The sequence below is a fragment of the Narcine bancroftii genome, chromosome 2, assembly GCF_036971445.1.
Source record: "Narcine bancroftii isolate sNarBan1 chromosome 2, sNarBan1.hap1, whole genome shotgun sequence".
Classification (NCBI taxonomy): domain Eukaryota; kingdom Metazoa; phylum Chordata; class Chondrichthyes; order Torpediniformes; family Narcinidae; genus Narcine; species Narcine bancroftii.
The window spans coordinates 269,224,728-269,368,906 of record NC_091470.1 but is presented as its reverse complement, the minus strand read 5'-3'; positions in this window follow the sequence as shown (position 1 = coordinate 269,368,906).

Here is a 144,179-nt window from a genome sequence, read left to right as displayed (position 1 = left end):
GAATCAGAGGCGGGGAATCAGAGCTGGGGAATCAGAGGCGGGGAATCAGAGTTGGGGCATCAGAGGTGGGGAATTAGATATAGGGAAACAGAGGCGGGGAATCAGAGGCGGGGAAACAGAGGCGGGGAATCAGATATGGGGAATCAGAGGTGGGGAATCAGAGGCAGAGAATCAGATGTGCGGAATCAGAGATGGGGAATCAGAGGCAGGGAATCAGAATCAGAAGCGGGGAATCAGAGGCCGGGAATCAGAGGCCGGGAATCAGATGCTGGGAATAAGAGGCCGGGAATCAGAGGAGGGGAATCAGAGTCCGGGAATCAGAGATGGGGATTCAGAGGCGGGGAATCAGATATGGAGAATCAGAGATGGGGAATCAGAGGCGGGGAATCAGAGGCAGGGAATCGGACGCCGGGAATCAGAGGCGGGGAATCAGAGCTGGGGAATCAGAGGCGGGGAATCAGAGGCGGGGAATCAGAGCTGGGGAATCAGAGGTGGGGAATCAGATTTGGGGAATCAGAGGTGGGGACTTAGATATTGGGAAACAGAGGCGGGGAATCAGAGGCGGGGAAACAGAGGCGGGGAATCAGATATGGGGAATCAGAGGTGGGGAATCAGAGGCAGGGAATCAGATGTGCGGAATCAGAGATGGGGAATCAGAGGCAGGGAAACAGAATCAGAAGCAGGGAATCAGAGGCCGGGAATCAGAGGCCGGAATCAGATGCTGGGAATCAGAGGCCTGGAATCAGAGGCGGGGAATCAGAGGCAGGGAATCAGATGCGGGGAATCAGAGGCGGGGAATCAGAGCTGGGGAATCAGAGGCGGGGTATTAGAGTTGGGGAATCAGAGGCGGGGAATCAGATATGGGGAAACAGAGGTAGGGAATCAGAGGCGGGGAAACAGAGGCAGGGAATCAGATATGGGGAATCAGAGGCGGGGAATCAGAGGTGGGGAATCATAGGCAGGGAATCGGATGTGCGGAATCAGAGATGGGGAATCAGAGGCCGGGAATCAGAGGTGGTGAATCAGAGATGGGGAATCAGAGGCGGGGAATCAGAGGCAGGGTATCAGACGCGGGGAATCAGAGGTGGGCAATCAGAGGCGGGGAATCAGATATGGGGAATCAGAGGCGCGGAATCAGAGGCGGGGAAACAGAGGCGGGGAATCAGATATGGGGAATCAGAGGTGGGGCATCAGAGGTTGTGAATCACAGATGGGGAATCAGAGGCGGGGAATCAGAGGCAGGGAATCAGAGTTGGGGAATCAGAGGCAGTGAATTGGATGTGCGGAATCAGAGATGGGGAATCAGAGGGGGGGAATCAGAGCTGGGGAATCAGAGGCGGGGTATTAGAGTTGGGGAATCAGAGGCGGGGAATCAGAGGTGGGGAATCATAGGCAGGTAATCGGATGTGCGGAATCAGAGATGGGGAATCAGAGGCCGGGAATCAGAGGTGGTGAATCAGATATGGGGAATCAGAGGTGGGGAATCAGAGGCAGGGAATCAGATGTGCGGAATCAGAGATGGGGAATCAGAGGCAGGGAAACAGAATCAGAAGCAGGGAATCAGAGGCAGGGAATCAGATGCGGGGAATCAGAGGTGGGGAATCAGAGCTGGCGAATCAGAGGCGGGGAATCAGAGGTGGGCAATCAGAGGATGGGAATCAGATATGGGGAATCAGAGGCGGGGAATTAGAGCTGGGGAATCACAGGCGGGGAATCAGAGTTGGGGAATCAGAGGCGGGGAATCAGATATGGGGAAACAGAGTCGGGGAATCAGAGGCGGTGAAACAGAGGCGGGGAATCAGATATGGGGAATCAGAGGTGGGGATTCAGAGGTTGGGAATCAGAGGCCTGGAATCAGAGGCGGGGAATCAGAGGCAGGGAATCAGATGCGGGGAATCAGAGGAGGGGAATCAGAGCTGGGGAATCAGAGGCGGGGTATTAGAGTTGGGGAATCAGAGGCGGGGAATCAGACGCGGGGAATCAGAGGGGGGGAATCATAGCTGGCGAATCAGAGGCGGGGAATCAGAGGTGGGCAATCAGAGGCCGGGAACCAGATGTGGTGAATCAGAGATGGGGAATCAGAGGCGGGGTATCAGTGGCAGGGAATCAGATATGGGGAATCAGAGGCGTGGAATCAGAGGCAGGGAATCAGACACGGGGAATCAGAAACGGGGAATCAGAGGTGGGGAATCAGAGATGGGGAATCAGAGGCGGTGAATCAGAGATGGGGAATCAGAGGCGGGGAATCAGAGGCAGGAAATCAGACACGGGGATTCAGAGGCTGGGAATTAGACGGGGGGAATCAAAGGCGGGGAATCAGAGCTGGGGAATCAGAGGCAGGGAATCAGAGGCGGGGAATCAGATATGGGGAATCTGAGGTGGGGAATCAGAGGTTGGGAATCAGAGGCAGGGAATCAGAGGCTGGGAATCAGATGCAGGGAATCAAACACGGGGAATCAGAGGCGTGGAATCAGAGCTGGGGAATCAGAGGCGGGGATTCAGAGTTGTGGAATCAGAGGCGGGGAATCAGAGGCGGGGAAACAGAGGCGGGGAATCAGATATGGGGAATCAGAGGTGGGGAATCAGAGGTTGGGAATCAGAAGCAGGGAATCAGAGGCGGGGAATCAGAGGCGGGGAATCAGAGGCAGGAAATCCGATGTGCGGAATCGGAGATGGGGAATCAGAGGCAGGGAATCAGAGGCGGGGAATCAGAGGCGGGGAATCAGAGGCCGGGAATCAGATATGGGGAAACAGAGGCGGGGAATCAGAGGCGGGGAAACAGAGGCGGGGAATCAGATATGGGGAATCAGAGGTGGGGAATCAGAGGTTGGGAATCAGAGGCAGGGAATCAGAGGCTGGGAATCAGATGCAGGGAATCAGATGCGGGGAATCAGAGGCGGGGAATCAGAGTTGGGGAATCAGAGGTGGGGAATCAGAGTTGGGGAATCAGAGTCGGGGACTTAGATATGGGGAAACAGAGGCAGGGAATCAGAGGCGGGGAAACAGACGCGGGGAATCAGAGGCGGGTATCAGAGCTGGGGAATCAGAGGCGGGGAATCAGAGTTGGGGAATCAGAGGCGGGGAATCAGAGGCGGGGAATCAGAGGCGGGGAATCAGAGGCGGGGAAACAGAGGCAGGGAATCAGATATGGGGAATCAGAGGCGGGGAATCATAGTTGGGGAATCAGAGGTGGGGAATCAGAGTTGGGGAATCAGAGTCGGGGACTTAGATATGGGGAAACAGAGGCAGGGAATCAGAGGCGGGGAAACAGACGTGGGGAATCAGAGGCGGGTATCAGAGCTGGGGAATCAGAGGCGGGGAATCAGAGTTGGGGAATCAGAGGCGGGGAATCAGATATGGGGAAACAGAGGCGGGGAATCAGAGGCGGGGAAACAGAGGCGGGGAATCAGATATGGGGAATCAGAGGTGGGGAATCAGAGGCGGGGAAACAGACGCGGGGAATCAGAGGCGGGTATCAGAGCTGGGGAATCAGAGGCGGGGAATCAGAGTTGGGGAATCAGAGGCGGGGAATCAGATATGGGGAAACAGAGGCGGGGAATCAGAGGCGGGGAAACAGAGGCGGGGAATCAGATATGGGGAATCAGAGGTGGGGAATCAGAGGTTGGGAATCAGAGGCAGGGAATCAGAGGCTGGGAATCAGATGCAGGGAATCAGATGCGGGGAATCAGAGGCGGGGAATCAGAGTTGGGGAATCAGAGGTGGGGAATCAGAGTTGGGGAATCAGAGTCGGGGACTTAGATATGGGGAAACAGAGGCAGGGAATCAGAGGCGGGGAAACAGACGCGGGGAATCAGAGGCGGGTATCAGAGCTGGGGAATCAGAGGCGTGGAATCAGAGCTGGGGAATCAGAGGCGGGGATTCAGAGTTGTGGAATCAGAGGCGGGGAATCAGATGCAGGGAAACAGAGGCGGGGAATCAGATATGGGGAATCAGAGGTGGGGAATCAGAGGTTGGGAATCAGAAGCAGGGAATCAGAGGCGGGGAATCAGAGGCGGGGAATCAGAGGCAGGAAATCCGATGTGCGGAATCGGAGATGGGGAATCAGAGGCAGGGAATCAGAGGCGGGGAATCAGAGGCGGGGAATCAGAGGCCGGGAATCAGATATGGGGAAACAGAGGCGGGGAATCAGAGGCGGGGAAACAGAGGCGGGGAATCAGATATGGGGAATCAGAGGTGGGGAATCAGAGGTTGGGAATCAGAGGCAGGGAATCAGAGGCTGGGAATCAGCTGCAGGGAATCAGATGCGGGGAATCAGAGGCGGGGAATCAGAGTTGGGGAATCAGAGGTGGGGAATCAGAGTTGGGGAATCAGAGTCGGGGACTTAGATATGGGGAAACAGAGGCAGAGAATCAGAGGCGGGGAAACAGACGCGGGGAATCAGAGGCGGGTATCAGAGCTGGGGAATCAGAGGCGGGGAATCAGAGTTGGGGAATCAGAGGCGGGGAATCAGAGGCGGGGAATCAGAGGCGGGGAATCAGAGGCGGGGAAACAGAGGCAGGGAATCAGATATGGGGAATCAGAGGTGGGGTATCAGGGGCAGGGAATCAGTGGCAGGGAATCAGAGGCGGGGAATCAGAGGCGGGGAATCAGAGGCAGGGAATCAGACACGGGGAATCAGATATGGGGAAACAGAGGCGGGGAATCAGAGGCGGGCAAACAGAGGCGGGGAATTAGATAAGGGGAATCAGAGGTGGGGAATCAGAGGTGGTGAATCAGAGATGGGGAATCACAGGTGGGGAATCAGAGGCAGGGAATAGAACGCGGGGAATCAGAGGCGGGGAATCAGAGCTTGGGAATCAGAGGCGGGGAATCATAGTTGGGAATCAGAGGCGGGGAATCAGATATGGGGAAACAGAGGCGGGGAATCAAAGGCGGGGAAATAGAGGCGGGGAATCAGATATGGGGAATCGGATGCGGGGAATCAGAGGCGGGGAATCAGAGCTGGGGAATCAGAGGCGGGGTATCAGATTTGGGGCATCAGAGGTGGGGAATTAGATATGGGGAAACAGAGGCGGGGAATCAGAGGCGTGGAAACAGAGGTGGGGAATCAGATATGGGGAATCAGAGGTGGGGAATTAGAGGCAGGGAATCAGATGTGCGGAATCAGAGATGGGGAATCAGAGGCAGGGAATCAGAATCAGAAGCGGGGAATCAGAGGCCGGGAATCAGAGGCCGGGATTCAGATGCCGGGAATAAGAGGCCGGGAATCAGAGGTGGGGAATCAGAGTCCGGGAATCAGAGATGGGGATTCAGAGGCGGGGAATGATATATGGGGAATCAGAGGCGGGGAATCAGAGGCGGGGTAACAGAGGTGGGGAATCAGATATGGGGAATCAGAGGTGTCGAATCAAAGGCGGTGAATCAGAGATGGAGAATCAGAGGCGGGGAATCAGAGGCAGGGAATCAAACACGGGGAATCAAAGGCGGGGAATCAGAGCTGGGGAATCAGAGGTGGGGAATCAGAGTTGGGGAATCAGAGGCGGGGAATCAGATATGGGGAAACAGGGGCGGAGAATCAGAGGCAGGGAAACAGAGGCGGGGAATCAGATATGGGGAATCAGGGGTGGGGAATCAGAGGTTGGGAATCAGAGGCAGGGAATCAGAGGCGTGGAAACAGAGGCGGGGATTCAGATATGGGGAATCAGAGGTGGGGAATCAGGGGCGTGAAATCAGAGGCAGGGAATTAGATGTGGTGAATCAGAGATGGGGAATCAGAGGCAGGGAATCAGAATCAGAGGCGGGGTATCAGAGGCCGGGAATCAGAGGAAGGTAATCAGAGGCAGGGGATCAAACACGGGGAATCATAGGCTGGGAATCAGAGCTGGGGAATCACAGGCGGGGAATCAGAGATGGGGAATCAGAGGCGGGGAATCAGAGGCAGGGAATCAGATGCGGGGAATCAGAGGCGGGGAATCAGAGCTGGCGAATCAGAGGCGGGGAATCAGAGGTGGGCAATCAGAGGATGGGAATCAGATCTGGGGAATCAGAGGCGGGGAATTAGAGCTGGGGAATCACAGGCGGGGAATCAGAGTTGGGGAATCAGAGGCGGGGAATCAGATATGGGGAAACAGAGTCGGGGAATCAGAGGCGGTGAAACAGAGGCGGGGAATCAGATATGGGGAATCAGAGGTGGGGATTCAGAGGTTGGGAATCAGAGGCCTGGAATCAGAGGCGGGGAATCAGAGGCAGGGAATCAGATGCGGGGAATCAGAGGAAGGGAATCAGAGCTGGGGAATCAGAGGCGGGGTATTAGAGTTGGGGAATCAGAGGCGGGGAATCAGACGCGGGGAATCAGAGGGGGGGAATCATAGCTGGCGAATCAGAGGCGGGGAATCAGAGGTGGGCAATCAGAGGCCGGGAATCAGATGTGGTGAATCAGAGATGGGGAATCAGAGGCGGGGAATCAGTGGCAGGGAATCAGATATGGGGAATCAGAGGCGTGGAATCAGAGGCAGGGAATCAGACACGGGGAATCAGACACGGGGAATCAGAGGTGGGGAATCAGAGATGGGGAATCAGAGGCGGTGAATCAGAAATGGGGAATCAGAGGCGGGGAATCAGAGGCAGGAAATCAGACACGGGGATTCAGAGGCTGGGAATTAGACGGGGGGAATCAAAGGCGGGGAATCAGAGCTGGGGAATCAGAGGCAGGGAATCAGAGGCGGGGAATCAGATATGGGGAATCAGAGGCTGGGATTCAGAGGCGGGGAATCAGAGGCAGGGAATCAGACGCGGGGAATCAGAGTTGGGGAATCAGAGATGGGGAATCAGAGGCGGGGAATCAGAGGCAGGGAATCAGAGGCTGGGAATCAGATGCAGGGAATCAGATGCGGGGAATCTGAGGCGGGGAATCAGAGCTGGGGAATCAGAGGTGGGGAATCAGAGTTGGGGAATCAGAGGCAGGGAATCGGATGTGCGGAATCAGAGATGGGGAATCAGATGTGGGGAATCAGAGGAATCAGAGATGGGGAATCAGAGGCGGGGAATCAGAGGCAGGAAATCAGACACGGGGATTCAGAGGCTGGGAATCAGACGGGGGGAATCAAAGGCGGGGAATCAGAGCTGGGTAATCAGAGGCAGGGAATCAGAGTTGGGGATTCAGAGACGGGGAATCAGATATGGGGAAACAGAGGCGGGGTATCAGAGGCTGGCAAACAGAGGCGGGGAATTAGATATGGGGAATCAGAGGTGGGGAATCAGAGGTGGTGAATCAGTGATGGGGAATCACAGGCGGGGAATCAGAGGCAGGGAATAGAACGCAGGGAATCAGACGCAGGGAATCAGAGCTGGGGAATCAGAGGCGGGGAATCATAGTTGGGAATCAGAGGCGGGGAATCAGATATGGGGAAACAGAGGCAGGGAATCAGAGGCGGGGAAACAGAGGCGGGGAATCAGATATGGGGAATCGGATGCGGGGAATCAGAGGCGGGGAATCAGAGCTGGGGAATCAGAGGCGGGGAATCAGAGTTGGGGCATCAGAGGTGGGGAATTAGATATAGGGAAACAGCGGTGGGGAATCAGAGGCGGGGAAACAGAGGCGGGGAATCAGATATGGGGAATCAGAGGTGGGGAATCAGAGGCAGGGAATCAGATGTGCGGAATCAGAGATGGGGAATCAGAGGCAGGGAATCAGAATCATAAGCGGGGAATCAGAGGCCGGGAATCAGAGGCCGGGAATCAGATGCTGGGAATAAGAGGCCTGGAATCAGAGGTGGGGAATCAGAGTCCGGGAATCAGAGATCGGGATTCAGAGGCGGGGAATGAGATATGGAGAATCAGAGGCGGGGAATCAGAGGCCGGGAAACAGAGGTGGGGAATCAGATATGGGGAATCAGAGGTGGCGAATCAAAGGCGGTGAATCAGGGATGGGGAATCAGAGGCGGGGAATCAGAGGCAGGGAATCAGATGCGGGGAATCAGAGGCGGGGAATCAGAGGCAGGGAATCAGATGCGGGGAATCAGAGGCGGGGAATCAGAGCTGGCGAATCAGAGGCGGGGAATCAGAGGTGGGCAATCAGAGGCGGGGAATCAGATATGGGGAATCAGAGGCGGGGAATCAGAGGCGGGGAAACAGAGGCGGGGAATCAAATATAGGGAATCAGAGGTGGGGAATCAGAGGTTGTGAATCAGAGATGGGGAATCAAGGCGGGGAATCAGAGGCAGGGAATCAGACACGGGGAATCAGAGGCGGGGATTCAGAGCTGGGGAATCAGAGGCGGGGAATCAGAGTTGGGGAATCAGAGGCAGGGAATCAGATATGGGGAATCAGAGGCGGGGAATCAGAGGCGGGGAAACAGAGGCGGGGAATCAGATATGGGGAATCAGAGGTGGGGAATCAGGGGCAGGGAATCAGTGGCAGGGAATCAGAGGCGGGGAATCAGAAGCGGGGAATCAGAGGCAGGGAATCGGACACGGGGAATCAGAGGCGGGGAATCAGAGGCGGGGAATCAGAGGCAGGGAATCGGACGCCGGGAATCAGAGTCGGGGAATCAGAGCTGGGGAATCAGAGGCGGGGAATCAGAGTTGGGGAATCAGAGGCGGGGAATCAGATATGGGGAAATAGAGGCGGGGAATCAGTTATGGGGAAGCAGAGGTGTGGAATCAGAGGTTGGGAATCAGAGGAAGGGAATCAGAGTCGGGGAAACAGATGCGGGGAATCAGATATGTGGAATCAGAGGTGGCGAATCAAAGGCGGTGAAACAGAGATGGGGAATCAGGGCAGGGAATCAGAGGCAGGGAATCAAACACGGGGAATCAGAGCTGGGGAATCAGAGGCGGGGAATCAGAGTTGGGAATCAGAGGCGGGGAATCAGAGGCGGGGAAACAGAGGCGGGGAATCAGATATGGGGAATCAGAGGTGGGGAATCAGAGGATGGGAATCAGAGGCAGGGAATCAGAGGCGGGGAATCAGAGGCGGGGAATCAGAGGAAGGGTATCAGATGTGCGGAATCGGAGATGGGGAATCAGAGGCAGGGAATCAGAGGCGGGGAATCAGAGGCGGGGAATCAGAGGCCGGGAATCAGATATGGGGAAACTGAGGCGGGGAATCCGAGGCGGGGAAACAGAGGCGGGGAATCAGATATGGGGAATCAGAGGTGGGGAATCAGAGGTTGGGAATCAGAGGCAGGGAATCAGAGGCTTGGAATCAGATGCAGGGAATCAGATGCGGGGAATCAGAGGCGGGGAATCAGAGCTGGGGAATCAGAGGTTGGGAATCAGATTTGGGGAATCAGAGGTGGGGACTTAGATATTGGGAAACAGAGGCGGGGAATCAGAGGCGGGGAAACAGAGGCGGGGAATCAGATATGGGGAATCAGAGGTGGGGAATCAGAGGCAGGGAATCAGATGTGCGGAATCAGAGATGGGGAATCAGAGGCAGGGAAACAGAATCAGAAGCAGGGAATCAGAGGCCGGGAATCAGAGGCCGGAATCAGATGCTGGGAATCAGAGGCCTGGAATCAGAGGCGGGGAATCAGAGGCAGGGAATCAGATGCGGGGAATCAGAGGCGGGGAATCAGAGCTGGGGAATCAGAGGCGGGGTATTAGAGTTGGGGAATCAGAGGCGGGGAATCAGATATTGGGAAACAGAGGTAGGGAATCAGAGGCGGGGAAACAGAGGCAGGGAATCAGATATGGGGAATCAGAGGCGGGGAATCAGAGGTGGGGAATCATAGGCAGGGAATCGGATGTGCGGAATCAGAGATGGGGAATCAGAGGCCGGGAATCAGAGGTGGTGAATCAGAGATGGGGAATCAGAGGCGGGGAATCAGAGGCAGGGTATCAGACGCGGGGAATCAGAGGTGGGCAATCAGAGGCGGGGAATCAGATATGGGGAATCAGAGGCGGGGAATCAGAGGCGGGGAAACAGAGGCGGGGAATCAGATATGGGGAATCAGAGGTGGGGCATCAGAGGTTTTGAATCACAGATGGGGAATCAGAGGCGGGGAATCAGAGGCAGGGAATCAGAGTTGGGGAATCAGAGGCAGTGAATTGGATGTGCGGAATCAGAGATGGGGAATCAGAGGGGGGGAATCAGAGCTGGGGAATCAGAGGCGGGGTATTAGAGTTGGGGAATCAGAGGCGGGGAATCAGAGGTGGGGAATCATAGGCAGGTAATCGGATGTGCGGAATCAGAGATGGGGAATCAGAGACCGGGAATCAGAGGTGGTGAATCAGATATGGGGAATCAGAGGTGGGGAATCAGAGGCAGGGAATCAGATGTGCTGAATCAGAGATGGGGAATCAGAGGCAGGGAAACAGAATCAGAAGCAGGGAATCAGAGGCCGGGAATCAGAGGCCGGAATCAGATGCTGGGAATCAGAGGCCTGGAATCAGAGGCGGGGAATCAGAGGCAGGGAATCAGATGCGGGGAATCAGAGGCGGGGAATCAGAGCTGGGGAATCAGAGGCGGGGTATTAGAGTTGGGGAATCAGAGGCGGGGAATCAGATATGGGGAATCATAGGCAGGGAATCGGATGTGCGGAATCAGAGATGGGGAATCAGAGGCCGGGAATCAGAGGTGGTGAATCAGAGATGGGGAATCAGAGGCGGGGAATCAGAGGCAGGGTATCAGACGCGGGGAATCAGAGGTGGGCAATCAGAGGCGGGGAATCAGATATGGGGAATCAGAGGCGGGGAATCAGAGGCGGGGAAACAGAGGCGGGGAATCAGATATGGGGAATCAGAGGTGGGGCATCAGAGGTTGTGAATCACAGATGGGGAATCAGAGGCGGGGAATCAGAGGCAGGGAATCAGATGCGGGGAATCAGAGGCGGGGATTCAGAGCTGGGGAATCAGAAGCGGGGAATCTGAGTTGGGGAATCAGAGGCGGGGAATCAGATATGGGGAATCAGAGGCAGGGAATCAGAGGCGGGGAATCAGAGGCAGGGAATCAGACGCGGGGAATCTGAGGCAGGGAATCAGAGCTGGGGAATCAGAGGTGGGGAATCAGAGTTGGGGAATCAGAGGCAGTGAATTGGATGTGCGGAATCAGAGATGGGGAATCAGAGGCGGGGAATCAGAGCTGGGGAATCAGAGGCGGGGTATTGGAGTTGGGGAATCAGAGGCGGGGAATCAGAGGTGGGGAATCATAGGCAGGGAATCGGATGTGCGGAATCAGAGATGGGGAATCAGAGGCCGGGAATCAGAGGTGGTGAATCAGAGATGGGGAATCAGAGGCGGGGAATCAGAGGCAGGGTATCAGACGCGGGGAATCAGAGGTGGGCAATCAGAGGCGGGGAATCAGATATGGGGAATCAGAGGCGGGGAATCAGAGGCGGGGAAACAGAGGCGGGGAATCAGATATGGGGAATCAGAGGTGGGGCATCAGAGGTTGTGAATCACAGATGGGGAATCAGAGGCGGGGAATCAGAGGCAGGGAATCAGATGCGGGGAATCAGAGGCGGGGATTCAGAGCTGGGGAATCAGAAGCGGGGAATCAGAGTTGGGGAATCAGAGGCGGGGAATCAGATATGGGGAATCAGAGGCAGGGAATCAGAGGCGGGAAATCAGAGGCAGGGAATCAGACGCTGGGAATCTGAGGCAGGGAATCAGAGCTGGGGAATCAGAGGTGGGGAATCAGAGTTGGGGAATCAGAGGCAGTGAATTGGATGTGCGGAATCAGAGATGGGGAATCAGAGGTGGGGAATCAGAGGCGGTGAATCAGAGATGGGGAATCAGAGGCGGGGAATCAGAGGCTGGAAATCAGACACGGGGATTCAGAGGCTGGGAATCAGACGGGGGGAATCAAAGGCGGGGAATCAGAGCTGGGTAATCTGAGGCAGGGAATCAGAGTTGGGGATTCAGAGGCGGGGAATCAGATATGGGGAAACAGAGGCGGGGAATCAGAGGCGGGCAAACAGAGGCGGGGAATTAGATATGGGGAATCAGAGGTAGGGAATCAGAGGTGGTGAATCAGTGATGGGGAATCACAGGCGGGGAATCAGAGGCAGGGAATAGAACGCGGGGAATCAGAGGCATGGAATCAGAGCTGGGGAATCAGAGGCGGGGAATCATAGTTGGGAATCAGAGGCGGGAATCAGATATGGGGAAACAGAGGCGGGGAATCAGAGGCGGGGAAACAGAGGCGGGGAATCAGATATGGGGAATCGGATGCAGTGAATCAGAGGCGGGGAATCAGAGCTGGGGAATCAGAGGCGGGGAATCAGAGTTGGGGCATCAGAGGTGGGGAATTAGATACAGGGAAACAGAGGCGGGGAATCAGAGGCGGGGAAACAGAGGCGGGGAATCAGATATGGGGAATCAGAGGTGGGGAATCAGAGGCAGAGAATCAGATGTGCGGAATCAGAGATGGGGAATCAGAGGCAGGGAATCAGAATCAGAAGCGGGGAATCAGAGGCCGGGAATCAGAGGCCGGGAATCAGATGCTGGGAATAAGAGGCCGGGAATCAGAGGAGGGGAATCAGAGTCCGGGAATCAGAGATGGGGATTCAGAGGCGGGGAATCAGATATGGAGAATCAGAGATGGGGAATCAGAGGCGGGGAATCAGAGGCAGGGAATCGGACGCCGGGAATCAGAGGCGGGGAATCAGAGCTGGGGAATCAGAGGCGGGGAATCAGAGGCGGGGAATCAGAGCTGGGGAATCAGAGGTGGGGAATCAGATTTGGGGAATCAGAGGTGGGGACTTAGATATTGGGAAACAGAGGCGGGGAATCAGAGGCGGGGAAACAGAGGCGGGGAATCAGATATGGGGAATCAGAGGTGGGGAATCAGAGGCAGGGAATCAGATGTGCGGAATCAGAGATGGGGAATCAGAGGCAGGGAAACAGAATCAGAAGCAGGGAATCAGAGGCCGGGAATCAGAGGCCGGAATCAGATGCTGGGAATCAGAGGCCTGGAATCAGAGGCGGGGAATCAGAGGCAGGGAATCAGATGCGGGGAATCAGAGGCGGGGAATCAGAGCTGGGGAATCAGAGGCGGGGTATTAGAGTTGGGGAATCAGAGGCGGGGAATCAGATATGGGGAAACAGAGGTAGGGAATCAGAGGCGGGGAAACAGAGGCAGGGAATCAGATATGGGGAATCAGAGGCGGGGAATCAGAGGTGGGGAATCATAGGCAGGGAATCGGATGTGCGGAATCAGAGATGGGGAATCAGAGGCCGGGAATCAGAGGTGGTGAATCAGAGATGGGGAATCAGAGGCGGGGAATCAGAGGCAGGGTATCAGACGCGGGGAATCAGAGGTGGGCAATCAGAGGCGGGGAATCAGATATGGGGAATCAGAGGCGGGGAATCAGAGGCGGGGAAACAGAGGCGGGGAATCAGATATGGGGAATCAGAGGTGGGGCATCAGAGGTTGTGAATCACAGATGGGGAATCAGAGGCGGGGAATCAGAGGCAGGGAATCAGAGTTGGGGAATCAGAGGCAGTGAATTGGATGTGCGGAATCAGAGATGGGGAATCAGAGGGGGGGAATCAGAGCTGGGGAATCAGAGGCGGGGTATTAGAGTTGGGGAATCAGAGGCGGGGAATCAGAGGTGGGGAATCATAGGCAGGTAATCGGATGTGCGGAATCAGAGATGGGGAATCAGAGGCCGGGAATCAGAGGTGGTGAATCAGATATGGGGAATCAGAGGTGGGGAATCAGAGGCAGGGAATCAGATGTGCGGAATCAGAGATGGGGAATCAGAGGCAGGGAAACAGAATCAGAAGCAGGGAATCAGAGGCCGGGAATCAGAGGCCGGAATCAGATGCTGGGAATCAGAGGCCTGGAATCAGAGGCGGGGAATCAGAGGCAGGGAATCAGATGCGGGGAATCAGAGGCGGGGAATCAGAGCTGGGGAATCAGAGGCGGGGTATTAGAGTTGGGGAATCAGAGGCGGGGAATCAGATATGGGGAATCATAGGCAGGGAATCGGATGTGCGGAATCAGAGATGGGGAATCAGAGGCCGGGAATCAGAGGTGGTGAATCAGAGATGGGGAATCAGAGGCGGGGAATCAGAGGCAGGGTATCAGACGCGGGGAATCAGAGGTGGGCAATCAGAGGCGGGGAATCAGATATGGGGAATCAGAGGCGGGGAATCAGAGGCGGGGAAACAGAGGCGGGGAATCAGATATGGGGAATCAGAGGTGGGGCATCAGAGGTTGTGAATCACAGATGGGGAATCAGAGGCGGGGAATCAGAGGCAGGGAATCAGATGCGGGGAATCAGAGGCGGGGATTCAGAGCTGGCGAATCAGAAGCGGGGAATCTGAGTTGGGGAATCAGAGGCGGGGAATCAGATATGGGGAATCAGAGGCAGGGAATCAGAGGCGGGGAATCAGAGGCAGGGAATCAGACGCGGGGAATCTGAGGCAGGGAATCAGAGCTGGGGAATCAGAGGTGGGGAATCAGAGTTGGGGAATCAGAGGCAGTGAATTGGATGTGCGGAATCAGAGATGGGGAATCAGAGGCGGGGAATCAGAGCTGGGGAATCAGAGGCGGGGTATTAGAGTTGGGGAATCAGAGGCGGGGAATCAGAGGTGGGGAATCATAGGCAGGGAATCGGATGTGCGGAATCAGAGATGGGGAATCAGAGGCCGGGAATCAGAGGTGGTGAATCAGAGATGGGGAATCAGAGGCGGGGAATCAGAGGCAGGGTATCAGACGCGGGGAATCAGAGGTGGGCAATCAGAGGCGGGGAATCAGATATGGGGAATCAGAGGCGGGGAATCAGAGGCGGGGAAACAGAGGCGGGGAATCAGATATGGGGAATCAGAGGTGGGGCATCAGAGGTTGTGAATTACAGATGGGGAATCAGAGGCGGGGAATCAGAGGCAGGGAATCAGATGCGGGGAATCAGAGGCGGGGATTCAGAGCTGGGGAATCAGAAGCGGGGAATCAGAGTTGGGGAATCAGAGGCGGGGAATCAGATATGGGGAATCAGAGGCAGGGAATCAGAGGCGGGGAATCAGAGGCAGGGAATCAGACGCTGGGAATCTGAGGCAGGGAATTAGAGCTGGGGAATCTGAGGTGGGGAATCAGAGTTGGGGAATCAGAGGCAGTGAATTGGATGTGCGGAATCAGAGATGGGGAATCAGAGGTGGGGAATCAGAGGCGGTGAATCAGAGATGGGGATTCAGAGGCGGGGAATCAGATATGGGGAAGCAGAGGCGGGGAATCAGAGGCGGGCAAACAGAGGCGGGGAATTAGATATGGGGAATCAGAGGTAGGGAATCAGAGGTGGTGAATCAGTGATGGGGAATCACAGGCGGGGAATCAGAGGCAGGGAATAGAACGCGGGGAATCAGAGGCATGGAATCAGAGCTGGGGAATCAGAGGCGGGGAATCATAGTTGGGAATCAGAGGCGGGAATCAGATATGGGGAAACAGAGGCGGGGAATCAGAGGCGGGGAAACAGAGGCGGGGAATCAGATATGGGGAATCGGATGCAGGGAATCAGAGGCGGGGAATCAGAGCTGGGGAATCAGAGGCGGGGAATCAGAGTTGGGGCATCAGAGGTGGGGAATTAGATATAGGGAAACAGAGGCGGGGAATCAGAGGCGGGGAAACAGAGGCGGGGAATCAGATATGGGGAATCGGAGGTGGGGAATCAGAGGCAGAGAATCAGATGTGCGGAATCAGAGATGGGGAATCAGAGGCAGGGAATCAGAATCAGAAGCGGGGAATCAGAGGCCGGGAATCAGAGGCCGGGAATCAGATGCTGGGAATAAGAGGCCGGGAATCAGAGGAGGGGAATCAGAGTCCGGGAATCAGAGATGGGGATTCAGAGGCGGGGAATCAGATATGGAGAATCAGAGATGGGGAATCAGAGGCGGGGAATCAGAGGCAGGGAATCGGACGCCGGGAATCAGAGGCGGGGAATCAGAGCTGGGGAATCAGAGGCGGGGAATCAGAGGCAGGGAATCAGATGCGGGGAATCAGAGGCGGGGAATCAGAGCTGGCGAATCAGAGGCGGGGAATCAGAGGTGGGCAATCAGAGCCGGGGAATCAGATATGGGGAATCAGAGGCGGGGAATCAGAGGCGGGGAAACAGAGGTGGGGAATCAGATATGGGGAAACAGAGGTGGCGAATCAAAGGCGGTGAATCAGAGATGGGGAATCAGAGGCGGGGAATCAGAGGCAGGGAATCAAAAACGGGGAATCGGAGGCGGGGAATCAGAGCTGGGGAATCAGAGGCGGGGAAGCACAGTAGGAGAATCAGAGGTGGGGAATCAGATATGGGGAAACAGGGGCGGGGAATCAGAGGCGGCGAAACAGAGGCGGGGAATCAGATATGGGGAATCAGAGGTGTGGAATCAGAGGTTGGGAATCAGAGGCGGGGAAACAGAGGAGGGGAATCAGATATGGGGAATCAGAGGTGGCGAATTAAAGGCGGTGAATCAGAGATGGGGAATCAGGGCAGGGAATCAGAGGCAGGGAATCAAACACGGGGAATCAGAGGCGTGGAATCAGAGCTGGGGAATCAGAGGCGGGGATTCAGAGTTGGGGAATCAGAGGCGGGGAATAAGAGGCGGGGAAACAGAGGCGGGGAATCAGATATGGGGAATCAGAGGTGGGGAATCAGAGGTTGGGAATCAGAGGCAGGGAATCAGAGGCGGGGAATCAGAGGCGGGGAATCAGAGGCAGGAAATCCGATGTGTGGAATCGGAGATGGGGAATCAGAGGCAGGGAATCAGAGGCGGGGAATCAGAGGCGGGGAATCAGAGGCCGGGAATCAGATATGGGGAAACAGAGGCGGGGAATCAGAGGCGGGGAAACAGAGGCGGGGAATCAGAGGCTGGGAATCAGATGCAGGGAATCAGATGCGGGGAATCAGAGGCGAGGAATCAGAGCTGGGGAATCAGAGGTGGGGAATCAGAGTTGGGGAATCAGAGTCGGGAACTTAGATATGGGGAAACAGAGGCAGGGAATCAGAGGCGGGGAAACAGACGCGGGGAATCAGAGGCGGGTATCAGATATGGGGAATCAGAGGTGGGGTATCAGGGGCAGGGAATCAGTGGCAGGGAATCAGAGGCGGGGAATCAGAGGCGGGGAATCAGAGGCAGGGAATCAGACACGGGGAATCAGATATGGGGAATCAGAGTTGGGGAATCAGAGGCGGGGAATCAGAGGCGGGGAATCAGAGGCGGGGAATCAGAGGCGGGGAAACAGAGGCAGGGAATCAGATATGGGGAATCAGAGGTGGGGTATCAGGGGCAGGGAATCAGTGGCAGGGAATCAGAGGCGGGGAATCAGAGGCGGGGAATCAGAGGCAGGGAATCAGACACGGGGAATCAGATATGGGGAAACAGAGGCGGGGAATCAGAGGCGGGCAAACAGAGGCGGGGAATTAGATAAGGGGAATCAGAGGTGGGGAATCAGAGGTGGTGAATCAGAGATGGGGAATCACAGGCGGGGAATCAGAGGCAGGGAATAGAACGCGGGGAATCAGAGGCGGGGAATCATAGTTGGGAATCAGAGGCGGGGAATCAGATATGGGGAAACAGAGGCGGGGAATCAAAGGCGGGGAAACAGAGGCGGGGAATCAGATATGGGGAATCGGATGCAGGGAATCAGAGGTGGGGAATCAGAGCTGGGGAATCAGAGGCGGGGTATCAGAGTTGGGGCATCAGAGGTGGGGAATTAGATATGGGGAAACCGAGGCAGGGAATCAGAGGCGGGGAAACAGAGGTGGGGAATCAGATATGGGGAATCAGAGGTGGGGAATCAGAGGCAGGGAATCAGATGTGCGGAATCAGAGATGGGGAATCAGAGGCAGGGAATCAGAATCAGAAGCGGGGAATCAGAGGCCGGGAATCAGAGGCCGGGATTCAGATGCCGGGAATAAGAGGCCGGGAATCAGAGGTGGGGAATCAGAGTCCGGGAATCAGAGATGGGGATTCAGAGGCGGGGAATGATATATGGGGAATCAGAGGCGGGGAATCAGAGGCGGGGTAACAGAGGTGGGGAATCAGATATGGGGAATCAGAGGTGTCGAATCAAAGGCGGTGAATCAGAGATGGAGAATCAGAGGCGGGGAATCAGAGGCAGGGAATCAAACACGGGAATCAAAGGCGGGGAATCAGAGCTGGGGAATCAGAGGTGGGGAATCAGAGTTGGGGAATCAGAGGCGGGGAATCAGATATGGGGAAACAGGGGCGGAGAATCAGAGGCAGGGAAACAGAGGCGAGGATTCAGATATGGGGAATCAGAGGTGGGGAATCAGGGGCGTGGAATCAGAGGCAAGGAATTAGATGTGGTGAATCAGAGATGGGGAATCAGAGGCAGGGAATCAGAATCAGAAGCGGGGTATCAGAGGCCGGGAATCAGAGGAAGGTAATCAGAGGCAGGGGATCAAACACGGGGAATCAGAGGCTGGGAATCAGAGCTGGGGAATCACAGGCGGGGAATCAGAGATGGGGAATCAGAGGCGGGGAATCAGAGGCAGGGAATCAGATGCGGGGAATCAGAGGCGGGGAATCAGAGCTGGCGAATAAGAGGCGGGGAATCAGAGGTGGGCAATCAGAGGATGGGAATCAGATATGGGGAATCAGAGGCGGGGAATTAGAGCTGGGGAATCACAGGCGGGGAATCAGAGTTGGGGAATCAGAGGCGGGGAATCAGATATGGGGAAACAGAGTCGGGGAATCAGAGGCGGTGAAACAGAGGCGGGGAATCAGATATGGGGAATCAGAGGTGGGGATTCAGAGGTTGGGAATCAGAGGCCTGGAATCAGAAGCGGGGAATCAGAGGCAGGGAATCAGATGCGGGGAATCAGAGGAGGGGAATCAGAGCTGGGGAATCAGAGGCGGGGTATTAGAGTTGGGGAATCAGAGGCGGGGAATCAGACGCGGGGAATCAGAGGGGGGGAATCATAGCTGGCGAATCAGAGGCGGGGAATCAGAGGTGGGCAATCAGAGGCCGGGAATCAGAGGTGGTGAATCAGAGATGGGTAATCAGAGGCGGGGAATCAGTGGCAGGGAATCAGATATGGGGAATCAGAGGCATGGAATCAGAGGCAGGGAATCAGACACGGGGAATCAGACACGGGGAATCAGAGGTGGGGAATCAGAGATGGGGAATCAGAGGCGGTGAATCAGAGATGGGGAATCAGAGGTGGGGAATCAGAGGCAGCAAATCAGACACGGGGATTCAGAGGCTGGGAATTAGACGGGGGGAATCAAAGGCGGGGAATCAGAGCTGGGGAATCAGAGGCAGGGAATCAGAGGCGGGAATCAGATATGGGGAATCAGAGGCTGGGATTCAGAGGCGGGGAATCAGAGGCAGGGAATCAGACGCGGGGAATCAGAGGTGGGGAATCAGAGATGGGGAATCAGAGGCGGGGAATCAGAGGCAGGGAATCAGACGCGGGGAATCTGAGGCGGGGAATCAGAGCTGGGGAATCAGAGGTGGGGAATCAGAGTTGGGGAATCAGAGGCAGGGAATCGGATGTGCGGAATCAGAGATGGGGAATCAGATGTGGGGAATCAGAGGAATCAGAGATGGGGAATCAGAGGCGGGGAATCAGAGGCAGGAAATCAGACACGGGGATTCAGAGGCTGGGAATCAGACGGGGGGAATCAAAGGCGGGGAATCAGAGCTGGGGAATCAGAGGCAGGGAATCAGAGTTGGGGATTCAGAGACGGGGAATCAGATATGGGGAAACAGAGGCGGGGTATCAGAGGCGGGCAAACAGAGGCGGGGAATTAGATATGGGGAATCAGAGGTGGGGAATCAGAGGTGGTGAATCAGTGATGGGGAATCACAGGCGGGGAATCAGAGGCAGGGAATAGAACGCAGGGAATCAGACGCAGGGAATCAGAGCTGGGGAATCAGAGGCGGGGAATCATAGTTGGGAATCAGAGGCGGGGAATCAGATATGGGGAAACAGAGGCGGGGAATCAGAGGCGGGGAAACAGAGGCGGGGAATCAGATATGGGGAATCGGATGCAGGGAATCAGAGGCGGGGAATCAGAGCTGGGGAATCAGAGGCGGGGAATCAGAGTTGGGGCATCAGAGGTGGGGAATTAGATATAGGGAAACAGAGGTGGGGAATCAGAGGCGGGGAAACAGAGGCGGGGAATCAGATATGGGGAATCAGAGGTGGGGAATCAGAGGCAGGGAATCAGATGTGCGGAATCAGAGATGGGGAATCAGAGGCAGGGAATCAGAATCAGAAGCGGGGATTCAGAGGCCGGGAATCAGAGGCCGGGAATCAGATGCTGGGAATAAGAGGCCGGGAATCAGAGGTGGGGAATCAGAGTCCGGGAATCAGAGATGGGGATTCAGAGGCGGGGAATGAGATTTGGAGAATCAGAGGCGGGGAATCAGAGGCCGGGAAACAGAGGTGGGGAATCAGATATGGGGAATCAGAGGTGGCGAATCAAAGGCGGTGAATCAGAGATGGGGAATCAGAGGCGGGGAATCAGAGGCAGGGAATCAGATGCGGGGAATCAGAGGCGGGGAATCAGAGCTGGCGAATCAGAGGCGGGGAATCAGAGGTGGGCAATCAGAGGCGGGGAATCAGATATGGGGAATCAGAGGCGGGGAATCAGAAGCGGGGAAACAGAGGCGGGGTATCAAATATAGGGAATCAGAGGTGGGGAATCAGAGGTTGTGAATCAGAGATGGGGAATCAAGGCAGGGAATCAGAGGCGGGGAATCAGAGGCGGGGAATCAGAGGCAGGGAATCAGATGCGGGGAATCAGAGGCGGGGATTCAGAGCTGGGGATTCAGAAGCGGGGAATCAGAGTTGGGGAATCAGAGGCGGGGAATCAGATATGGGGAATCAGAGGCAGGGAATCAGAGGCGGGGAATCAGAGGCAGGGAATCAGACGTGGGGAATCTGAGGCAGGGAATCAGAGCTGGGGAATCAGAGGTGGGGAATCAGTGTTGGGGAATCAGAGGCAGTGAATTGGATGTGCGGAATCAGAGATGGGGAATCAGAGGTGGGGAATCAGAGGCGGTGAATCAGAGATGGGGAATCAGAGGCGGGGAATCAGAGGCAGGAAATCAGACACGGGGATTCAGAGGCTGGGAATCAGACGGGGGGAATCAAAGGCGGGGAATCAGAGCTGGGTAATCTGAGGCAGGGAATCAGAGTTGGGGATTCAGAGGCGGGGAATCAGATATGGGGAAACAGAGGCGGGGAATCAGAGGCGGACAAACAGAGGCGGGGAATTAGATATGGGGAATCAGAGGTAGGGAATCAGAGGTGGTGAATCAGTGATGGGGAATCACAGGCGGTGAATCAGAGGCAGGGAATAGAACGCGGGGAATCAGAGGCAGGGAATCAGAGCTGGGGAATCAGAGGCGGGGAATCATAGTTGGGAATCAGAGGCGGGAATCAGATATGGGGAAACAGAGGCGGGGAATCAGAGGCGGGGAAACAGAGGCGGGGAATCAGATATGGGGAATCGGATGCAGGGAATCAGAGGCGGGGAATCAGAGCTGGGGAATCAGAGGCGGGGAATCAGAGTTGGGGCATCAGAGGTGGGGAATTAGATATAGGGAAACAGAGGCGGGGAATCAGAAGCGGGGAAACAGAGGCGGGGAATCAGATATGGGGAATCAGAGGTGGGGAATCAGAGGCAGGGAATCAGATGTGCGGAATCAGAGATGGGGAATCAGAGGCAGGGAATCAGAATCAGAAGCGGGGAATCAGAGGCCGGGAATCAGAGGCCGGAAATCAGATGCTGGGAATAAGAGGCCGGGAATCAGAGGAGGGGAATCAGAGTCCGGGAATCAGAGATGGGGATTCAGAGGCGGGGAATCAGAAATGGAGAATCAGAGATGGGGAATCAGAGGCGGGGAATCAGAGGCAGGGAATCGGACGCCGGGAATCAGAGGCGGGGAATCAGAGCTGGGGAATCAGAGGCGGGGAATCAGAGGCAGGGAATCAGATGCGGGGAATCAGAGCTGGCGAATCAGAGGTGGGGAATCAGAGCTGGGGAATCAGATATGGGGAATCAGAGGTGTGGAATCAGAGGTTGGGAATCAGAGGCGGGGAAACAGAGGAGGGGAATCAGATATGGGGAATCAGAGGTGGCGAATTAAAGGCGGTGAATCAGAGATGGGGAATCAGGGCAGGGAATCAGAGGCAGGGAATCAAACACGGGGAATCAGAGGCGTGGAATCAGAGCTGGGGAATCAGAGGCGGGGATTCAGAGTTGGGGAATCAGAGGCGGGGAATAAGAGGCGGGGAAACAGAGGCGGGGAATCAGATATGGGGAATCAGAGGTGGGGAATCAGAGGTTGGGAATCAGAGGCAGGGAATCAGAGGCGGGGAATCAGAGGCGGGGAATCAGAGGCAGGAAATCCGATGTGTGGAATCGGAGATGGGGAATCAGAGGCAGGGAATCAGAGGCGGGGAATCAGAGGCGGGGAATCAGAGGCCGGGAATCAGATATGGGGAAACAGAGGCGGGGAATCAGAGGCGGGGAAACAGAGGCGGGGAATCAGAGGCGGGGTAACAGAGGTGGGGAATCAGATATGGGGAATCAGAGGTGTCGAATCAAACACGGTGAATCAGAGATGGAGAATCAGAGGCGGCGAATCAGAGGCAGGGAATCAAACACGGGGAATCAAAGGCGGGGAATCAGAGCTGGGGAATCAGAGGTGGGGAATCAGAGTTGGGGAATCAGAGGCGGGGAATCAGATATGGGGAAACAGGGGCGGAGAATCAGAGGCAGGGAAACAGAGGCGGGGAATCAGATATGGGGAATCAGGGGTGGGGAATCAGACGTTGGGAATCAGAGGCAGGGAATCAGAGGCGTGGAAACAGAGGCGGGGATTCAGATATGGGGAATCAGAGGTGGGGAATCAGGGGCGTGGAATCAGATGCAGGGAATTAGATGTGGTGAATCAGAGATGGGGAATCAGAGGCAGGGAATCAGAATCAGAAGCGGGGTATCAGAGGCCGGGAATCAGAGGAAGGTAATCAGAGGCAGGGGATCAAACACGGGGAATCAGAGGCTGGGAATCAGAGCTGGGGAATCACAGGCGGGGAATCAGAGATGGGGAATCAGAGGCGGGGAATCAGAGGCAGGGAATCAGATGCGGGGAATCAGGGGCGGGGAATCAGAGCTGGCGAATCAGAGGCGGGGAATCAGAGGTGGGCAATCAGAGGATGGGAATCAGATATGGGGAATCAGAGGCGGGGAATTAGAGCTGGGGAATCACGGGCAGGGAATCAGAGTTGGGGAATCAGAGGCGGGGAATCAGATATGGGGAAACAGAGTCGGGGAATCAGAGGCGGTGAAACAGAGGCGGGGAATCAGATATGGGGAATCAGAGGTGGGGATTCAGAGGTTGGGAATCAGAGGCCTGGAATCAGAGGCGGGGAATCAGAGGCAGGGAATCAGATGCGGGGAATCAGAGGAGGGGAATCAGAGCTGGGGAATCAGAGGCGGGGTATTAGAGTTGGGGAATCAGAGGCGGGGAATCAGACGCGGGGAATCAGAGGGGGGGAATCATAGCTGGCGAATAAGAGGCGGGGAATCAGAGGTGGGCAATCAGAGGCCGGGAATCAGAGGTGGTGAATCAGAGATGGGGAATCAGAGGCGGGGAATCAGTGGCAGGGAATCAGATATGGGGAATCAGAGGCGTGGAATCAGAGGCAGGGAATCAGACACGGGGAATCAGACACGGGGAATCAGAGGTGGGGAATCAGAGATGGGGAATCAGAGGCGGTGAATCAGAGATGGGGAATCAGAGGCGGGGAATCAGAGGCAGGAAATCAGACACGGGGATTCAGAGGCTGGGAATTAGACGGGGGGAATCAAAGGCGGGGAATCAGAGCTGGGGAATCAGAGGCAGGGAATCAGAGGCGGGGAATCAGATATGGGGAATCAGAGGCTGGGATTCAGAGGCGGGGAATCAGAGGCAGGGAATCAGACGCGGGGAATCAGAGGTGGGGAATCAGAGATGGGGAATCAGAGGCGGGGAATCAGTGGCAGGGAATCAGACGCGGGGAATCTGAGGCGGCGAATCGGAGCTGGGGAATCAGAGGTGGGGAATCAGAGTTGGGGAATCAGAGGCAGGGAATCGGATGTGCGGAATCAGAGATGGGGAATCAGATGTGGGGAATCAGAGGAATCAGAGATGGGGAATCAGAGGCGGGGAATCAGAGGCAGGAAATCAGACACGGGGATTCAGAGGCTGGGAATCAGACGGGGGAATCAAAGGCGTGGAATCAGAGCTGGGGAATCAGAGGCAGGGAATCAGAGTTGGGGATTCAGAGACGGGGAATCAGATATGGGGAAACAGAGGCGGGGTGTCAGAGGCGGGCAAACAGAGGCGGGGAATTAGATATGGGGAATCAGAGGTGGGGAATCAGAGGTGGTGAATCAGTGATGGGGAATCACAGGCGGGGAATCAGAGGCAGGGAATAGAACGCAGGGAATCAGACGCAGGGAATCAGTGCTGGGGAATCAGAGGCGGGGAATCATAGTTGGGAATCAGAGGCGGGGAATCAGATATGGGGAAACAGAGGCGGGGAATCAGAGGCGGGGAAACAGAGGCGGGGAATCAGATATGGGGAATCGGATGCGGGGAATCAGAGGCGGGGAATCAGAGCTGGGGAATCAGAGGCGGGGAATCAGAGTTGGGGCATCAGAGGTGGGGAATTAGATATAGGGAAACAGAGGTGGGGAATCAGAGGCGGGGAAACAGAGGCGGGGAATCAGATATGGGGAATCAGAGGTGGGGAATCAGAGGCAGGGAATCAGATGTGCGGAATCAGATATGGGGAATCAGAGGCAGGGAATCAGAATCAGAAGCGGGGAATCAGAGGCCGGGAATCAGAGGCCGGGAATCAGATGCTGGGAATAAGAGGCCGGGAATCAGAGGTGGGGAATCAGAGTCCGGGAATCAGAGATGGGGATTCAGAGGCGGGGAATGAGATATGGAGAATCAGAGGCGGGGAATCAGAGGCCGGGAAACAGAGGTGGGGAATCAGATATGGGGAATCAGAGGTGGCGAATCAAAGGCGGTGAATCAGAGATGGGGAATCAGAGGCGGGTAATCAGAGGCAGGGAATCAGATGCGGGGAATCTGAGGCGGGGAATCAGAGCTGGCGAATCAGAGGCGGGGAATCAGAGGTGGGCAATCAGAGGCGGGGAATCAGATATGGTGAATCAGAGGCGGGGAATCAGAGGCGGGGAAACAGAGGCGGGGAATCAAATATAGGGAATCAGAGGTGGGGAATCAGAGGTTGTGAATCAGAGATGGGGAATCAAGGCGGGGAATCAGGGGCAGGGAATCAGTGGCAGGGAATCAGAGGTGGGGAATCAGAGGCGGGGAATCAGAGGCAGGGAATCAGACACGGGGAATCAGATATGGGGAAACAGAGGCGGGGAATCAGAGGCGGGCAAACAGAGGCGGGGAATTAGATAAGGGGAATCAGAGGTGGGGAATCAGAGGTGGTGAATCAGAGATGGGGAATCACAGGCGGGGAATCAGAGGCAGGGAATAGAACGCGGGGAATCAGAGGCGGGGAATCAGAGCTGGGGAATCAGAGGCGGGGAATCATAGTTGGGAATCAGAGGCGGGGAATCAGATATGGGGAAACAGAGGCGGGGAATCAAAGGCGGGGAAACAGAGGCGGGGAATCAGATATGGGGAATCGGATGCGGGGAATCAGAGGCGGGGAATCAGAGCTGGGGAATCAGAGGCGGGGTATCAGAGTTGGGGCATCAGAGGTGGGGAATTAGATATGGGGAAACAGAGGCAGGGAATCAGAGGCGGGGAAACAGAGGTGGGGAATCAGATATGGGGAATCAGAGGTGGGGAATCAGTGGCAGGGAATCAGATGTGCGGAATCAGAGATGGGGAATCAGAGGCAGGGAATCAGAATCAGAAGCGGGGAATCAGAGGCCGGGAATCAGAGGCCGGGATTCAGATGCCGGGAATAAGAGGCCGGGAATCAGAGGTGGGGAATCAGAGTCCGGGAATCAGAGATGGGGATTCAGAGGCGGGGAATGATATATGGGGAATCAGAGGCGGGGAATCAGAGGCGGGGTAACAGAGGTGGGGAATCAGATATGGGGAATCAGAGGTGTCGAATCAAAGGCGGTGAATCAGAGATGGAGAATCAGAGGCGGGGAATCAGAGGCAGGGAATCAAACACGGGGAATAAAAGGCGGGGAATCAGAGCTGGGGAATCAGAGGTGGGGAATCAGAGTTGGGGAATCAGAGGCGGGGAATCAGATATGGGGAAACAGGGGCGGAGAATCAGAGGCAGGGAAACAGAGGCGGGGAATCAGATATGGGGAATCAGGGGTGGGGAATCAGAGGTTGGGAATCAGAGGCAGGGAATCAGAGGCGTGGAAACAGAGGCGGGGATTCAGATATGGGGAATCAGAGGTGGGGAATCAGAGCTGGGGAATCAGAGGCGGGGTATTAGAGTTGGGGAATCAGAGGCGGGGAATCAGACGCGGGGAATCAGAGGGGGGGAATCATAGCTGGCGAATCAGAGGCGGGGAATCAGAGGTGGGCAATCAGAGGTTGGGAATCAGAAGCAGGGAATCAGAGGCGGGGAATCAGAGGCGGGGAATCAGAGGCAGGAAATCCGATGTGCGGAATCGGAGATGGGGAATCAGAGGCAGGGAATCAGAGGCGGGGAATCAGAGGCGGGGAATCAGAGGCCGGGAATCAGATATGGGGAAACAGAGGCGGGGAATCAGAGGCGGGGAAACAGAGGCGGGGAATCAGATATGGGGAATCAGAGGTGGGGAATCAGAGGTTGGGAATCAGAGGCAGGGAATCAGAGGCTGGGAATCAGCTGCAGGGAATCAGATGCGGGGAATCAGAGGCGGGGAATCAGAGTTGGGGAATCAGAGGTGGGGAATCAGAGTTGGGGAATCAGAGTCGGGGACTTAGATATGGGGAAACAGAGGCAGAGAATCAGAGGCGGGGAAACAGACGCGGGGAATCAGAGGCGGGTATCAGAGCTGGGGAATCAGAGGCGGGGAATCAGAGTTGGGGAATCAGAGGCGGGGAATCAGAGGCGGGGAATCAGAGGCGGGGAATCAGAGGCGGGGAAACAGAGGCAGGGAATCAGATATGGGGAATCAGAGGTGGGGTATCAGGGGCAGGGAATCAGTGGCAGGGAATCAGAGGCGGGGAATCAGAGGCGGGGAATCAGAGGCAGGGAATCAGACACGGGGAATCAGATATGGGGAAACAGAGGCGGGGAATCAGAGGCGGGCAAACAGAGGCGGGGAATTAGATAAGGGGAATCAGAGGTGGGGAATCAGAGGTGGTGAATCAGAGATGGGGAATCACAGGTGGGGAATCAGAGGCAGGGAATAGAACGCGGGGAATCAGAGGCGGGGAATCAGAGCTTGGGAATCAGAGGCGGGGAATCATAGTTGGGAATCAGAGGCGGGGAATCAGATATGGGGAAACAGAGGCGGGGAATCAAAGGCGGGGAAATAGAGGCGGGGAATCAGATATGGGGAATCGGATGCGGGGAATCAGAGGCGGGGAATCAGAGCTGGGGAATCAGAGGCGGGGTATCAGATTTGGGGCATCAGAGGTGGGGAATTAGATATGGGGAAACAGAGGCGGGGAATCAGAGGCGTGGAAACAGAGGTGGGGAATCAGATATGGGGAATCAGAGGTGGGGAATTAGAGGCAGGGAATCAGATGTGCGGAATCAGAGATGGGGAATCAGAGGCAGGGAATCAGAATCAGAAGCGGGGAATCAGAGGCCGGGAATCAGAGGCCGGGATTCAGATGCCGGGAATAAGAGGCCGGGAATCAGAGGTGGGGAATCAGAGTCCGGGAATCAGAGATGGGGATTCAGAGGCGGGGAATGATATATGGGGAATCAGAGGCGGGGAATCAGAGGCGGGGTAACAGAGGTGGGGAATCAGATATGGGGAATCAGAGGTGTCGAATCAAAGGCGGTGAATCAGAGATGGAGAATCAGAGGCGGGGAATCAGAGGCAGGGAATCAAACACGGGGAATCAAAGGCGGGGAATCAGAGCTGGGGAATCAGAGGTGGGGAATCAGAGTTGGGGAATCAGAGGCGGGGAATCAGATATGGGGAAACAGGGGCGGAGAATCAGAGGCAGGGAAACAGAGGCGGGGAATCAGATATGGGGAATCAGGGGTGGGGAATCAGAGGTTGGGAATCAGAGGCAGGGAATCAGAGGCGTGGAAACAGAGGCGGGGATTCAGATATGGGGAATCAGAGGTGGGGAATCAGGGGCGTGAAATCAGAGGCAGGGAATTAGATGTGGTGAATCAGAGATGGGGAATCAGAGGCAGGGAATCAGAATCAGAGGCGGGGTATCAGAGGCCGGGAATCAGAGGAAGGTAATCAGAGGCAGGGGATCAAACACGGGGAATCATAGGCTGGGAATCAGAGCTGGGGAATCACAGGCGGGGAATCAGAGATGGGGAATCAGAGGCGGGGAATCAGAGGCAGGGAATCAGATGCGGGGAATCAGAGGCGGGGAATCAGAGCTGGCGAATCAGAGGCGGGGAATCAGAGGTGGGCAATCAGAGGATGGGAATCAGATCTGGGGAATCAGAGGCGGGGAATTAGAGCTGGGGAATCACAGGCGGGGAATCAGAGTTGGGGAATCAGAGGCGGGGAATCAGATATGGGGAAACAGAGTCGGGGAATCAGAGGCGGTGAAACAGAGGCGGGGAATCAGATATGGGGAATCAGAGGTGGGGATTCAGAGGTTGGGAATCAGAGGCCTGGAATCAGAGGCGGGGAATCAGAGGCAGGGAATCAGATGCGGGGAATCAGAGGAAGGGAATCAGAGCTGGGGAATAAGAGGCGGGGTATTAGAGTTGGGGAATCAGAGGCGGGGAATCAGACGCGGGGAATCAGAGGGGGGGAATCATAGCTGGCGAATCAGAGGCGGGGAATCAGAGGTGGGCAATCAGAGGCCGGGAATCAGATGTGGTGAATCAGAGATGGGGAATCAGAGGCGGGGAATCAGTGGCAGGGAATCAGATATGGGGAATCAGAGGCGTGGAATCAGAGGCAGGGAATCAGACACGGGGAATCAGACACGGGGAATCAGAGGTGGGGAATCAGAGATGGGGAATCAGAGGCGGTGAATCAGAAATGGGGAATCAGAGGCGGGGAATCAGAGGCAGGAAATCAGACACGGGGATTCAGAGGCTGGGAATTAGACGGGGGGAATCAAAGGCGGGGAATCAGAGCTGGGGAATCAGAGGCAGGGAATCAGAGGCGGGGAATCAGATATGGGGAATCAGAGGCTGGGATTCAGAGGCGGGGAATCAGAGGCAGGGAATCAGACGCGGGGAATCAGAGTTGGGGAATCAGAGATGGGGAATCAGAGGCGGGGAATCAGAGGCAGGGAATCAGAGGCTGGGAATCAGATGCAGGGAATCAGATGCGGGGAATCTGAGGCGGGGAATCAGAGCTGGGGAATCAGAGGTGGGGAATCAGAGTTGGGGAATCAGAGGCAGGGAATCGGATGTGCGGAATCAGAGATGGGGAATCAGATGTGGGGAATCAGAGGAATCAGAGATGGGGAATCAGAGGCGGGGAATCAGAGGCAGGAAATCAGACACGGGGATTCAGAGGCTGGGAATCAGACGGGGGGAATCAAAGGCGGGGAATCAGAGCTGGGGAATCAGAGGCAGGGAATCAGAGTTGGGGATTCAGAGACGGGGAATCAGATATGGGGAAACAGAGGCGGGGTATCAGAGGCTGGCAAACAGAGGCGGGGAATTAGATATGGGGAATCAGAGGTGGGGAATCAGAGGTGGTGAATCAGTGATGGGGAATCACAGGCGGGGAATCAGAGGCAGGGAATAGAACGCAGGGAATCAGACGCAGGGAATCAGAGCTGGGGAATCAGAGGCGGGGAATCATAGTTGGGAATCAGAGGCGGGGAATCAGATATGGGGAAACAGAGGCAGGGAATCAGAGGCGGGGAAACAGAGGCGGGGAATCAGATATGGGGAATCGGATGCGGGGAATCAGAGGCGGGGAATCAGAGCTGGGGAATCAGAGGCGGGGAATCAGAGTTGGGGCATCAGAGGTGGGGAATTAGATATAGGGAAACAGCGGTGGGGAATCAGAGGCGGGGAAACAGAGGCGGGGAATCAGATATGGGGAATCAGAGCTGGGGAATCAGAGGCGGGGAATCAGAGTTGGGGCATCAGAGGTGGGGAATTAGATATAGGGAAACAGCGGTGGGGAATCAGAGGCGGGGAATCAGAGGCAGGGAATCAGAGGCGGGAAAACAGAGGCGGGGAATCAGATATGGGGAATCAGAGGTGGGGAATCAGTGGCAGGGAATCAGTGGCAGGGAATCAGACGCGGGGAATCAGAGGCGGGGAATCAGAGGCAGGGAATCAGACACGGGGAATCAGAGGCGGGGAATCAGAGATGGGGAATCAGAGGCGGGGAATCAGATGCAGGGAATCGGATGCCGGGAATCAGAGGCTGGAAATCAGAGCTGGGGAATCAGAGGCGGGGAATCAGAGTTGGGTAATCAGAGGCGGCGAAGCAGATATGGGGAAATAGAGGCGGGGAATCAGATATGGGGAATCAGAGGCAGGGAATCAGATATGGGGAATCAGAGGCTGGGAATCAGAGGGGGGGAAACAGAGGCGGGGAATAAGATATGGGGAATCAGAGGTGGGGAATCAGGGGCGGGGAATCAGTGGCAGGGAATCAGAGGCGGGGAATCAGAGGCGGGGAATCAGAGGCAGGGAATCAGACACGGGGAATCAGAGGTGGGGAATCAGAGATAGGGAATCAGAGGCGTGGAATCAGAGGCAGGGAATCAGACGCGGGGATTCAGAGGCGGGGAATCAGAGCTGGGGAATCAGAGGCGGGGAATCAGAGCTGGGGAATCAGAGGCGGGGAATCAGAGGCGGGGAATCAGAGGTGGGGAATCAGAGTCGGGGAATCAGAGGCAGGGAATCGGATGTGCGGAATCAGAAATGGGGAATCAGAGGTGGGGATTCAGAGGCGGTGAATCAGAGATGGGGAATCAGAGGCGGGGAATCAGAGGCAGGAAATCAGACACGGGGATTCAGAGGCTGGGAATCAGACGGGGGGAATCAGAGGCGGGGAATCAGAGCTGGGGAATCAGAGGCGGGGAATCAGAGTTGGGGAATCAGAGGCGGGGAATCAGATATGGGGAAATAGAGGCGGGGAATCAGATATGGGGAATGAGAGGTGTGGAATCAGAGGTTGGGAATCAGAGGCAGGGAATCAGAGGCGGGGAAACAGAGGCGGGGAATCAGATATGGGGAATCAGAGGTGGCGAATCAAAGGCGGTGAAACAGAGATGGGGAATCAGGGCAGGGAATCAGAGGCAGGGAATCAGAGCTGGGGAAACAGAGGCGGGGAATCAGATATGGGGAATCAGAGGTGGGGAATCAGAGCTGGGGAAACAGAGGCGGGGAATCAGATATGGGGAATCAGAGGTGGGGAATCAGGGGCGGGGAATCAGTGGCAGTGAATCAGAGGCCGGGAATAAAAGGCGGGGAATCAGAGCTGGGGAATCAGAGGCCGGGAATCAGAGGCAGGGAAACAGAGGCGGGGAATCAGATATGGGGAATCAGAGGTGGGGAATTAGAGGTTGCGAATCAGAGGCAGGGAATCAGAGGCGGGGAATCAGAGGTGGGGAATCAGAGGCAGGGAATCGGATGTGCGGAATCAGAGATGGGGAATCAGAGGTGGGGATTCAGAGGTGGTGAATCAGAGAAGGGGAATCAGAGGCAGGGAATCAGACGCAGGGAATCAGAGGCGGGGAATCATAGCTGGCGAATTAGAGGAGGGGAATCAAAGTTGGGGAATCAGAGGCGGGGAATCAGATATGTGGAAACAGAGGTGGGGAATCAGAGGCGGGGAAACAGAGGCGGGGAATCATAGGCGGGGAATCATAGCTGGCGAATTAGAGGAGGGGAATCAAAGTTGGGGAATCAGAGGCGGGGAATCAGATATGTGGAAACAGAGATGGGGAATCAGAGGCGGGGAATCAGAGGCAGGGAATCGGATGCCGGAAATCAGAGGCTAGAAATCAGATATGGGGAATCAGAGGTGGGGAATTAGAGGTTGCGAATCAGAGGCGGGGAATCAGAGGCGGGGAATCAGAGGCAGGGAATCGGATGTGCGGAATCAGAGATGGGGAATCAGAGGTGGGGATTCAGAGGTGGTGAATCAGAGAAGGGGAATCAGAGGCGGGGAATCAGAGGCTGGGAATCAGAGGCAGGGAATGGAACGCGGGGAATCAGAGGCAGGGAATCAGAGCTGGGGAATCAGAGGCGGGGAATCAGATATGGGGAAACAGAGGCGGGGAATCAGACATGGGGAATCGGATGCAGGGAATCAGAGGTGGGGAATCAGAGCTGGGGAATCAGAGGCGGGGAATCAGAGTTGGGGCATCAGAGGTGGGGAATTAGATATGGGGAAACAGAGGCGGGGAATCAGAGGCGGGGAAACAGAGGCGGGGAATCAGATATGGGGAATCAGAGGTGGCGAATCAAAGGTGGTGAAACAGAGATGGGGAATCAGGGCAGGGAATCAGAGGCAGGGAATCAGAGCTGGGGAAACAGAGGCGGGGAATCAGATATGGGGAATCAGAGGTGGGGAATCAGAGCTGGGGAAACAGAGGCGGGGAATCAGATATGGGGAATCAGAGGTGGGGAATCAGGGGTGGGGAATCAGTGGCAGGGAATCAGAGGCGGGGAATCAGAGGCAGGGAATCAGACAAGGGGAATCAGAGGCGGGGAATCAGAGATGGGGAATCAGAGGCGGGGAATCAGAGGCAGGGAATCGGATGCCGGGAATCAGAGGCGGGAAATCAGAGCTGGGGAATCAGAGGCGGGGAATCAGAGTTGGGGAATCAGAGGCGGCGAAGCAGATATGGGGAAATAGAGGCGGGGAATCAGATATGGGGAATCAGAGGCAGGGAATCAGATGTGCGGAATCAGAGATGGGGAATCAGAGGCAGGGAATTAGAATCAGAAGCGGGGAATCAGAGGCCGGGAATCAGAGGCCGGGAGTCAAATGCTGGGAATAAGAGGCCGGGAATCAGAGGTGGGGAATCAGAGTCCGGGAATCAGAGATGGGGATTCATAGGCGGGGAATGAGATATGGAGAATCAGAGGCGGGGAATCAGAGGCGGGGAAACAGAGGTGGGGAATCAGAAATGGGGAATCAGAGGTGGCGAATCAAAGGCGGTGAATGAGAGATGTGGAATCAGAGGCGGGGAATCAGAGGCAGGGAATCAGATGCGGGGAATCAGAGGCGGGGAATCAGAGCTGGCGAATCAGAGGCGGGGAATCAGAGGTGGGCAATCAGAGCCGGGGAATCAGATATGGGGAATCAGAGGCGGGGAATCAGAGGCGGGGAAACAGAGGCGGGGAATCAGATATGGGGAATCAGAAGTGGGGAATCAGGGGCAGGGAATCAGTGGCAGGGAATCAGAGGCGGGGAATCAGAGGCGGGGAATTAGAGGCAGGGAATCAGAGGCAGGGAATCGGATGCCGGGAATCAGAGGCGGGGAATCAGAGCTGGGGAATCAGAGGCGGGGAATCAGAGTTGGGGAATCAGAGGCGGGGAATCAGATATGGGGAAATAGAGGCGGGGAATCAGATATGGGGAATGAGAGGTGTGGAATCAGAGGTTGGGAATCAGAGGCAGGGAATCAGAGGCGGGGAAACAGAGGCGGGGAATCAGATATGGGGAATCAGAGGTGGCGAATCAAAGGCGGTGAAACAGAGATGGGGAATCAGGGCAGGGAATCAGAGGCAGGGAATCAGAGCTGGGGAAACAGAGGCGGGGAATCAGATATGGGGAAATAGAGGCGGGGAATCAGATATGGGGAATGAGAGGTGTGGAATCAGAGGTTGGGAATCAGAGGCAGGGAATCAGAGGCGGGGAAACAGAGGCGGGGAATCAGATATGGGGAATCAGAGGTGGCGAATCAAAGGCGGTGAAACAGAGATGGGGAATCAGGGCAGGGAATCAGAGGCAGGGAATCAGAGCTGGGGAAACAGAGGCGGGGAATCAGATATGGGGAATCAGAGGTGGGGAATCAGAGCTGGGGAAACAGAGGCGGGGAATCAGATATGGGGAATCAGAGGTGGGGAATCAGGGGTGGGGAATCAGTGGCAGGGAATCAGAGGCGGGGAATCAGAGGCAGGGAATCAGACAAGGGGAATCAGAGGCGGGGAATCAGAGATGGGAAATCAGAGGCGGGGAATCAGAGGCAGGGAATCGGATGCCTGGAATCAGAGGCGGGAAATCTGAGCTGGGGAATCAGAGGCGGGGAATCAGAGTTGGGGAATCAGAGGCGGCGAAGCAGATATGGGGAAATAGAGGCGGGGAATCAGATATGGGGAATCAGAGGCAGGGAATCAGATATGGGGATTCAGAGGCTGGGAATCAGAGGGGGGGGAAACAGAGGCGGGGAATAAGATATGGGGAATCAGAGGTGGGGAATCAGGGGCGGGGAATCAGTGGCAGGGAATCAGAGGCGGGGAATCAGAGGCGGGGAATCAGAGGCAGGGAATCAGACACGGGGAATCAGAGGTGGGGAATCAGAGATGGGGAATCAGAGGCGGGGAATCAGAGGCAGGGAATCAGACGCGGGGAATCAGAGGCGGGAAATCAGAGCTGGGGAATCAGAGGCGGGGAATCAGAGTTGGGGAATCAGAGGCGGCAAAGCAGATATGGGGAAAATGAGGTGGGGAATCAGATATGGGGAATCAGAGGCGGGGAATCATAGGCAGGAAATCAGACACGGGGATTCAGAGGCTGGGAATCAGACGGGGGGAATCAAAGGCGGGGAATCAGAGCTGGTGAATCAGAGGCAGGGAATCAGAGTTGGGGATTCAGAGGCGGGGAATCAGATATGGGGAAACAGAGGCGGGGAATCAGAGGCGGGCAAACAGAGGCGGGGAATTAGATATGGGGAATCAGAGGTGGGGAATCAGAGGTGGTGAATCAGAGATGGGGAATCACAGGCGGGGAATCAGAGGCAGGGAATAGAACGCGGGGAATCAGAGGCAGGGAATCAGAGCTGGGGAATCAGAGGCGGGGAATCAGATATGGGGAAACAGAGGCGGGGAATCAGAGGCGGGGAAACAGAGTCAGGGAATCAGACATGGGGAATCGGATGCGGGGAATCAGAGGTGGGGAATCAGAGCTGGGGAATCAGAGGCGGGAAATCAGAGCTGGGGCATCAGAGGTGGGGAATTAGATATGGGGAAACAGAGGCGGGGAATCAGAGGCGGGGAAACAGAGGCGGGGAAGCAGATATGGGGAATCAGAGGTGGGGAATCAGAGGCAGGGTATCAGATGTGCGGAATCAGAGATGGGGAATCAGAGGCAGGGAATCAGAATCAGAAGCGGGGAATTAGAGGCCGGGAATCAGAGGCCGGGAATCAGATGCTTGGAATAAGAGGCCGGGAATCAGAGGTGGGGAATCAGAGTCCGGGAATCAGAGATGGGGATTCAGAGGCGGGGAATGAGATATGGAGAATCAGAGGCGGGGAATCAGAGGCGGGGAAACAGAGGTGGGGAATCAGATATGGGGAATCAGAGGTGGCGAATCAAAGGCGGTGAATCAGAGATGGGGAAACAGAGGCGGGGAATCAGAGGCGTGGAAACAGAGGTGGGGAATCACATATGGGGAATCAGAGGCGGGGAAACAGAGGCAGGGAATCAGATATGGGGAATCAGAGGCGGGGAATCAGAGGTGGGGAATCATAGGCCGGGAATCGGATGTGCGGAATCAGAGTTGGGGAATCAGAGGCCGGGAATCAGAGGTGGTGAAGCAGAGATGGGGAATCAGAGGCGGTGAATCAGAGGCAGGGAATCAGACGCGGGGAATCAGAGGTGGGCAATCAGAGGCGGGGAATCAGATATGGGGAATCAGAGGCGGGGAATCAGAGGCGGGGAAACAGAGGCGGGGAATCAGATATGGGGAATCAGAGGTGGGGCATCAGAGGTTGTGAATCACAGATGGGGAATCAGAGGCGGGGAATCAGAGGCAGGGAATCAGACGCGGGGAATCAGAGGCGGGGATTCAGAGCTGTGGAATCAGAGGCGGGGAATCAGAGTTGGGGAATCAGAGGCGGGGAGTCAGATATGGGGAATCAGAGGCAGGGAATCAGAGGCAGGAAAACAGAGGCGGGGAATCAGATATGGGGAATCAGATGTGGGGAATCAGGGGCAGGGAATCAGTGGCAGGGAATCAGACGCGGGGAATCAGAGTCGGGGAATCAGAGGCAGGGAATCAGACACGGGGAATCAGAGGCGGGGAATCAGAGATGGGGAATCAGAGGCGGGGAATCAGAGGCAGGGAATCGGATGCCGGGAATCAGAGGCGGGAAATCAGAGCTGGGGAATCAGAGGCGGGGAATCAGAGTTGGGGAATCAGAGGCGGCGAAGCAGATATGGGGAAATAGAGGCGGGGAATCAGATATGGGGAATCAGAGGCAGGGAATCAGATATGGGGAATCAGAGGCTGGGAATCAGAGGGGGGGAAACAGAGGCGGGGAATAAGATATGGGGAATCAGAGGTGGGGAATCAGGGGCGGGGAATCAGTGGCAGGGAATCAGAGGCGGGGAATCAGAGGCGGGGAATCAGAGGCAGGGAATCAGACACGGGGAATCAGAGGTGGGGAATCAGAGATGGGGAATCAGAGGCGGGGAATCAGAGGCAGGGAATCAGACGCGGGGAATCAGAGCTGGGGAATCAGAGGCGGGGAATCAGAGGCAGGGAATCAGACGCGGGGAATCAGAGGCGGGGAATCAGAGCTGGGGAATCAGAGGTGGGGAATCAGAGTCGGGGAATCAGAGGCAGGGAATCGGATGTGCGGAATCAGAAATGGGGAATCAGAGGTGGGGAATCAGAGGCGGTGAATCAGAGATGGGGAATCAGAGGCGGGGAATCTGAGGCAGGAAATCCGACACGGGGATTCAGAGGCTGGGAATCAGACGGGGGAATCAAAGGCGGGGAATCAGAGCTGGTGAATCAGAGGCAGGGAATCAGAGTTGGGGATTCAGAGGCGGGGAATCAGATATGGGGAAACAGAGGCGGGGAATCAGAGGCGGGCAAACAGAGGCGGGGAATTAGATATGGGGAATCAGAGGTGGGGAATCAGAGGTGGTGAATCAGAGATGGGGAATCACAGGCGGGGAATCAGAGGCAGGGAATAGAACGCGGGGAATCAGAGGCAGGGAATCAGAGCTGGGGAATCAGAGGCGGGGAATCAGATATGGGGAAACAGAGGCGGGGAATCAGAGGCGGGGAAACAGAGGTGGGGAATCAGACATGGGGAATCGGATGCGGGGAATCAGAGGCGGGGAATCAGAGCTGGGGAATCAGACGCGGGGAATCAGAGTTGGGGCATCAGAGGTGGGGAATTAGATATGGGGAAACAGAGGCGGGGAATCAGAGGCGGGGAAACAGAGGCGGGGAATCAGATATGGGGAATCAGAGGTGGGGAATCAGAGGCAGGGAATCAGATGTGCGGAATCAGAGATGGGGAATCAGAGGCAGGGTATCAGAATCAGAAGCGGGGAATCAGAGGCCGGGAATCAGAGGCCGGGAATCAGATGCTGGGAATAAGAGGCCGGGAATCAGAGGTGGGGAATCAGAGTCCGGGAATCAGAGATGGGGATTCAGAGGCGGGGAATGAGATATGGAGAATCAGAGGCGGGGAATCAGAGGCGGGGAAACAGAGGTGGGGATTCAGATATGGGGAATCAGAGGTGGCGAATCAAAGGCGGTGAATCAGAGATGGGGAATCAGAGGCAGGGAATCAGAGGCAGGGAATCAGATGCGGGGATTCAGAGGCGGGGAATCAGAGCTGGCGAATCAGAGGCGGGGAATCAGAGGTGGGAAATGAGAGCCGCGGAATCAGATATGGGGAATCAGAGGCGGGGAATCAGAGGCGGGGAAACAGAGGCGGGGATTCAGATATGGGGAATCAGAGGTGGTGAATCAGAGGTTGTGAATCAGAGATGGGGAATCAAGGCGGGGAATCAGAGGCAGGGAAACAGAGGCGGGGAATCAGATATGGGGAATCAGAGGTGGGGAATCAGAGGCAGGGTATCAGAATCAGAAGCGGGGAATCAGAGGCCGGGAATCAGAGGCCGGGAATCAGATGCTGGGAATAAGAGGCCGGGAATCAGAGGTGGGGTATCAGAGTCCGGGAATCAGAGATGGGGATTCAGAGGCGGGGAATGAGATATGGGGAATCAGAGGCGGGGAATCAGAGGCGGGGAAACAGAGGCGGGGATTCAGAGCTGGGGAATCAGAGGCGGGGAATCAGATTTGGGGAATCAGTGGCAGTGAATCAGATATGGGGAATCAGAGGCGGGGAATCAGAGGCGGGGAAACAGAGGCGGGGAATCAGATATGGGGAATCAGAGGTGGGGAATCAGGGGCAGGGAATCAGTGGCAGGGAATCAGAGGCGGGGAATCAGAGGCGGGGAATCAGAGGCAGGGAATCAGACACGGGGAATCAGAGGCGGGGAATCAGAGATGGGGAATCAGAGGCGGGGAATCAGAGGCAGGGAATCGGACGCCGGGAATCAGAGGCGGGGAATCAGAGCTGGGGAATCAGAGGCGGGGAATCAGAGTTGGGGAATCAGAGGCGGGGAATCAGATATGGGGAAATAGAGGCGGGGAATCAGATATGGGGAATCAGAGGTGTGGAATCAGAGGTTGGGAATCAGAGGCAGGGAATCAGAGGCGGGGAAACAGAGGCGGGGAATCAGATATGGGGAATCAGAGGTGGCGAATCAAAGGCGGTGAAACAGATATGGGGAATCAGGGCAGGGAATCAGAGGCAGGGAATCAGAGCTGGGGAAACAGAGGCGGGGAATCAGATATGGGGAATCAGAGGTGGGGAATCAGGGGCGGGGAATCAGTGGCAGGGAATCAGAGCTGGGGAATCACAGGTGGGGAATCAGAGCTGGGGAAACAGAGGCGGGGAATCAGATATGGGGAATCAGAGGTGGGGAATCAGGGGCGGGGAATCAGTGGCAGGGAATAAGAGGCCGGGAATAAAAGGCGGGGAATCAGAGCTGGGGAATCAGAGGCGGGGATTCAGAGTTGGGGAATCAGAGGAGGGGAATCAGATATGGGGAAACAGAGGCCGGGATTCAGAGGCAGGGAAACAGAGGCGGGGAATCAGATATGGGGAATCAGAGGTGGGGAATTAGAGGTTGCGAATCAGAGGCGGGGAATCGGAGGTGGGGAATCAGAGGCAGGGAATCGGATGTGCGGAATCAGAGATGGGGAATCAGAGGTGGGGATTCAGAGGTGGTGAATCAGAGAAGGGGAATCAGAGGCGGGGAATCAGAGGCCGGGAAACAGAGGCGGGGAATCAGAGGCGGGGAATCAGAGGTGGGGAATCAGGGGCAGGGAATCAGTGGCAGGGAATCAGACGCGGGGAATCAGAGGCGGGGAATCAGAGGCAGGGAATCAGACACGGGGAATCAGAGGCTGGGAATCAGAGATGGGGAATCAAAGGCGGGGAATCAGAGGCAGGGAATCGGATGCCGGAAATCAGAGGCGTGAAATCAGAGCTGGGGAATCAGAGGCGGGGAATCAGAGTTGGGGAATCAGAGGCGGCGAAGCAGATATGGGGAAATAGAGGCGGGGAATCAGATATGGGGAATCAGAGGCGGGGAATCAGATATGGGGAATCAGAGGCTGGGAATCAGAGGGGGGAAACAGAGGCGGGGAATAAGATATGGGGAATCAGAGGTGGGGAATCAGGGGCGGGTAATCAGTGGCAGGGAATCAGAGGCGGGGAATCAGAGGCGGGGATTCAGAGGCAGGGAATCAGACACGGGGAATAAGAGGTGGGGAATCAGAGATGGGGAATCAGAGGCGGGGAATCAGAGGCGGGGAATCAGAGGCAGGGAATCAGACGCGGGGAATCAGAGGCGGGGAATCAGAGCTGGGGAATCAGAGGTGGGGAATCAGAGTCGGGGAATCAGAGGCAGGGAATCGGATGTGCGGAATCAGAGATGGGGAATCAGAGGTGGGGAATCAGAGGCGGTGAATCAGAGATGCGGAATCAGAGGCGGGGAATCAGAGGCAGGAAATCAGACACGGGGATTCAGAGGCTGGGAATCAGACGGGGGGAATCACAGGCGGGGAATCAGAGCTGGTGAATCAGAGGCAGGGATTCAGAGTTGGGGATTCAGAGGCGGGGAATCAGATATGGGGAAACAGAGGCGGGGAATCAGAGGCGGGCAAACAGAGGCGGGGAATTAGATATGGGGAATCAGAGGTGGGGAATCAGAGGTGGTGAATCAGAGATGGGGAATCACAGGCGGGGAATCAGAGGCAGGGAATAGAACGCGGGGAATCAGAGGCAGGGAATCAGAGCTGGGGAATCAGAGACGGGGAATCAGATATGGGGAAACAGAGGCGGGGAATCAGAGGCGGGGAAACAGAGGCGGGGAATCAGACATGGGGAATCGGATGCGGGGAATCAGAGTTGGGGCATCAGAGGTGGGGAATTAGATATGGGGAAACAGAGGCGGGGAATCAGAACGGGGAAACAGAGGCGGGGAATCAGATATGGGGAATCCGAGGTGGGGAATCAGAGGCAGGGAATCAGATGTGCGGAATCAGAGATGGGGAATCAGAGGCAGGGAATCAGAATCAGAAGCGGGGAATTAGAGGCCGGGAATCAGAGGCCGGGAATCAGATGCTGGGAATAAGAGTCCGGGAATCAGAGGTGGGGAATCAGAGTCCGGGAATCAGAGATGGGGATTCAGAGGCGGGGAATGAGATATGGAGAATCAGAGGCGGGGAATCAGAGGCGGGGAAACAGAGGTGGGGAATCAGATATGGGGAATCAGAGGTGGCGAATCACAGGCGGTGAATCAGAGATGGGGAAACAGAGGCGGGGAATCAGAGGCGGGGAAACAGAGGTGGGGAATCACATATGGGGAATCAGAGGCGGGGAAACAGAGGCAGGGAATCAGATATGGGGAATCAGAGGCGGGGAATCAGAGGTGGGGAACCATAGGCAGGGAATCGGATGTGCGGAATCAGAGATGGGGAATCAGAGGCCGGGAATCAGAGGTGGTGAATCAGAGATGGGGAATCAGAGGCGGTGAATCAGAGGCAGGGAATCAGACACGGGGAATCAGAGGTGGGCAATCAGAGTCGGGGAATCAGATATGGGGAATCAGAGGCGGGGAATCAGAGGCGGGGAAACAGAGGCGGGGAATCAGATATGGGGAATCAGAGGTGGGGCATCAGAGGTTGTGAATCACAGATGGGGAATCAGAGGCGAGGAATCAGTGGCAGGGAATCAGACGCGGGGAATCAGAGGCGGGGATTCAGAACTGGGGAATCAGAGGCGGGGAATCAGAGTTGGGGAATCAGAGGCAGGGAATCAGATATGGGGAATCAGAGGCAGGGAATCAGAGGCGGGAAAACGGAGGCGGGGAATCAGATATGGGGAATCAGAGGTGGGGAATCAGGCGCAGGGAATCAGTGGCAGGGAATCAGAGTTGGGGATTCAGAGGCGGGGAATCAGATATGGGGAAACAGAGGCGGGGAATCAGAGGCGGGCAAACAGAGGCGGGGAATTAGATATGGGGAATCAGAGGTGGGGAATCAGAGGTGGTGAATCAGAGATGGGGAATCACAGGCGGGGAATCAGAGGCAGGGAATCAGAGCTGGGGAATCAGAGGCGGGGAATCAGATATGGGGAAACAGAGGCGGGGAATCAGAGGCGGGGAAACAGAGGCGGGGAATCAGACATGGGGAATCGGATGCGGGGAATCAGAGTTGGGGCATCAGAGGTGGGGAATTAGATATGGGGAAACAGAGGCGGGGAATCAGAATGGGGAAACAGAGGCGGGGAATCAGATATGGGGAATCCGAGGTGGGGAATCAGAGGCAGGGAATCAGATGTGCGGAATCAGAGATGGGGAATCAGAGGCAGGGAATCAGAATCAGAAGCGGGGAATTAGAGGCCGGGAATCAGAGGCCGGGAATCAGATGCTGGGAATAAGAGGCCGGGAATCAGAGGTGGGGAATCAGAGTCCGGGAATCAGAGATGGGGATTCAGAGGCGGGGAATGAGATATGGAGAATCAGAGGCGGGGAATCAGAGGCGGGGAAACAGAGGTGGGGAATCAGATATGGGGAATCAGAGGTGGAGAATCACAGGCGGTGAATCAGAGATGGGGAAACAGAGGCGGGGAATCAGAGGCGGGGAAACAGAGGTGGGGAATCACATATGGGGAATCAGAGGCGGGGAAACAAAGGCAGGGAATCAGATATGGGGAATCAGAGGCGGGGAATCAGAGGTGGGGAACCATAGGCAGGGAATCGGATGTGCGGAATCAGAGATGGGGAATCAGAGGCCGGGAATCAGAGGTGGTGAATCAGAGATGGGGAATCAGAGGCGGTGAATCAGAGGCAGGGAATCAGACGCGGGGAATCAGAGGTGGGCAATCAGAGTCGGGGAATCAGATATGGGGAATCAGAGGCGGGGAATCAGAGGCGGGGAAACAGAGGCGGGGAATCAGATATGGGGAATCAGAGGTGGGGCATCAGAGGTTGTGAATCACAGATGGGGAATCAGAGGCGAGGAATCAGTGGCAGGGAATCAGACGCGGGGAATCAGAGGCGGGGATTCAGAGCTGGGGAATCAGGGGCGGGGAATCAGAGTTGGGGAATCAGAGGCGGGGAATCAGATATGGGGAATCAGAGGCAGGGAATCAGAGGCGGGAAAATGGAGGCGGGGAATCAGATATGGGGAATCAGAGGTGGGGAATCAGGCGCAGGGAATCAGTGGCAGGGAATCAGACGCGGGGATTCAGAGGCGGGGAATCAGAGGCGGGCAAACAGAGGCGGGGAATTAGATATGGGGAATCAGAGGTGGGGAATCAGAGGTGGTGAATCAGAGATGAGGAATCACAGGCGGGGAATCAGAGGCAGGGAATAGAACGCGGGGAATCAGAGGCAGGGAATCAGAGCTGGGGAATCAGAGGCGGGGAATCAGATATGGGGAAACAGAGGCGGGGAATCAGAGGCGGGGAAACAGAGGCGGGGAATCAGACATGGGGAATCGGATGCGGGGAATCAGAGGTGGGGAATCAGAGCTGGGGAATCAGAGGCGGGGAATCAGAGTTGGGGCATCAGAGGTGGGAAATTAGATATGGGGAAACAGAGGCGGGGAATCAGAGGCGGGGAAACAGAGGCGGGGAATCAGATATGGGGAATCAGAGGTGGGGAATCAGAGGCAGGGAATCAGATGTGCGGAATCAGAGATGGGGAATCAGAGGCAGGGAATCAGAATCAGAAGCGGGGAATTAGAGGCCGGGAATCAGAGGCCGGGAATCAGATGCTGGGAATAAGAGGCCGGGAATCAGAGGTGGGGAATCAGAGTCCGGGAATCAGAGATGGGGATTCAGAGGCGGGGAATGAGATATGGAGAATCAGAGGCGGGGAATCAGAGGCGGGGATACAGAGGTGGGGAATCACATATGGGGAATCAGAGGTGGCGAATCAAAGGCGGTGAATCAGAGATGGGGAAACAGAGGCGGGGAATCAGAGGCGTGGAAACAGAGGTGGGGAATCACATATGGGGAATCAGAGGCGGGGAAACAGAGGCAGGGAATCAGATATGGGGAATCAGAGGCGGGGAATCAGAGGTGGGGAATCAGAGAAGGGGAATCAGAGGCAGGGAATCAGACGCAGGGAATCAGAGGCGGGGAATCATAGCTGGCGAATTAGAGGAGGGGAATCAAAGTTGGGGAATCAGAGGCGGGGAATCAGATATGGGGAAACAGAGGTGGGGAATCAGAGGCGGGGAAACAGAGGCGGGGAATCATAGGCGGGGAATCAGAGATGGGGAATCAGAGGCGGGGAATCAGAGGCAGGGAATCGGATGCCGGAAATCAGAGGCGGGAAATCAGATATGGGGAATCAGAGGTGGGGAATTAGAGGTTGCGTATCAGAGGCGGGGAATCAGAGGCGGGGAATCAGAGGCAGGGAATCGGATGTGCGGAATCAGAGATGGGGAATCAGAGGTGGGGATTCAGAGGTGGTGAATCAGAGAAGGGGAATCAGAGGCGGGGAATCAGAGGCGGGGAAACAGAGGCGGGGAATCAGAGGCGGGGAATCAGAGGCGGGGATTCAGAGCTGGGGAATCAGAGGCGGGGAATCAGAGTTGGGGAATCAGAGGAGGGAATCAGATATGGGGAATCAGAGGCAGGGAATCAGAGGCGGGAAAACGGAGGCGGGGAATCAGATATGGGGAATCAGAGGTGGGGAATCAGGCGCAGGGAATCAGTGGCAGGGAATCAGACGCGGGGATTCAGAGGCGGGGAATCAGAGGCGGGCAAACAGAGGCGGGGAATTAGATATGGGGAATCAGAGGTGGGGAATCAGAGGTGGTGAATCAGAGATGGGGAATCACAGGCGGGGAATCAGAGGCAGGGAATAGAACGCGGGGAATCAGAGGCAGGGAATCAGAGCTGGGGAATCAGAGGCGGGGAATCAGATATGGGGAAACAGAGGCGGGGAATCAGAGGCGGGGAAACAGAGGCGGGGAATCAGACATGGGGAATCGGATGCGGGGAATCAGAGGTGGGGAATCAGAGCTGGGGAATCAGAGGCAGGGAATCAGATGTGCGGAATCAGAGATGGGGAATCAGAGGCAGGGAATCAGAATCAGAAGCGGGGAATTAGAGGCCGGGAATCAGAGGCCGGGAATCAGATGCTGGGAATAAGAGGCCGGGAATCAGAGGTGGGGAATCAGAGTCCGGGAATCAGAGATGGGGATTCAGAGGCGGGGAATGAGATATGGAGAATCAGAGGCGGGGAATCAGAGGCGGGGATACAGAGGTGGGGAATCACATATGGGGAATCAGAGGTGGCGAATCAAAGGCGGTGAATCAGAGATGGGGAAACAGAGGCGGGGAATCAGAGGCGTGGAAACAGAGGTGGGGAATCACATATGGGGAATCAGAGGCGGGGAAACAGAGGCAGGGAATCAGATATGGGGAATCAGAGGCGGGGAATCAGAGGTGGGGAATCAGAGAAGGGGAATCAGAGGCAGGGAATCAGACGCAGGGAATCAGAGGCGGGGAATCATAGCTGGCGAATTAGAGGAGGGGAATCAAAGTTGGGGAATCAGAGGCGGGGAATCAGATATGGGGAAACAGAGGTGGGGAATCAGAGGCGGGGAAACAGAGGCGGGGAATCATAGGCGGGGAATCAGAGATGGGGAATCAGAGGCGGGGAATCAGAGGCAGGGAATCGGATGCCGGAAATCAGAGGCGGGAAATCAGATATGGGGAATCAGAGGTGGGGAATTAGAGGTTGCGAATCAGAGGCGGGGAATCAGAGGCGGGGAATCAGAGGCAGGGAATCGGATGTGCGGAATCAGAGATGGGGAATCAGAGGTGGGGATTCAGAGGTGGTGAATCAGAGAAGGGGAATCAGAGGCGGGGAATCAGAGGCGGGGAAACAGAGGCGGGGAATCAGAGGCGGGGAATCAGAGGTGGGGAATCAGGGGCAGGGAATCAGTGGCAGGGAATCAGACGCGGGGAATCAGAGGCGGGGATTCAGAGGCAGGGAATCAGACACGGGGAATCAGAGGCGGGGAATCAGAGATGGGGAATCAGATGCGGGGAATCAGAGGCAGGGAATCGGATGCCGGAAATCAGAGGCGTGAAATCAGAGCTGGGGAATCAGAGGCGGGGAATCAGAGTTGGGGAATCAGATGCGGCGAAGCAGATATGGGGAAATAGAGGCGGGAAATCAGATATGGGCAATCAGAGGCGGGGAATCAGATATGGGGAATCAGAGAATGGGAATCAGAGGCAGGGAATGGAACGCGGGGAATCAGAGGCAGGGAATCAGAGCTGGGGAATCAGAGGCGGCGAATCAGATATGGGGAAACAGAGGCGGGGAATCAGAGGCGGGGAAACAGAGGCGGGGAATCAGACATGGGGAATCGGATGCAGGGAATCAGAGGTGGGGAATCAGAGCTGGGGAATCAGAGGCGGGGAATCAGAGTTGGGGCATCAGAGGTGGGGAATTAGATATGGGGAAACAGAGGCGGGGAATCAGAGGCGGGGAAACAGAGGTGGGGAATCAGATATGGGGAATCAGAGGTGGCGAATCAAAGGTGGTGAAACAGAGATGGGGAATCAGGGCAGGGAATCAGAGGCAGGGAATCAGAGCTGGGGAAACAGAGGCGGGGAATCAGATATGGGGAATCAGAGGTGGGGAATCAGAGCTGGGGAAACAGAGGCGGGGAATCAGATATGGGGAATCAGAGGTGGGGAATCAGGGGTGGGGAATCAGTGGCAGGGAATCAGAGGCGGGGAATCAGAGGCAGGGAATCAGACAAGGGGAATCAGAGGCGGGGAATCAGAGATGGGGAATCAGAGGCGGGGAATCAGAGGCAGGGAATCGGATGCCGGGAATCAGAGGCGGGAAATCAGAGCTGGGGAATCAGAGGCGGGGAATCAGAGTTGGGGAATCAGAGGCGGCGAAGCAGATATGGGGAAATAGAGGCGGGGAATCAGATATGGGGAATGAGAGGCAGGGAATCAGATGTGCGGAATCAGAGATGGGGAATCAGAGGCAGGGAATTAGAATCAGAAGCGGGGAATCAGAGGCCGGGAATCAGAGGCCGGGAGTCAAATGCTGGGAATAAGAGGCCGGGAATCAGAGGTGGGGAATCAGAGTCCGGGAATCAGAGATGGGGATTCATAGGCGGGGAATGAGATATGGAGAATCAGAGGCGGGGAATCAGAGGCGGGGAAACAGAGGTGGGGAATCAGATATGGGGAATCAGAGGTGGCGAATCAAAGGCGGTGAATGAGAGATGGGGAATCAGAGGCGGGGAATCAGAGGCAGTGAATCAGATGCGGGGAATCAGAGGCGGGGAATCAGAGCTGGCGAATCAGAGGTGGGGAATCAGAGGTGGGCAATCAGAGCCGGGGAATCAGATATGGGGAATCAGAGGCGGGGAATCAGAGGCGGGGAAACAGAGGCGGGGAATCAGATATGGGGAATCAGAGGTGGGGATTCAGAGGTTGTAAATCAGAGCTGGGGAATCAGAGGCGGGGAATCAGAGTTGGGGAATCAGAGGCAGGGAATCAGATATGGGGAATCAGAGGCGGGGAATCAGAGGCGGGGAAACAGAGGCGGGGAATCAGATATGGGGAATCAGAAGTGGGGAATCAGGGGCAGGGAATCAGTGGCAGGGAATCAGAGGCGGGGAATCAGAGGCGGGGAATGAGAGGCAGGGAATCAGACACGGGGAATCAGATATGGGGAAATAGAGGCGGGGAATCAGATATGGGGAATCAGAGGCAGGGAATCAGATATGGGGAATCAGAAGTGGGGAATCAGGGGCAGGGAATCAGAGGCGGGAAATCAGAGCTGGGGAATCAGAGGCGGGGAATCAGAGTTGGGGAATCAGAGGCGGCGAAGCAGATATGGGGAAATAGAGGCGGGGAATCAGATATGGGGAATCAGAGGCAGGGAATCAGATATGGGGAATCAGAGGCTGGGAATCAGAGGGGGGGGAAACAGAGGCGGGGAATAAGATATGGGGAATCAGAGGTGGGGAATCAGGGGCGGGGAATCAGTGGCAGGGAATCAGAGGCGGGGAATCAGAGGCGGGGAATCAGAGGCAGGGAATCAGACACGGGGAATCAGAGGTGGGGAATCAGAGATGGGGAATCAGAGGCGGGGAATCAGAGGCAGGGAATCAGACGCGGGGAATCAGAGGCGGGAAATCAGAGCTGGGGAATCAGAGGCGGGGAATCAGAGTTGGGGAATCAGAGGCGGCGAAGCAGATATGGGGAAAATGAGGCGGGGAATCAGATATGGGGAATCAGAGGCGGGGAATCATAGGCAAGAAATCAGACACGGGGATTCAGAGGCTGGGAATCAGACGGGGGGAATCAAAGGCGGGGAATCAGAGCTGGTGAATCAGAGGCAGGGAATCAGAGTTGGGGATTCAGAGGCGGGGAATCAGATATGGGGAAACAGAGGCGGGGAATCAGAGGCGGGCAAACAGAGGCGGGGAATTAGATATGGGGAATCAGAGGTGGGGAATCAGAGGTGGTGAATCAGAGATGGGGAATCACAGGCGGGGAATCAGAGGCAGGGTATAGAACGCGGGGAATCAGAGGCAGGGAATCAGAGCTGGGGAATCAGAGGCGGGGAATCAGATATGGGGAAACAGAGGCGGGGAATCAGAGGCGGGGAAACAGAGTCAGGGAATCAGACATGGGGAATCGGATGCGGGGAATCAGAGGTGGGGAATCAGAGCTGGGGAATCAGAGGCGGGGAATCAGAGTTGGGGCATCAGAGGTGGGGAATTAGATATGGGGAAACAGAGGCGGGGAATCAGAGGCGAGGAAACAGAGGCGGGGAAGCAGATATGGGGAATCAGAGGTGGGGAATCAGAGGCAGGGAATCAGATGTGCGGAATGAGAGATGGGGCATCAGAGGCAGGGAATCAGAATCAGAAGCGGGGAATTAGAGGCCGGGAATCAGAGGCCGGGAATCAGATGCTTGGAATAAGAGGCCGGGAATCAGAGGTGGGGAATCAGAGTCCGGGAATCAGAGATGGGGATTCAGAGGCGGGGAATGAGATATGGAGAATCAGAGGCGGGGAATCAGAGGCGGGGAAACAGAGGTGGGGAATCAGATATGGGGAATCAGAGGTGGCGAATCAAAGGCGGTGAATCAGAGATGGGGAAACAGAGGCGGGGAATCAGAGGCGTGGAAACAGAGGTGGGGAATCACATATGGGGAATCAGAGGCGGGGAAACAGAGGCAGGGAATCAGATATGGGGAATCATAGGCGGGGAATCAGAGGTGGGGAATCATAGGCCGGGAATCGGATGTGCGGAATCAGAGATGGGGAATCAGAGGCCGGGAATCAGAGGTGGTGAACCAGAGATGGGGAATCAGAGGCGGTGAATCAGAGGCAGGGAATCAGACGCGGGGAATCAGAGGTGGGCAATCAGAGGCGGGGAATCAGATATGGGGAATCAGAGGCGGGGAATCAGAGGCGGGGAAACAGAGGCGGGTCATCAGATATGGGGAATCAGAGGTGGGGCATCAGAGGTTGTGAATCACAGATGGGGAATCAGAGGCGGGGAATCAGAGGCAGGGAATCAGACGCGGGGAATCAGAGGCGGGGATTCAGAGCTGTGGAATCAGAGGCGGGGAATCAGAGTTGGGGAATCAGAGGCGGGGAGTCAGATATGGGGAATCAGAGGCAGGGAATCAGAGGCAGGAAAACAGAGGCGGGGAATCAGATATGGGGAATCAGAGGTGGGGAATCAGGGGCAGGGAATCAGTGGCAGGGAATCAGACGCGGGGAATCAGAGTCGGGGAATCAGAGGCAGGGAATCAGACACGGGGAATCAGAGGCGGGGAATCAGAGATGGGGAATCAGAGGCGGGGAATCTGAGGCAGGGAATCGGATGCCGGGAATCAGAGGCGGGAAATCAGAGCTGGGGAATCAGAGGCGGGGAATCAGAGTTGGGGAATCAGAGGCGGCGAAGCAGATATGGGGAAATAGAGGCGGGGAATCAGATATGGGGAATCAGAGGCAGGGAATCAGATATGGGGAATCAGAGGCTGGGAATCAGAGGGGGGAAACAGAGGCGGGGAATAAGATATGGGGAATCAGAGGTGGGGAATCAGGGGCGGGGAATCAGTGGCAGGGAATCAGAGGCGGGGAATCAGAGGCGGGGAATCAGAGGCAGGGAATCAGACACGGGGAATCAGAGGTGGGGAATCAGAGATGGGGAATCAGAGGCGGGGAATCAGAGGCAGGGAATCAGACGCGGGGAATCAGAGGCGGGGAATCAGAGCTGGGGAATCAGAGGCGGGGAATCAGAGGCAGGGAATCAGACGCGGGGAATCAGAGGCGGGGAATCAGAGCTGGGGAATCAGAGGTGGGGAATCAGAGTCGGTAAATCAGAGGCAGGGAATCGGATGTGCGGAATCAGAAATGGGGAATCAGAGGTGGGGAATCAGAGGCGGTGAATCAGAAATGGGGAATCAGAGGCGGGGAATCTGATGCAGGAAATCAGACACGGGGATTCAGAGGCTGGGAATCAGACGGGGGAATCAAAGGCGGGGAATCAGAGCTGGTGAATCAGAGACAGGGAATCAGAGTTGGGGATTCAGAGGCGGGGAATCAGATATGGGGAAACAGAGGCGGGGAATCAGAGGCGGGCAAACAGAGGCGGGGAATTAGATATGGGGAATCAGAGGTGGGGAATCAGAGGTGGTGAATCAGAGATGGGGAATCACAGGCGGGGAATCAGAGGCAGGGAATAGAACGCGGGGAATCAGAGGCAGGGAATCAGAGCTGGGGAATCAGAGGCGGGGAATCAGATATGGGGAAACAGAGGCGGGGAATCAGAGGCGGGGAAACAGAGGTGGGGAATCAGACATGGGGAATCGGATGCGGGGAATCAGAGGCGGGGAATCAGAGCTGGGGAATCAGACGCGGGGAATCAGAGTTGGGGCATCAGAGGTGGGGAATTTGATATGGGGAAACAGAGGCGGGGAATCAGAGGCGGGGAAACAGAGGCGGGGAATCAGATATGGGGAATCAGAGGTGGGGAATCAGAGGCAGGGAATCAGATGTGCGGAATCAGAGATGGGGAATCAGAGGCAGGGTATCAGAATCAGAAGCGGGGAATCAGAGGCCGGGAATCAGAGGCCGGGAATCAGATGCTGGGAATAAGAGGCCGGGAATCAGAGGTGGGGAATCAGAGTCCGGGAATCAGAGATGGGGATTCAGAGGCGGGGAATGAGATATGGAGAATCAGAGGCGGGGAATCAGAGGCGGGGAAACAGAGGTGGGGATTCAGATATGGGGAATCAGAGGTGGCGAATCAAAGGCGGTGAATCAGAGATGGGGAATCAGAGGCGGGGAATCAGAGGCAGGGAATCAGATGCGGGGATTCAGATGCGGGGAATCAGAGCTGGCGAATCAGAGGCGGGGAATCAGAGGTGGGAAATGAGAGCCGGGGAATCAGATATGGGGAATCAGAGGCGGTGAATCAGAGGCGGGGAAACAGAGGCGGGGATTCAGATATGGGGAATCAGAGGTGGGGAATCAGAGGTTGTGAATCAGAGATGGGGAATCAAGGCGGGGAATCAGAGGCAGGGAAACAGAGGCGGGGAATCAGATATGGGGAATCAGAGGTGGGGAATCAGAGGCAGGGTATCAGAATCAGAAGCGGGGAATCAGAGGCCGGGAATCAGAGGCCGGGAATCAGATGCTGGGAATAAGAGGCCGGGAATCAGAGGTGGGGAATCAGAGACCGGGAATCAGAGATGGGGATTCAGAGGCGGGGAATGAGATATGGGGAATCAGAGACGGGGAATCAGAGGCGGGGAAACAGAGGCGGGGATTCAGAGCTGGGGAATCAGAGGCGGGGAATCAGATTTGGGGAATCAGTGGCAGTGAATCAGATATGGGGAATCAGAGGCGGGGAATCAGAGGCGGGGAAACAGAGGCGGGGAATCAGATATGGGGAATCAGAGGTGGGGAATCAGGGGCAGGGAATCAGTGGCAGGGAATCAGAGGCGGGGAATCAGAGGCGGGGAATCAGAGGCAGGGAATCAGACTCAGGGAATCAGAGGCGGGGAATCAGAGATGGGGAATCAGAGGCGGGGAATCAGAGGCAGGGAATCGGACGCCGGGAATCAGAGGCGGGGATTCAGAGCTGGGGAATCAGAGGCGGGGAATCAGAGTTGGGGAATCAGAGGCGGGGAATCAGATATGGGGAAATAGAGGCGGGGAATCAGATATGGGGAATCAGAGGTGTGGAATCAGAGGTTGGGAATCAGAGGCAGGGAATCAGAGGCGGGGAAACAGAGGCGGGGAATCAGATATGGGGAATCAGAGGTGGCGAATCAAAGGCGGTGAAACAGAGATGGGGAATCAGGGCAGGGAATCAGAGGCAGGGAATCAGAGCTGGGGAAACAGAGGCGGGGAATCAGATATGGGGAATCAGAGGTGGGGAATCAGGGGCGGGGAATCAGTGGCAGGGAATCAGAGCTGGGGAATCACAGGTGGGGAATCAGAGCTGGGGAAACAGAGGCGGGGAATCAGATATGGGGAATCAGAGGTGGGGAATCAGGGGCGGGGAATCAGTGGCAGGGAATCAGAGGCCGGGAATAAAAGGCGGGGAATCAGAGCTGGGGAATCAGAGGCGGGGATTCAGAGTTGGGGAATCAGAGGAGGGGAATCAGATATGGGGAAAAAGAGGCCGGGATTCAGAGGCAGGGAAACAGAGGCGGGGAATCAGATATGGGGAATCAGAGGTGGGGAATTTGAGGTTGCGAATCAGAGGCGGGGAATCAGAGGTGGGGAATCAGAGGCAGGGAATCGGATGTGCGGAATCAGAGATGGGGAATCAGAGGTGGGGATTCAGAGGTGGTGAATCAGAGAAGGGGAATCAGAGGCGGGGAATCAGAGGCCGGGAAACAGAGGCGGGGAATCAGAGGCGGGGAATCAGAGGTGGGGAATCAGGGGCAGGGAATCAGTGGCAGGGAATCAGACGCGGGGAATCAGAGGCGGGGAATCAGAGGCAGGGAATCAGACACGGGGAATCAGAGGCGGGGAATCAGAGATGGGGAATCAAAGGCGGGGAATCAGAGGCAGGGAATCGGATGCCGGAAATCAGAGGCGTGAAATCAGAGCTGGGGAATCAGAGGCGGGGAATCAGAGTTGGGGAATCAGAGGCGGCGAAGCAGATATGGGGAAATAGAGGCGGGGAATCAGATATGGGGAATCAGAGGCGGGGAATCAGATATGGGGAATCAGAGGCTGGGAATCAGAGGGGGGAAACAGAGGCGGGGAATAAGATATGGGGAATCAGAGGTGGGGAATCAGGGGCGGGTAATCAGTGGCAGGGAATCAGAGGCGGGGAATCAGAGGCGGGGATTCAGAGGCAGGGAATCAGACACGGGGAATAAGAGGTGGGGAATCAGAGATGGGGATTCAGAGGCGGGGAATCAGAGGCGGGGAATCAGAGGCAGGGAATCAGACGTGGGGAATCAGAGGCGGGGAATCAGAGCTGGGGAATCAGAGGTGGGGAATCAGAGTCGGGGAATCAGAGGCAGGGAATCGGATGTGCGGAATCAGAGATGGGGAATCAGAGGTGGGGAATCAGAGGCGGTGAATCAGAGATGCGGAATCAGAGGCGGGGAATCAGAGGCAGGAAATCAGACACGGGGATTCAGAGGCTGGGAATCAGACGGGGGGAATCAAAGGCGCGGAATCAGAGCTGGTGAATCAGAGGCAGGGAATCAGAGTTGGGGATTCAGAGGCGGGGAATCAGATATGGGGAAACAGAGGCGGGGAATCAGAGGCGGGCAAACAGAGGCGGGGAATTAGATATGGGGAATCAGAGGTGGGCAATCAGAGGTGGTGAATCAGAGATGGGGAATCACAGGCGGGGAATCAGAGGCAGGGAATAGAACGCGTGGAATCAGAGGCAGGGAATCAGAGCTGGGGAATCAGAGGCGGGGAATCAGATATGGGGAAGCAGAGGCGGGGAATCAGAGGCGGGGAAACAGAGGCGGGGAATCAGACATGGGGAATCGGATGCGGGGAATCAGAGTTGGGGCATCAGAGGTGGGGAATTAGATATGGGGAAACAGAGGCGGGGAATCAGAACGGGGAAACAGAGGCGGGGAATCAGATATGGGGAATCCGAGGTGGGGAATCAGAGGCAGGGAATCAGATGTGCGGAATCAGAGATGGGGAATCAGAGGCAGGGAATCAGAATCAGAAGCGGGGAATTAGAGGCCGGGAATCAGAGGCCGGGAATCAGATGCTGGGAATAAGAGTCCCGGAATCAGAGGTGGGGAATCAAAGTCCGGGAATCAGAGATGGGGATTCAGAGGCGGGGAATGAGATATGGAGAATCAGAGGCGGGGAATCAGAGGCGGGGAAACAGAGGTGGGGAATCAGATATGGGGAATCAGAGGTGGCGAATCACAGGAGGTGAATCAGAGATGGGGAAACAGAGGCGGGGAATCAGAGGCGGGGAAACAGAGGTGGGGAATCACATATGGGGAATCGGAGGCGGGGAAACAGAGGCAGGGAATCAGATATGGGGAATCAGAGGCGGGGAATCAGAGGTGGGGAACCATAGGCAGGGAATCGGATGTGCGGAATCAGAGATGGGGAATCAGAGGCCGGGAATCAGAGGTGGTGAATCAGAGATGGGGAATCAGAGGCGGTGAATCAGAGGCAGGGAATCAGACGCGGGGAATCAGAGGTGGGCAATCAGAGTCGGGGAATCAGATATGGGGAATCAGAGGCGGGGAATCAGAGGCGGGGAAACAGAGGCGGGGAATCAGATATGGGGAATCAGAGGTGGGGCATCAGAGGTTGTGAATCACAGATGGGGAATCAGAGGCGAGGAATCAGTGGCAGGGAATCAGACGCGGGGAATCAGAGGCGGGGATTCAGAGCTGGGGAATCAGAGGCGGGGAATCAGAGTTGGGGAATCAGAGGCGGGGAATCAGATATGGGGAATCAGAGGCAGGGAATCAGAGGCGGGAAAACGGAGGCGGGGAATCAGATATGGGGAATCAAAGGTGGGGAATCAGGCGCAGGGAATCAGTGGCAGGGAATCAGAGTTGGGGATTCAGAGGCGGGGAATCAGATATGGGGAAACAGAGGCGGGGAATCAGAGGCGGGCAAACAGAGGCGGGGAATTAGATATGGGGAATCAGAGGTGGGGAATCAGAGGTGGTGAATCAGAGATGGGGAATCACAGGCGGGGAATCAGAGGCAGGGAATAGAACGCGGGGAATCAGAGGCAGGGAATCAGAGCTGGGGAATCAGAGGCGGGGAATCAGATATGGGGAAACAGAGGCGGGGAATCAGAGGCGGGGAAACAGAGGCGGGGAATCAGACATGGGGAATCGGATGCGGGGAATCAGAGTTGGGGCATCAGAGGTGGGGAATTAGATATGGGGAAACAGAGGCGGGGAATCAGAATGGGGAAACAGAGGCGGGGAATCAGATATGGGGAATCCGAGGTGGGGAATCAGAGGCAGGGAATCAGATGTGCGGAATCAGAGATGGGGAATCAGAGGCAGGGAATCAGAATCAGAAGCGGGGAATTAGAGGCCGGGAATCAGAGGCCGGGAATCAGATGCTGGGAATAAGAGGCCGGGAATCAGAGGTGGGGAATCAGAGTCCGGGAATCAGAGATGGGGATTCAGAGGCGGGGAATGAGATATGGAGAATCAGAGGCGGGGAATCAGAGGCGGGGAAACAGAGGTGCGGAATCAGATATGGGGAATCAGAGGTGGCGAATCACAGGCGGTGAATCAGAGATGGGGAAACAGAGGCGGGGAATCAGAGGCGGGGAAACAGAGGTGGGGAATCACATATGGGGAATCAGAGGCGGGGAAACAGAGGCAGGGAATCAGATATGGGGAATCAGAGGCGGGGAATCAGAGGTGGGGAACCATAGGCAGGGAATCGGATGTGCGGAATCAGAGATGGGGAATCAGAGGCCGGGAATCAGAGGTGGTGAATCAGAGATGGGGAATCAGAGGCGGTGAATCAGAGGCAGGGAATCAGACGCGGGGAATCAGAGGTGGGCAATCAGTGTCGGGGAATCAGATATGGGGAATCAGAGGCGGGGAATCAGAGGCGGGGAAACAGAGGCGGGGAATCAGATATGGGGAATCAGAGGTGGGGCATCAGAGGTTGTGAATCACAGATGGCGAATCAGAGGCGAGGAATCAGTGGCAGGGAATCAGACGCGGGGAATCAGAGGCGGGGATTCAGAGCTGGGGAATCAGAGGCGGGGAATCAGAGTTGGGGAATCAGAGGCGGGGAATCAGATATGGGGAATCAGAGGCGGGGAATCAGATATGGGGAATCAGAGGCTGGGAATCAGAGGGGGGAAACAGAGGCGGGGAATAAGATATGGGGAATCAGAGGTGGGGAATCAGGGGCGGGTAATCAGTGGCAGGGAATCAGAGGCGGGGAATCAGTGGCGGGGATTCAGAGGCAGGGAATCAGACACGGGGAATAAGAGGTGGGGAATCAGAGATGGGGATTCAGAGGCGGGGAATCAGAGGCGGGGAATCAGAGGCAGGGAATCAGACGTGGGGAATCAGAGGTGGGGAATCAGAGCTGGGGAATCAGAGGTGGGGAATCAGAGTCGGGGAATCAGAGGCAGGGAATCGGATGTGCGGAATCAGAGATGGGGAATCAGAGGTGGGGAATCAGAGGCGGTGAATCAGAGATGCGGAATCAGAGGCGGGGAATCAGAGGCAGGAAATCAGACACGGGGATTCAGAGGCTGGGAATCAGACGGGGGGAATCAAAGGCGCGGAATCAGAGCTGGTGAATCAGAGGCAGGGAATCAGAGTTGGGGATTCAGAGGCGGGGAATCAGATATGGGGAAACAGAGGCGGGGAATCAGAGGCGGGCAAACAGAGGCGGGGAATTAGATATGGGGAATCAGAGGTGGGGAATCAGAGGTGGTGAATCAGAGATGGGGAATCACAGGCTGGGAATCAGAGGCAGGGAATAGAACGCGGGGAATCAGAGGCAGGGAATCAGAGCTGGGGAATCAGAGGCGGGGAATCAGATATGGGGAAACAGAGGCGGGGAATCAGAGGCGGGGAAACAGAGGCGGGGAATCAGACATGGGGAATCGGATGCGGGGAATCAGAGTTGGGGCATCAGAGGAGGGGAATTAGATATGGGGAAACAGAGGCGGGGAATCAGAACGGGGAAACAGAGGCGGGGAATCAGATATGGGGAATCCGAGGTGGGGAATCAGAGGCAGGGAATCAGATGTGCGGAATCAGAGATGGGGAATCAGAGGCAGGGAATCAGAATCAGAAGCGGGGAATTAGAGGCCGGGAATCAGAGGCCGGGAATCAGAGGCCGGGAATCAGATGCTGGGAATAAGAGTCCGGGAATCAGAGGTGGGGAATCAAAGTCCGGGAATCAGAGATGGGGATTCAGAGGCGGGGAATGAGATATGGAGAATCAGAGGCGGGGAATCAGAGGCGGGGAAACAGAGGTGGGGAATCAGATATGGGGAATCAGAGGTGGCGAATCACAGGAGGTGAATCAGAGATGGGGAAACAGAGGCGGGGAATCAGAGGCGGGGAAACAGAGGTGGGGAATCACATATGGGGAATCGGAGGCGGGGAAACAGAGGCAGGGAATCAGATATGGGGAATCAGAGGTGGCGAATCACAGGCGGTGAATCAGAGATGGGGAAACAGAGGCGGGGAATCAGAGGCGGGGAAACAGAGGTGGGGAATCACATATGGGGAATCAGAGGCGGGGAAACAGAGGCAGGGAATCAGATATGGGGAATCAGAGGCGGGGAATCAGAGGTGGGGAACCATAGGCAGGGAATCGGATGTGCGGAATCAGAGATGGGGAATCAGAGGCCGGGAATCAGAGGTGGTGAATCAGAGATGGGGAATCAGAGGCGGTGAATCAGAGGCAGGGAATCAGACGCGGGGAATCAGAGGTGGGCAATCAGTGTCGGGGAATCAGATATGGGGAATCAGAGGCGGGGAATCAGAGGCGGGGAAACAGAGGCGGGGAATCAGATATGGGGAATCAGAGGTGGGGCATCAGAGGTTGTGAATCACAGATGGCGAATCAGAGGCGAGGAATCAGTGGCAGGGAATCAGACGCGGGGAATCAGAGGCGGGGATTCAGAGCTGGGGAATCAGAGGCGGGGAATCAGAGTTGGGGAATCAGAGGCGGGGAATCAGATATGGGGAATCAGAGGCGGGGAATCAGATATGGGGAATCAGAGGCTGGGAATCAGAGGGGGGAAACAGAGGCGGGGAATAAGATATGGGGAATCAGAGGTGGGGAATCAGGGGCGGGTAATCAGTGGCAGGGAATCAGAGGCGGGGAATCAGAGGCGGGGATTCAGAGGCAGGGAATCAGACACGGGGAATAAGAGGTGGGGAATCAGAGATGGGGATTCAGAGGCGGGGAATCAGAGGCGGGGAATCAGAGGCAGGGAATCAGACGTGGGGAATCAGAGGTGGGGAATCAGAGCTGGGGAATCAGAGGTGGGGAATCAGAGTCGGGGAATCAGAGGCAGGGAATCGGATGTGCGGAATCAGAGATGGGGAATCAGAGGTGGGGAATCAGAGGCGGTGAATCAGAGATGCGGAATCAGAGGCGGGGAATCAGAGGCAGGAAATCAGACACGGGGATTCAGAGGCTGGGAATCAGACGGGGGGAATCAAAGGCGCGGAATCAGAGCTGGTGAATCAGAGGCAGGGAATCAGAGTTGGGGATTCAGAGGCGGGGAATCAGATATGGGGAAACAGAGGCGGGGAATCAGAGGCGGGCAAACAGAGGCGGGGAATTAGATATGGGGAATCAGAGGTGGGGAATCAGAGGTGGTGAATCAGAGATGGGGAATCACAGGCGGGGAATCAGATATGGGGAAACAGAGGCGGGGAATCAGAGGCGGGGAAACAGAGGCGGGGAATCAGACATGGGGAATCGGATGCGGGGAATCAGAGTTGGGGCATCAGAGGTGGGGAATTAGATATGGGGAAACAGAGGCGGGGAATCAGTGCTGGGGAATCAGAGGCGGGGAATCAGATATGGGGAAACAGAGGCGGGGAATCAGAGCTGGGGAATCAGAGGCGGGGAATCAGATATGGGGAAACAGAGGCGGGGAATCAGAGGCGGGGAAACAGAGGCGGGGAATCAGACATGGGGAATCGGATGCGGGGAATCAGAGTTGGGGCATCAGAGGTGGGGAATTAGATATGGGGAAACAGAGGCGGGGAATCAGAACGGGGAAACAGAGGCGGGGAATCAGATATGGGGAATCCGAGGTGGGGAATCAGAGGCAGGGAATCAGATGTGCGGAATCAGAGATGGGGAATCAGAGGCAGGGAATCAGAATCAGAAGCGGGGAATTAGAGGCCGGGAATCAGAGGCCGGGAATCAGAGGCCGGGAATCAGATGCTGGGAATAAGAGTCCGGGAATCAGAGGTGGGGAATCAAAGTCCGGGAATCAGAGATGGGGATTCAGAGGCGGGGAATGAGATATGGAGAATCAGAGGCGGGGAATCAGAGGCGGGGAAACAGAGGTGGGGAATCAGATATGGGGAATCAGAGGTGGCGAATCACAGGAGGTGAATCAGAGATGGGGAAACAGAGGCGGGGAATCAGAGGCGGGGAAACAGAGGTGGGGAATCACATATGGGGAATCGGAGGCGGGGAAACAGAGGCAGGGAATCAGATATGGGGAATCAGAGGCGGGGAATCAGAGGTGGGGAACCATAGGCAGGGAATCGGATGTGCGGAATCAGAGATGGGGAATCAGAGGCCGGGAATCAGAGGTGGTGAATCAGAGATGGGGAATCAGAGGCGGTGAATCAGAGGCAGGGAATCAGACGCGGGGAATCAGAGGTGGGCAATCAGAGTCGGGGAATCAGATATGGGGAATCAGAGGCGGGGAATCAGAGGCGGGGAAACAGAGGCGGGGAATCAGATATGGGGAATCAGAGGTGGGGCATCAGAGGTTGTGAATCACAGATGGGGAATCAGAGGCGAGGAATCAGTGGCAGGGAATCAGACGCGGGGAATCAGAGGCGGGGATTCAGAGCTGGGGAATCAGAGGCGGGGAATCAGAGTTGGGGAATCAGAGGCGGGGAATCAGATATGGGGAATCAGAGGCAGGGAATCAGAGGCGGGAAAACGGAGGCGGGGAATCAGATATGGGGAATCAAAGGTGGGGAATCAGGCGCAGGGAATCAGTGGCAGGGAATCAGAGTTGGGGATTCAGAGGCGGGGAATCAGATATGGGGAAACAGAGGCGGGGAATCAGAGGCGGGCAAACAGAGGCGGGGAATTAGATATGGGGAATCAGAGGTGGGGAATCAGAGGTGGTGAATCAGAGATGGGGAATCACAGGCGGGGAATCAGAGGCAGGGAATAGAACGCGGGGAATCAGAGGCAGGGAATCAGAGCTGGGGAATCAGAGGCGGGGAATCAGATATGGGGAAACAGAGGCGGGGAATCAGAGGCGGGGAAACAGAGGCGGGGAATCAGACATGGGGAATCGGATGCGGGGAATCAGAGTTGGGGCATCAGAGGTGGGGAATTAGATATGGGGAAACAGAGGCGGGGAATCAGAATGGGGAAACAGAGGCGGGGAATCAGATATGGGGAATCCGAGGTGGGGAATCAGAGGCAGGGAATCAGATGTGCGGAATCAGAGATGGGGAATCAGAGGCAGGGAATCAGAATCAGAAGCGGGGAATTAGAGGCCGGGAATCAGAGGCCGGGAATCAGATGCTGGGAATAAGAGGCCGGGAATCAGAGGTGGGGAATCAGAGTCCGGGAATCAGAGATGGGGATTCAGAGGCGGGGAATGAGATATGGAGAATCAGAGGCGGGAAATCAGAGGCGGGGAAACAGAGGTGCGGAATCAGATATGGGGAATCAGAGGTGGCGAATCACAGGCGGTGAATCAGAGATGGGGAAACAGAGGCGGGGAATCAGAGGCGGGGAAACAGAGGTGGGGAATCACATATGGGGAATCAGAGGCGGGGAAACAGAGGCAGGGAATCAGATATGGGGAATCAGAGGCGGGGAATCAGAGGTGGGGAACCATAGGCAGGGAATCGGATGTGCGGAATCAGAGATGGGGAATCAGAGGCCGGGAATCAGAGGTGGTGAATCAGAGATGGGGAATCAGAGGCGGTGAATCAGAGGCAGGGAATCAGACGCGGGGAATCAGAGGTGGGCAATCAGTGTCGGGGAATCAGATATGGGGAATCAGAGGCGGGGAATCAGAGGCGGGGAAACAGAGGCGGGGAATCAGATATGGGGAATCAGAGGTGGGGCATCAGAGGTTGTGAATCACAGATGGCGAATCAGAGGCGAGGAATCAGTGGCAGGGAATCAGACGCGGGGAATCAGAGGCGGGGATTCAGAGCTGGGGAATCAGAGGCGGGGAATCAGAGTTGGGGAATCAGAGGCGGGGAATCAGATATGGGGAATCAGAGGCAGGGAATCAGAGGCGGGAAAACGGAGGCGGGGAATCAGATATGGGGAATCAGAGGTGGGGAATCAGGCGCAGGGAATCAGTGGCAGGGAATCAGACGCGGGGATTCAGAGGCGGGGAATCAGAGGCTGGCAAACAAAGGCGGGGAATTAGATATGGGGAATCAGAGGTGGGGAATCAGAGGTGGTGAATCAGAGATGGGGAATCACAGGCGGGGAATCAGAGGCAGGGAATAGAACGCGGGGAATCAGAGGCAGGGAATCAGAGCTGGGGAATCAGAGGCGGGGAATCAGATATGGGGAAACAGAGGCGGGGAATCAGAGGCGGGGAAACAGAGGCGGGGAATCAGACATGGGGAATCGGATGCGGGGAATCAGAGGTGGGGAATCAGAGCTGGGGAATCAGAGGCGGGGAATCAGAGTTGGGGCATCAGAGGTGGGAAATTAGATATGGGGAAACAGAGGCGGGGAATCAGAGGCGGGGAAACAGAGGCGGGGAATCAGATATGGGGAATCAGAGGTGGGGAATCAGAGGCAGGGAATCAGATGTGCGGAATCAGAGATGGGGAATCAGAGGCAGGGAATCAGAATCAGAAGCGGGGAATTAGAGGCCGGGAATCAGAGGCCGGGAATCAGATGCTGGGAATAAGAGGCCGGGAATCAGAGGTGGGGAATCAGAGTCCGGGAATCAGAGATGGGGATTCAGAGGCGGGGAATGAGATATGGAGAATCAGAGGCGGGGAATCAGAGGCGGGGATACAGAGGTGGGGAATCACATATGGGGAATCAGAGGTGGCGAATCAAAGGCGGTGAATCAGAGATGGGGAAACAGAGGCGGGGAATCAGAGTTGGGGAATCAGAGGCGGCGAAGCAGATATGGGGAAAATGAGGCGGGGAATCAGATATGGGGAATCAGAGGCGGGGAATCATAGGCAGGAAATCAGACACGGGGATTCAGAGGCTGGGAATCAGACGGGGGGAATCAAAGGCGGGGAATCAGAGCTGGTGAATCAGAGGCAGGGAATCAGAGTTGGGGATTCAGAGGCGGGGAATCAGATATGGGGAAACAGAGGCGGGGAATCAGAGGCGGGCAAACAGAGGCGGGGAATTAGATATGGGGAATCAGAGGTGGGGAATCAGAGGTGGTGAATCAGAGATGGGGAATCACAGGCGGGGAATCAGAGGCAGGGAATAGAACGCGGGGAATCAGAGGCAGGGAATCAGAGCTGGGGAATCAGAGGCGGGGAATCAGATATGGGGAAACAGAGGCGGGGAATCAGAGGCGGGGAAACAGAGTCAGGGAATCAGACATGGGGAATCGGATGCGGGGAATCAGAGGTGGGGAATCAGAGCTGGGGAATCAGAGGCGTGGAATCAGAGTTGGGGCATCAGAGGTGGGGAATTAGATATGGGGAAACAGAGGCGGGGAATCAGAGGCGGGGAAACAGAGGCGGGGAAGCAGATATGGGGAATCAGAGGTGGGGAATCAGAGGCAGGGAATCAGATGTGCGGAATCAGAGATGGGGAATCAGAGGCAGGGAATCAGAATCAGAAGCGGGGAATTAGAGGCCGGGAATCAGAGGCCGGGAATCAGATGCTTGGAATAAGAGGCCGGGAATCAGAGGTGGGGAATCAGAGTCCGGGAATCAGAGATGGGGATTCAGAGGCAGGGAATGAGATATGGAGAATCAGAGGCGGGGAATCAGAGGCGGGGAAACAGAGGTGGGGAATCAGATATGGGGAATCAGAGGTGGCGAATCAAAGGCGGTGAATCAGAGATGGGGAAACAGAGGCGGGGAATCAGAGGCGTGGAAACAGAGGTGGGGAATAACATATGGGGAATCAGAGGCGGGGAAACAGAGGCAGGGAATCAGATATGGGGAATCAGAGGCGGGGAATCAGAGGTGGGGAATCATAGGCCGGGAATCGGATGTGCGGAATCAGAGATGGGGAATCAGAGGCCGGGAATCAGAGGTGGTGAACCAGAGATGGGGAATCAGAGGCGGTGAATCAGAGGCAGGGAATCAGACGCGGGGAATCAGAGGTGGGCAATCAGAGGCGGGGAATCAGATATGGGGAATCAGAGGCGGGGAATCAGAGGCGGGGAAACAGAGGCGGGGAATCAGATATGGGGAATCAGAGGTGGGGCATCAGAGGTTGTGAATCACAGATGGGGAATCAGAGGCGGGGAATCAGAGGCAGGGAATCAGACGCGGGGAATCAGAGGCGGGGATTCAGAGCTGTGGAATCAGAGGCGGGGAATCAGAGTTGGGGAATCAGAGGCGGGGAGTCAGATATGGGGAATCAGAGGCAGGGAATCAGAGGCAGGAAAACAGAGGCGGGGAATCAGATATGGGGAATCAGAGGTGGGGAATCAGGGGCAGGGAATCAGTGGCAGGGAATCAGACGCGGGGAATCAGAGTCGGGGAATCAGAGGCAGGGAATCAGACACGGGGAATCAGAGGCGGGGAATCAGAGATGGGGAATCAGAGGCGGGGAATCAGAGGCAGGGAATCGGATGCCGGGAATCAGAGGCGGGAAATCAGAGCTGGGGAATCAGAGGCGGGGAATCAGAGTTGGGGAATCAGAGGCGGCGAAGCAGATATGGGGAAATAGAGGCGGGGAATCAGATATGGGGAATCAGAGGCAGGGAATCAGATATGGGGAATCAGAGGCTGGGAATCAGAGGGGGGGAAACAGAGGCGGGGAATAAGATATGGGGAATCAGAGGTGGGGAATCAGGGGCGGGGAATCAGTGGCAGGGAATCAGAGGCAGGGAATCAGAGGCGGGGAATCAGAGGCAGGGAATCAGACACGGGGAATCAGAGGTGGGGAATCAGAGATGGGGAATCAGAGGCGGGGAATCAGAGGCAGGGAATCAGATGCGGGGAATCAGAGGCGGGGTTTCAGAGCTGGGGAATCAGAGGCGGGGAATCAGAGGCAGGGAATCAGACGCGGGGAATCAGAGGCGGGGAATCAGAGCTGGGGAATCAGAGGTGGGGAATCAGAGTCGGGGAATCAGAGGCAGGGAATCGGATGTGCGGAATCAGAAATGGGGAATCAGAGGTGGGGAATCAGAGGCGGTGAATCAGAGATGGGGAATCAGAGGCGGGGAATCTGAGGCAGGAAATCAGACACGGGGATTCAGAGGCTGGGAATCAGACGGGGGAATCAAAGGCGGGGAATCAGAGCTGGTGAATCAGAGGCAGGGAATCAGAGTTGGGGATTCAGAGGCGGGGAATCAGATATGGGGAAACAGAGGCGGGGAATCAGAGGCGGGCAAACAGAGGCGGGGAATTAGATATGGGGAATCAGAGGTGGGGAATCAGAGGTGGTGAATCAGAGATGGGGAATCACAGGCGGGGAATCAGAGGCAGGGAATAGAACGCGGGGAATCAGAGGCAGGGAATCAGAGCTGGGGAATCAGAGGCGGGGAATCAGATATGGGGAAACAGAGGCGGGGAATCAGAGGCGGGGAAACAGAGGTGGGGAATCAGACATGGGGAATCGGATGCGGGGAATCAGAGGCGGGGAATCAGAGCTGGGGAATCAGACGCGGGGAATCAGAGTTGGGGCATCAGAGGTGGGGAATTAGATATGGGGAAACAGAGGCGGGGAATCAGAGGCGGGGAAACAGAGGCGGGGAATCAGATATGGGGAATCAGAGGTGGGGAATCAGAGGCAGGGAATCAGATGTGCGGAATCAGAGATGGGGAATCAGAGGCAGGGTATCAGAATCAGAAGCGGGGAATCAGAGGCCGGGAATCAGAGGCCGGGAATCAGATGCTGGGAATAAGAGGCCGGGAATCAGAGGTGGGGAATCAGAGTCCGGGAATCAGAGATGGGGATTCAGAGGCGGGGAATGAGATATGGAGAATCAGAGGCGGGGAATCAGAGGCGGGGAAACAGAGGTGGGGATTCAGATATGGGGAATCAGAGGTGGCGAATCAAAGGCGGTGAATCAGAGATGGGGAATCAGAGGCGGGGAATCAGAGGCAGGGAATCAGATGCGGGGATTCAGAGGCGGGGAATCAGAGCTGGCGAATCAGAGGCGGGGAATCAGAGGTGGGAAATGAGAGCCGGGGAATCAGATATGGGGAATCAGAGGCGGGGAATCAGAGGCGGGGAAACAGAGGCGGGGAAACAGAGTCGGGGATTCAGAGCTGGGGAATCAGAGGCGGGGAATCAGATTTGGGGAATCAGTTGCAGTGAATCAGATATGGGGAATCAGAGGCGGGGAATCAGAGGCGGGGAAACAGAGGCGGGGAATCAGATATGGGGAATCAGAGGTGGGGAATCAGGGGCAGGGAATCAGTGGCAGGGAATCAGAGGCGGGGAATCAGAGGCGGGGAATCAGAGGCAGGGAATCAGACACAGGGAATCAGAGGCGGGGAATCAGAGATGGGGAATCAGAGGCGGGGAATCAGAGGCAGGGAATCGGACGCCGGGAATCAGAGGCGGGGAATCAGAGCTGGGGAATCAGAGGAGGGGAATCAGAGTTGGGGAATCAGAGGCGGGGAATCAGATATGGGGAAATAGAGGCGGGGAATCAGATATGGGGAATCAGAGGTGTGGAATCAGAGGTTGGGAATCAGAGGCAGGGAATCAGAGGCGGGGAAACAGAGGCGGGGAATCAGATATGGGGAATCAGAGGTGGCGAATCAAAGGCGGTGAAACAGAGATGGGGAATCAGGGCAGGGAATCAGAGGCAGGGAATCAGAGCTGGGGAAACAGAGGCGGGGAATCAGATATGGGGAATCAGAGGTGGGGAATCAGGGGCGGGGATTCAGTGGCAGGGAATCAGAGCTGGGGAATCACAGGTGGGGAATCAGAGCTGGGGAAACAGAGGCGGGGAATCAGATATGGGGAATCAGAGGTGGGGAATCAGGGGCGGGGAATCAGTGGCAGGGAATCAGAGGCCGGGAATAAAAGGCGGGGAATCAGAGCTGGGGAATCAGAGGCGGGGATTCAGAGTTGGGGAATCAGAGGAGGGGAATCAGATATGGGGAAACAGAGGCCGGGATTCAGAGGCAGGGAAACAGAGGCGGGGAATCAGATATGGGGAATCAGATGTGGGGAATTAGAGGTTGCGAATCAGAGGCGGGGAATCAGAGGTGGGGAATCAGAGGCAGGGAATCGGATGTGCGGAATCAGAGATGGGGAATCAGAGGTGGGGATTCAGAGGTGGTGAATCAGAGAAGGGGAATCAGAGGCGGGGAATCAGAGGCCGGGAAACAGAGGCGGGGAATCAGAGGCGGGGAATCAGAGGTGGGGAATCAGGGGCAGGGAATCAGTGGCAGGGAATCAGACGCGGGGAATCAGAGGCGGTGAATCAGAGGCAGGGAATCAGACACGGGGAATCAGAGGCGGGGAATCAGAGATGGGGAATCAAAGGCGGGGAATCAGAGGCAGGGAATCGGATGCCGGAAATCAGAGGCGTGAAATCAGAGCTGGGGAATCAGAGGCGGGGAATCAGAGTTGGGGAATCAGAGGCGGCGAAGCAGATATGGGGAAATAGAGGCGGGGAATCAGATATGGGGAATCAGAGGCGGGGAATCAGATATGGGGAATCAGAGGCTGGGAATCAGAGGGGGGAAACAGAGGCGGGGAATAAGATATGGGGAATCAGAGGTGGGGAATCAGGGGCGGGTAATCAGTGGCAGGGAATCAGAGGCGGGGAATCAGAGGCGGGGATTCAGAGGCAGGGAATCAGACACGGGGAATAAGAGGTGGGGAATCAGAGATGGGGAATCAGAGGCGGGGAATCAGAGGCGGGGAATCAGAGGCAGGGAATCAGACGCGGGGAATCAGAGGCGGGGAATCAGAGCTGGGGAATCAGAGGTGGGGAATCAGAGTCGGGGAATCAGAGGCAGGGAATCGGATGTGCGGAATCAGAGATGGGGAATCAGAGGTGGGGAATCAGAGGCGGTGAATCAGAGATGCGGAATCAGAGGCGGGGAATCAGAGGCAGGAAATCAGACACGGGGATTCAGAGGCTGGGAATCAGACGGGGGGAATCAAAGGCGCGGAATCAGAGCTGGTGAATCAGAGGCAGGGAATCAGAGTTGGGGATTCAGAGGCGGGGAATCAAATATGGGGAAACAGAGGCGGGGAATCAGAGGCGGGCAAACAGAGGCGGGGAATTAGATATGGGGAATCAGAGGTGGGGAATAGAACGCGGGGAATCAGAGGCAGGGAATCAGAGCTGGGGAATCAGAGGCGGGGAATCAGATATGGGGAAACAGAGGCGGGGAATCAGAGGCGGGGAAACAGAGGCGGGGAATCAGACATGGGGAATCGGATGCGGGGAATCAGAGTTGGGGCATCAGAGATGGGGAATTAGATATGGGTAAACAGAGGCGGGGAATCAGAACGGGGAAACAGAGGCGGGGAATCAGATATGGGGAATCCGAGGTGGGGAATCAGAGGCAGGGAATCAGATGTGCGGAATCAGAGATGGGGAATCAGAGGCAGGGAATCAGAATCAGAAGCGGGGAATTAGAGGCCGGGAATCAGAGGCCGGGAATCAGATGCTGGGAATAAGAGTCCGGGAATCAGAGGTGGGGAATCAAAGTCCGGGAATCAGAGATGGGGATTCAGAGGCGGGGAATGAGATATGGAGAATCAGAGGCGGGGAATCAGAGGCGGGGAAACGGAGGTGGGGAATCAGATATGGGGAATCAGAGGTGGCGAATCACAGGAGGTGAATCAGAGATGGGGAAACAGAGGCGGGGAATCAGAGGCGGGGAAACAGAGGTGGGGAATCACATATGGGGAATCAGAGGCGGGGAAACAGAGGCAGGGAATCAGATATGGGGAATCAGAGGCGGGGAATCAGAGGTGGGGAACCATAGGCAGGGAATCGGATGTGCGGAATCAGAGATGGGGAATCAGAGGCCGGGAATCAGAGGTGGTGAATCAGAGATGGGGAATCAGAGGCGGTGAATCAGAGGCAGGGAATCAGACGCGGGGAATCAGAGGTGGGCAATCAGAGTCGGGGAATCAGATATGGGGAATCAGAGGCGGGGAATCAGAGGCGGGGAAACAGAGGCGGGGAATCAGATATGGGGAATCAGAGGTGGGGCATCAGAGGTTGTGAATCACAGATGGGGAATCAGAGGCGAGGAATCAGTGGCAGGGAATCAGACGCGGGGTATCAGAGGCGGGGATTCAGAGCTGGGGAATCAGAGGAGGGGAATCAGAGTTGGGGAATCAGAGGCGGGGAATCAGATATGGGGAATCAGAGGCAGGGAATCAGAGGCGGGAAAACGGAGGCGGGGAATCAGATATGGGGAATCAGAGGTGGGGAATCAGGCGCAGGGAATCAGTGGCAGGGAATCAGAGTTGGGGATTCAGAGGCGGGGAATCAGATATGGGGAAACTGAGGCGGGGAATCAGAGGCGGGCAAACAGAGGCGGGGAATTAGATATGGGGAATCAGAGGTGGGGAATCAGAGGTGGTGAATCAGAGATGAGGAATCACAGGCGGGGAATCAGAGGCAGGGAATAGAACGCGGGGAATCAGAGGCAGGTAATCAGAGCTGGGGAATCTGAGGCGGGGAATCAGATATGGGGAAACAGAGGCGGGGAATCAGAGGCGGGGAAACAGAGGCGGGGAATCAGACATGGGGGATCGGATGCGGGGAATCAGAGTTGGGGCATCAGAGGTGGGGAATTAGATATGGGGAAACAGAGGCGGGGAATCAGAATGGGGAAACAGAGGCGGGGAATCAGATATGGGGAATCCGAGGTGGGGAATCAGAGGCAGGGAATCAGATGTGCGGAATCAGAGATGGGGAATCAGAGGCAGGGAATCAGAATCAGAAGCGGGGAATTAGAGGCCGGGAATCAGAGGCCGGGAATCAGATGCTGGGAATAAGAGGCCGGGAATCAGAGGTGGGGAATCAGAGTCCGGGAATCAGAGATGGGGATTCAGAGGCGGGGAATGAGATATGGAGAATCAGAGGCGGGGAATCAGACATGGGGAATCGCATGCGGGGAATCAGAGGTGGGGAATCAGAGCTGGGGAATCAGAGGCGTGGAATCAGAGTTGGGGCATCAGAGGTGGGGAATTAGATATGGGGAAACAGAGGCGGGGAATCAGAGGCGGGGAAACAGAGGCGGGGAAGCAGATATGGGGAATCAGAGGTGGGGAATCAGAGGCAGGGAATCAGATGTGCGGAATCAGAGATGGGGAATCAGAGGCAGGGAATCAGAATCAGAAGCGGGGAATTAGAGGCCGGGAATCAGAGGCCGGGAATCAGATGCTTGGAATAAGAGGCCGGGAATCAGAGGTGGGGAATCAGAGTCCGGGAATCAGAGATGGGGATTCAGAGGCGGGGAATGAGATATGGAGAATCAGAGGCGGGGAATCAGAGGCGGGGAAACAGAGGTGGGGAATCAGATATGGGGAATCAGAGGCCGGGAATCAGAGGTGGTGAATCAGAGATGGGGAATCAGAGGCGGTGAATCAGAGGCAGGGAATCAGACGCGGGGAATCAGAGGTGGGCAATCAGAGTCGGGGAATCAGATATGGGGAATCAGAGGCGGGGAATCAGAGGCGGGGAAACAGAGGCGGGGAATCAGATATGGGGAATCAGAGGTGGGGCATCAGAGGTTGTGAATCACAGATGGGGAATCAGAGGCGAGGAATCAGTGGCAGGGAATCAGACGCGGGGAATCAGGGGCGGGGTTTCAGAGCTGGGGAATCAGAGGAGGGGAATCAGAGTTGGGGAATCAGAGGCGGGGAATCAGATATGGGGAATCAGAGGCAGGGAATCAGTGGCGGGAAAACGGAGGCGGGGAATCAGATATGGGGAATCAGAGGTGGGGAATCAGGCGCAGGGAATCAGTGGCAGGGAATCAGAGTTGGGGATTCAGAGGCGGGGAATCAGATATGGGGAAACAGAGGCGGGGAATCAGAGGCGGGCAAACAGAGGCGGGGAATTAGATATGGGGAATCAGAGGTGGGGAATCAGAGGTGGTGAATCAGAGATGGGGAATCACAGGCGGGGAATCAGAGGCAGGGAATAGAACGCGGGGAATCAGAGGCAGGGAATCAGAGCTGGGGAATCTGAGGCGGGGAATCAGATATGGGGAAACAGAGGCGGGGAATCAGAGGCGGGGAAACAGAGGCGGGGAATCAGACATGGGGAATCGGATGCGGGGAATCAGAGTTGGGGCATCAGAGGTGGGGAATTAGATATGGGGAAACAGAGGCGGGGAATCAGAATGGGGAAACAGAGGCGGGGAATCAGATATGGGGAATCCGAGGTGGGGAATCAGAGGCAGGGAATCAGATGTGCGGAATCAGAGATGGGGAATCAGAGGCAGGGAATCAGAATCAGAAGCGGGGAATTAGAGGCCGGGAATCAGAGGCCGGGAATCAGATGCTGGGAATAAGAGGCCGGGAATCAGAGGTGGGGAATCAGAGTCCGGGAATCAGAGATGGGGATTCAGAGGCGGGGAATGAGATATGGAGAATCAGAGGCGGGGAATCAGACATGGGGAATCGCATGCGGGGAATCAGAGGTGGGGAATCAGAGCTGGGGAATCAGAGGCGTGGAATCAGAGTTGGGGCATCAGAGGTGGGGAATTAGATATGGGGAAACAGAGGCGGGGAATCAGAGGCGGGGAAACAGAGGCGGGGAAGCAGATATGGGGAATCAGAGGTGGGGAATCAGAGGCAGGGAATCAGATGTGCGGAATCAGAGATGGGGAATCAGAGGCAGGGAATCAGAATCAGAAGCGGGGAATTAGAGGCCGGGAATCAGAGGCCGGGAATCAGATGCTTGGAATAAGAGGCCGGGAATCAGAGGTGGGGAATCAGAGTCCGGGAATCAGAGATGGGGATTCAGAGGCGGGGAATGAGATATGGAGAATCAGAGGCGGGGAATCAGAGGCGGGGAATCAGAGGCGTGGAAACAGAGGTGGGGAATCACATATGGGGAATCAGAGGCGGGGAAACAGAGGCAGGGAATCAGATATGGGGAATCAGAGGCGGGGAATCAGAGGTGGGGAATCATAGGCCGGGAATCGGATGTGCGGAATCAGAGATGGGGAATCAGAGGCCGGGAATCAGAGGTGGTGAACCAGAGATGGGGAATCAGAGGCGGTGAATCAGAGGCAGGGAATCAGACGCAGGGAATCAGAGGTGGGCAATCAGAGGCGGGGAATCAGATATGGGGAATCAGAGGCAGGGAATCAGAGGCGGGGAAACAGAGGCGGGGAATCAGATATGGGGAATCAGAGGTGGGGCATCAGAGGTTGTGAATCACAGATGGGGAATCAGAGGCGGGGAATCAGAGGCAGGGAATCAGACGCGGGGAATCAGAGGCGGGGATTCAGAGCTGTGGAATCAGAGGCGGGGAATCAGAGTTGGGGAATCAGAGGCGGGGAGTCAGATATGGGGAATCAGAGGCAGGGAATCAGAGGCAGGAAAACAGAGGCGGGGAATCAGATATGGGGAATCAGAGGTGGGGAATCAGGGGCAGGGAATCAGTGGCAGGGAATCAGACGCGGGGAATCAGAGTCGGGGAATCAGAGGCAGGGAATCAGACACGGGGAATCAGAGGCGGGGAATCAGAGATGGGGAATCAGAGGCGGGGAATCAGAGGCAGGGAATCGGATGCCGGGAATCAGAGGCGGGAAATCAGAGCTGGGGAATCAGAGGCGGGGAATCAGAGTTGGGGAATCAGAGGCGGCGAAGCAGATATGGGGAAATAGAGGCGGGGAATCAGATATGGGGAATCAGAGGCAGGGAATCAGATATGGGGAATCAGAGGCTGGGAATCAGAGGGGGGGAAACAGAGGCGGGGAATAAGATATGGGGAATCAGAGGTGGGGAATCAGGGGCGGGGAATCAGTGGCAGGGAATCAGAGGCGGGGAATCAGAGGCGGGGAATCAGAGGCAGGGAATCAGACACGGGGAATCAGAGGTGGGGAATCAGAGATGGGGAATCAGAGGCGGGGAATCAGAGGCAGGGAATCAGACGCGGGGAATCAGAGGCGGGGAATCAGAGCTGGGGAATCAGAGGCGGGGAATCAGAGGCAGGGAATCAGACGCGGGGAATCAGAGGCGGGGAATCAGAGCTGGGGAATCAGAGGTGGGGAATCAGAGTCGGGGAATCAGAGGCAGGGAATCGGATGTGCGGAATCAGAAATGGGGAATCAGAGGTGGGGAATCAGAGGCGGTGAATCAGAGATGGGGAATCAGAGGCGGGGAATCTGAGGCAGGAAATCAGACACGGGGATTCAGAGGCTGGGAATCAGACGGGGGAATCAAAGGCGGGGAATCAGAGCTGGTGAATCAGAGGCAGGGAATCAGAGTTGGGGATTCAGAGGCGGGGAATCAGATATGGGGAAACAGAGGCGGGGAATCAGAGGCGGGCAAACAGAGGCGGGGAATTAGATATGGGGAATCAGAGGTGGGGAATCAGAGGTGGTGAATCAGAGATGGGGAATCACAGGCGGGGAATCAGAGGCAGGGAATAGAACGCGGGGAATCAGAGGCAGGGAATCAGAGCTGGGGAAACAGAGGCGGGGAATCAGATATGGGGAAACAGAGGCGGGGAATCAGAGGCGGGGAAACAGAGGTGGGGAATCAGACGCGGGGAATCAGAGTTGGGGCATCAGAGGTGGGGAATTAGATATGGGGAAACAGAGGCGGGGAATCAGAGGCGGGGAAACAGAGGCGGGGAATCAGATATGGGGAATCAGAGGTGGGGAATCAGAGGCATGGAATCAGATGTGCGGAATCAGAGATGGGGAATCAGAGGCAGGGTATCAGAATCAGAAGCGGGGAATCAGAGGCCGGGAATCAGAGGCCGGGAATCAGATGCTGGGAATAAGAGGCCGGGAATCAGAGGTGGGGAATCAGAGACCGGGAATCAGAGATGGGGATTCAGAGGCGGGGAATGAGATATGGAGAATCAGAGGCGGGGAATCAGAGGCGGGGAAACAGAGGTGGGGATTCAGATATGGGGAATCAGAGGTGGCGAATCAAAGGCGGTGAATCAGAGATGGGGAATCAGAGGCGGGGAATCAGAGGCAGGGAATCAGATGCGGGGATTCAGAGGCGGGGAATCAGAGCTGGCGAATCAGAGGCGGGGAATCAGAGGTGGGAAATGAGAGCCGGGGAATCAGATATGGGGAATCAGAGGCGGGGAATCAGAGGCGGGGAAACAGAGGCGGGGATTCAGATATGGGGAATCAGAGGTGGGGAATCAGAGGTTGTGAATCAGAGATGGGGAATCAAGGCGGGGAATCAGAGGCAGGGAAACAGAGGCGGGGAATCAGATATGGGGAATCAGAGGTGGGGAATCAGAGGCAGGGTATCAGAATCAGAAGCGGGGAATCAGAGGCCGGGAATCAGAGGCCGGGAATCAGATGCTGGGAATAAGAGGCCGGGAATCAGAGGTGGGGAATCAGAGTCCGGGAATCAGAGATGGGGATTCAGAGGCGGGGAATGAGATATGGGGAATCAGAGGCGGGGAATCAGAGGCGGGGAAACAGAGGCGGGGATTCAGAGCTGGGGAATCAGAGGCGGGGAATCAGATTTGGGGAATCAGTTGCAGTGAATCAGATATGGGGAATCAGAGGCGGGGAATCAGAGGCGGGGAAACAGAGGCGGGGAATCAGATATGGGGAATCAGAGGTGGGGAATCAGGGGCAGGGAATCAGTGGCAGGGAATCAGAGGCGGGGAATCAGTGGCGGGGAATCAGAGGCAGGGAATCAGACACAGGGAATCAGAGGCGGGGAATCAGAGATGGGGAATCAGAGGCGGGGAATCAGAGGCAGGGAATCGGACGCCGGGAATCAGAGGCGGGGAATCAGAGCTGGGGAATCAGAGGAGGGGAATCAGAGTTGGGGAATCAGAGGCGGGGAATCAGATATGGGGAAATAGAGGCGGGGAATCAGATATGGGGAATCAGAGGTGTGGAATCAGAGGTTGGGAATCAGAGGCAGGGAATCAGAGGCGGGGAAACAGAGGCGGGGAATCAGATATGGGGAATCAGAGGTGGCGAATCAAAGGCGGTGAAACAGAGATGGGGAATCAGGGCAGGGAATCAGAGGCAGGGAATCAGAGCTGGGGAAACAGAGGCGGGGAATCAGATATGGGGAATCAGAGGTGGGGAATCAGGGGCGGGGATTCAGTGGCAGGGAATCAGAGCTGGGGAATCACAGGTGGGGAATCAGAGCTGGGGAAACAGAGGCGGGGAATCAGATATGGGGAATCAGAGGTGGGGAATCAGGGGCGGGGAATCAGTGGCAGGGAATCAGAGGCCGGGAATAAAAGGCGGGGAATCAGAGCTGGGGAATCAGAGGCGGGGATTCAGAGTTGGGGAATCAGAGGAGGGGATTCAGATATGGGGAAACAGAGGCCGGGATTCAGAGGCAGGGAAACAGAGGCGGGGAATCAGATATGGGGAATCAGAGGTGGGGAATTAGAGGTTGCGAATCAGAGGCGGGGAATCAGAGGTGGGGAATCAGAGGCAGGGAATCGGATGTGCGGAATCAGAGATGGGGAATCAGAGGTGGGGATTCAGAGGTGGTGAATCAGAGAAGGGGAATCAGAGGCGGGGAATCAGAGGCCGGGAAACAGAGGCGGGGAATCAGAGGCGGGGAATCAGAGGTGGGGAATCAGGGGCAGGGAATCAGTGGCAGGGAAACAGACGCGGGGAATCAGAGGCGGGGAATCAGAGGCAGGGAATCAGACACGGGGAATCAGAGGCGGGGAATCAGAGATGGGGAATCAAAGGCGGGGAATCAGAGGCAGGGAATCGGATGCCGGAAATCAGAGGCGTGAAATCAGAGCTGGGGAATCAGAGGCGGGGAATCAGAGTTGGGGAATCAGAGGCGGCGAAGCAGATATGGGGAAATAGAGGCGGGGAATCAGATATGGGGAATCAGAGGCGGGGAATCAGATATGGGGAATCAGAGGCTGGGAATCAGAGGGGGGAAACAGAGGCGGGGAATAAGATATGGGGAATCAGAGGTGGGGAATCAGGGGCGGGTAATCAGTGGCAGGGAATCAGAGGCGGGGAATCAGAGGCGGGGATTCAGAGGCAGGGAATCAGACACGGGGAATAAGAGGTGGGGAATCAGAGATGGGGAATCAGAGGTGGGGAATCAGAGGCGGGGAATCAGAGGCAGGGAATCAGACGCGGGGAATCAGAGGCGGGGAATCAGAGCTGGGGAATCAGAGGTGGGGAATCAGAGTCGGGGAATCAGAGGCAGGGAATCGGATGTGCGGAATCAGAGATGGGGAATCAGAGGTGGGGAATCAGAGGCGGTGAATCAGAGATGCGGAATCAGAGGCGGGGAATCAGAGGCAGGAAATCAGACACGGGGATTCAGAGGCTGGGAATCAGACGGGGGGAATCAAAGGCGCGGAATCAGAGCTGGTGAATCAGAGGCAGGGAATCAGAGTTGGGGATTCAGAGGCGGGGAATCAAATATGGGGAAACAGAGGCGGGGAATCAGAGGCGGGCAAACAGAGGCGGGGAATTAGATATGGGGAATCAGAGGTGGGGAATCAGAGGTGGTGAATCAGAGATGGGGAATCACAGGCGGGGAATCAGAGGCAGGGAATAGAACGCGGGGAATCAGAGGCAGGGAATCAGAGCTGGGGAATCAGAGGCGGGGAATCAGATATGGGGAAACAGAGGCGGGGAATCAGAGGCGGGGAAACAGAGGCGGGGAATCAGACATGGGGAATCGGATGCGGGGAATCAGAGTTGGGGCATCAGAGGTGGGGAATTAGATATGGGGAAACAGAGGCGGGGAATCAGAACGGGGAAACAGAGGCGGGGAATCAGATATGGGGAATCCGAGGTGGGGAATCAGAGGCAGGGAATCAGATGTGCGGAATCAGAGATGGGGAATCAGAGGCAGGGAATCAGAATCAGAAGCGGGGAATTAGAGGCCGGGAATCAGAGGCCGGGAATCAGATTCTGGGAATAAGAGTCCGGGAATCAGAGGTGGGGAATCAAAGTCCGGGAATCAGAGATGGGGATTCAGAGGCGGGGAATGAGATATGGAGAATCAGAGGCGGGGAATCAGAGGCGGGGAAACAGAGGTGGGGAATCAGATATGGGGAATCAGAGGTGGCGAATCACAGGAGGTGAATCAGAGATGGGGAAACAGAGGCGGGGAATCAGAGGCGGGGAAACAGAGGTGGGGAATCACATATGGGGAATCAGAGGCGGGGAAACAGAGGCAGGGAATCAGATATGTGGAATCAGAGGCGGGGAATCAGAGGTGGGGAACCATAGGCAGGGAATCGGATGTGCGGAATCAGAGATGGGGAATCAGAGGCCGGGAATCAGAGGTGGTGAATCAGAGATGGGGAATCAGAGGCGGTGAATCAGAGGCAGGGAATCAGACGCGGGGAATCAGAGGTGGGCAATCAGAGTCGGGGAATCAGATATGGGGAATCAGAGGCGGGGAATCAGAGGCGGGGAAACAGAGGCGGGGAATCAGATATGGGGAATCAGAGGTGGGGCATCAGAGGTTGTGAATCACAGATGGGGAATCAGAGGCGAGGAATCAGTGGCAGGGAATCAGACGCGGGGAATCAGAGGCGGGGATTCAGAGCTGGGGAATCAGAGGCGGGGAATCAGAGTTGGGGAATCAGAGGCGGGGAATCAGATATGGGGAATCAGAGGCAGGGAATCAGAGGCGGGAAAACGGAGGCGGGGAATCAGATATGGGGAATCAGAGGTGGGGAATCAGGCGCAGGGAATCAGTGGCAGGGAATCAGAGTTGGGGATTCAGAGGCGGGGAATCAGATATGGGGAAACAGAGGCGGGGAATCAGAGGCGGGCAAACAGAGGCGGGGAATTAGATATGGGGAATCAGAGGTGGGGAATCAGAGGTGGTGAATCAGAGATGGGGAATCACAGGCGGGGAATCAGAGGCAGGGAATAGAACGCGGGGAATCAGAGGCAGGGAATAAGAGCTGGGGAATCTGAGGCGGGGAATCAGATATGGGGAAACAGAGGCGGGGAATCAGAGGCGGGGAAACAGAGGCGGGGAATCAGACATGGGGAATCGGATGCGGGGAATCAGAGTTGGGGCATCAGAGGTGGGGAATTAGATATGGGGAAACAGAGGCGGGGAATCAGAATGGGGAAACAGAGGCGGGGAATCAGATAGGGGGAATCCGAGGTGGGGAATAAGAGGCAGGGAATCAGATGTGCGGAATCAGAGATGGGGAATCAGAGGCAGGGAATCAGAATCAGAAGCGGGGAATTAGAGGCCGGGAATCAGAGGCCGGGAATCAGATGCTGGGAATAAGAGGCCGGGAATCAGAGGTGGGGAATCAGAGTCCGGGAATCAGAGATGGGGATTCAGAGGCGGGGAATGAGATATGGAGAATCAGAGGCGGGGAATCAGAGGCGGGGAAACAGAGGTGGGGAATCAGATATGGGGAATCAGAGGTGGCGAATCACAGGCGGTGAATCAGAGATGGGGAAACAGAGGCGGGGAATCAGAGGCGGGGAAACAGAGGTGGGGAATCACATATGGGGAATCAGAGGCGGGGAAACAGAGGCAGGGAATCAGATATGGGGAATCAGAGGCGGGGAATCAGAGGTGGGGAACCATAGGCAGGGAATCGGATGTGCGGAATCAGAGATGGGGAATCAGAGGCCGGGAATCAGAGGTGGTGAATCAGAGATGTGGAATCAGAGGCGGTGAATCAGAGGCAGGGAATCAGACGCGGGGAATCAGAGGTGGGCAATCAGAGTCGGGGAATCAGATATGGGGAATCAGAGGCGGGGAATCAGAGGCGGGGAAACAGAGGCGGGGAATCAGATATGGGGAATCAGAGGTGGGGCATCAGAGGTTGTGAATCACAGATGGGGAATCAGAGGCGAGGAATCAGTGGCAGGGAATCAGACGCGGGGAATCAGAGGCGGGGATTCAGAGCTGGGGAATCAGAGGCGGGGAATCAGAGTTGGGGAATCAGAGGCGGGGAATCAGATATGGGGAATCAGAGGCAGGGAATCAGAGGCGGGAAAACGGAGGCGGGGAATCAGATATGGGGAATCAGAGGTGGGGAATCAGGCGCAGGGAATCAGTGGCAGGGAATCAGACGCGGGGATTCAGAGGCGGGGAATCAGAGGCGGGCAAACAGAGGCGGGGAATTAGATATGGGGAATCAGAGGTGGGGAATCAGAGGTGGTGAATCAGAGATGGGGAATCACAGGCGGGGAATCAGAGGCAGGGAATAGAACGCGGGGAATCAGAGGCAGGGAATCAGAGCTGGGGAATCAGAGGCGGGGAATCAGATATGGGGAAACAGAGGCGGGGAATCAGAGGCGGGGAAACAGAGGCGGGGAATCAGACATGGGGAATCGGATGCGGGGAATCAGAGGTGGGGAATCAGAGCTGGGGAATCAGAGGCGGGGAATCAGAGTTGGGGCATCAGAGGTGGGAAATTAGATATGGGGAAACAGAGGCGGGGAATCAGAGGCGGGGAAACAGAGGCGGGGAATCAGATATGGGGAATCAGAGGTGGGGAATCAGAGGCAGGGAATCAGATGTGCGGAATCAGAGATGGGGAATCAGAGGCAGGGAATCAGAATCAGAAGCGGGGAATTAGAGGCCGGGAATCAGAGGCCGGGAATCAGATGCTGGGAATAAGAGGCCGGGAATCAGAGGTGGGGAATCAGAGTCCGGGAATCAGAGATGGGGATTCAGAGGCGGGGAATGAGATATGGAGAATCAGAGGCGGGGAATCAGAGGCGGGGATACAGAGGTGGGGAATCACATATGGGGAATCAGAGGTGGCGAATCAAAGGCGGTGAATCAGAGATGGGGAAACAGAGGCGGGGAATCAGAGGCGTGGAAACAGAGGTGGGGAATCACATATGGGGAATCAGAGGCGGGGAAACAGAGGCAGGGAATCAGATATGGGGAATCAGAGGCGGGGAATCAGAGGTGGGGAATCATAGGCAGGGAATCGGATGTGCGGAATCAGATATGGGGAATCAGAGGTGGGGCATCAGAGGTTGTGAATCACAGATGGGGAATCAGAGGCGGGGAATCAGAGGCAGGGAATCAGACGCGGGGAATCAGAGGCAGGGATTCAGAGCTGGGGAATCAGAGGTGTGGAATCAGAGTTGGGGAATCAGAGGCGGGGAATCAGATATGGGGAATCAGAGGCAGGGAATCAGAGGCGGGAAAACAGAGGCGGGGAATCAGATATGGGGAATCAGAGGTGGGGAATCAGTGGCAGGGAATCAGTGGCAGGGAATCAGACGCGGGGAATCAGAGGCGGGGAATCAGAGGCAGGGAATCAGACACGGGGAATCAGAGGAGGGGAATCAGAGATGGGGAATCAGAGGCGGGGAATCAGAGGCAGGGAATCGGATGCCGGGAATCAGAGGCTGGAAATCAGAGCTGGGGAATCAGAGGCGGGGAATCAGAGTTGGGGAATCAGAGGCGGCGAAGCAGATATGGGGAAATAGAGGCGGGGAATCAGATATGGGGAATCAGAGGCAGGGAATCAGATATGGGGAATCAGAGGCTGGGAATCAGAGGGGGGGAAACAGAGGCGGGGAATAAGATATGGGGAATCAGAGGTGGGGAATCAGGGGCGGGGAATCAGTGGCAGGGAATCAGAGGCGGGGAATCAGAGGCGGGGAATCAGAGGCAGGGAATCAGACACGGGGAATCAGAGGTGGGTAATCAGAGATGGGGAATCAGAGGCGGGGAATCAGAGGCAGGGAATCAGACGCGGGGATTCAGAGGCGGGGAATCAGAGCTGGGGAATCAGAGGCGGGGAATCAGAGGCAGGGAATCAGACGCGGGGAATCAGAGGCGGGGAATCAGAGGTGGGGAATCAGAGTCGGGGAATCAGAGGCAGGGAATCGGATGTGCGGAATCAGAAATGGGGAATCAGAGGTGGGGAATCAGAGGCGGTGAATCAGAGATGGGGAATCAGAGGCGGGGAATCAGAGGCAGGAAATCAGTCACGGGGATTCAGAGGCTGGGAATCAGACGGGGGGAATCAGAGGCGGGGAATCAGAGCTGGGGAATTAGAGGCGGGGAATCAGAGTTGGGGAATCAGAGGCGGGGAATCAGATATGGGGAAATAGAGGCGGGGAATCAGATATGGGGAATGAGAGGTGTGGAATCAGAGGTTGGGAATCAGAGGCAGGGAATCAGAGGCGGGGAAACAGAGGCGGGGAATCAGATATGGGGAATCAGAGGTGGCGAATCAAAGGCGGTGAAACAGAGATGGGGAATCAGGGCAGGGAATCAGAGGCAGGGAATCAGAGCTGGGGAAACAGAGGCGGGGAATCAGATATGGGGAATCAGAGGTGGGGAATCAGAGCTGGGGAAACAGAGGTGGGGAATCAGATATGGGGAATCAGAGGTGGGGAATCAGGGGCGGGGAATCAGTGGCAGGGAATCAGAAGCCGGGAATAAAAGGCGGGGAATCAGAGCTGGGGAATCAGAGGCCGGGAATCAGAGGCAGGGAAACAGAGGCGGGGAATCAGATATGGGGAATCAGAGGTGGGGAATTAGAGGTTGCGAATCAGAGGCAGGGAATCAGAGGCGGGGAATCAGAGGCGGGGAATCAGAGGCAGGGAATCGGATGTGCGGAATCAGAGATGGGGAATCAGAGGTGGGGATTCAGAGGTGGTGAATCAGAGAAGGGGAATCAGAGGCAGGGAATCAGACGCAGGGAATCAGAGGCGGGGAATCATAGCTGGCGAATTAGAGGAGGGGAATCAAAGTTGGGGAATCAGAGGCGGGGAATCAGATATGGGGAAACAGAGGTGGGGAATCAGAGGTGGGGAAACAGAGGCGGGGAATCATAGGCGGGGAATCAGAGATGGGGAATCAGAGGCGGGGAATCAGAGGCAGGGAATCGGATGCCGGAAATCAGAGGCGGGAAATCAGAGCTGGGGAATCAGAGGCGGGGAATCAGAGTTGGGGAATCAGAGGCGGCGAAGCAGATATGGGGAAAATGAGGCGGGGAATCAGATATGGGGAATCAGAGGCGGGGAATCATATATGGGGAATCAGAGGCTGGGAATCAGAGCGGGGGAAACAGAGGCGGGAAATAAGATATGGGGAATCAGAGGTGGGGAATCAGTGGTGGGGAATCAGTGGCAGGGAATCAGAGGCGGGGAATCAGAGGCGGGGATTCAGAGGCAGGGAATCAGACACGGGGAATCAGAGGTGGGGAATCAGAGATGGGGAATCAGAGGCGGGGAATCAGAGGCAGGGAATCAGACGCGGGGAATCAGAGGCGGGGAATCAGAGCTGGGGAATCAGAGGTGGGGAATCAGAGTCGGGGAATCAGAAGCAGGGAATCGGATGTGCGGAATCAGAGATGGGGAATCAGAGGTGGGGAATCAGAGGCGGTGAATCAGAGATCGGGAATCAAAGGCGGGGAATCAGAGCTGGTGAATCAGAGGCAGGGAATCAGAGTTGGGGATTCAGAGGCGGGGAATCAGATATGGGGAAACAGAGGCGGGGAATCAGAGGCGGGCAAACAGAGGCGGGGAATTAGATATGGGGAATCAGAGGTGGGGAATCAGAGGTGGTGAATCAGAGATGGGGAATCACAGGCGGGGAATCAGAGGCAGGGAATAGAACGCGGGGAATCTGAGGCAGGGAATCAGAGCTGGGGAATCAGAGGCGGGGAATCAGATATGGGGAAACAGAGGCGGGGAATCAGAGGCGGGGAAACAGAGTCAGGGAATCAGACATGGGGAATCGGATGCCGGGAATCAGAGGTGGGGAATCAGAGCTGGGGAATCAGAGGCGGGGAATCAGAGTTGGGGCATCAGAGGTGGGGAATTAGATATGGGGAAACAGAGGCGGGGAATCAGAGGCGGGGAAACAGAGGCGGGGAATCAGATATGGGGAATCAGAGGTGGGGAATCAGAGGCAGGGAATCAGATGTGCGGAATCAGAGATGGGGAATCAGAGGCAGGGAATCAGAATCAGAAGCGGGGAATTAGAGGCCGGGAATCAGAGGCCGGGAATCAGATGCTTGGAATAAGAGGCCGCGAATCAGAGGTGGGGAATCAGAGTCCGGGAATCAGAGATGGGGATTCAGAGGCGGGGTATGAGATATGGAGAATCAGAGGCGGGGAATCAGAGGCGGGGAAACAGAGGTGGGGAATCAGATATGGGGAATCAGAGGTGGCGAATCAAAGGCGGTGAATCAGAGATGGCGAAACAGAGGCGGGGAATAAGAGGCGTGGAAACAGAGGTGGGGAATCACATATGGGGAATCAGAGGCGGGGAAACAGAGGCAGGGAATCAGATATGGGGAATCAGAGGCGGGGAATCAGAGGTGGGGAATCATAGGCAGGGAATCGGATGTGCGGAATCAGAGATGGGGAATCAGAGGCCGGGAATCAGAGGTGGTGAACCAGAGATGGGGAATCAGAGGTGGTGAATCAGAGGCAGGGAATCAGACGCGGGGAATCAGAGGTGGGCAATCAGAGGCGGGGAATCAGATATGGGGAATCAGAGGCGGGGAATCAGAGGCGGGGAAACAGAGGCGGGGAATCAGATATGGGGAATCAGAGGTGGGGCATCAGAGGTTGTGAATCACAGATGGGGAATCAGAGGCGGGGAATCAGAGGCAGGGAATCAGACGCGGGGAATCAGAGGCGGGGATTCAGAGCTGGGGAATCAGAGGCGGGGAATCAGAGTTGGGGAATCAGAGGCGGGGAATCAGATATGGGGAATCAGAGGCAGGGAATCAGAGGCAGGAAAGCAGAGGCGGGGAATCAGATATGGGGAATCAGAGGTGGGGAATCAGGGGCAGGGAATCAGTGGCAGGGAATCAGACGCGGGGAATCAGTGTCGGGGAATCAGAGGCAGGGAATCAGACACGGGGAATCAGAGGCGGGGAATCAGAGATGGGGAATCAGAGGCGGGGAATCAGAGGCAGGGAATCGGATGCCGGGAATCAGAGGCGGGAAATCAGAGCTGGGGAATCAGAGGCGGGGAATCAGAGTTGGGGAATCAGAGGCGGCGAAGCAGATATGGGGAAATAGAGGCGGGGAATCAGATATGGAGAATCAGAGGCAGGGAATCAGATATGGGGAATCAGAGGCTGGGAATCAGAGGGGGGGAAACAGAGGCGGGGAATAAGATATGGGGAATCAGAGGTGGGGAATCAGGGGCGGGGAATCAGTGGCAGGGAATCAGAGGCGGGGAATCAGAGGCGGGGAATCAGAGGCAGGGAATCAGACATGGGGAATCAGAGGTGGGGAATCAGAGATGGGGAATCAGAGGCGGGGAATCAGAGGCAGGGAATCAGACGCGGGGAATCAGAGGCGGGGAATCAGAGCTGGGGAATCAGAGGCGGGGAATCAGAGGCAGGGAATCAGACGCGGGGAATCAGAGGCGGGGAATCAGAGCTGGGGAATCAGAGGTGGGGAATCAGAGTCGGGGAATCAGAGGCAGGGAATCGGATGTGCGGAATCAGAAATGGGGAATCAGAGGTGGGAAATCAGAGGCGGTGAATCTGAGATGGGGAATCAGAGGCAGGGAATCAGACGCGGGGAATCAGAGGCTGGGAATCAGACGGGGGAATCAAAGGCGGGGAATCAGAGCTGGTGAATCAGAGGCAGGGAATCAGAGTTGGGGATTCAGAGGCGGGGAATCAGATATGGGGAAACAGAGGCGGGGAATCAGAGGCGGGCAAACAGAGGCGGGGAATTAGATATGGGGAATCATAGGTGGGGAATCAGAGGTGGTGAATCAGAGATGGGGAATCACAGGCGGGGAATCAGAGGCAGGGAATAGAACGCGGGGAATCTGAGGCAGGGAATCAGAGCTGGGGAATCAGAGGCGGGGAATCAGATATGGGGAAACAGGCGGGGAATCAGAGGCGGGGAATCAGATATGGGGAAACAGAGGCGGGGAATCAGAGGCGGGCAAACAGAGGCGGGGAATTAGATATGGGGAATCAGAGGTGGGGAATCAGAGGTGGTGAATCAGAGATGGGGAATCACAGGCGGGGAATCAGAGCTGGGGAATCAGAGGCGGGGAATCAGATATGGGGAAACAGGCGGGGAATCAGAGGCGGGGAAACAGAGGCGGGGAATCAGACATGGGGAATCGGATGCGGGGAATCAGAGGCGGGGAATCAGAGCTGGGGAATCAGAGGCGGGGAATCAGAGTTGGGGCATCAGAGGTGGGGAATTAGATATGGGGAAACAGAGGCGGGGAATCAGAGGCGGGGAAACAGAGGCGGGGAATCAGATATGGGGAATCAGAGGTGGGGAATCAGAGGCAGGGAATCAGATGTGCGGAATCAGAGATGGGGAATCAGAGGCAGGGTATCAGAATCAGAAGCGGGGAATCAGAGGCCGGGAATCAGAGGCCGGGAATCAGATGCTGGGAATAAGAGGCCGGGAATCAGAGGTGGGGAATCAGAGTCCGGGAATCAGAGATGGGGATTCAGAGGCGGGGAATGAGATATGGAGAATCAGAGGCGGGGAATCAGAGGCGGGGAAACAGAGGTGGGGATTCAGATATGGGGAATCGGAGGTGGCGAATCAAAGGCGGTGAATCAGAGATGGGGAATCAGAGGCGGGGAATCAGAGGCAGGGAATCAGATGCGGGGATTCAGAGGCGGGGAATCAGAGCTGGCGAATCAGAGGCGGGGAATCAGAGGTGGGCAATGAGAGCCGGGGAATCAGATATGGGGAATCAGAGGCGGGGAATCAGAGGCGGGGAAACAGAGGCGGGGATTCAGATATGGGGAATCAGAGGTGGGGAATCAGAGGTTGTGAATCAGAGATGGGGAATCAAGGCGGGGAATCAGAGGCAGGGAATCAGACGCGGGGAATCAGAGGCGGGGATTCAGAGCTGGGGAATCAGAGGCGGGGAATCAGATTTGGGGATTCAGAGGCAGTGAATCAGATATGGGGAATCAGAGGCGGGGAATCAGAGGTGGGGAAACAGAGGCGGGGAATCAGATGTGGGGAATCAGAGGTTGGGAATCAGGGGCAGGGAATCAGTGGCAGGGAATCAGAGGCGGGGAATCAGAGGCGGGGAATCAGAGGCAGGGAATCAGACACGGGGAATCAGAGGCGGGGAATCAGAGATGGGGAATCAGAGGCGGGGAATGAGAGGCAGGGAATCGGACGCCGGGAATCAGAGGCGGGGAATCAGAGCTGGGGAATCAGAGGCGGGGAATCAGAGTTGGGGAATCAGAGGCGGGGAATCAGATATGGGGAAATAGAGGCGGGGAATCAGATATGGGGAATCAGAGGTGTGGAATCAGAGGTTGGGAATCAGAGGCAGGGAATCAGAGGCTGGGAAACAGAGGCGGAGAATCAGATATGGGGAATCAGAGGTGGCGAATCAAAGGCGGTGAAACAGAGATGGGGAATCAGGGCAGGGAATCAGAGGCAGGGAATCAGAGCTGGGGAAACAGAGGCGGGGAATCAGATATGGGGAATCAGAGGTGGGGAATCAGGGGCGGGGAATCAGTGGCAGGGAATCAGAGCTGGGGAATCACAGGTGGGGAATCAGAACTGGGAAACAGAGGCGGGGAATCAGATATGGGGAATCAGAGGTGGGGAATCAGGGGCGGGGAATCAGTGGCAGGGAATCAGAGGCCGGGAATAAAAGGCGGGGAATCAGAGCTGGGGAATCAGAGGCGGGGATTCAGAGTTGGGGAATCAGAGGTGGGGAATCAGATATGGGGAAACAGAGGCCGGGATTCAGAGGCAGGGAAACAGAGGCGGGGAATCAGATATGGGGAATCAGAGGTGGGGAATTAGAGGTTGCGAATCAGAGGCGGGGAATCAGAGGCGGGGAATCAGAGGCAGGGAATCGGATGTGCGGAATCAGAGATGGGGAATCAGAGGTGGGGATTCAGAGGTGGTGAATCAGAGAAGGGGAATCAGAGGCGTGGAATCAGAGGCCGGGAAACAGAGGCGGGGAATCAGAGGCGTGGAATCAGAGGTGGGGAATCAGGGGCAGGGAATCAGTGGCAGGGAATCAGACGCGGGGAATCAGAGGCGGGGAATCAGAGGCAGGGAATCAGACACGGGGAATCAGAGGCGGGGAATCAGAGATCGGGAATCAGAGGCGGGGAATCAGAGGCAGGGAATCGGATGCCGGAAATCAGAGGCGTGAAATCAGAGCTGGGGAATCAGAGGCGGGGAATCAGAGTTGGGGAATCAGAGGCGGCGAAGCAGATATGGGGAAATAGAGGCGGGGAATCAGATATGGGGAATCAGAGGCGGGGAATCAGATATGGGGAATCAGAGGCTGGGAATCAGAGGGGTGGAAACAGAGGCGGGGAATAAGATATGGGGAATCAGAGGTGGGGAATCAGGGGCGGCTAATCAGTGGCAGGGAATCAGAGGTGGGGAATCAGAGGCGGGGATTCAGAGGCAGGGAATCAGACACGGGGAATCAGAGGTGGGGAATCAGAGATGGGGAATCAGAGGCGGGGAATCAGAGGCAGGGAATCAGACGCGGGGAATCAGAGTCGGGGAATCAGAGCTGGGGAATCAGAGGTCGGGAATCAGAGTCGGGGAATCAGAGGCAGGGAATCGGATGTGCGGAATCAGAGATGGGGAATCAGAGGTGGGGAATCAGAGGCGGTGAATCAGAGATGGGGAATCAGAGGCGGGGAATCATAGGCAGGAAATCAGACACGGGGATTCAGAGGCTGGGAATCAGACGGGGGGAATCAAAGGCGGGGAATCAGAGCTGGTGAATCAGAGGCAGGGAATCAGAGTTGGGGATTCAGAGACGGGGAATCAGATATGGGGAAACAGAGGCGGGGAATCAGAGGCGGGCAAACAGAGGTGGGGAATTAGATATGGGGAATCAGAGGTGGGGAATCAGAGGTGGTGAATCAGAGATGGGGAATCACAGGCGGGGAATCAGAGGCAGGGAATAGAACGCGGGGAATCAGAGGCAGGGAATCAGAGCTGGGGAATCAGACGCGGGGAATCAGATATGGGGAAACAGAGGCGGGTAATCAGAGGCGGGGAAACAGAGGCGGGGAATCAGACATGGGGAATCGGATGCGGGGAATCAGAGGTGGGGAATCAGATCTGGGGAATCAGAGGCGGGGAATCAGAGTTGGGGCATCAGAGGTGGGGAATTAGATATGGGGAAACAGAGGCGGGGAATCAGAACGGGGAAACAGAGGCGGGGAATCAGATATGGGGAATCAGAGGTGGGGAATCAGAGGCAGGGAATCAGATGTGCGGAATCAGAGATGGGGAATCAGAGGCAGGGAATCAGAATCAGAAGCGGGGAATTAGAGGCCGGGAATCAGAGGCCGGGAATCAGATGCTGGGAATAAGAGGCCGGGAATCAGAGGTGGGGAATCAGAGTCCGGGAATCAGAGATGGGGATTCAGAGGTGGGGAATGAGATATGGAGAATCAGAGGCGAGGAATCAGAGGCGGGGAAACAGAGGTGGGGAATCAGATATGGGGAATCAGAGGTGGCGAATCACAGGCGGTGAATCAGAGATGGGGAAATAGAGGCGGGGAATCAGAGGCGGGGAAACAGAGGTGGGGAATCACATATGGGGAATCAGAGGCGGGGAAACAGAGGCAGGGAATCAGATATGGGGAATCAGAGGCGGGGAATCAGAGGTGGGGAACCATAGGCAGGGAATCGGATGTGCGGAATCAGAGATGGGGAATCAGAGGCGGTAAATCAGAGGCAGGGAATCAGACGCGGGGAATCAGAGGTGGGCAATCAGAGGCGGGGAATCAGATATGGGGAATCAGAGGCGGGGAATCAGAGGCGGGGAAACAGAGGCGGGGAATCAGATATGGGGAATCAGAGGTGGGGCATCAGAGGTTGTGAATCACAGATGGGGAATCAGAGGCGGGGAATCAGTGGCAGGGAATCAGACGCGGGGAATCAGAGGCGGGGATTCAGAGCTGGGGAATCAGAGGCGGGGAATCAGAGTTGGGGAATCAGAGGCGGGGAATCAGATATGGGGAATCAGAGGCAGGGAATCAGAGGCGGGAAAACGGAGGCGGGGAATCAGATATGGGGAATCAGAGGTGGGGAATCAGGCGCAGGGAATCAGTGGCAGGGAATCAGACGCGGGGATTCAGAGGCGGGGAATCAGAGGCGGGCAAACAGAGGCGGGGAATTAGATATGGGGAATCAGAGGTGGGGAATCAGAGGTGGTGAATCAGAGATGGGGAATCACAGGCGGGGAATCAGAGGCAGGGAATAGAACGCGGGGAATCAGAGGCAGGGAATCAGAGCTGGGGAATCAGAGGCGGGGAATCAGATATGGGGAAACAGAGGCGGGGAATCAGAGGCGGGGAAACAGAGGCGGGGAATCAGACATGGGGAATCGGATGCGGGGAATCAGAGGTGGGGAATCAGAGCTGGGGAATCAGAGGCGGGGAATCAGAGTTGGGGCATCAGAGGTGGGGAATTAGATATGGGGAAACAGAGGCGGGGAATCAGAGGCGGGGAAACAGAGGCGGGGAATCAGATATGGGGAATCAGAGGTGGGGAATCAGAGGCAGGGAATCAGATGTGCGGAATCAGAGATGGGGAATCAGAGGCAGGGAATCAGAATCAGAAGCGGGGAATTAGAGGCCGGGAATCAGAGGCCGGGAATCAGATGCTGGGAATAAGAGGCCGGGAATCAGAGGTGGGGAATCAGAGTCGGGGAATCAGAGATGGGGATTCAGAGGCGGGGAATGAGATATGGAGAATCAGAGGTGGGGAATCAGAGGCGGGGAAACAGAGGTTGGGAATCACATATGGGGAATCAGAGGTGGCGAATCAAAGGCGGTGAATCAGAGATGGGGAAACAGAGGCGGGGAATCAGAGGCGTGGAAACAGAGGTGGGGAATCACATATGGGGTATCAGAAGCGGGGAAACAGAGGCAGGGTATCAGATATGGGGAATCAGAGGCGGGGAATCAGAGGTGGGGAATCATAGGCAGGGAATCGGATGTGCGGAATCAGAGATGGGGAATCAGAGGCCGGGAATCAGAGGTGGTGAATCAGAGATGGGGAATCAGAGGCGGTGAATCAGAGGCAGGGAATCAGACGCGGGGAATCAGAGGTGGATCATCAGAGGTGGGGAATCAGATATGGGGAATCATAGGCGGGGAATCAGAGGCGGGGAAACAGAGGCGGGGAATCAGATATGGGGAATCAGAGGTGGGGCATCAGAGGTTGTGAATCACAGATGGGGAATCAGAGGCGGGGAATCAGAGGAAGGGAATCAGACGCGGGGAATCAGAGGCAGGGATTCAGAGCTGGGGAATCAGAGGTGGGGAATCAGAGTTGGGGAATCAGAGGCGGTGAATCAGATATTGGGAATTAGAGGCAGGGAATCAGAGGCGGGAAAACAGAGGCGGGGAATCAGATATGGGGAATCAGAGGTGGGGAATCAGTGGCAGGGAATCAGTGGCAGGGAATCAGACGCGGGGAATCAGAGGCGGGGAATCAGAGGCAGGGAATCAGACACGGGGAATCAGAGGCGGGGAATCAGAGATGGGGAATCAGAGGCGGGGAATCAGAGGCAGGGAATCGGATGCCGGGAATCAGAGGCTGGAAATCAGAGCTGGGGAATCAGAGGCGGGAAATCAGAGTTGGGGAATCAGAGGCGGCGAAGCAGATATGGGGAAATAGAGGCGGGGAATCAGATATGGGGAATCAGAGGCAGGGAATCAGATATGGGGAATCAGAGGCTGGAAATCAGAGGGGGGGAAACAGAGGCGGGGAATAAGATATGGGGAATCAGAGGTGGGGAATCAGGGGCGGGGAATCAGTTGCAGGGAATCAGAGGCGGGGAATCAGAGGCGGGGAATCAGAGGCAGGGAATCAGACACGGGGAATCAGAGGTGGGGAATCAGAGATGGGGAATCAGAGGCGGGGAATCAGAGGCAGGGAATCAGACGCGGGGAATCAGAGGCGGGGAATCAGAGCTGGGGAATCAGAGGCGGGGAATCAGAGGAAGGGAATCAGACGCGGGGAATCAGAGGCGGGGAATCAGAGCTGGGGAATCAGAGGTGGGGAATAAGAGTCGGGGAATCAGAGGCAGGGAATCGGATGTGCGGATTCAGAAATGGGGAATCAGAGGTGGGGAATCAGAGGCGGTGAATCAGAGATGGGGAATCAGAGGCGGGGAATCAGAGGCAGGAAATCAGACACGGGGATTCAGAGGCTGGGAATCAGACGGGGGGAATCAAAGGCGGGGAATCAGAGCTGGTGAATCAGAGGCAGGGAATCAGAGTTGGGGATTCAGAGGCGGGGAATCAGATATGGGGAAACAGAGGCGGGGAATCAGAGGCGGGCAAACAGAGGCGGGGAATTAGATATGGGGATTCAGAGGTGGGGAATCAGAGGTGGTGAATCAGAGATGGGGAATCACAGGCGGGGAATCAGAGGCAGGGAATAGAACGCGGGGAATCAGAGGCAGGGAATCAGAGCTGGGGAATCAGAGGCGGGGAATCAGATATGGGGAAACAGAGGTGGGGAATCAGAGGCGGGGAAACAGAGGCGGGGAATCAGACATGGGGAATCGGATGCGGGGAATCAGAGGTGGGGAATCAGAGCTGTGGAATCAGAGGCGGGGAATCAGAGTTGGGGCATCAGAGGTGGGGAATTAGATATGGGGAAACAGAGGCGGGAATTCAGAGGCGGGGAAACAGAGGCGGGGAATCAGATATGGGGAATCAGAGGTGGGGAATCAGAGGCAGGGAATCAGATGTGCGGAATCAGAGATGGGGAATCAGAGGCAGGGTATCAGAATCAGAAGCGGGGAATCAGAGGCCGGGAATCAGAGGCCGGGAATCAGATGCTGGGAATAAGAGGCCCGGAATCAGAGGTGGGGAATCAGAGTCCGGGAATCAGAGATGGGGATTCAGAGGCGGGGAATGAGATATGGAGAATCAGAGGCGGGGAATCAGAGGCGGGGAAACAGAGGTGGGGAATCAGATATGGGGAATCAGAGGTGGCGAATCAAAGGCGGTGAATCAGAGATGGGGAATCAGAGGCAGGGAATCAGAGGCAGGGAATCAGATGCGGGGATTCAGAGGCGGGGAATCAGAGCTGGCGAATCAGAGGCGGGGAATCAGAGGTGGGCAATCAGAGCCGGGGAATCAGATATGGGGAATCAGAGGCGGGGAATCAGAGGCGGGGAAACAGAGGCGGGGATTCAGATATGGGGAATCAGAGGTGGGTAATCAGAGGTTGTGAATCAGAGATGGGGAATCAAGGCGGGGAATCAGAGGCAGGGAATCAGACGCGGGGAATCAGAGGCGGGGATTCAGAGCTGGGGAATCAGAGGCGGGGAATCAGAGGTGGCGAATCAGAGGCATGGAATCAGATATGGGGAATCAGAGGCCGGGAATCAGAGGCGGGGAAACAGAGGCGGGGAATCAGAGGTGGGGAATCAGGGGCAGGGAATCAGTGGCAGGGAATCAGAGGTGGGGAATCAGAGGCGGGGAATCAGAGGCAGGGAATCAGACACGGGGAATCAGAGGCGGGGAATCAGAGATGGGGAATCAGAGGCGGGGAATCAGAGGCAGGGAATTGGACGCCGGGAATCAGAGGCGGGGAATCAGAGCTGGGGAATCAGAGGCGGGGAATCAGAGTTGGGGAATCAGAGGCGGGGAATCAGATATGGGGAAATAGAGGCGGGGAATCAGATATGGGGAATCAGAGGTGTGGAATCAGAGGTTGGGAATCAGAGGCAGGGAATCAGAGGCGGGGAAACAGAGGCGGGGAATCAGATATGGGCAATCAGAGGTGGCGAATCAAAGGCGGTGAAACAGAGATGGGGAATCAGGGCAGGGAATCAGAGGCAGGGAATCAGAGCTGGGGAAACAGAGGCGGGGAGTCAGATATGGGGAATCAGAGGTGGGGAATCATGGGCGGGGAATCAGTGGCAGGGAATCAGAGCTGGGGAATCAGAGGTGGGGAATCAGAGCTGGGGAAACAGAGGCGGGGAATCAGATATGGGGAATCAGAGGTGGGGAATCAAGGTCGGGGAATCAGTGGCAGGGAATCAGAGGCCGGGAATAAAAGGCGGGGAATCAGAGCTGGGGAATCAGAGGCGGGGAATCAGAGTTGGGGAATCAGAGGAAGGGAATCAGATATGGGGAAACAGATGCCGGGATTCAGAGGCAGGGAAACAGAGGCGGGGAATCAGATATGGGGAATCAGAGGTGGGGAAATAGAGGTTGCGAATCAGAGGCGGGGAATCAGAGGCGGGGAATCAGAGGCAGGGAATCGGATGTGCGGAATCAGAGATGGGGAATCAGAGGTGGGTATTCAGAGGTGGTGAATCAGAGAAGGGGAATCAGAGGCTGGGAATCAGAGGCAGGGAATCAGACGCAGGGAATCAGAGGCGGAGAATCATAGCTGGCGAATTAGAGGAGGGGAATCAGAGTTGGGGAATCAGAGGCGGGGAATCAGATATGGGGAAACAGAGGCGGGGAATCAGAGGCGGGGAAACAGAGGCGGGGAATCAGATATGGGGAATCAGAGGTGGGGAATCAGGGGCAGGGAATCAGTGGCAGGGAATCAGACGCGGGGAATCAGAGGCGGGGAATCAGAGGCAGGGAATCAGACACGGGGAATCAGAGGCGGTGTATCAGAGATGGGGAATCAGAGGCGGGGATTCAGAGGCAGGGAATCGGATGCCGGAAATCAGAGGCGGGAAATCAGAGCTGGGGAATCAGAGGCGGGGAATCAGAGTTGGGGAATCAGAGGCGGCGAAGCAGATATGGGGAAATAGAGGCGGGGAACCAGATATGGGGAATCAGAGGCGTGGAATCAGATATGGGGAATCAGAGGCTGGGAATCAGAGGGGGGAAACAGAGGCGGGGAATAAGATATGGGGAATCAGAGGTGGGGAATCAGGGGCGGGTAATCAGTGGCAGGGAATCAGAGGCGGGGAATCAGAGGCGGGGATTCAGAGGCAGGGAATCAGACAGGGGGAATCAGAGGCGGGGAATCGGAGCTGGGGAATCAGAGGTGGGGAATCAGAGTCGGGGAATCAGAGGCAGGGAATCGGATGTGCGGAATCAGAGATGGGGAATCAGAGGCGGTGAATCAGAGGCAGGGAATCAGATTTGGTGATTCAGAGGCGGGGAATCAGATATGGGGAAACAGAGGCGGGGAATCAGAGGCGGGCAAACAGAGGCGGGGAATTAGATATGGGGAATCAGAGGTGGGGAATCAGAGGTGGTGAATCAGAGATGGGGAATCACAGGCGGGGAATCAGAGGCAGGGAATAGAACGCGGGGAATCAGAGCCAGGGAATCAGAGCTGGGGAATCAGAGGCGGGGAATCAGATATGGGGAAACAGAGGCGGGGAATCAGAGGCGGGGAAACAGAGGCGGGGAATCAGACATGGGGAATCGGATGCGGGGAATCAGAGGTGGGGAATCAGAGCTGGGGAATCAGAGGCGGGGAATCAGAGTTGGGGCATCAGAGGTGGGGAATTAGATATGGGGAAACAGAGACGGGGAATCAGAGGCAGGGAAAAAGAGGCGGGGAATCAGATATGGGGAATCAGAGGTGGGGAATCAGAGGCAGGGAATCAGATGTGCGGAATCAGTGATGGGGAATCAGAGGCAGGGAATCAGAATCAGAAGCGGGGAATTAGAGGCCGGGAATCAGAGGCCGGGAATCAGATGCTGGGAATAAGGGGCCGGGAATCAGAGTTGGGGAATCAGGGTCCGGGAATCAGAGATGGGGATTCAGAGGCGGGGAATGAGAAATGGAGAATCAGAGGCGGGGAATCAGAGGCGGGGAAACAGAGGTGGGGAATCAGATATGGGGAATCAGAGGTGGCGAATCACTGGCGGTGAATCAGAGAATGGGAAACAGAGGCGGGGAATCAGAGGCGGGGAAACAGAGGTGGGGAATCACATATGGGGAATCAGAGGCGGGGAAACAGAGGCAGGGAATCAGATATGGGGAATCAGAGGCGGGGAATCAGAGGTGGGGAATCATAGGCAGGGAATCGGATGTGCGGAATCAGAGATGGGGAATCAGAGGCCGGGAATCAGAGGTAGTGAATCAGAGATGGGGAATCAGAGGCGGTGAATCAGAGGCAGGGAATCAGACGCGGGGAATCAGAGGTGGGCAATCAGAGGCGGGGAATCAGATATGGGGAATCAGAGGCGGGGAATCAGAGGTGGGCAATCAGAGCCGGGGAATCAGATATGGGGAATCAGAGGCGGGGAATCAGAGGCGGGGAAACAGAGGCGGGGATTCAGATATGGGGAATCAGATGTGGGGAATCAGAGGTTGTGAATCAGAGATGGGGAATCAAGGCGGGGAATCAGAGGCAGGAAATCAGACGCGGGGAATCAGAGGCGGGGATTCAGAGCTGGGGAATCAGAGGCGGGGTATCAGAGTTGGGGAATCAGAGGCAGGGAATCAGATATGGGGAATCAGAGGCGGGGAATCAGAGGCGGGGAAACAGAGGCGGGGAATCAGAGGTGGGGAATCAGGGGCAGGGAATCAGTGGCAGGGAATCAGAGGTGGGGAATCAGAGGCGGGGAATCAGAGGCAGGCAATCAGACACGGGGAATCAGAGGCGGGGAATCATAGATGGGGAATCAGAGGCGGGGAATCAGAGGCAGGGAATCGGACGCCGGGAATCAGAGGCGGGGAATCAGAGCTGGGGAATCAGAGGCGGGGAATCAGAGTTGGGGAATCAGAGGCGGGGAATCAGAGTTGGGGAATCAGAGGCGGGGAATCAGATATGGGGAATCAGAGGCAGGGAATCAGAGGCGGGAAAACGGAGGCGGGGAATCAGATATGGGGAATCAGAGGTGGGGAATCAGGCGCAGGGAATCAGTGGCAGGGAATCAGACGCGGGGATTCAGAGGCGGGGAATCAGAGGCGGGCAAACAGAGGCGGGGAATTAGATATGGGGAATCAGAGGTGGGGAATCAGAGGTGGTGAATCAGAGATGGGGAATCACAGGCGGGGAATCAGAGGCAGGGAATAGAACGCGGGGAATCAGAGGCAGGGAATCAGAGCTGGGGAATCAGAGGCGGGGAATCAGATATGGGGAAACAGAGGCGGGGAATCAGAGGCGGGGAAACAGAGGCGGGGAATCAGACATGGGGAATCGGATGCGGGGAATCAGAGGTGGGGAATCAGAGCTGGGGAATCAGAGGCGGGGAATCAGAGTTGGGGCATCAGAGGTGGGGAATTAGATATGGGGAAACAGAGGCGGGGAATCAGAGGCGGGGAAACAGAGGCGGGGAATCAGATATGGGGAATCAGAGGTGGGGAATCAGAGGCAGGGAATCAGATGTGCGGAATCAGAGATGGGGAATCAGAGGCAGGGAATCAGAATCAGAAGAGGGAATTAGAGGCCGGGAATCAGAGGCCGGGAATCAGATGCTGGGAATAAGAGGCCGGGAATCAGAGGTGGGGAATCAGAGTCCGGAAATCAGAGATGGGGATTCAGAGGCGGGGAATGAGATATGGAGAATCAGAGGCGGGGAATCAGAGGCGGGGAAACAGAGGTTGGGAATCACATATGGGGAATCAGAGGTGGCGAATCAAAGGCGGTGAATCAGAGATGGGGAAACAGAGGCGGGGAATCAGAGGCGTGGAAACAGAGGTGGGGAATCACATATGTGGTATCAGAGGCGGGGAAACAGAGGCAGGGAATCAGATATGGGGAATCAGAGGCGGGGAATCAGAGGTGGGGAATCATAGGCAGGGAATCGGATGTGCGGAATCAGAGATGGGGAATCAGAGGCCGGGAATCAGAGGTGGTGAATCAGAGATGGGGAATCAGAGGCGGTGAATCAGAGGCAGGGAATCAGACGCGGGGAATCAGAGGTGGGCAATCAGAGGTGGGGAATCAGATATGGGGAATCAGAGGCGGGGAATCAGAGGCGGGGAAACAGAGGCGGGGAATCAGATATGGGGAATCAGAGGTGGGGCATCAGAGGTTGTGAATCACAGATGGGGAATCAGAGGCGGGGAATCAGAGGCAGGGAATCAGACGCGGGGAATCAGAGGCAGGGATTCAGAGCTGGGGAATCAGAGGTGGGGAATCAGAGTTGGGGAATCAGAGGCGGGGAATCAGATATGGGGAATTAGAGGCAGGGAATCAGAGGCGGGAAAACAGAGGCGGGGAATCAGATATGGGGAATAAGAGGTGGGGAATCAGTGGCAGGGAATCAGTGGCAGGGAATCAGACGCGGGGAATCAGAGGCGGGGAATCAGAGATGGGGAATCAGAGGCGGGGAATCAGAGGCAGGGAATCGGATGCCGGGAATCAGAGGCTGGAAATCAGAGCTGGGGAATCAGAGGCGGGAAATCAGTGTTGCGGAATCAGAGGCGGCGAAGCAGATATGGGGAAATAGAGGCGGGGAATCAGATATGGGGAATCAGAGGCAGGGAATCAGATATGGGGAATCAGAGGCTGGAAATCAGAGGGGGGGAAACAGAGGCGGGGAATAAGATATGGGGAATCAGAGGTGGGGAATCAGGGGCGGGGAATCAGTGGCAGGGAATCAGAGGCGGGGAATCAGAGGCGGGGAATCAGAGGCAGGGAATCAGACACGGGGAATCAGAGGTGGGGAATCAGAGATGGGGAATCAGAGGCGGGGAATCAGAGGCAGGGAATCAGACGCGGGGAATCAGAGGCGGGGAATCAGAGCTGGGGAATCAGAGGCGGGGAATCAGAGGCAGGGAATCAGATGCGGGGAATCAGATGCGGGGAATCAGAGCTGGGGAATCAGAGGTGGGGAATCAGAGTCGGGGAATCAGAGGCAGGGAATCGGATGTGCGGAATCAGAAATGGGGAATCAGAGGTGGGGAATCAGAGGCGGTGAATCAGAGATGGGGAATCAGAGGCGGGGAATCAGAGGCAGGAAATCAGACACGGGGATTCAGAGGCTGGGAATCAGACGGGGGGAATCAAAGGCGGGGAATCAGAGCTGGTGAATCAGAGGCAGGGAATCAGAGTTGGGGATTCAGAGGCGGGGAATCAGATATGGGGAAACAGAGGCGGGGAATCAGAGGCGGGGAAACAGAGGCGGGGAATCAGACATGGGGAATCGGATGCGGGGAATCAGAGGTGGGGAATCAGATCTGGGGAATCAGAGGCGGGGAATCAGAGTTGGGGCATCAGAGGTGGGGAATTAGATATGGGGAAACAGAGGCGGGGAATCAGAACGGGGAAACAGAGGCGGGGAATCAGATATGGGGAATCAGAGGTGGGGAATCAGAGGCAGGGAATCAGATGTGCGGAATCAGAGATGGGGAATCAGAGGCAGGGAATCAGAATCAGAAGCGGGGAATTAGAGGCCGGGAATCAGAGGCCGGGAATCAGATGCTGGGAATAAGAGGCCGGGAATCAGAGGTGGGGAATCAGAGTCCGGGAATCAGAGATGGGGATTCAGAGGTGGGGAATGAGATATGGAGAATCAGAGGCGAGGAATCAGAGGCGGGGAAACAGAGGTGGGGAATCAGATATGGGGAATCAGAGGTGGCGAATCACAGGCGGTGAATCAGAGATGGGGAAATAGAGGCGGGGAATCAGAGGCGGGGAAACAGAGGTGGGGAATCACATATGGGGAATCAGAGGCGGGGAAACAGAGGCAGGGAATCAGATATGGGGAATCAGAGGCGGGGAATCAGAGGTGGGGAACCATAGGCAGGGAATCGGATGTGCGGAATCAGAGATGGGGAATCAGAGGCGGTAAATCAGAGGCAGGGAATCAGACGCGGGGAATCAGAGGTGGGCAATCAGAGGCGGGGAATCAGATATGGGGAATCAGAGGCGGGGAATCAGAGGCGGGGAAACAGAGGCGGGGAATCAGATATGGGGAATCAGAGGTGGGGCATCAGAGGTTGTGAATCACAGATGGGGAATCAGAGGCGGGGAATCAGTGGCAGGGAATCAGACGCGGGGAATTAGAGGCGGGGATTCAGAGCTGGGGAATCAGAGGCGGGGAATCAGAGTTGGGGAATCAGAGGCGGGGAATCAGATATGGGGAATCAGAGGCAGGGAATCAGAGGCGGGAAAACGGAGGCGGGGAATCAGATATGGGGAATCAGAGGTGGGGAATCAGGCGCAGGGAATCAGTGGCAGGGAATCAGACGCGGGGATTCAGAGGCGGGGAATCAGAGGCGGGCAAACAGAGGCGGGGAATTAGATATGGGGAATCAGAGGTGGGGAATCAGAGGTGGTGAATCAGAGATGGGGAATCACAGGCGGGGAATCAGAGGCAGGGAATAGAACGCGGGGAATCAGAGGCAGGGAATCAGAGCTGGGGAATCAGAGGCGGGGAATCAGATATGGGGAAACAGAGGCGGGGAATCAGAGGCGGGGAAACAGAGGCGGGGAATCAGACATGGGGAATCGGATGCGGGGAATCAGAGGTGGGGAATCAGAGCTGGGGAATCAGAGGCGGGGAATCAGAGTTGGGGCATCAGAGGTGGGGAATTAGATATGGGGAAACAGAGGCGGGGAATCAGAGGCGGGGAAACAGAGGCGGGGAATCAGATATGGGGAATCAGAGGTGGGGAATCAGAGGCAGGGAATCAGATGTGCGGAATCAGAGATGGGGAATCAGAGGCAGGGAATCAGAATCAGAAGCGGGGAATTAGAGGCCGGGAATCAGAGGCCGGGAATCAGATGCTGGGAATAAGAGGCCGGGAATCAGAGGTGGGGAATCAGAGTCCGGGAATCAGAGATGGGGATTCAGAGGCGGGGAATGAGATATGGAGAATCAGAGGTGGGGAATCAGAGGCGGGGAAACAGAGGTTGGGAATCACATATGGGGAATCAGAGGTGGCGAATCAAAGGCGGTGAATCAGAGATGGGGAAACAGAGGCGGGGAATCAGAGGCGTGGAAACAGAGGTGGGGAATCACATATGGGGTATCAGAGGCGGGGAAACAGAGGCAGGGTATCAGATATGGGGAATCAGAGGCGGGGAATCAGAGGTGGGGAATCATAGGCAGGGAATCGGATGTGCGGAATCAGAGATGGGGAATCAGAGGCCGGGAATCAGAGGTGGTGAATCAGAGATGGGGAATCAGAGGCGGTGAATCAGAGGCAGGGAATCAGACGCGGGGAATCAGAGGTGGATCATCAGAGGTGGGGAATCAGATATGGGGAATCATAGGCGGGGAATCAGAGGCGGGGAAACAGAGGCGGGGAATCAGATATGGGGAATCAGAGGTGGGGCATCAGAGGTTGTGAATCACAGATGGGGAATCAGAGGCGGGGAATCAGAGGAAGGGAATCAGACGCGGGGAATCAGAGGCAGGGATTCAGAGCTGGGGAATCAGAGGTGGGGAATCAGAGTTGGGGAATCAGAGGCGGTGAATCAGATATTGGGAATTAGAGGCAGGGAATCAGAGGCGGGAAAACAGAGGCGGGGAATCAGATATGGGGAATCAGAGGTGGGGAATCAGTGGCAGGGAATCAGTGGCAGGGAATCAGACGCGGGGAATCAGAGGCGGGGAATCAGAGGCAGGGAATCAGACACAGGGAATCAGAGGCGGGGAATCAGAGATGGGGAATCAGAGGCGGGGAATCAGAGGCAGGGAATCGGATGCCGGGAATCAGAGGCTGGAAATCAGAGCTGGGGAATCAGAGGCGGGAAATCAGAGTTGGGGAATCAGAGGCGGCGAAGCAGATATGGGGAAATAGAGGCGGGGAATCAGATATGGGGAATCAGAGGCAGGGAATCAGATATGGGGAATCAGAGGCTGGAAATCAGAGGGGGGGAAACAGAGGCGGGGAATAAGATATGGGGAATCAGAGGTGGGGAATCAGGGGCGGGGAATCAGTTGCAGGGAATCAGAGGCGGGGAATCAGAGGCGGGGAATCAGAGGCAGGGAATCAGACACGGGGAATCAGAGGTGGGGAATCAGAGATGGGGAATCAGAGACGGGGAATCAGAGGCAGGGAATCAGACGCGGGGAATCAGAGGCGGGGAATCAGAGCTGGGGAATCAGAGGCGGGGAATCAGAGGAAGGGAATCAGACGCGGGGAATCAGAGGCGGGGAATCAGAGCTGGGGAATCAGAGGTGGGGAATAAGAGTCGGGGAATCAGAGGCAGGGAATCGGATGTGCGGATTCAGAAATGGGGAATCAGAGGTGGGGAATCAGAGGCGGTGAATCAGAGATGGGGAATCAGAGGCGGGGAATCAGAGGCAGGAAATCAGACACGGGGATTCAGAGGCTGGGAATCAGACGGGGGGAATCAAAGGCGGGGAATCAGAGCTGGTGAATCAGAGGCAGGAAATCAGAGTTGGGGATTCAGAGGCGGGGAATCAGATATGGGGAAACAGAGGCGGGGAATCAGAGGAGGGCAAACAGAGGCGGGGAATTAGATATGGGGATTCAGAGGTGGGGAATCAGAGGTGGTGAATCAGAGATGGGGAATCACAGGCGGGGAATCAGAGGCAGGGAATAGAACGCGGGGAATCAGAGGCAGGGAATCAGAGCTGGGGAATCAGAGGCGGGGAATCAGATATGGGGAAACAGAGGTGGGGAATCAGAGGCGGGGAAACAGAGGCGGGGAATCAGACATGGGGAATCGGATGCGGGGAATCAGAGGTGGGGAATCAGAGCTGTGGAATCAGAGGCGGGGAATCAGAGTTGGGGCATCAGAGGTGGGGAATTAGATATGGGGAAACAGAGGCGGGAAATCAGAGGCGGGGAAACAGAGGCGGGGAATCAGATATGGGGAATCAGAGGTGGGGAATCAGAGGCAGGGAATCAGATGTGCGGAATCAGAGATGGGGAATCAGAGGCAGGGTATCAGAATCAGAAGCGGGGAATCAGAGGCCGGGAATCAGAGGCCGGGAATCAGATGCTGGGAATAAGAGGCCCGGAATCAGAGGTGGGGAATCAGAGTCCGGGAATCAGAGATGGGGATTCAGAGGCGGGGAATGAGATATGGAGAATCAGAGGCGGGGAATCAGAGGCGGTGAATCAGAGATGGGGAATCAGAGGCAGGGAATCAGAGGCAGGGAATCAGATGCGGGGATTCAGAGGCGGGGAATCAGAGCTGGCGAATCAGAGGCGGGGAATCAGAGGTGGGCAATCAGAGCCGGGGAATCAGATATGGGGAATCAGAGGCGGGGAATCAGAGGCGGGGAAACAGAGGCGGGGATTCAGATATGGGGAATCAGAGGTGGGTAATCAGAGGTTGTGAATCAGAGATGGGGAATCAAGGCGGGGAATCAGAGGCAGGGAATCAGACGCGGGGAATCAGAGGCGGGGATTCAGAGCTGGGGAATCAGAGGCGGGGAATCAGAGTTGGCGAATCAGAGGCATGGAATCAGATATGGGGAATCAGAGGCCGGGAATCAGAGGCGGGGAAACAGAGGCGGGGAATCAGAGGTGGGGAATCAGGGGCAGGGAATCAGTGGCAGGGAATCAGAGGTGGGGAATCAGAGGCGGGGAATCAGAGGCAGGGAATCAGACACGGGGAATCAGAGGCGGGGAATCAGAGATGGGGAATCAGAGGCGGGGAATCAGAGGCAGGGAATTGGACGCCGGGAATCAGAGGCGGGGAATCAGAGCTGGGGAATCAGAGGCGGGGAATCAGAGTTGGGGAATCAGAGGCGGGGAATCAGATATGGGGAAATAGAGGCGGGGAATCAGATATGGGGAATCAGAGGTGTGGAATCAGAGGTTGGGAATCAGAGGCAGGGAATCAGAGGCGGGGAAACAGAGGCGGGGAATCAGATATGGGCAATCAGAGGTGGCGAATCAAAGGCGGTGAAACAGAGATGGGGAATCAGGGCAGGGAATCAGAGGCAGGGAATCAGAGCTGGGGAAACAGAGGCGGGGAGTCAGATATGGGGAATCAGAGGTGGGGAATCATGGGCGGGGAATCAGTGGCAGGGAATCAGAGCTGGGGAATCAGAGGTGGGGAATCAGAGCTGGGGAAACAGAGGCGGGGATTCAGATATGGGGAATCAGAGGTGGGGAATCAAGGTCGGGGAATCAGTGGCAGGGAATCAGAGGCCGGGAATAAAAGGCGGGGAATCAGAGCTGGGGAATCAGAGGCGGGGAATCAGAGTTGGGGAATCAGAGGAAGGGAATCAGATATGGGGAAACAGATGCCGGGATTCAGAGGCAGGGAAACAGAGGCGGGGAATCAGATATGGGGAATCAGAGGTGGGGAAATAGAGGTTGCGAATCAGAGGCGGGGAATCAGAGGCGGGGAATCAGAGGCAGGGAATCGGATGTGCGGAATCAGAGATGGGGAATCAGAGGTGGGTATTCAGAGGTGGTGAATCAGAGAAGGGGAATCAGAGGCTGGGAATCAGAGGCAGGGAATCAGACGCAGGGAATCAGAGGCGGAGAATCATAGCTGGCGAATTAGAGGAGGGGAATCAGAGTTGGGGAATCAGAGGCGGGGAATCAGATATGGGGAAACAGAGGCGGGGAATCAGAGGCGGGGAAACAGAGGCGGGGAATCAGATATGGGGAATCAGAGGTGGGGAATCAGGGGCAGGGAATCAGTGGCAGGGAATCAGACGCGGGGAATCAGAGGCGGGGAATCAGAGGCAGGGAATCAGACACGGGGAATCAGAGGCGGTGTATCAGAGATGGGGAATCAGAGGCGGGGATTCAGAGGCAGGGAATCGGATGCCGGAAATCAGAGGCGGGAAATCAGAGCTGGGGAATCAGAGGCGGGGAATCAGAGTTGGGGAATCAGAGGCGGCGAAGCAGATATGGGGAAATAGAGGCGGGGAACCAGATATGGGGAATCAGAGGCGTGGAATCAGATATGGGGAATCAGAGGCTGGGAATCAGAGGGGGGAAACAGAGGCGGGGAATAAGATATGGGGAATCAGAGGTGGGGAATCAGGGGCGGGTAATCAGTGGCAGGGAATCAGAGGCGGGGAATCAGAGGCGGGGATTCAGAGGCAGGGAATCAGACAGGGGGAATCAGAGGCGGGGAATCGGAGCTGGGGAATCAGAGGTGGGGAATCAGAGTCGGGGAATCAGAGGCAGGGAATCGGATGTGCGGAATCAGAGATGGGGAATCAGAGGCGGTGAATCAGAGGCAGGGAATCAGATTTGGTGATTCAGAGGCGGGGAATCAGATATGGGGAAACAGAGGCGGGGAATCAGAGGCGGGCAAACAGAGGCGGGGAATTAGATATGGGGAATCAGAGGTGGGGAATCAGAGGTGGTGAATCAGAGATGGGGAATCACAGGCGGGGAATCAGAGGCAGGGAATAGAACGCGGGGAATCAGAGCCAGGGAATCAGAGCTGGGGAATCAGAGGCGGGGAATCAGATATGGGGAAACAGAGGCGGGGAATCAGAGGCGGGGAAACAGAGGCGGGGAATCAGACATGGGGAATCGGATGCGGGGAATCAGAGGTGGGGAATCAGAGCTGGGGAATCAGAGGCGGGGAATCAGAGTTGGGGCATCAGAGGTGGGGAATTAGATATGGGGAAACAGAGACGGGGAATCAGAGGCAGGGAAAAAGAGGCGGGGAATCAGATATGGGGAATCAGAGGTGGGGAATCAGAGGCAGGGAATCAGATGTGCGGAATCAGTGATGGGGAATCAGAGGCAGGGAATCAGAATCAGAAGCGGGGAATTAGAGGCCGGGAATCAGAGGCCGGGAATCAGATGCTGGGAATAAGGGGCCGGGAATCAGAGTTGGGGAATCAGGGTCCGGGAATCAGAGATGGGGATTCAGAGGCGGGGAATGAGAAATGGAGAATCAGAGGCGGGGAATCAGAGGCGGGGAAACAGAGGTGGGGAATCAGATATGGGGAATCAGAGGTGGCGAATCACTGGCGGTGAATCAGAGAATGGGAAACAGAGGCGGGGAATCAGAGGCGGGGAAACAGAGGTGGGGAATCACATATGGGGAATCAGAGGCGGGGAAACAGAGGCAGGGAATCAGATATGGGGAATCAGAGGCGGGGAATCAGAGGTGGGGAATCATAGGCAGGGAATCGGATGTGCGGAATCAGAGATGGGGAATCAGAGGCCGGGAATCAGAGGTAGTGAATCAGAGATGGGGAATCAGAGGCGGTGAATCAGAGGCAGGGAATCAGACGCGGGGAATCAGAGGTGGGCAATCAGAGGCGGGGAATCAGATATGGGGAATCAGAGGCGGGGAATCAGAGGTGGGCAATCAGAGCCGGGGAATCAGATATGGGGAATCAGAGGCGGGGAATCAGAGGCGGGGAAACAGAGGCGGGGATTCAGATATGGGGAATCAGAGGTGGGGAATCAGAGGTTGTGAATCAGAGATGGGGAATCAAGGCGGGGAATCAGAGGCAGGAAATCAGACGCGGGGAATCAGAGGCGGGGATTCAGAGCTGGGGAATCAGAGGCGGGGTATCAGAGTTGGGGAATCAGAGGCAGGGAATCAGATATGGGGAATCAGAGGCGGGGAATCAGAGGCGGGGAAACAGAGGCGGGGAATCAGAGGTGGGGAATCAGGGGCAGGGAATCAGTGGCAGGGAATCAGAGGTGGGGAATCAGAGGCGGGGAATCAGAGGCAGGCAATCAGACACGGGGAATCAGAGGCGGGGAATCATAGATGGGGAATCAGAGGCGGGGAATCAGAGGCAGGGAATCGGACGCCGGGAATCAGAGGCGGGGAATCAGAGCTGGGGAATCAGAGGCGGGGAATCAGAGTTGGGGAATCAGAGGCGGGGAATCAGAGTTGGGGAATCAGAGGCGGGGAATCAGATATGGGGAATCAGAGGCAGGGAATCAGAGGCGGGAAAACGGAGGCGGGGAATCAGATATGGGGAATCAGAGGTGGGGAATCAGGCGCAGGGAATCAGTGGCAGGGAATCAGACGCGGGGATTCAGAGGCGGGGAATCAGAGGCGGGCAAACAGAGGCGGGGAATTAGATATGGGGAATCAGAGGTGGGGAATCAGAGGTGGTGAATCAGAGATGGGGAATCACAGGCGGGGAATCAGAGGCAGGGAATCAGAGCTGGGGAATCAGAGGCGGGGAATCAGATATGGGGAAACAGAGGCGGGGAATCAGAGGCGGGGAAACAGAGGCGGGGAATCAGACATGGGGAATCGGATGCGGGGAATCAGAGGTGGGGAATCAGAGCTGGGGAATCAGAGGCGGGGAATCAGAGTTGGGGCATCAGAGGTGGGGAATTAGATATGGGGAAACAGAGGCGGGGAATCAGAGGCGGGGAAACAGAGGCGGGGAATCAGATATGGGGAATCAGAGGTGGGGAATCAGAGGCAGGGAATCAGATGTGCGGAATCAGAGATGGGGAATCAGAGGCAGGGAATCAGAATCAGAAGCGGGGAATTAGAGGCCGGGAATCAGAGGCCGGGAATCAGATGCTGGGAATAAGAGGCCGGGAATCAGAGGTGGGGAATCAGAGTCCGGAAATCAGAGATGGGGATTCAGAGGCGGGGAATGAGATATGGAGAATCAGAGGCGGGGAATCAGAGGCGGGGAAACAGAGGTTGGGAATCACATATGGGGAATCAGAGGTGGCGAATCAAAGGCGGTGAATCAGAGATGGGGAAACAGAGGCGGGGAATCAGAGGCGTGGAAACAGAGGTGGGGAATCACATATGTGGTATCAGAGGCGGGGAAACAGAGGCAGGGAATCAGATATGGGGAATCAGAGGCGGGGAATCAGAGGTGGGGAATCATAGGCAGGGAATCGGATGTGCGGAATCAGAGATGGGGAATCAGAGGCCGGGAATCAGAGGTGGTGAATCAGAGATGGGGAATCAGAGGCGGTGAATCAGAGGCAGGGAATCAGACGCGGGGAATCAGAGGTGGGCAATCAGAGGTGGGGAATCAGATATGGGGAATCAGAGGCGGGGAATCAGAGGCGGGGAAACAGAGGCGGGGAATCAGATATGGGGAATCAGAGGTGGGGCATCAGAGGTTGTGAATCACAGATGGGGAATCAGAGGCGGGGAATCAGAGGCAGGGAATCAGACGTGGGGAATCAGAGGCAGGGATTCAGAGCTGGGGAATCAGAGGTGGGGAATCAGAGTTGGGGAACCAGAGGCGGGGAATCAGATATGGGGAATTAGAGGCAGGGAATCAGAGGCGGGAAAACAGAGGCGGGGAATCAGATATGGGGAATAAGAGGTGGGGAATCAGTGGCAGGGAATCAGTGGCAGGGAATCAGACGCGGGGAATCAGAGGCGGGGAATCAGAGATGGGGAATCAGAGGCGGGGAATCAGAGGCAGGGAATCGGATGCCGGGAATCAGAGGCTGGAAATCAGAGCTGGGGAATCAGAGGCGGGAAATCAGTGTTGTGGAATCAGAGGCGGCGAAGCAGATATGGGGAAATAGAGGCGGGGAATCAGATATGGGGAATCAGAGGCAGGGAATCAGATATGGGGAATCAGAGGCTGGAAATCAGAGGGGGGGAAACAGAGGCGGGGAATAAGATATGGGGAATCAGAGGTGGGGAATCAGGGGCGGGGAATCAGTGGCAGGGAATCAGAGGCGGGGAATCAGAGGCGGGGAATCAGAGGCAGGGAATCAGACACGGGGAATCAGAGGCGGGGAATCAGAGCTGGGGAATCAGAGGCGGGGAATCAGAGGCAGGGAATCAGATGCGGGGAATCAGATGCGGGGAATCAGAGCTGGGGAATCAGAGGTGGGGAATCAGAGTCGGGGAATCAGAGGCAGGGAATCGGATGTGCGGAATCAGAAATGGGGAATCAGAGGTGGGGAATCAGAGGCGGTGAATCAGAGATGGGGAATCAGAGGCGGGGAATCAGAGGCAGGAAATCAGACACGGGGATTCAGAGGCTGGGAATCAGACGGGGGGAATCAAAGGCGGGGAATCAGAGCTGGTGAATCAGAGGCAGGGAATCAGAGTTGGGGATTCAGAGGCGGGGAATCAGATATGGGGAAACAGAGGCGGGGAATCAGAGGCGGGCAAACAGAGGCGGTGAATTAGATATGGGGAATCAGAGGTGGGGAATCAGAGGTGGTGAATCAGAGATGGGGAATCACAGGCGGGGAATCAGAGGCAGGGAATAGAACGCGGGGAATCAGAGGCAGGGAATCAGAGCTGGGGAATCAGAGGCGGGGAATCAGATATGGGGAAACAGAGGTGGGGAATCAGAGGCGGGGAAACAGAGGCGGGGAATCAGACATGGGGAATCGGATGCGGGGAATCAGAGGTGGGGAATCAGAGCTGTGGAATCAGAGGCGGGGAATCAGAGTTGGGGCATCAGAGGTGGGGAATTAGATATGGGGAAACAGAGGCGGGAAATCAGAGGCGGGGAAACAGAGGCGGGGAATCAGATATGGGGAATCAGATGTGGGGAATCAGAGGCAGGGAATCAGATGTGCGGAATCAGAGATGGGGAATCAGAGGCAGGGTATCAGAATCAGAAGCGGGGAATCAGAGGCCGGGAATCAGAGTCCGGGAATCAGATGCTGGGAATAAGAGGCCCGGAATCAGAGGTGGGAATAAGAGTCCGGGAATCAGAGATGGGGATTCAGAGGCGGGGAATGAGATATGGAGAATCAGAGGCGGGGAATCAGAGGCGGGGAAACAGAGGTGGGGAATCAGATATGGGGAATCAGAGATGGCGAATCAAAGGCGGTGAATCAGAGATGGGGAATCAGAGGCGGGGAATCAGAGGCAGGGAATCAGATGCGGGGATTCAGAGGCGGGGAATCAGAGCTGGCGAATCAGAGGCGGGGAATCAGAGGTGGGCAATCAGAGCCGGGGAATCAGATATGGGGAATCAGAGGCGGGGAATCAGAGGCGGGGAAACAGAGGCGGGGATTCAGATATGGGGAATCAGAGGTGGGTAATCAGAGGTTGTGAATCAGAGATGGGGAATCAAGGCGGGGAATCAGAGGCAGGGAATCAGACGCGGGGAATCAGAGGCGGGGATTCAGAGCTGGGGAATCAGAGGCGGGGAATCAGAGTTGGGGAATCAGAGGCATGGAATCAGATATGGGGAATCAGAGGCCGGGAATCAGAGGCGGGGAAACAGAGGCGGGGAATCAGAGGTGGGGAATCAGGGGCAGGGAATCAGTGGCAGGGAATCAGAGGTGGGGAATCAGAGGCGGGGAATCAGAGGCAGGGAATCAGACACGGGGAATCAGAGGCGGGGAATCAGAGATGGGGAATCAGAGGCGGGGAATCAGAGGCAGGGAATTGGACGCCGGGAATCAGAGGCGGGGAATCAGAGCTGGGGTATCAGAGGCGGGGAATCAGAGTTGGGGAATCAGAGGCGGGGAATCAGATATGGGGAAATAGAGGCGGGGAATCAGATATGGGGAATCAGAGGTGTGGAATCAGAGGTTGGGAATCAGAGGCAGGGAATCAGAGGCGGGGAAACAGAGGCGGGGAATCAGATATGGGGAATCAGAGGTGGCGAATCAAAGGCGGTGAAACAGAGATGGGGAATCAGGGCAGGGAATCAGAGGCAGGGAATCAGAGCTGGGGAAACAGAGGCGGGGAATCAGATATGGGGAATCAGAGGTGGGGAATCATGGGCGGGGAATCAGTGGCAGGGAATCAGAGCTGGGGAATCAGAGGTGGGGAATCAGAGCTGGGGAAACAGAGGCGGGGAATCAGATATGGGGAATCAGAGGTGGGGAATCAAGGTCGGGGAATCAGTGGCAGGGAATCAGAGGCCGGGAATAAAAGGCGGGGAATCAGAGCTGGGGAATCAGAGGCGGGGAATCAGAGTTGGGGAATCAGAGGAAGGGAATCAGATATGGGGAAACAGATGCCGGGATTCAGAGGCAGGGAAACAGAGGCGGGGAATCAGATATGGAGAATCAGAGGTGGGGAAATAGAGGTTGCGAATCAGAGAAGGGGAATCAGAGGCTGGGAATCAGAGGCAGGGAATCAGACGCAGGGAATCAGAGGCGGAGAATCATAGCTGGCGAATTAGAGGAGGGGAATCAGAGTTGGGGAATCAGAGGCGGGGAATCAGATGTGGGGAAACAGAGGCGGGGAATCAGAGGCGGGGAAACAGAGGCGGGGAATCAGATATGGGGAATCAGAGGTGGGGAATCAGGGGCAGGGAATCAGTGGCAGGGAATCAGACGGGGGGAATCAGAGGCGGGGAATCAGAGGCAGGGAATCAGACACGGGGAATCAGAGGCGGTGTATCAGAGATGGGGAATCAGAGGCGGGGAATCAGAGGCAGGGAATCGGATGCCGGAAATCAGAGGCGGGAAATCAGAGCTGGGGAATCAGAGGCGGGGAATCAGAGTTGGGGAATCAGAGGCGGCGAAGCAGATATGGGGAAATAGAGGCGGGGAACCAGATATGGGGAATCAGAGGCGTGGAATCAGATATGGGGAATCAGAGGCTGGGAATCAGAGGGGGAAACAGAGGCGGGGAATAAGATATGGGGAATCAGAGGTGGGGAATCAGGGGCGGGTAATCAGTGGCAGGGAATCAGAGGCGGGGAATCAGAGGCGGGGATTCAGAGGCAGGGAATCAGACAGGGGGAATCAGAGGCGGGGAATCGGAGCTGGGGAATCAGAGGTGGGGAATCAGAGTCGGGGAATCAGAGGCAGGGAATCGGATGTGCGGAATCAGAGATGGGGAATCAGAGGCGGTGAATCAGAGGCAGGGAATCAGAGTTGGTGATTCAGAGGCGGGGAATCAGATATGGGGAAACAGAGGCGGGGAATCAGAGGCGGGCAAACAGAGGCGGGGAATTAGATATGGGGAATCAGAGGTGGGGAATCAGAGGTGGTGAATCAGAGATGGGGAATCACAGGCGGGGAATCAGAGGCAGGGAATAGAACGCGGGGAATCAGAGCCAGGGAATCAGAGCTGGGGAATCAGAGGCGGGGAATCAGATATGGGGAAACAGAGGCGGGGAATCAGAGGCGGGGAAACAGAGGCGGGGAATCAGACATGGGGAATCGGATGCGGGGAATCAGAGGTGGGGAATCAGAGCTGGGGAATCAGAGGCGGGGAATCAGAGTTGGGGCATCAGAGGTGGGGAATTAGATATGGGGAAACAGAGACGGGGAATCAGAGGCAGGGAAAAAGAGGCGGGGGATCAGATATGGGGAATCAGAGGTGGGGAATCAGAGGCAGGGAATCAGATGTGCGGAATCAGTGATGGGGAATCAGAGGCAGGGAATCAGAATCAGAAGCGGGGAATTAGAGGCCGGGAATCAAGGCCGGGAATCAGATGCTGGGAATAAGAGGCCGGGAATCAGAGTTGGGGAATCAGAGTCCGGGAATCAGAGATGGGGATTCAGAGGCGGGGAATGAGAAATGGAGAATCAGAGGCGGGGAATCAGAGGCGGGGAAACAGAGGTGGGGAATCAGATATGGGGAATCAGAGGTGGCGAATCACAGGCGGTGAATCAGAGATGGGGAAACAGAGGCGGGGAATCAGAGGCGGGGAAACAGAGGTGGGGAATCACATATGGGGAATCAGAGGCGGGGAAACAGAGGCAGGGAATCAGATATGGGGAATCAGAGGCGGGGAATCAGAGGTGGGGAATCATAGGCAGGGAATCGGATGTGCGGAATCAGAGATGGGGAATCAGAGGCCGGGAATCAGAGGTAGTGAATCAGAGATGGGGAATCAGAGGCGGTGAATCAGAGGCAGGGAATCAGACGCGGGGAATCAGAGGTGGGCAATCAGAGGCGGGGAATCAGATATGGGGAATCAGAGGCGGGGAATCAGAGGTGGGCAATCAGAGCCGGGGAATCAGATATGGGGAATCAGAGGCGGGGAATCAGAGGCGGTGAAACAGAGGCGGGGATTCAGATATGGGGAATCAGAGGTGGGGAATCAGAGGTTGTGAATCAGAGATGGGGAATCAAGGCGGGGAATCAGAGGCAGGAAATCAGACGCGGGGAATCAGAGGCGGGGATTCAGAGCTGGGGAATCAGAGGCGGGGAATCAGAGTTGGGGAATCAGAGGCAGGGAATCAGATATGGGGAATCAGAGGCGGGGAATCAGAGGCGGGGAAACAGAGGCGGGGAATCAGAGGTGGGGAATCAGGGGCAGGGAATCAGTGGCAGGGAATCAGAGGTGGGGAATCAGAGGCAGGGAATCAGAGGCAGGGAATCAGACACGGGGAATCAGAGGCGGGGAATCAGAGATGGGGAATCAGAGGCGGGGAATCAGAGGCAGGGAATCGGACGCGGGGAATCAGAGGCGGGGAATCAGAGCTGGGGAATCAGAGGCGGGGAATCAGAGTTGGGGAATCAGAGGCGGGGAATCAGATATGGGGAATCAGATATGGGGAATCAGAGGTGTCGAATCAAAGGCGGTGAAACAGAGATGGGGAATCAGGGCAGGGAATCAGAGGCAGGGAATCAGAGCTGGGGAAACAGAGGCGGGGAATCAGATATGGGGAATCAGAGGTGGGGAATCATGGGCGGGGAATCAGTGGCAGGGAATCAGAGCTGAGGAATCAGAGGTGGGGAATCAGAGCTGGGGAAACAGAGGCGGGGAATCAGATATGGGGAATCAGAGGTGGGGAATCAGAGGCAGGGAATCAGATGTGCGGAATCAGAGATGGGGAATCAGAGGCAGGGTATCAGAATCAGAAGCGGGGAATCAGAGGCCGGGAATCAGAGGCCGGGAATCAGATGCTGGGAATAAGAGGCCCGGAATCAGAGGTGGGGAATCAGAGTCCGGGAATCAGAGATGGGGATTCAGAGGCGGGGAATGAGATATGGAGAATCAGAGGCGGGGAATCAGAGGCGGGGAAACAGAGGTGGGGAATCAGATATGGGGAATCAGAGGTGGCGAATCAAAGGCGGTGAATCAGAGATGGGGAATCAGAGGCGGGGAATCAGAGGCAGGGAATCAGATGCGGGGATTCAGAGGCGGGGAATCAGAGCTGGCGAATCAGAGGCGGGGAATCAGAGGTGGGCAATCAGAGCCGGGGAATCAGATATGGGGAATCAGAGGCGGGGAATCAGAGGCGGGGAAACAGAGGCGGGGATTCAGATATGGGGAATCAGAGGTGGGGAATCAGAGGTTGTGAATCAGAGATGGGGAATCAAGGCGGGGAATCTGAGGCAGGGAATCAGACGCGGGGAATCAGAGGCGGGGATTCAGAGGTGGGGAAATAGAGGTTGCGAATCAGAGGCGGGGAATCAGAGGCGGGGAATCAGAGGCAGGGATTCGGATGTGCGGAATCAGAGATGGGGAATCAGAGGTGGGGATTCAGAGGTGGTGAATCAGAGAAGGGGAATCAGAGGCTGGGAATCAGAGGCAGGGAATCAGACGCAGGGAATCAGAGGCGGAGAATCATAGCTGGCGAATTAGAGGAGGGGAATCAGAGTTGGGGAATCAGAGGCGGGGAATCAGATATGGGGAAACAGAGGCGGGGAATCAGAGGCGGGGAAACAGAGGCGGGGAATCAGATATGGGGAATCAGAGGTGGGGAATCAGGGGCAGGGAATCAGTGGCAGGGAATCAGACGCGGGGAATCAGAGGCGGGGAATCAGAGGCAGGGAATCAGACACGGGGAATCAGAGGCGGTGTATCAGAGATGGGGAATCAGAGGCGGGGAATCAGAGGCAGGGAATCGGATGCCGGAAATCAGAGGCGGGAAATCAGAGCTGGGGAATCAGAGGCGGGGAATCAGAGTTGGGGAATCAGAGGCGGCGAAGCAGATATGGGGAAATAGAGGCGGGGAACCAGATATGGGGAATCAGAGGCGTGGAATCAGATATGGGGAATCAGAGGCTGGGAATCAGAGGGGGGAAACAGAGGCGGGGAATAAGATATGGGGAATCAGAGGTGGGGAATCAGGGGCGGGTAATCAGTGGCAGGGAATCAGAGGCGGGGAATCAGAGGCGGGGATTCAGAGGCAGGGAATCAGACAGGGGGAATCAGAGGCGGGGAATCGGAGCTGGGGAATCAGAGGTGGGGAATCAGAGTCGGGGAATCAGAGGCAGGGAATCGGATGTGCGGAATCAGAGATGGGGAATCAGAGGCGGTGAATCAGAGGCAGGGAATCAGAGTTGGTGATTCAGAGGCGGGGAATCAGATATGGGGAAACAGAGGCGGGGAATCAGAGGCGGGCAAACAGAGGCGGGGAATTAGATATGGGGAATCAGAGGTGGGGAATCAGAGGTGGTGAATCAGAGATGGGGAATCACAGGCGGGGAATCAGAGGCAGGGAATAGAACGCGGGGAATCAGAGCCAGGGAATCAGAGCTGGGGAATCAGAGGCGGGGAATCAGATATGGGGAAACAGAGGCGGGGAATCAGAGGCGGGGAAACAGAGGCGGGGAATCAGACATGGGGAATCGGATGCGGGGAATCAGAGGCGGGGAATCAGAGTTGGGGCATCAGAGGTGGGGAATTAGATATGGGGAAACAGAGACGGGGAATCAGAGGCAGGGAAAAAGAGGCGGGGAATCAGATATGGGGAATCAGAGGTGGGGAATCAGAGGCAGGGAATCAGATGTGCGGAATCAGTGATGGGGAATCAGAGGCAGGGAATCAGAATCAGAAGCGGGGAATTAGAGGCCGGGAATCAGAGGCCGGGAATCAGATGCTGGGAATAAGAGGCCGGGAATCAGAGTTGGGGAATCAGAGTCCGGGAATCAGAGATGGGGATTCAGAGGCGGGGAATGAGAAATGGAGAATCAGAGGCGGGGAATCAGAGGCGGGGAAACAGAGGTGGGGAATCAGATATGGGGAATCAGAGGTGGCGAATCACAGGCGGTGAATCAGAGATGGGGAAACAGAGGCGGGGAATCAGAGGCGGGGAAACAGAGGCAGGGAATCAGATATGGGGAATCAGAGGCGGGGAATCAGAGGTGGGGAATCATAGGCAGGGAATCGGATGTGCGGAATCAGAGATGGGGAATCAGAGGCCGGGAATCAGAGGTAGTGAATCAGAGATGGGGAATCAGAGGCGGTGAATCAGAGGCAGGGAATCAGACGCGGGGAATCAGAGGTGGGCAATCAGAGGCGGGGAATCAGATATGGGGAATCAGAGGCGGGGAATCAGAGGTGGGCAATCAGAGCCGGGGAATCAGATATGGGGAATCAGAGGCGGGGAATCAGAGGCGGGGAAACAGAGGCGGGGATTCAGATATGGGGAATCAGAGGTGGGGAATCAGAGGTTGTGAATCAGAGATGGGGAATCAAGGCGGAAAATCAGAGGCAGGAAATCAGACGCGGGGAATCAGAGGCGGTTATTCAGAGCTGGGGAATCAGAGGCGGGGAATCAGAGTTGGGGAATCAGAGGCAGGGAATCAGATATGGGGAATCAGAGGCGGGGAATCAGAGGCGGGGAAACAGAGGCGGGGAATCAGAGGTGGGGAATCAGGGGCAGGGAATCAGTGGCAGGGAATCAGAGGTGGGGAATCAGAGGCGGGGAATCAGAGGCAGGGAATCAGACTCGGGGAATCAGAGGCGGGGAATCAGAGATGGGGAATCAGAGGCGGGGAATCATGGGCGGGGAATCAGTGGCAGGGAATCAGAGCTGGGGAATCAGAGGTGGGGAATCAGAGCTGGGGAAACAGAGGCGGGGAATCAGATATGGGGAATCAGAGGTGGGGAATCAAGGTCGGGGAATCAGAGGAGGGGAATCAGATATGGGGAAACAGATGCCGGGATTCAGAGGCAGGGAAACAGAGGCGGGGAATCAGATATGGGGAATCAGAGGTGGGGAAATAGAGGTTGCGAATCAGAGGCGGGGAATCAGAGGCGGTGAATCAGAGGCAGGGAATCGGATGTGCGGAATCAGAGATGGGGAATCAGAGGTGGGGATTCAGAGGTGGTGAATCAGAGAAGGGGAATCAGAGGCTGGGAATCAGAGGCAGGGAATCAGACGCAGGGAATCAGAGGCGGGGAATCATAGCTGGCGAATTAGAGGAGGGGAATCAGAGTTGGGGAATCAGAGGCGGGGAATCAGATATGGGGAAACAGAGGCGGGGAATCAGAGGCGGGGAAACAGAGGCGGGGAATCAGATATGGGGAATCAGAGGTGGGGAATCAGGGGCAGGGAATCAGTGGCAGGGAATCAGATGCGGGGAATCAGAGGCGGGGAATCAGAGGCAGGGAATCAGACACGGGGAATCAGAGGCGGTTTATCAGAGATGGGGAATCAGAGGCGGGGAATCAGAGGCAGGGAATCGGATGCCGGAAATCAGAGGCGGGAAATCAGAGCTGGGGAATCAGAGGCGGGGAATCAGAGTTGGGGAATCAGAGGCGGCGAAGCAGATATGGGGAAATAGAGGCGGGGAATCAGATATGGGGAATCAGAGGCGTGGAATCAGATATGGGGAATCAGAGGCTGGGAATCAGAGGGGGGAAACAGAGGCGGGGAATAAGATATGGGGAATCAGAGGTGGGGAATCAGGGGCGGGTAATCAGTGGCAGGGAATCAGAGGCGGGGAATCAGAGGCGGGGATTCAGAGGCAGGGAATCAGACAGGGGGAATCAGAGGCGGGGAATCGGAGCTGGGGAATCAGAGGTGGGGAATCAGATACGGGGAATCAGAGGCAGGGAATCGGATGTGCGGAATCAGAGATGGGGAATCAGAGGCGGTGAATCAGAGGCAGGGAATCAGAGTTGGTGATTCAGAGGTGGGGAATCAGATATGGGGAAACAGAGGCGGGGAATCAGAGGCGGGCAAACAGAGGCGGGGAATTAGATATGGGGAATCAGAGGTGGGGAATCAGAGGTGGTGAATCAGAGATGGGGAATCACAGGCGGGGAATCAGAGGCAGGGAATAGAACGCGGGGAATCAGAGCCAGGGAATCAGAGCTGGGGAATCAGAGGCGGGGAATCAGATATGGGGAAACAGAGGCGGGGAATCAGAGTCGGGGAAACAGAGGCGGGGAATCAGACATGGGGAATCGGATGCGGGGAATTAGAGGTGGGGAATCAGAGCTGGGGAATCAGAGGAGGGGAATCAGAGTTGGGGCATCAGAGGTGGGGAATTAGATATGGGGAAACAGAGGCGGGGAATCAGAGGCAGGGAAAAAGAGGCGGGGAATCAGATATGGGGAATCAGAGGTGGGGAATCAGAGGCAGGGAATCAGATGTGCGGAATCAGAGATGGGGAATCAGAGGCAGGGAATCAGACACGGGGAATCAGAGGCGGGGAATCAGAGATGGGGAATCAGAGGCGGGGAATCAGAGGCAGGGAATCGGACGCCGGGAATCAGAAGCGGGGAATCAGAGCTGGGGAATCAGAGGCGGGGAATCAGAGTTGGGGAATCAGAGGCGGGGAATCAGATATGGGGAAATAGAGGCGGGGAATCAGATATGGGGAATCAGAGGTGTGGAATCAGAGGTTGGGAATCAGAGGCAGGGAATCAGAGGCGGGGAAACAGAGGCGGGGAATCAGATATGGGGAATCAGAGGTGGCGAATCAAAGGCGGTGAAACAGAGATGGGGAATCAGGGCAGGGAATCAGAGGCAGGGAATCAGAGCTGGGGAAACAGAGGCGGGGAATCAGATATGGGGAATCAGAGGTGGGGAATCATGGGCGGGGAATCAGTGGCAGGGAATCAGAGCTGGGGAATCAGAGGTGGGGAATCAGAGCTGGGGAAACAGAGGCGGGGAATCAGATATGGGGAATCAGAGGTGGGGAATCAAGGTCGGGGAATCAGAGGAAGGGAATCAGATATGGGGAAACAGATGCCGGGATTCAGAGGCAGGGAAACAGAGGCGGGGAATCAGATATGGGGAATCAGAGGTGGGGAAATAGAGGTTGCGAATCAGAGGCGGGGAATCAGAGGCGGGGAATCAGAGGCAGGGAATCGGATGTGCGGAATCAGAGATGGGGAATCAGAGGTGGGGATTCAGAGGTGGTGAATCAGAGAAGGGGAATCAGAGGCTGGGAATCAGAGGCAGGGAATCAGACGCAGGGAATCAGAGGCGGGGAATCATAGCTGGCGAATTAGAGGAGGGGAATCAGAGTTGGGGAATCAGAGGCGGGGAATCAGATATGGGGAAACAGAGGCGGGGAATCAGAGGCGGGGAAACAGAGGCGGGGAATCAGATATGGGGAATCAGAGGTGGGGAATCAGGGGCAGGGAATCAGTGGCAGGGAATCAGATGCGGGGAATCAGAGGCGGGGAATCAGAGGCAGGGAATCAGACACGGGGAATCAGAGGCGGTGTATCAGAGATGGGGAATCAGAGGCGGGGAATCAGAGGCAGGGAATCGGATGCCGGAAATCAGAGGCGGGAAATCAGAGCTGGGGAATCAGAGGCGGGGAATCAGAGTTGGGGAATCAGAGGCGGCGAAGCAGATATGGGGAAATAGAGGCGGGGAATCAGATATGGGGAATCAGAGGCGTGGAATCAGATATGGGGAATCAGAGGCTGGGAATCAGAGGGGGGAAACAGAGGCGGGGAATAAGATATGGGGAATCAGAGGTGGGGAATCAGGGGCGGGTAATCAGTGGCAGGGAATCAGAGGCGGGGAATCAGAGGCGGGGATTCAGAGGCAGGGAATCAGACAGGGGGAATCAGAGGCGGGGAATCGGAGCTGGGGAATCAGAGGTGGGGAATCAGAGTCGGGGAATCAGAGGCAGGGAATCGGATATGCGGAATCAGAGATGGGGAATCAGAGGCGGTGAATCAGAGGCAGGGAATCAGAGTTGGTGATTCAGAGGTGGGGAATCAGATATGGGGAAACAGAGGCGGGGAATCAGAGGCGGGCAAACAGAGGCGGGGAATTAGATATGGGGAATCAGAGGTAGGGAATCAGAGGTGGTGAATCAGAGATGGGGAATCACAGGCGGGGAATCAGAGGCAGGGAATAGAACGCGGGGAATCAGAGCCAGGGAATCAGAGCTGGGGAATCAGAGGCGGGGAATCAGATATGGGGAAACAGAGGCGGGGAATCAGAGGCGGGGAAACAGAGGCGGGGAATCAGACATGGGGAATCGGATGCGGGGAATTAGAGGTGGGGAATCAGAGCTGGGGAATCAGAGGCGGGGAATCAGAGTTGGGGCATCAGAGGTGGGGAATTAGATATGGGGAAACAGAGGCGGGGAATCAGAGGCAGGGAAAAAGAGGCGGGGAATCAGATATGGGGAATCAGAGGTGGGGAATCAGAGGCAGGGAATCAGATGTGCGGAATCAGAGATGGGGAATCAGAGGCAGGGAATCAGAATCAGAAGCGGGGAATTAGAGGCCGGGAATCAGAGGCCGGGAATCAGATGCTGGGAATAAGAGGCCGGGAATCAGAGTTGGGGAATCAGAGTCCGGGAATCAGAGATGGGGATTCAGAGGCGGGGAATGAGAAATGGAGAATCAGAGGCGGGGAATCAGAGGAGGGGAAACAGAGGTGGGGAATCAGATATGGGGAATCAGAGGTGGCGAATCACAGGCGGTGAATCAGAGATGGGGAAACAGAGGCGGGGAATCAGAGGCGGGGAAACAGAGGTGGGGAATCACATATGGGGAATCAGAGGCGGGGAAACAGAGGCAGGGAATCAGATATGGGGAATCAGAGGCAGGGAATCAGAGGTGGGGAATCATAGGCAAGGAATCAGATGTGCGGAATCAGAGATGGGGAATCAGAGGCCGGGAATCAGAGGTAGTGAATCAGAGATGGGGAATCAGAGGCGGTGAATCAGAGGCAGGGAATCAGACGCGGGGAATCAGAGGTGGGCAATCAGAGGCGGGGAATCAGATATGGGGAATCAGAGGCGGGGAATCAGAGGTGGGCAATCAGAGCCGGGGAATCAGATATGGGGAATCAGAGGCGGGGAAACAGAGGCGGGGATTCAGATATGGGGAATCAGAGGTGGGGAATCAGAGGTTGTGAATCAGAGATGGGGAATCAAGGCGGGGAATCAGAGGCAGGGAATCAGACGCGGGGAATCAGAGGCGGGGATTCAGAGCTGGGGAATCAGAGGCGGGGAATCAGAGTTGGGGAATCAGAGGCAGGGAATCAGATATGGGGAATCAGAGGCGGGGAATCAGAGGCGGGGAAACAAAGGCGGGGAATCAGAGGTGGGGAATCAGGGGCAGGGAATCAGTGGCAGGGAATCAGAGGTGGGGAATCAGAGGCGGGGAATCAGAGGCAGGGAATCAGACACGGGGAATCAGAGGCGGGGAATCAGAGATGGGGAATCAGAGGCGGGGAATCAGAGGCAGGGAATCGGACGCCGGGAATCAGAGGCGGGGAATCAGAGCTGGGGAATCAGAGGCGGGGAATCAGAGTTGGGGAATCAGAGGCGGGGAATCAGATATGGGGAAATAGAGGCGGGGAATCAGATATGGGGAATCAGAGGTGTGGAATCAGAGGTTGGGAATCAGAGGCAGGGAATCAGAGGCGGGGAAACAGAGGCGGGGAATCAGATATGGGGAATCAGAGGTGGCGAATCAAAGGCGGTGAAACAGAGATGGGGAATCAGGGCAGGGAATCAGAGGCAGGGAATCAGAGCTGGGGAAACAGTGGCGGGGAATCAGATATGGGGAATCAGAGGTGGGGAATCATGGGCGGGGAATCAGTGGCAGGGAATCAGAGCTGGGGAATCAGAGGTGGGGAATCAGAGCTGGGGAAACAGAGGCGGGGAATCAGATATGGGGAATCAGAGGTGGGGAATCAAGGTCGGGGAATCAGTGGCAGGGAATCAGAGGCCGGGAATAAAAGGCGGGGAATCAGAGCTGGGGAATCAGAGGCGGGGAATCAGAGTTGGGGAATCAGAGGAAGGGAATCAGATATGGGGAAACAGATGCCGGGATTCAGAGGCAGGGAAACAGAGGCGGGGAATCAGATATGGGGAATCAGAGGTGGGGAAATAGAGGTTGCGAATCAGAGGCAGGGAATCAGAGGCGGGGAATCAGAGGCAGGGAATCGGATGTGCGGAATCAGAGATGGGGAATCAGAGGTGGGGATTCAGAGGTGGTGAATCAGAGAAGGGGAATCAGAGGCTGGGAATCAGAGGCAGGGAATCAGACGCAGGGAATCAGAGGCGGGGAATCATAGCTGGCGAATTAGAGGAGGGGAATCAGAGTTGGGGAATCAGAGGCGGGGAATCAGATATGGGGAAACAGAGGCGGGGAATCAGAGGCGGGGAAACAGAGGCGGGGAATCAGATATGGGGAATCAGAGGTGGGGAATCAGGGGCAGGGAATCAGTGGCAGGGAATCAGACGCGGGGAATCAGAGGCGGGGAATCAGAGGCAGGGAATCAGACACGGGGAATCAGAGGCGGGGTATCAGAGATGGGGAATCAGAGGCGGGGAATCAGAGGCAGGGAATCGGATGCCGGAAATCAGAGGCGGGAAATCAGAGCTGGGGAATCAGAGGCGGGGAATCAGAGTTGGGGAATCAGAGGCGGCGAAGCAGATATGGGGAAATAGAGGCGGGGAATCAGATATGGGGAATCAGAGGCGTGGAATCAGATATGGGGAATCAGAGGCTGGGAATCAGAGGGGGGAAACAGAGGCGGGGAATAAGATATGGGGAATCAGAGGTGGGGAATCAGGGGCGGGTAATCAGTGGCACGGAATCAGAGGCGGGGAATCAGAGGCGGGGATTCAGAGGCAGGGAATCAGACAGGGGGAATCAGAGGTGGGGAATCAGAGATGGGGAATCAGAGGCGGGGAATCAGAGGCAGGGAATCAGACGCGGGGAATCAGAGGCGGGGAATCAGAGCTGGGGAATCAGAGGTGGGGAATCAGAGTCGGGGAATCAGAGGCAGGGAATCGGATGTGCGGAATCAGAGATGGGGAATCAGAGGCGGTGAATCAGAGGCAGGGAATCAGAGTTGGTGATTCAGAGGCGGGGAATCAGATATGGGGAAACAGAGGCGGGGAATCAGAGGCGGGCAAACAGAGGCGGGGAATTAGATATGGGGAATCAGAGGTGGGGAATCAGAGGTGGTGAATCAGAGATGGGGAATCACAGGCGGGGAATCAGAGGCAGGGAATAGAACGCGGGGAATCAGAGCCAGGGAATCAGAGCTGGGGAATCAGAGGCGGGGAATCAGATATGGGGAAACAGAGGCGGGGAATCAGAGGCGGGGAAACAGAGGCGGGGAATCAGACATGGGGAATCGGATGCGGGGAATCAGAGGTGGGGAATCAGAGCTGGGGAATCAGAGGCGGGGAATCAGAGTTGGGGCATCAGAGGTGGGGAATTAGATATGGGGAAACAGAGACGGGGAATCAGAGGCAGGGAAAAAGAGGCGGGGAATCAGATATGGGGAATCAGAGGTGGGGAATCAGAGGCAGGGAATCAGATGTGCGGAATCAGTGATGGGGAATCAGAGGCAGGGAATCAGAATCAGAAGCGGGGAATTAGAGGCCGGGAATCAGAGGCCGGGAATCAGATGCTGGGAATAAGAGGCCGGGAATCAGAGTTGGGGAATCAGAGTCCGGGAATCAGAGATGGGGATTCAGAGGCGGGGAATGAGAAATGGAGAATCAGAGGCGGGGAATCAGAGGCGGGGAAACAGAGGTGGGGAATCAGATATGGGGAATCAGAGGTGGCGAATCACAGGCGGTGAATCAGAGATGGGGAAACAGAGGCGGGGAATCAGAGGCGGGGAAACAGAGGCAGGGAATCAGATATGGGGAATCAGAGGCGGGGAATCAGAGGTGGGGAATCATAGGCAGGGAATCGGATGTGCGGAATCAGAGATGGGGAATCAGAGGCCGGGAATCAGAGGTAGTGAATCAGAGATGGGGAATCAGAGGCGGTGAATCAGAGGCAGGGAATCAGACGCGGGGAATCAGAGGTGGGCAATCAGAGGCGGGGAATCAGATATGGGGAATCAGAGGCGGGGAATCAGAGGTGGGCAATCAGAGCCGGGGAATCAGATATGGGGAATCAGAGGCGGGGAATCAGAGGCGGGGAAACAGAGGCGGGGATTCAGATATGGGGAATCAGAGGTGGGGAATCAGAGGTTGTGAATCAGAGATGGGGAATCAAGGCGGAAAATCAGAGGCAGGAAATCAGACGCGGGGAATCAGAGGCGGTTATTCAGAGCTGGGGAATCAGAGGCGGGGAATCAGAGTTGGGGAATCAGAGGCAGGGAATCAGATATGGGGAATCAGAGGCGGGGAATCAGAGGCGGGGAAACAGAGGCGGGGAATCAGAGGTGGGGAATCAGGGGCAGGGAATCAGTGGCAGGGAATCAGAGGTGGGGAATCAGAGGCGGGGAATCAGAGGCAGGGAATCAGACTCGGGGAATCAGAGGCGGGGAATCAGAGATGGGGAATCAGAGGCGGGGAATCATGGGCGGGGAATCAGTGGCAGGGAATCAGAGCTGGGGAATCAGAGGTGGGGAATCAGAGCTGGGGAAACAGAGGCGGGGAATCAGATATGGGGAATCAGAGGTGGGGAATCAAGGTCGGGGAATCAGAGGAGGGGAATCAGATATGGGGAAACAGATGCCGGGATTCAGAGGCAGGGAAACAGAGGCGGGGAATCAGATATGGGGAATCAGAGGTGGGGAAATAGAGGTTGCGAATCAGAGGTGGGGAATCAGAGGCGGTGAATCAGAGGCAGGGAATCGGATGTGCGGAATCAGAGATGGGGAATCAGAGGTGGGGATTCAGAGGTGGTGAATCAGAGAAGGGGAATCAGAGGCTGGGAATCAGAGGCAGGGAATCAGACGCAGGGAATCAGAGGCGGGGAATCATAGCTGGCGAATTAGAGGAGGGGAATCAGAGTTGGGGAATCAGAGGCGGGGAATCAGATATGGGGAAACAGAGGCGGGGAATCAGAGGCGGGGAAACAGAGGCGGGGAATCAGATATGGGGAATCAGAGGTGGGGAATCAGGGGCAGGGAATCAGTGGCAGGGAATCAGATGCGGGGAATCAGAGGCGGGGAATCAGAGGCAGGGAATCAGACACGGGGAATCAGAGGCGGTGTATCAGAGATGGGGAATCAGAGGCGGGGAATCAGAGGCAGGGAATCGGATGCCGGAAATCAGAGGCGGGAAATCAGAGCTGGGGAATCAGAGGCGGGGAATCAGAGTTGGGGAATCAGAGGCGGCGAAGCAGATATGGGGAAATAGAGGCGGGGAATCAGATATGGGGAATCAGAGGCGTGGAATCAGATATGGGGAATCAGAGGCTGGGAATCAGAGGGGGGAAACAGAGGCGGGGAATAAGATATGGGGAATCAGAGGTGGGGAATCAGGGGCGGGTAATCAGTGGCAGGGAATCAGAGGCGGGGAATCAGAGGCGGGGATTCAGAGGCAGGGAATCAGACAGGGGGAATCAGAGGCGGGGAATCGGAGCTGGGGAATCAGAGGTGGGGAATCAGATACGGGGAATCAGAGGCAGGGAATCGGATGTGCGGAATCAGAGATGGGGAATCAGAGGCGGTGAATCAGAGGCAGGGAATCAGAGTTGGTGATTCAGAGGTGGGGAATCAGATATGGGGAAACAGAGGCGGGGAATCAGAGGCGGGCAAACAGAGGCGGGGAATTAGATATGGGGAATCAGAGGTGGGGAATCAGAGGTGGTGAATCAGAGATGGGGAATCACAGGCGGGGAATCAGAGGCAGGGAATAGAACGCGGGGAATCAGAGCCAGGGAATCAGAGCTGGGGAATCAGAGGCGGGGAATCAGATATGGGGAAACAGAGGCGGGGAATCAGAGTCGGGGAAACAGAGGCGGGGAATCAGACATGGGGAATCGGATGCGGGGAATTAGAGGTGGGGAATCAGAGCTGGGGAATCAGAGGAGGGGAATCAGAGTTGGGGCATCAGAGGTGGGGAATTAGATATGGGGAAACAGAGGCGGGGAATCAGAGGCAGGGAAAAAGAGGCGGGGAATCAGATATGGGGAATCAGAGGTGGGGAATCAGAGGCAGGGAATCAGATGTGCGGAATCAGAGATGGGGAATCAGAGGCAGGGAATCAGACACGGGGAATCAGAGGCGGGGAATCAGAGATGGGGAATCAGAGGCGGGGAATCAGAGGCAGGGAATCGGACGCCGGGAATCAGAAGCGGGGAATCAGAGCTGGGGAATCAGAGGCGGGGAATCAGAGTTGGGGAATCAGAGGCGGGGAATCAGATATGGGGAAATAGAGGCGGGGAATCAGATATGGGGAATCAGAGGTGTGGAATCAGAGGTTGGGAATCAGAGGCAGGGAATCAGAGGCGGGGAAACAGAGGCGGGGAATCAGATATGGGGAATCAGAGGTGGCGAATCAAAGGCGGTGAAACAGAGATGGGGAATCAGGGCAGGGAATCAGAGGCAGGGAATCAGAGCTGGGGAAACAGAGGCGGGGAATCAGATATGGGGAATCAGAGGTGGGGAATCATGGGCGGGGAATCAGTGGCAGGGAATCAGAGCTGGGGAATCAGAGGTGGGGAATCAGAGCTGGGGAAACAGAGGCGGGGAATCAGATATGGGGAATCAGAGGTGGGGAATCAAGGTCGGGGAATCAGAGGAAGGGAATCAGATATGGGGAAACAGATGCCGGGATTCAGAGGCAGGGAAACAGAGGCGGGGAATCAGATATGGGGAATCAGAGGTGGGGAAATAGAGGTTGCGAATCAGAGGCGGGGAATCAGAGGCGGGGAATCAGAGGCAGGGAATCGGATGTGCGGAATCAGAGATGGGGAATCAGAGGTGGGGATTCAGAGGTGGTGAATCAGAGAAGGGGAATCAGAGGCTGGGAATCAGAGGCAGGGAATCAGACGCAGGGAATCAGAGGCGGGGAATCATAGCTGGCGAATTAGAGGAGGGGAATCAGAGTTGGGGAATCAGAGGCGGGGAATCAGATATGGGGAAACAGAGGCGGGGAATCAGAGGCGGGGAAACAGAGGCGGGGAATCAGATATGGGGAATCAGAGGTGGGGAATCAGGGGCAGGGAATCAGTGGCAGGGAATCAGATGCGGGGAATCAGAGGCGGGGAATCAGAGGCAGGGAATCAGACACGGGGAATCAGAGGCGGTGTATCAGAGATGGGGAATCAGAGGCGGGGAATCAGAGGCAGGGAATCGGATGCCGGAAATCAGAGGCGGGAAATCAGAGCTGGGGAATCAGAGGCGGGGAATCAGAGTTGGGGAATCAGAGGCGGCGAAGCAGATATGGGGAAATAGAGGCGGGGAATCAGATATGGGGAATCAGAGGCGTGGAATCAGATATGGGGAATCAGAGGCTGGGAATCAGAGGGGGGAAACAGAGGCGGGGAATAAGATATGGGGAATCAGAGGTGGGGAATCAGGGGCGGGTAATCAGTGGCAGGGAATCAGAGGCGGGGAATCAGAGGCGGGGATTCAGAGGCAGGGAATCAGACAGGGGGAATCAGAGGCGGGGAATCGGAGCTGGGGAATCAGAGGTGGGGAATCAGAGTCGGGGAATCAGAGGCAGGGAATCGGATATGCGGAATCAGAGATGGGGAATCAGAGGCGGTGAATCAGAGGCAGGGAATCAGAGTTGGTGATTCAGAGGTGGGGAATCAGATATGGGGAAACAGAGGCGGGGAATCAGAGGCGGGCAAACAGAGGCGGGGAATTAGATATGGGGAATCAGAGGTAGGGAATCAGAGGTGGTGAATCAGAGATGGGGAATCACAGGCGGGGAATCAGAGGCAGGGAATAGAACGCGGGGAATCAGAGCCAGGGAATCAGAGCTGGGGAATCAGAGGCGGGGAATCAGATATGGGGAAACAGAGGCGGGGAATCAGAGGCGGGGAAACAGAGGCGGGGAATCAGACATGGGGAATCGGATGCGGGGAATTAGAGGTGGGGAATCAGAGCTGGGGAATCAGAGGCGGGGAATCAGAGTTGGGGCATCAGAGGTGGGGAATTAGATATGGGGAAACAGAGGCGGGGAATCAGAGGCAGGGAAAAAGAGGCGGGGAATCAGATATGGGGAATCAGAGGTGGGGAATCAGAGGCAGGGAATCAGATGTGCGGAATCAGAGATGGGGAATCAGAGGCAGGGAATCAGAATCAGAAGCGGGGAATTAGAGGCCGGGAATCAGAGGCCGGGAATCAGATGCTGGGAATAAGAGGCCGGGAATCAGAGTTGGGGAATCAGAGTCCGGGAATCAGAGATGGGGATTCAGAGGCGGGGAATGAGAAATGGAGAATCAGAGGCGGGGAATCAGAGGAGGGGAAACAGAGGTGGGGAATCAGATATGGGGAATCAGAGGTGGCGAATCACAGGCGGTGAATCAGAGATGGGGAAACAGAGGCGGGGAATCAGAGGCGGGGAAACAGAGGTGGGGAATCACATATGGGGAATCAGAGGCGGGGAAACAGAGGCAGGGAATCAGATATGGGGAATCAGAGGCAGGGAATCAGAGGTGGGGAATCATAGGCAAGGAATCAGATGTGCGGAATCAGAGATGGGGAATCAGAGGCCGGGAATCAGAGGTAGTGAATCAGAGATGGGGAATCAGAGGCGGTGAATCAGAGGCAGGGAATCAGACGCGGGGAATCAGAGGTGGGCAATCAGAGGCGGGGAATCAGATATGGGGAATCAGAGGCGGGGAATCAGAGGTGGGCAATCAGAGCCGGGGAATCAGATATGGGGAATCAGAGGCGGGGAAACAGAGGCGGGGATTCAGATATGGGGAATCAGAGGTGGGGAATCAGAGGTTGTGAATCAGAGATGGGGAATCAAGGCGGGGAATCAGAGGCAGGGAATCAGACGCGGGGAATCAGAGGCGGGGATTCAGAGCTGGGGAATCAGAGGCGGGGAATCAGAGTTGGGGAATCAGAGGCAGGGAATCAGATATGGGGAATCAGAGGCGGGGAATCAGAGGCGGGGAAACAAAGGCGGGGAATCAGAGGTGGGGAATCAGGGGCAGGGAATCAGTGGCAGGGAATCAGAGGTGGGGAATCAGAGGCGGGGAATCAGAGGCAGGGAATCAGACACGGGGAATCAGAGGCGGGGAATCAGAGATGGGGAATCAGAGGCGGGGAATCAGAGGCAGGGAATCGGACGCCGGGAATCAGAGGCGGGGAATCAGAGCTGGGGAATCAGAGGCGGGGAATCAGAGTTGGGGAATCAGAGGCGGGGAATCAGATATGGGGAAATAGAGGCGGGGAATCAGATATGGGGAATCAGAGGTGTGGAATCAGAGGTTGGGAATCAGAGGCAGGGAATCAGAGGCGGGGAAACAGAGGCGGGGAATCAGATATGGGGAATCAGAGGTGGCGAATCAAAGGCGGTGAAACAGAGATGGGGAATCAGGGCAGGGAATCAGAGGCAGGGAATCAGAGCTGGGGAAACAGTGGCGGGGAATCAGATATGGGGAATCAGAGGTGGGGAATCATGGGCGGGGAATCAGTGGCAGGGAATCAGAGCTGGGGAATCAGAGGTGGGGAATCAGAGCTGGGGAAACAGAGGCGGGGAATCAGATATGGGGAATCAGAGGTGGGGAATCAAGGTCGGGGAATCAGTGGCAGGGAATCAGAGGCCGGGAATAAAAGGCGGGGAATCAGAGCTGGGGAATCAGAGGCGGGGAATCAGAGTTGGGGAATCAGAGGAAGGGAATCAGATATGGGGAAACAGATGCCGGGATTCAGAGGCAGGGAAACAGAGGCGGGGAATCAGATATGGGGAATCAGAGGTGGGGAAATAGAGGTTGCGAATCAGAGGCGGGGAATCAGAGGCGGGGAATCAGAGGCAGGGAATCGGATGTGCGGAATCAGAGATGGGGAATCAGAGGTGGGGATTCAGAGGTGGTGAATCAGAGAAGGGGAATCAGAGGCTGGGAATCAGAGGCAGGGAATCAGACGCAGGGAATCAGAGGCGGGGAATCATAGCTGGCGAATTAGAGGAGGGGAATCAGAGTTGGGGAATCAGAGGCGGGGAATCAGATATGGGGAAACAGAGGCGGGGAATCAGAGGCGGGGAAACAGAGGCGGGGAATCAGATATGGGGAATCAGAGGTGGGGAATCAGGGGCAGGGAATCAGTGGCAGGGAATCAGACGCGGGGAATCAGAGGCGGGGAATCAGAGGCAGGGAATCAGACACGGGGAATCAGAGGCGGGGTATCAGAGATGGGGAATCAGAGGCGGGGAATCAGAGGCAGGGAATCGGATGCCGGAAATCAGAGGCGGGAAATCAGAGCTGGGGAATCAGAGGCGGGGAATCAGAGTTGTGGAATCAGAGGCGGCGAAGCAGATATGGGGAAATAGAGGCGGGGAATCAGATATGGGGAATCAGAGGCGTGGAATCAGATATGGGGAATCAGAGGCTGGGAATCAGAGGGGGGAAACAGAGGCGGGGAATAAGATATGGGGAATCAGAGGTGGGGAATCAGGGGCGGGTAATCAGTGGCACGGAATCAGAGGCGGGGAATCAGAGGCGGGGATTCAGAGGCAGGGAATCAGACAGGGGGAATCAGAGGTGGGGAATCAGAGATGGGGAATCAGAGGCGGGGAATCAGAGGCAGGGAATCAGACGCGGGGAATCAGAGGCGGGGAATCAGAGCTGGGGAATCAGAGGTGGGGAATCAGAGTCGGGGAATCAGAGGCAGGGAATCGGATGTGCGGAATCAGAGATGGGGAATCAGAGGCGGTGAATCAGAGGCAGGGAATCAGAGTTGGTGATTCAGAGGCGGGGAATCAGATATGGGGAAACAGAGGCGGGGAATCAGAGGCGGGCAAACAGAGGCGGGGAATTAGATATGGGGAATCAGAGGTGGGGAATCAGAGGTGGTGAATCAGAGATGGGGAATCACAGGCGGGGAATCAGAGGCAGGGAATAGAACGCGGGGAATCAGAGCCAGGGAATCAGAGCTGGGGAATCAGAGGCGGGGAATCAGATATGGGGAAACAGAGGCGGGGAATCAGAGGCGGGGAAACAGAGGCGGGGAATCAGACATGGGGAATCGGATGCGGGGAATCAGAGGTGGGGAATCAGAGCTGGGGAATCAGAGGCGGGGAATCAGAGTTGGGGCATCAGAGGTGGGGAATTAGATATGGGGAAACAGAGACGGGGAATCAGAGGCAGGGAAAAAGAGGCGGGGAATCAGATATGGGGAATCAGAGGTGGGGAATCAGAGGCAGGGAATCAGATGTGCGGAATCAGTGATGGGGAATCAGAGGCAGGGAATCAGAATCAGAAGCGGGGAATTAGAGGCCGGGAATCAGAGGCCGGGAATCAGATGCTGGGAATAAGAGGCCGGGAATCAGAGTTGGGGAATCAGAGTCCGGGAATCAGAGATGGGGATTCAGAGGCGGGGAATGAGAAATGGAGAATCAGAGGCGGGGAATCAGAGGCGGGGAAACAGAGGTGGGGAATCAGATATGGGGAATCAGAGGTGGCGAATCACAGGCGGTGAATCAGAGATGGGGAAACAGAGGCGGGGAATCAGAGGCGGGGAAACAGAGGCAGGGAATCAGATATGGGGAATCAGAGGCGGGGAATCAGAGGTGGGGAATCATAGGCAGGGAATCGGATGTGCGGAATCAGAGATGGGGAATCAGAGGCCGGGAATCAGAGGTAGTGAATCAGAGATGGGGAATCAGAGGCGGTGAATCAGAGGCAGGGAATCAGACGCGGGGAATCAGAGGTGGGCAATCAGAGGCGGGGAATCAGATATGGGGAATCAGAGGCGGGGAATCAGAGGTGGGCAATCAGAGCCGGGGAATCAGATATGGGGAATCAGAGGCGGGGAATCAGAGGCGGGGAAACAGAGGCGGGGATTCAGATATGGGGAATCAGAGGTGGGGAATCAGAGGTTGTGAATCAGAGATGGGGAATCAAGGCGGAAAATCAGAGGCAGGAAATCAGACGCGGGGAATCAGAGGCGGTTATTCAGAGCTGGGGAATCAGAGGCGGGGAATCAGAGTTGGGGAATCAGAGGCAGGGAATCAGATATGGGGAATCAGAGGCGGGGAATCAGAGGCGGGGAAACAGAGGCGGGGAATCAGAGGTGGGGAATCAGGGGCAGGGAATCAGTGGAAGGGAATCAGAGGTGGGGAATCAGAGGCGGGGAATCAGAGGCAGGGAATCAGACTCGGGGAATCAGAGGCGGGGAATCAGAGATGGGGAATCAGAGGCGGGGAATCATGGGCGGGGAATCAGTGGCAGGGAATCAGAGCTGGGGAATCAGAGGTGGGGAATCAGAGCTGGGGAAACAGAGGCGGGGAATCAGATATGGGGAATCAGAGGTGGGGAATCAAGGTCGGGGAATCAGAGGAGGGGAATCAGATATGGGGAAACAGATGCCGGGATTCAGAGGCAGGGAAACAGAGGCGGGGAATCAGATATGGGGAATCAGAGGTGGGGAAATAGAGGTTGCGAATCAGAGGCGGGGAATCAGAGGCGGTGAATCAGAGGCAGGGAATCGGATGTGCGGAATCAGAGATGGGGAATCAGAGGTGGGGATTCAGAGGTGGTGAATCAGAGAAGGGGAATCAGAGGCTGGGAATCAGAGGCAGGGAATCAGACGCAGGGAATCAGAGGCGGGGAATCATAGCTGGCGAATTAGAGGAGGGGAATCAGAGTTGGGGAATCAGAGGCGGGGAATCAGATATGGGGAAACAGAGGCGGGGAATCAGAGGCGGGGAAACAGAGGCGGGGAATCAGATATGGGGAATCAGAGGTGGGGAATCAGGGGCAGGGAATCAGTGGCAGGGAATCAGATGCGGGGAATCAGAGGCGGGGAATCAGAGGCAGGGAATCAGACACGGGGAATCAGAGGCGGTGTATCAGAGATGGGGAATCAGAGGCGGGGAATCAGAGGCAGGGAATCGGATGCCGGAAATCAGAGGCGGGAAATCAGAGCTGGGGAATCAGAGGCGGGGAATCAGAGTTGGGGAATCAGAGGCGGCGAAGCAGATATGGGGAAATAGAGGCGGGGAATCAGATATGGGGAATCAGAGGCGTGGAATCAGATATGGGGAATCAGAGGCTGGGAATCAGAGGGGGGAAACAGAGGCGGGGAATAAGATATGGGGAATCAGAGGTGGGGAATCAGGGGCGGGTAATCAGTGGCAGGGAATCAGAGGCGGGGAATCAGAGGCGGGGATTCAGAGGCAGGGAATCAGACAGGGGGAATCAGAGGCGGGGAATCGGAGCTGGGGAATCAGAGGTGGGGAATCAGATACGGGGAATCAGAGGCAGGGAATCGGATGTGCGGAATCAGAGATGGGGAATCAGAGGCGGTGAATCAGAGGCAGGGAATCAGAGTTGGTGATTCAGAGGTGGGGAATCAGATATGGGGAAACAGAGGCGGGGAATCAGAGGCGGGCAAACAGAGGCGGGGAATTAGATATGGGGAATCAGAGGTGGGGAATCAGAGGTGGTGAATCAGAGATGGGGAATCACAGGCGGGGAATCAGAGGCAGGGAATAGAACGCGGGGAATCAGAGCCAGGGAATCAGAGCTGGGGAATCAGAGGCGGGGAATCAGATATGGGGAAACAGAGGCGGGGAATCAGAGTCGGGGAAACAGAGGCGGGGAATCAGACATGGGGAATCGGATGCGGGGAATTAGAGGTGGGGAATCAGAGCTGGGGAATCAGAGGAGGGGAATCAGAGTTGGGGCATCAGAGGTGGGGAATTAGATATGGGGAAACAGAGGCGGGGAATCAGAGGCAGGGAAAAAGAGGCGGGGAATCAGATATGGGGAATCAGAGGTGGGGAATCAGAGGCAGGGAATCAGATGTGCGGAATCAGAGATGGGGAATCAGAGGCAGGGAATCAGACACGGGGAATCAGAGGCGGGGAATCAGAGATGGGGAATCAGAGGCGGGGAATCAGAGGCAGGGAATCGGACGCCGGGAATCAGAAGCGGGGAATCAGAGCTGGGGAATCAGAGGCGGGGAATCAGAGTTGGGGAATCAGAGGCGGGGAATCAGATATGGGGAAATAGAGGCGGGGAATCAGATATGGGGAATCAGAGGTGTGGAATCAGAGGTTGGGAATCAGAGGCAGGGAATCAGAGGCGGGGAAACAGAGGCGGGGAATCAGATATGGGGAATCAGAGGTGGCGAATCAAAGGCGGTGAAACAGAGATGGGGAATCAGGGCAGGGAATCAGAGGCAGGGAATCAGAGCTGGGGAAACAGAGGCGGGGAATCAGATATGGGGAATCAGAGGTGGGGAATCATGGGCGGGGAATCAGTGGCAGGGAATCAGAGCTGGGGAATCAGAGCTGGGGAATCAGAGCTGGGGAAACAGAGGCGGGGAATCAGATATGGGGAATCAGAGGTGGGGAATCAAGGTCGGGGAATCAGAGGAAGGGAATCAGATATGGGGAAACAGATGCCGGGATTCAGAGGCAGGGAAACAGAGGCGGGGAATCAGATATGGGGAATCAGAGGTGGGGAAATAGAGGTTGCGAATCAGAGGCGGGGAATCAGAGGCGGGGAATCAGAGGCAGGGAATCGGATGTGCGGAATCAGAGATGGGGAATCAGAGGTGGGGATTCAGAGGTGGTGAATCAGAGAAGGGGAATCAGAGGCTGGGAATCAGAGGCAGGGAATCAGACGCAGGGAATCAGAGGCGGGGAATCATAGCTGGCGAATTAGAGGAGGGGAATCAGAGTTGGGGAATCAGAGGCGGGGAATCAGATATGGGGAAACAGAGGCGGGGAATCAGAGGCGGGGAAACAGAGGCGGGGAATCAGATATGGGGAATCAGAGGTGGGGAATCAGGGGCAGGGAATCAGTGGCAGGGAATCAGATGCGGGGAATCAGAGGCGGGGAATCAGAGGCAGGGAATCAGACACGGGGAATCAGAGGCGGTGTATCAGAGATGGGGAATCAGAGGCGGGGAATCAGAGGCAGGGAATCGGATGCCGGAAATCAGAGGCGGGAAATCAGAGCTGGGGAATCAGAGGCGGGGAATCAGAGTTGGGGAATCAGAGGCGGCGAAGCAGATATGGGGAAATAGAGGCGGGGAATCAGATATGGGGAATCAGAGGCGTGGAATCAGATATGGGGAATCAGAGGCTGGGAATCAGAGGGGGGAAACAGAGGCGGGGAATAAGATATGGGGAATCAGAGGTGGGGAATCAGGGGCGGGTAATCAGTGGCAGGGAATCAGAGGCGGGGAATCAGAGGCGGGGATTCAGAGGCAGGGAATCAGACAGGGGGAATCAGAGGCGGGGAATCGGAGCTGGGGAATCAGAGGTGGGGAATCAGAGTCGGGGAATCAGAGGCAGGGAATCGGATATGCGGAATCAGAGATGGGGAATCAGAGGCGGTGAATCAGAGGCAGGGAATCAGAGTTGGTGATTCAGAGGTGGGGAATCAGATATGGGGAAACAGAGGCGGGGAATCAGAGGCGGGCAAACAGAGGCGGGGAATTAGATATGGGGAATCAGAGGTAGGGAATCAGAGGTGGTGAATCAGAGATGGGGAATCACAGGCGGGGAATCAGAGGCAGGGAATAGAACGCGGGGAATCAGAGCCAGGGAATCAGAGCTGGGGAATCAGAGGCGGGGAATCAGATATGGGGAAACAGAGGCGGGGAATCAGAGGCGGGGAAACAGAGGCGGGGAATCAGACATGGGGAATCGGATGCGGGGAATTAGAGGTGGGGAATCAGAGCTGGGGAATCAGAGGCGGGGAATCAGAGTTGGGGCATCAGAGGTGGGGAATTAGATATGGGGAAACAGAGGCGGGGAATCAGAGGCAGGGAAAAAGAGGCGGGGAATCAGATATGGGGAATCAGAGGTGGGGAATCAGAGGCAGGGAATCAGATGTGCGGAATCAGAGATGGGGAATCAGAGGCAGGGAATCAGAATCAGAAGCGGGGAATTAGAGGCCGGGAATCAGAGGCCGGGAATCAGATGCTGGGAATAAGAGGCCGGGAATCAGAGTTGGGGAATCAGAGTCCGGGAATCAGAGATGGGGATTCAGAGGCGGGGAATGAGAAATGGAGAATCAGAGGCGGGGAATCAGAGGAGGGGAAACAGAGGTGGGGAATCAGATATGGGGAATCAGAGGTGGCGAATCACAGGCGGTGAATCAGAGATGGGGAAACAGAGGCGGGGAATCAGAGGCGGGGAAACAGAGGTGGGGAATCACATATGGGGAATCAGAGGCGGGGAAACAGAGGCAGGGAATCAGATATGGGGAATCAGAGGCAGGGAATCAGAGGTGGGGAATCATAGGCAAGGAATCAGATGTGCGGAATCAGAGATGGGGAATCAGAGGCCGGGAATCAGAGGTAGTGAATCAGAGATGGGGAATCAGAGGCGGTGAATCAGAGGCAGGGAATCAGACGCGGGGAATCAGAGGTGGGCAATCAGAGGCGGGGAATCAGATATGGGGAATCAGAGGCGGGGAATCAGAGGTGGGCAATCAGAGCCGGGGAATCAGATATGGGGAATCAGAGGCGGGGAAACAGAGGCGGGGATTCAGATATGGGGAATCAGAGGTGGGGAATCAGAGGTTGTGAATCAGAGATGGGGAATCAAGGCGGGGAATCAGAGGCAGGGAATCAGACGCGGGGAATCAGAGGCGGGGATTCAGAGCTGGGGAATCAGAGGCGGGGAATCAGAGTTGGGGAATCAGAGGCAGGGAATCAGATATGGGGAATCAGAGGCGGGGAATCAGAGGCGGGGAAACAAAGGCGGGGAATCAGAGGTGGGGAATCAGGGGCAGGGAATCAGTGGCAGGGAATCAGAGGTGGGGAATCAGAGGCGGGGAATCAGAGGCAGGGAATCAGACACGGGGAATCAGAGGCGGGGAATCAGAGATGGGGAATCAGAGGCGGGGAATCAGAGGCAGGGAATCGGACGCCGGGAATCAGAGGCGGGGAATCAGAGCTGGGGAATCAGAGGCGGGGAATCAGAGTTGGGGAATCAGAGGCGGGGAATCAGATATGGGGAAATAGAGGCGGGGAATCAGATATGGGGAATCAGAGGTGTGGAATCAGAGGTTGGGAATCAGAGGCAGGGAATCAGAGGCGGGGAAACAGAGGCGGGGAATCAGATATGGGGAATCAGAGGTGGCGAATCAAAGGCGGTGAAACAGAGATGGGGAATCAGGGCAGGGAATCAGAGGCAGGGAATCAGAGCTGGGGAAACAGTGGCGGGGAATCAGATATGGGGAATCAGAGGTGGGGAATCATGGGCGGGGAATCAGTGGCAGGGAATCAGAGCTGGGGAATCAGAGGTGGGGAATCAGAGCTGGGGAAACAGAGGCGGGGAATCAGATATGGGGAATCAGAGGTGGGGAATCAAGGTCGGGGAATCAGTGGCAGGGAATCAGAGGCCGGGAATAAAAGGCGGGGAATCAGAGCTGGGGAATCAGAGGCGGGGAATCAGAGTTGGGGAATCAGAGGAAGGGAATCAGATATGGGGAAACAGATGCCGGGATTCAGAGGCAGGGAAACAGAGGCGGGGAATCAGATATGGGGAATCAGAGGTGGGGAAATAGAGGTTGCGAATCAGAGGCGGGGAATCAGAGGCGGGGAATCAGAGGCAGGGAATCGGATGTGCGGAATCAGAGATGGGGAATCAGAGGTGGGGATTCAGAGGTGGTGAATCAGAGAAGGGGAATCAGAGGCTGGGAATCAGAGGCAGGGAATCAGACGCAGGGAATCAGAGGCGGGGAATCATAGCTGGCGAATTAGAGGAGGGGAATCAGAGTTGGGGAATCAGAGGCGGGGAATCAGATATGGGGAAACAGAGGCGGGGAATCAGAGGCGGGGAAACAGAGGCGGGGAATCAGATATGGGGAATCAGAGGTGGGGAATCAGGGGCAGGGAATCAGTGGCAGGGAATCAGACGCGGGGAATCAGAGGCGGGGAATCAGAGGCAGGGAATCAGACACGGGGAATCAGAGGCGGGGTATCAGAGATGGGGAATCAGAGGCGGGGAATCAGAGGCAGGGAATCGGATGCCGGAAATCAGAGGCGGGAAATCAGAGCTGGGGAATCAGAGGCGGGGAATCAGAGTTGGGGAATCAGAGGCGGCGAAGCAGATATGGGGAAATAGAGGCGGGGAATCAGATATGGGGAATCAGAGGCGTGGAATCAGATATGGGGAATCAGAGGCTGGGAATCAGAGGGGGGAAACAGAGGCGGGGAATAAGATATGGGGAATCAGAGGTGGGGAATCAGGGGCGGGTAATCAGTGGCACGGAATCAGAGGCGGGGAATCAGAGGCGGGGATTCAGAGGCAGGGAATCAGACAGGGGGAATCAGAGGTGGGGAATCAGAGATGGGGAATCAGAGGCGGGGAATCAGAGGCAGGGAATCAGACGCGGGGAATCAGAGGCGGGGAATCAGAGCTGGGGAATCAGAGGTGGGGAATCAGAGTCGGGGAATCAGAGGTAGGGAATCGGATGTGCGGAATCAGAGATGGGGAATCAGAGGCGGTGAATCAGAGGCAGGGAATCAGAGTTGGTGATTCAGAGGCGGGGAATCAGATATGGGGAAACAGAGGCGGGGAATCAGAGGCGGGCAAACAGAGGCGGGGAATTAGATATGGGGAATCAGAGGTGGGGAATCAGAGGTGGTGAATCAGAGATGGGGAATCACAGGCGGGGAATCAGAGGCAGGGAATAGAACGCGGGGAATCAGAGCCAGGGAATCAGAGCTGGGGAATCAGAGGCGGGGAATCAGATATGGGGAAACAGAGGCGGGGAATCAGAGGCGGGGAAACAGTGGCGGGGAATCAGACATGGGGAATCGGATGCGGGGAATCAGAGGTGGGGAATCAGAGCTGGGGAATCAGAGGCGGGGAATCAGAGTTGGGGCATCAGAGGTGGGGAATTAGATATGGGGAAACAGAGGCGGGGAATCAGAGGCAGGGAAAAAGAGGCAGGGAATCAGATATGGGGAATCAGAGGTGGGGAATCAGAGGCAGGGAATCAGATGTGCGGAATCAGAGATGGGGAATCAGAGGCAGGGAATCAGAATCAGAAGCGGGGAATTAGAGGCCGGGAATCAGAGGCCGGGAATCAGATGCTGGGAATAAGAGGCCGGGAATCAGAGGTGGGGAATCAGAGTCCGGGAATCAGAGATGGGGATTCAGAGGCGGGGAATGAGAAATGGAGAATCAGAGGCGGGGAATCAGAGGCGGGGAAACAGAGGTGGGGAATCGGATATGGGGAATCAGAGGTGGCGAATCACAGGCGGTGAATCAGAGATGGGGAAACAGAGGCGGGGAATCAGAGGCGGGGAAACAGAGGTGGGGAATCACATATGGGGAATCAGAGGCGGGGAAACAGAGGCAGGGAATCAGATATGGGGAATCAGAGGCGGGGAATCAGAGGTGGGGAATCATAGGCAGGGAATCGGATGTGCGGAATCAGAGATGGGGAATCAGAGGCCGGGAATCAGAGGTAGTGAATCAGAGATGGGGAATCAGAGGCGGTGAATCAGAGGCAGGGAATCAGACACGGGGAATCAGAGGTGGGCAATCAGAGGCGGGGAATCAGATATGGGGAATCAGAGGCTGGGAATCAGAGGTGGGGAAACAGAGGCGGGGAATCAGATATGGGGAATCAGAGGTGGGGCATCAGAGGTTGTGAATCACGGATGGGGAATCAGAGGCGGGGAATCAGAGGCAGGGAATCAGACGCGGGGAATCAGAGGCGGGGATTCAGAGCTGGGGAATCAGAGGCGGGGAATCAGAGTTGGGGAATCAGAGGCGGGGAATCAGATATGGGGAATAAGAGGCAGGGAATCAGAGGCGGGAAAGCAGAGGCGGGGAATCAGATATGGGGAATCAGAGGTGGGGAATCAGGGGCAGGGTATCAGTGGCAGGGAATCAGATGCGGGGAATCAGAGGCGGGGAATCAGAGGCAGGGAATCAGACACGGGGAATCAGAGGCGGGGAATCAGAGATGGGGAATCAGAGGCGGGGAATCAGAGGCAGGGAATCGGATGCGGGAATCAGAGGCGGGAAATCAGAGCTGGGGAATCAGAGGCGGGGAATCAGAGTTGGGGAATCAGAGGCGGCGAAGCAGATATGGGGAAATAGAGGCGGGGAATCAGATATGGGGAATCAGAGGCAGGGAATCAGATATGGGGAATCAGAGGCTGGGAATCAGGGGTGGGGAATCAGTGGCAGGGAATCAGAGGCGGGGAATCAGAGGCGGGGAATCAGGGGCGGGGAATCAGTGGCAGGGAATCAGAGGCTGGGAATCAGAGGCGGGGAATCAGAGGCAGGGAATCAGACACGGGGAATCAGAGGTGGGGAATCAGAGATGGGGAATCAGAGGCGGGGAATCAGAGGCAGGGAATCAGACGCGGGGAATCAGAGGCGGGGAATCAGAGCTGGGGAATCAGAGGTGGGGAATCAGAGTCGGGGAATCAGAGGCAGGGAATCGGATGTGCGGAATCAGAAATGGGGAATCAGAGGTGGGGATTCAGAAGCGGTGAATCAGAGATGGGGAATCAGAGGCGGGGAATCAGAGGCAGGAAATCAGACACGGGGATTCAGAGGCTGGGAATCAGACGGGGGGAATCAAAGGCGGGGAATCAGAGCTGGTGAATCAGAGGCAGGGAATCAGAGTTGGGGATTCAGAGGCGGGGAATCAGATATGGGGAAACAGAGGCGGGGAATCAGAGGCGGGCAAACAGAGGCGGGGAATTAGATATGGGGAATCAGAGGTGGGGAATCAGAGCTGGGGAATCAGAGGCGGGGAATCAGAGTTGGGGCATCAGAGGTGGGGAATTAGATATGGGGAAACAGAGGCGGGGAATCAGAGGCGGGGAAACAGAGGCGGGGAATCAGATATGGGGAATCAGAGGTGGGGAATCAGAGGCAGGGAATCAGATGTGCGGAATCAGAGATGGGGAATCAGAGGCAGGGAATCAGAATCAGAAGCGGGGAATCAAAGGCCGGGAATCAGAGGCCGGAAATCAAATGCTGGGAATAAGAGGCCGGGAATCAGAGGTGGGGAATCAGAGTCCGGGAATCAGAGGCGGGGAATCAGAGGCGGGGATTCAGAGCTGGGGAATCAGAGGCGGGGAATCAGAGTTGGGGAATCAGAAGCAGGGATTCAGATATGGGGAATCAGAGGTGGGGAATCAGAGGCGGGGAAACAGAGGCGGTGAATCAGATATGGGGAATCAGAAGTGGGGAATCAGGGGCAGGGAATCAGTGGCAGGGAATCAGAGGCGGGGAATCAGAGGCGGGGAATCAGAGGCAGGGAATCAGACACGGGGAATCAGAGGCGGGGAATCATAGATGGGGAATCAGAGGCGGGGAATCAGAGGCAGGGAATCGGACGCCGGGAATCAGAGGCGGGGAATCAGAGCTGGGGAATCAGAGGCGGGGAATCAGAGTTGGGGAATCAGAGGCGGGGAATCAGATATGGGGAAATAGAGGCGGGGAATCAGATATGGGGAATCAGAGGTTGGGAATCAGAGGCAGGGAATCAGAGGCGGGGAAACAGAGGCGGGGAATCAGATATGGGGAATCAGAGGTGGCGAATCATAGGCGGTGAAACAGAGATGGGGAATCAGAGCAGGGAATCAGAGGCAGGGAATCAGAGCTGGGGAAACAGAGGCGGGGAATCAGATATGGGGAATCAGAGGTGGGGAATCAAGGTCGGGGAATCAGTGGCAGGGAATCAGAGGCCGGGAATAAAAGGCGGGGAATCAGAGCTGGGGAATCAGAGGCGGGGAATCAGAGTTGGGGAATCAGAGGAAGGGAATCAGATATGGGGAAACAGATGCCGGGATTCAGAGGCAGGGAAACAGAGGCGGGGAATCAGATATGGGGAATCAGAGGTGGGGAAATAGAGGTTGCGAATCAGAGGCGGGGAATCAGAGGCGGGGAATCAGAGGCAGGGAATCGGATGTGCGGAATCAGAGATGGGGAATCAGAGGTGGGGATTCAGAGGTGGTGAATCAGAGAAGGGGAATCAGAGGCTGGGAATCAGAGGCAGGGAATCAGACGCAGGGAATCAGAGGCGGGGAATCATAGCTGGCGAATTAGAGGAGGGGAATCAGAGTTGGGGAATCAGAGGCGGGGAATCAGATATGGGGAAACAGAGGCGGGGAATCAGAGGCGGGGAAACAGAGGCGGGGAATCAGATATGGGGAATCAGAGGTGGGGAATCAGGGGCAGGGAATCAGTGGCAGGGAATCAGATGCGGGGAATCAGAGGCGGGGAATCAGAGGCAGGGAATCAGACACGGGGAATCAGAGGCGGGGTATCAGAGATGGGGAATCAGAGGCGGGGAATCAGAGGCAGGGAATCGGATGCCGGAAATCAGAGGCGGGAAATCAGAGCTGGGGAATCAGAGGCGGGGAATCAGAATTGGGGAATCAGAGGCGGCGAAGCAGATATGGGGAAATAGAGGCGGGGAATCAGATATGGGGAATCAGAGGCGTGGAATCAGATATGGGGAATCAGAGGCTGGGAATCAGAGGGGGGAAACAGAGGCGGGGAATAAGATATGGGGAATCAGAGGTGGGGAATCAGGGGCGGGTAATCAGTGGCACGGAATCAGAGGCGGGGAATCAGAGGCGGGGATTCAGAGGCAGGGAATCAGACAGGGGGAATCAGAGGTGGGGAATCAGAGATGGGGAATCAGAGGCGGGGAATCAGAGGCAGGGAATCAGACGCGGGGAATCAGAGGCGGGGAATCAGAGCTGGGGAATCAGAGGTGGGGAATCAGAGTCGGGGAATCAGAGGTGGGGAATCGGATGTGCGGAATCAGAGATGGGGAATCAGAGGCGGTGAATCAGAGGCAGGGAATCAGAGTTGGTGATTCAGAGGCGGGGAATCAGATATGGGGAAACAGAGGCGGGGAATCAGAGGCGGGCAAACAGAGGCGGGGAATTAGATATGGGGAATCAGAGGTGGGGAATCAGAGGTGGTGAATCAGAGATGGGGAATCACAGGCGGGGAATCAGAGGCAGGGAATAGAACGCGGGGAATCAGAGCCAGGGAATCAGAGCTGGGGAATCAGAGGCGGGGAATCAGATATGGGGAAACAGAGGCGGTGAATCAGAGGCGGGGAAACAGTGGCGGGGAATCAGACATGGGGAATCGGATGCGGGGAATCAGAGGTGGGGAATCAGAGCTGGGGAATCAGAGGCGGGGAATCAGAGTTGGGGCATCAGAGGTGGGGAATTAGATATGGGGAAACAGAGGCGGGGAATCAGAGGCAGGGAAAAAGAGGCGGGGAATCAGATATGGGGATTCAGAGGTGGGGAATCAGAGGCAGGGAATCAGATGTGCGGAATCAGAGATGGGGAATCAGAGGCAGGGAATCAGAATCAGAAGCGGGGAATTAGAGGCCGGGAATCAGAGGCCGGGAATCAGATGCTGGGAATAAGAGGCCGGGAATCAGAGGTGGGGAATCAGAGTCCGGGAATCAGAGATGGGGATTCAGAGGCGGGGAATGAGAAATGGAGAATCAGAGGCGGGGAATCAGAGGCGGGGAAACAGAGGTGGGGAATCGGATATGGGGAATCAGAGGTGGCGAATCACAGGCGGTGAATCAGAGATGGGGAAACAGAGGCGGGGAATCAGAGGCGGGGAAACAGAGGTGGGGAATCACATATGGGGAATCAGAGGCGGGGAAACAGAGGCAGGGAATCAGATATGGGGAATCAGAGGCGGGGAATCAGAGGTGGGGAATCATAGGCAGGGAATCGGATGTGCGGAATCAGAGATGGGGAATCAGAGGCCGGGAATCAGAGGTAGTGAATCAGAGATGGGGAATCAGAGGCGGTGAATCAGAGGCAGGGAATCAGACACGGGGAATCAGAGGTGGGCAATCAGAGGCGGGGAATCAGATATGGGGAATCAGAGGCTGGGAATCAGAGGTGGGGAAACAGAGGCGGGGAATCAGATATGGGGAATCAGAGGTGGGGCATCAGAGGTTGTGAATCACGGATGGGGAATCAGAGGCGGGGAATCAGAGGCAGGGAATCAGACGCGGGGAATCAGAGGCGGGGATTCAGAGCTGGGGAATCAGAGGCGGGGAATCAGAGTTGGGGAATCAGAGGCGGGGAATCAGATATGGGGAATAAGAGGCAGGGAATCAGAGGCGGGAAAGCAGAGGCGGGGAATCAGATATGGGGAATCAGAGGTGGGGAATCAGGGGCAGGGTATCAGTGGCAGGGAATCAGATGCGGGGAATCAGAGGCGGGGAATCAGAGGCAGGGAATCAGACACGGGGAATCAGAGGCGGGGAATCAGAGATGGGGAATCAGAGGCGGGGAATCAGAGGCAGGGAATCAGACGCGGGGAATCAGAGGCGGGGAATCAGAGCTGGGGAATCAGAGGTGGGGAATCAGAGTCGGGGAATCAGAGGCAGGGAATCGGATGTGCGGAATCAGAAATGGGGAATCAGAGGTGGGGATTCAGAAGCGGTGAATCAGAGATGGGGAATCAGAGGCGGGGAATCAGAGGCAGGAAATCAGACACGGGGATTCAGAGGCTGGGAATCAGACGGGGGGAATCAAAGGCGGGGAATCAGAGCTGGTGAATCAGAGGCAGGGAATCAGAGTTGGGGATTCAGAGGCGGGGAATCAGATATGGGGAAACAGAGGCGGGGAATCAGAGGCGGGCAAACAGAGGCGGGGAATTAGATATGGGGAATCAGAGGTGGGGAATCAGAGGTGGTGAATCAGAGATGGGGAATCAGAGGCAGGGAATAGAATGCGGGGAATCAGAGGCAGGGAATCAGAGCTGGGGAATCAGAGGCGGGGAATCAGATATGGGAAAACAGAGGCGGGGAATCAGAGGCGGGGAAACAGAGGCGGGGAATCAGACATGGGGAATCAGATGCGGGGAATCAGAGGCGGGGAATCAGAGCTGGGGAATCAGAGGCGGGGAATCAGAGTTGGGGCATCAGAGGTGGGGAATTAGATATGGGGAAACAGAGGCGGGGAATCAGAGGCGGGGAAACAGAGGCGGGGAATCAGATATGGGGAATCAGAGGTGGGGAATCAGAGGCAGGGAATCAGATGTGCGGAATCAGAGATGGGGAATCAGAGGCAGGGAATCAGAATCAGAAGCGGGGAATCAAAGGCCGGGAATCAGAGGCCGGAAATCAAATGCTGGGAATAAGAGGCCGGGAATCAGAGGTGGGGAATCAGAGTCCGGGAATCAGAGGCGGGGAATCAGAGGCGGGGATTCAGAGCTGGGGAATCAGAGGCGGCGAATCAGAGTTGGGGAATCAGAAGCAGGGATTCAGATATGGGGAATCAGAGGTGGGGAATCAGAGGCGGGGAAACAGAGGCGGTGAATCAGATATGGGGAATCAGAAGTGGGGAATCAGGGGCAGGGAATCAGTGGCAGGGAATCAGAGGCGGGGAATCAGAGGCGGGGAATCAGAGGCAGGGAATCAGACACGGGGAATCAGAGGCGGGGAATCATAGATGGGGAATCAGAGGCGGGGAATCAGAGGCAGGGAATCGGACGCCGGGAATCAGAGGCGGGGAATCAGAGCTGGGGAATCAGAGGCGGGGAATCAGAGTTGGGGAATCAGAGGCGGGGAATCAGATATGGGGAAATAGAGGCGGGGAATCAGATATGGGGAATCAGAGGTTGGGAATCAGAGGCAGGGAATCAGAGGCGGGGAAACAGAGGCGGGGAATCAGATATGGGGAATCAGAGGTGGCGAATCATAGGCGGTGAAACAGAGATGGGGAATCAGAGCAGGGAATCAGAGCTGGGGAAACAGAGGCGGGGAATCAGATATGGGGAATCAGAGGTGGGGAATCAGGGGCGGGGAATCAGTGGCAGGGAATCAGAGCTGGGGAATCAGAGGTGGGGAATCAGAGCTGGGGAAACAGAGGCGGAGAATCAGATATGGGGAATCAGAGGTGGGGAATCACGGGCGGGGAATCAGTGGCAGGGAATCAGAGGCCGGGAATAAAAGGCGGGGAATCAGAGCTGGGGAATCAGAGGCGGGGAATCAGAGTTGGGGAATCAGAGGAGGGGAATCAGATATGGGGAAACAGAGGCCGGGAATCATAGGCAGGGAAACAGAGGCGGGGAATCAGATATGGGGAATCAGAGGTGTGGAATAAGAGGTTGCAAATCAGAGGCAGGGAATCAGAGGCGGGGAATCAGAGGCGGGGAATCAGAGGCAGGGAATCGGATGTGCGGAATCAGAGATGGGGAATCAGAGGTGGGGATTCAGAGGTGGTGAATCAGAGAAGGGGAATCAGAGGCAGGGAATCAGAGGCAGGGAATCAGACGCAGGGAATCAGAGGCGGGGAATCATAGCTGGCGAATTAGAGGAGGGGAATCAGAGTTGGGGAATCAGAGGCGGGGAATCAGATATGGGGAAACAGAGGCGGGGAATCAGAGGCGGGGAAACAGAGGCGGGGAATCAGATATGGGGAATCAGAGGTGGGGAATCAGGGGCAGGGAAT